We start from the raw sequence: 128,832 nt of genomic DNA on the forward strand, positions 1-128,832 counted from the left end.
CCAGCTCCTGTGCTCCTGAAGAAGAGGCTGTGTTGACTCACAGTCAATATATTTGAAACTAGAGTGTATTGTGATGCTCAAGCATCTTATGCTTAGATCGACTCCCAAAACCTCCTGTAAACAAGCCAGGGACATGGTTACCTTTCTGTGATCTTCCAGTTGGGATAAGGTAGTACCAGTCCTAGAATAGCCCAGAATAACTTCTTACAGCACTGCACGACACATCCCTTCTCCAAGGGACTGTGCCTACAGCCTCCCTCATTTATATTGACACGTACCAGAACAGAGCATCAGGGCTGCTGCTGCTGCTTCTCCTCTGCAACCCCGCCAGGAGAGCACAGCCCACTGGCTTGCCCTGCTGCTGTCATGTCCTTCCATCAGCCCATAAACTTTCCATGTCCACGAAGGCTTCATCTTGCATCTTGATTCCTGAGGCAATTTTTCTCTCTCCTCCTGTGGGGACACAGTGGGAGACAGAGACTGGAGCGCAGGAGGCTGCTCTTCCCCCCTCCAGCCCTGTCAACGTGTCCCCAGCATGCGCTGGCACTGCAGGCATCACCGAGGCAGGGCTCTTTAGATGTCTCAGGAAGGAGGTGATGACGTTTTCCTGCCCTTCCTCCAGGGAATCTTCAAATCCCTCAACTCTCAGAGAGCAACAGTCTGTTTAATGTGTGTGAAAGAGGCAGCAGCACAGGAAGAGCTGGATGGAGGAAACCAGGGTTTGGGAGTTTAGTAGAAAAGATTAAAACACTCCTGTTCTCCAGCATTGACAGTCATCTTTCCATCAACATCAGCTTCACAGATCTGCTCTGGCATGCTATGCTGCGCCAGGGAGGACATCACTGCTGTGGTTTCCCTGACCCACAACAGGAGCAGGGACATAGGCAGCTCTCACCCAGCTGGGAGAAACACCTCCAACCTTTGAGAAGAGAATATGAAGAGATTTGTGTTGATTTCCAGCCTCAGTTGCAGTGCCCTGGCCTCAAGGGCATGCATCAGATAAAACGCACTTGAGGCTGAAAGCAGATACAGCGACTGGTTTGAATGGAGTTAGAACATTCACCCAGGAAGGCTTCAGTGCTCAGCCATGCTCCTGGTGTTATTAGGTTAGCCTTAATGCAGCACATGTGGTCCAGCAGCCAGAGGAAATGGCTGGGACCTTCCTTGGAATTGATGGCTTTATCCCTTTGCATTAACACTGATCTGGCATTGCCTGCAGCAGTGGCCACTCTTCCTCTCCTGGCACACGTGCACAGCCCTGCTTTGACTGCAGAAAACAAAGAGGCACTACTGACTGTATGTGCTGCTGTTGATCTAAGCAGTGCTTGTAATGACAGCCCCAACTGGCTGGAACGGAGCAGAACAGCCATCCTTGCTGAGAGCCAGAAGCTTTTAGAGAGGGCAGGAAACGATGACAGCCTCTGCTCATGTATCCTGACCTCCCGAGTCCTCCCTGTGATGGATGAGGGATGGAAGGCATGCCCTATACACCACCACGCTGATTCCCTCATGTGCAGGACGTGCCTCGCTGAATAACAAAATTACAACTGCTGTACAAACCAAACTGAATGTGTTTATTAAGTAAAAACACTACTTCATAGGTGATTATTCTGGATACAGATGCAGTATCAGTGCTCTCGTGGTAAACCCCAGTATTTCTTCACTTCAGCTTCAATAAACCTATAGTTTGATTTTGCAGACTAAAATCTCAGTCTAAGATATTGAGTTACAAGCATGAGTAACTGTACTGTATTCAGGATTAGTTCTCAGTTTCTCTCTTTGTCTCCTTATACATCTGCCTGCTTTTCTCCAGTGTTAACCTTGATTTCAACCAGATTAAACCCAGACAGAATCAGTACAGCACCTTTTTTCTGGTACCTGATCACTGAATCTGACTTACCAGCCCTGCGGTTTGAGATCTAGAAGCGTGACACCAGATCTCAGGTGTCTCTACACAAGAGTGCCACTTCAACTATCAATACGATGTCTGTGAGACCTCCACCATGGGCCTTTGCTTCCCTCAAGGAAGGAGAAAAAGAACGGAAGTCCTCACCAAAAAGGGCCTCCCACAGCACCATAATGAAACATCCTTTTTGGAAATGCAGGAGATTCCAGGAGATGGTCAAGGAAGCTCTGGTGAGGAGAAACAATGTGTGGCAGGATTTCAAGTACTCCATCCCTCAAAGGAGAGCCTCAAAGTGATGTTTCCTCTTGAATCAAGTGACTCAAAATGATAAGCAGACAACATTCCCAACATGACAAACTGGTAATGACAAAGGGGAGAAGTTTCTGTTTATTTGTTCCTCTTAAAACAGCTTAAAAGCAAATATGTCCTATTTTAAAAAAGAGGGGATTCAGAGTGTCCAGAAGCTGGAAATAAAACCACGAAGGAGGCATTACATGGTCAGCAGAACACAGAAAGCAGAGGGTATAAAACAAATTTAGTCTCAGTGAATAGTGGATGGGTGCTGCCCATGGGAAGTGGAATAGCACATAACACTGCCTCTGCCCTCTGAAACACAAACCCTGATATCAGTTTGCTTTACTGCAGTACTTGATAGGAAAGCACACCCATACTGAAAAACCATTGTCAATTGGAAGAGAAAAACATTACAAACCTGCTATTGCTCCGTAGGCACTGATTCATGGAGTTCTATGGGGAAAGGGCGTGCCCAAGCAGAATTCGGAATTGCATAATTCCTCTTCAAATGAGATAGCCCTGGTGTGACTGCAAATAAAAAGTAGCCAGGCTGTTCCTCTGGCACTGCCTGGCTGCAGACCTGACCACTAGGAACCGCCTGCAACACTGGAGTTTGGACAGGGCTAGGCAGAAGCAACAGGCAGCAATACTGGGAAGTTAAGGTATCTCCTGATAAGCCAGAGTGCTCAGAGAGTTAAAGCCCACAAAGGGCTTCTATCACACTGACAAAGAGTGGCCCTGAGGGGCCTAGGAAGCAAGAAAAGGTTGCTACCTACAGGCCTGCTTAGAAAGAGCCACTCTGGTGGCCAGTGGCTGGTAGGAGTTCAGCTACAAGCCCTGCCCAAGCTTGCCATTAGCAGATAAGCGCTTCCCTCTCCACAATCCTCACTGAGCACAGGCAGTATAATTTCATTTATGTCCTCCTCTGCAGAGCACTCTGATCAGACTACAGAGCCCTTTCATCCTCTGTGGACAGGGATCTGGACTTCAATAGGATCTGCAGTAAGAATCAACTCAAAGCAACTGGGGGGAGGCAGCTGCTGGGGCCTCGGAGAAGGTTAAAGCAGTGCCTGTGCAGGGCACCCTGAAGCAGATTTTCATCTTCATCCTCACTTCTGAGACTTGTCCTACCCCACGGTTTGGCACATGCAGCCTTCCTGCTCCCCCACTCTGGTAAGCAAGATACCTGAGATTAGCAGTCCCAAGCGCCAGTGTCCCTGCACACAGGGGAGGAAAGGTGCGCTTCAGTCTTGTGTTTCACTAGGGAGTTTCTGGCTTAAAAAGTCACTTGTTGAAAAACACCATGGCGGGACAGCAGTTAATCAAACATGTCCTCAAACATGCGCTGCCCCATGGCTATGTAAACCTCTTTTTCCTCCGGCGTCATCTGGGCCACCAGCTCAGGGCGCTGGCTCACTTGGCTGTACGAGTGTGGGCGCCCAGCCACCGTCACAGTGGGGTCTTCTGCCACCACCTCGAACTCTTCATCCTCATCCTCATCCTCCAGCCCGTACATTGAGGTGGCCGTTGTGGGAGGGCGGGGAGGGGATTCCTCCTCCGACTCGCTTGTCTCACTCTCGGAGTCACTAGCGTTGGGACCGGAGAGAGGAGCGCCGCCTCCGACAGTGACTGCTGAAGCAGAAGGGGTCTTCTTCTCGTGGATGAGCAGGGCACGCATCACCTCCTCGTTATCATCCAGAGCTGCCCGGCCCTCCTCACGCTCCTGAAAGGCATCCAGATCCCTGCCCCCTGCAAAGAGACACAAAGGAATGATTGTTTCCTCACTGAGATTCTGGGACACGGACCTGAAGGCTTTCTGGACCCGTGTAAATTGCTGCCACTGAGCACACTCGACCAAGTCACACCTTTTTTTTTTATGCCAGTTCCTCTGCTCCTTTAAAAGACAAGAGATAGTTATGGTTTTTTCTCTCATAACAGCAGAGCAAGTATTGACATTTCCTAGGAGCTGGGAGGCCTGGAGTCACTGTGGCTCCCAGCTGGGAGCCTTGGCCAGGAGCACATGGCAAGAGAAAGCAACAAACACATGATAGGCAGGCACCTGGAAAAGACTCCCCCTCCCATTCCTGAGCTGTCAGCTCGGGTGCCCCTCAGCTGGGCTGATGCACTTTCCTTACTGTGGAGTAGAAAGCAATCTTTGGGTTCTAAATCCAGGCTTCCGGATGCCTGTATCATTTGAGCACCTAATGATGATGCTTGCCAGAGATACAAGAAGCACCTCAGTGCTGTTTCACAGGTGAACAAGCATAAGCTCTTTCTTCTTGTTCCTTTGTTTCTGGGTTGTATGACCAGAGCCTGAAGGACTTGCTGTGATGACCAAAATCACAGGGTGCTGCCAGCAGAGACCATAAATACAGATCCAAACCCAGGCGCTGCCCTGCTGAGCTCCCCATCTCTACGGGTTAAGGTGGAGAAGCTGATGAATCCAGGCAGACAGGGTACATGGAAACCATGTATTATGAAACAACATTCAAAGAAACCCATGTCTGGTAAGCCACAGGAAAGGAGTGACCACGAATTCCCTTGGCTTTTAGTGCTAAATGAAAGACTTCCTTAGTTCACCTGTTTCACAGCATTTTTTCATTCTGTGTTGAAAGAAACCCATCACCAATGCAGACTGCACCCTACAGCAGAGAAAAGCTTGGGCACCACCTGCACGGAAGTAGTGCTGAAAACCATGGAGGTCCTGCCAAAGAAATGCACCACTAACTTCACTGAACTTGTGTTTTATAGAATCACAGAATGGAAGGGGCCTTAAAGCTCATTCAGTTCCAACCCCTGCCACAGGCAGGGACACCTTCCACTACACCAGGTTGCTCCAAGCCCTGTCCAACCTGGCCTTGGACACTGCCAGGGATGGGGCAGCCACAGCTTCTCTGGGCACCCTGTGCCAGCGCCTCAGCACCCTCACAGGGAAGAACTTCTGCCTACAACATTACCTCAATCCCCCTTCTGTCAGTTTAAAGCCATTCCTCCTTGTCCTGTCACTACATGCCCTTTAAAAAGTCCCTCTCCAGGTTTCTTGTATCCCCTTTAGGCACTGGGAGCTGCTCTAAGGTATCCTCACAGCTTCTCTTCTCCAGGCTGAACAGCCTGTCTTGATAGGGGAGGTGCTGCAGCCCCCTGATCATCTTTGTGGCCTCCTCTGGACTTACTCCAACAGCTCCACATCCCTGTTGTGTTGAGGACACCAGAACTGCACATAGCACTGCAAGTGAGGTCTCATGAGAGCAGAGCAGAGGGGCAGGATCACCTCCTTTGACCTGCTGGTCACTCTCCTTTTGATGCAGCCCAGGATACGGTTAGTTTCTGGGCTGCGAGAGCACACTGAAGCCAGCTCATGTTCATTTTCTCATTGACCAACACCTGCAAGTCCTTCTCTGCCCAGCCTGTAGCTGTGCCTGGGATTGCTCTGACTCAGGTGTAGGACCTTGCACTTGTCATGTTTAAACTCCATGAGGTTGGCACTGGCCACCTCACAAGCGTGTTGAGGTTCCCTCTGGATGGCATTCCTTCCCTCTAGCGTATCAACAGAACCACACAGCTTGGTGTCATCACGAACTTGCTCAGGGTGCATCAATCCCAGTGTTCATGACACCGACAAAGATGTCATACAGGATCAGTCCCAACACTGACCCCCCTGAGGGACACCACTCGTTACCTGTCTCCACTTGAACCTTCAGCTGCTGACCACAACTCTTTGAGTGTGACCATCCAGCCAATTCTTTATCACCAAGTGATCCATCTGTCAAATCCATGCCACTCCAGTTCAGAGACAAGGATGTTTTCATGGTAAATAAAGTTGTAGTAGTAGGTGATGGCTACATCTTCTAGTACTACTGGCAAAATTCTTCATAGGAAGCAAGAATAAAGGTGTTGTGTTGGCAGCTTTGCGCTCAGCTCACTGCTTGTGATTGCAGAGCATAAGAGGCTATTGGACAGAATCTCCATGAAATTATATCAAGGTTCATCACACTGAGAGCTGTTAAGTGACAACAGCCTGAGGTAGCTCCACAGAGTCTGATTTCGTGACTCAGGAGTGGGGCTGTCTCTTGCAAGGACTGTTCCTTCCAGATCCAAGCATTGAATCTTGTCTGTCAGTGGTCCCAAGTTTCCGTTCTCCCTGTTTATGTCATCCAAGAGTTGTAGAAATGTGTTGCAGCAGCAATTTCAGGCTATTTCCAAAAGTGCCTTCTTCATTCTTCAGTAGTGGTGGAGGTTAAGCAGTGATGCCACCATGCTGAAAGAAGATATGCTCCCCCCTCCATGTCACTCAGTGGTATCTGAGAAACATTTATGCTGTGTACACCAGAAGTCATGTCAAGAAGCCAATTTAACACTACAGGTGAATTGGTGATTTGAACGTCTCGCAGAAAAATGGGGTGAGAATTCACCATGGCTGATGAGTAACAACAACATCTGCTACAGACTGTAGGAAGAGGGTGCTCCAGTCAGCTCACTTTCTTTATTTGGAAAATGCTTTGGGATCCGTATGCTTTTGGGATCCAAGGTGTTACATGCGAACAAGATCATCTGATATCTTCTGAGTGTTATTCCACATCCGTGTTCTTCACTTCCTCTAGACGTGTATGCTTCACTTCTCTTCGGAGCACTGCTGTTTCCGAGGTCTCATGCTCACCTGTGCAGTTGCCTTTGCCATCTTCCCTTCCAAAGCATAAACATTTTTGGTCTATAATGCTGAAATGACTTGGAATATTGCATCTACTGATTCACTCTTGTAAAAATCATACAAGGTCTCCGCTTCCTGTTTTTAGTGGTAAGCTTAAATAACACGCTTACCAAAGCCGAATGCTTCTATTGGTGGCTACAGGATCTTGACTATGGTCTGTGGACAATCTGAGCCCAACATGAATGAAGATAGAAGCAAAGATAACGAGAAACAAACAGAAAGCAATACAGACTCACCTGCCATGGTGACAGACCTTCCTACTGTACTTCCAGAAGCTGTATTTCTGACATGCTCTTCATAGTGTGAGGTGTCCTTGCCCATGGCAGGGGGGTTGGAACTAATTGATCTTAAGCTCCTTTCCAATCCTAACTATTCTATGATTCTATATAAAACCCATTTTGAAAACCAACTGGCAAGAGGAAGGCTGGCAGCACAAACCCACTGCTGGTAGCTTTGGTAGGCTTCAGAGTCACTGAATGTTATTAAATGTTATTTTTCAGCAGCGACCTAATAAAGAGGCAGCCTTTCAGGTGAAGACCTTCATCCAGAAGCAATGAGGTTTCAACATGGAAGTTGTTAACAGATAATTAACATCTTAGAAGCCCAGGAACCATTTTTTGGACAGTTCGGTTTTACTGACCCCGATTTCAATCCTGGATCTAATAAATCAGGATTTTTTAAGTCTATCTACACACAGGTGCTTTGCATAGCAAAGGGGAGCAGACAAAATCTGGAGTGTTGGGAGCAGCAGCTCTAAACACACAGGGGAACACGGTTTTGACAGCATTCTAAAAGCATCATGTAAGCAAAGCAGTACTTCTGCTCTGTGAATTTTCTTACCGTCTTTGATTTCATCAGGGTCATAAGCCCCCTGCACCGTGCTCTCCCGTAACCAAATTGGCCTTTCTCTGGCTGGTCTTCCTTCACCTGCAGACCGACTGATATCTTCCTGGTCCTCCATGTTGATGACAACATTCTGGGTATACAAGTCCTCATATGATGGTCCTTTTGTAGTCCATGCTTCCCGATGGTGTCCACCTGCAAGACCAGCTGCTGTCCCTGAACCAGGACCAGCTGCACGCTCCTTGCTACATAAAGAGATAAAAACAGAGCATTCAGAACAAGGCCCTCCTCAGCCAGCACTGCAACACTTAAAACTATGCTCAGTTATGTCCCATAGTCTGCACCAAGAATTTGCATTGTCATTTCTAACATCTGGTGCTAGGAATTTCTATACCAGCTTGCTGATTTGGGGAACTTGGGGATCTCAAGTGGGAAAACCTGCATAAAGCCATGGCAACTTCCACCACAGACACTGACGAGACAGCACTAAAGCTGCTGATGCACTCATTTAAAAACAAATATAAAATCCCAGAATGCCCTGAAATAAAAGTCACAGCAGCAGAACACTGTTGAACAGTAATGTGGTATTTGGAAAAGCCTCTTTTTGGCCTTCATACAGAAACAATATGCCATATAAAAAAAGCACTAAAGTTTAAAGAAGTCAGAGCCCAGAGAGACAGCATGCTTAGACCTGAGAACCATTATTACCCACAGGACTCATGAAGCAGTTAACCCACCATGAGAAACACAGATCAAACCTTTCTTGAATTGTGAGTGACAATACATATAAGTCACATCTCCCACATTACAGAGGAGATCTGTACCATCCACAGATGCTGCCTTGGGAGGACCAGGGAGTCCAGGCAGAGAAGAAAGATGAGAGGGCACCCTCAAACCAGAGGACCAGAGGGCTGGCCAAAGGGCTTTTTGTGGTGATGGTGTGTGGGAGGAGGCAAGACAGAGCTATCTTCATTGTGGAAAAGCTGGAGACAGAAAGGCTATCACTGATGTGAAGGGTATGCAGTCAAAGCCTAGGCTGCCTCTGTTTTCTGAGAGGAGCTGCAGCCAGCACATTTTCCTCTAGGGTCCCTTCTAGCTCAGGAGACTGATAGAGGAAAGAAACATTCCTGCTTGGATCTGATGGAAAGAGGATGTCAGGTGGAGTACTTTCTGCACAGTGATGGCAAGGAGCACAGGCATTCTCTGGCCTGTGCTGTTACCTGTGCATTGATAAGGGAAATCAGCTGAATGGAAACTCGCTCCTCTCTGCAGACTGCACCCACCCTCAACCATATCATTTCAGTCATCTGACTGCCAGTGGTGCCTATTGCTTTTCACAGCTAACAGCTCTGCCTGGGCTCCTCCTCTTGTCCAAAGCAAATCTACCAAGGATACTCAGCATCCCTGCTCTGCTGCCAGCTGAGCAGACAGCTCTCATCAGTGAGCATGGTTCCATCCCTGCTACCACCTCAACAACCTTTCCTCCAACTGAGAAGCTTAAATAAGGTTGCAGCTGGAGAAGACCTGAGTAATATGCAATATTTTAAATGCAGCAAGGACTTCACCACTGCTTGCTGGGCTAATTTTGCTGAATTGGTAGGGGAAAATATGCAGATAGGTGGTGATTTCTCTTCCCCAGAAAACAATACTGGTATGTTCAGCCACGGTTTGGATTGAGGGGTACTCACAGCTTCCCAGTAGTGAGCTTGCTGGGGTTTGTTAGCTAAATACTCCACGGCACCCATGTTAGCATGTGCCCACACAGTAGCCAGTTCTCTCCTGCAGCCATCCCTGCTAGGAGAGCTTCACAGCCGCCTCAAATTTTGGGGCAGCAGTCTCATACACATGTATTGCTTATATAACCTAAGGAGCCACACAGAGACCTTCTTCCCAGGGCATTATTTCAAGTGTTGGTACCTTTCAGCTCTCCAAGACAGGCGCGTGTTCTGTGAAAAGCACCTCTCTGCTTCCCACACAATAGATATCTCTAACTAGCATCTCCCTGACGATTTTATATAATCGACTTTCCTCATAAGGTACACAATGCAACTCTCTCCCAAGCTCTCCCTCCCCACGGCTGCAGTGTGACAGCTAAATACTCAGTAGTGCCAGGAGCTGCCTGATAATACCTTTGCACCGAGGTCCCTGTGAGCATGCCTGAAATGGACTTTTTTTTCCTATGTGGTATCATTTGGCAGCAAAACATGAAGTCGGGAACATTTCAGAAGTGAAAGTAATAACTCTAAGAGACACCTACATTACTAATTACTTGAAGCCATCTACTTCAATGTCCCACACTTAGGTGGGACCATCTTGACATGTTCTGTCTACTTTCAGATCCCAGTGAGCTTTGCACTTCACTTCGGTGTTGCACCTTCAGAGACGCTGTCGGTTGGAGCGTGCAGCGCCTCAAGACTACACAACTGGGGAAGTATTCCTTACTGCAAGAACAGATCTGACTGTTCAGCAACCCTGTTCCAAAGTATAGACTTAAACACTGTGGATTGGGCACCAGAAAAAAGGCCAGCTGCCCTGCAGGCTGCACAGAGCAGATGAGGGGAGTGCACTCTTAAATCTGTCTCTCTCTCAGATCCAAGATCTGCTTTTTTTCATCTAGTTCTAGACTTTATATGGCCATCCTGCAATCAGGAACTGTGGCAGCTCAGTGGCCCAGATGCAGCTCATTTGTTACCCTCTGGTTGTTTTACCCTGATGGAAATCCCTTCATCGGTGTTTAGCTGCCTTTAAAGGCAACATAAATAATCCCTGGCATAGCTGAGGTATGGCCCACAGAAACCACACTGTGCAGTGGGAAAACAACATGAAATTTTCATCTCAATGCTGCCCAGACTATTAAGAAAAGGTCTTGCATAACAGGGATAACTCCTTTTGTGCCTTTTCCCTTTTTCACTTTGCTGCTCTTAAGAGCTTCAACTTCACAACAGAGAACCCATGGCCCTTGGTAGCATGACCACAGCAAATCAATTCTGTGAAGATTTTTGTTATATAAAATCATGCTATTTTGACATAAGAAAATGGAGGGGTTATTAGAATCTTTCTATTTTAGAAAACCACAGCAAAGGGCTTAGGTTAAGCAGGTTTGTTTCAAAGGCTGTGGGGCTAAGTCATGCTCTGTCAAGATTAAGAAAATTAATGGCCTCTTATGAAGATTTAAATGACGATCTGCCCAGTTTCCCACAGCAGGTGAATGACAGTTATGCAATGTCAACATGGTCGCTCAGGGCTGTAACTCTTCTGAAAGCACATGAAGGTGCCTGTCGCAGTGCAAAGAGGAGAGGCAGGCGCTGTGTGACCTTTTCTGTTTGTTTCAGCATCACCGGATGTCAGGTTTGTGAATGATGTCAAGACTCCATAAAAACAGAGAGAATAAATAACCCCCCCAAAATAAAAACCTCACAGCAGTGTTTTCATGCAATTAGCTGCTTTGAATTAGTAAGTGTTGATAAATAATTGAATTATTGTATGTGCTGAAGCAAGTTGTGTTCAAGTAAGCATTTAAAAAGCTGCCTATTTATTTTGTCATACTCCGCACAGAGTAATTAATCTTTTACAGTGTTTTTTAAGTACTTAAGAGTCAAGTTAGTGGGTGCTGCTATTTAATCATGGGACTGCACCAGGCTTCTGCTGTGCTAATTTCCTGTGCACAGAAGGGGAAGACTGAGAAATCACCTTCTTTTTGGTTATCCCAGTTCTACTACTTAAACTACAGAAAAGGGTTTTTAAAGCAAAGTCTAGTGATTCAGCTTGGGCATAAAGACTTCCAATACCCCCCATATCACCAAAGACATATTGAGTGACCTTGGAAAAACCTCTTCCTCTCTATACTGCTTCTGTTTTTCTATCAGAATGATGAGGAAAATTAGCCACCTTCATGGCTAGAGGAAGACTATGGAGAGATAAAAAGTTTATTTCTATATTAATTAGAAATTGTCTAGCATGAATATCTGAGGAACATTATCTCTCAAGGTTAACCTGAAACAAAAAAAAAGAGCATACTGCTTGCTCTCCCATTAAGTACAGCCAAGCACCTCAAGGCACCTCAAGGAATGCTTCCCTCGTGGTACTTCCCTTCCCCCTCCACGTGTTAATTTAATTTCTTTCTTAAACACAGAGAACTGCATCACATTTCACCACAGCTGACAAAATTGACAGCTCCCCACATCTTGCTGCATTATTTAAACATCATCTGTTTTTGTACAGCTAGGAATGTTCTGAAAGAAAGTGTCATTCCCCATGGGTAGGAACATTTAAAAGAGTTTTTGACTATAACATGGCCTCCTCCCAAAAAATAAGAGGAATATAACAAGAAGGAGAAAGTCAGAAATAAAAACCAGCCTTATTACAAGCAATGTCTTTGAACTAGAATGTTGTTATATGTGCATTCGAAACACGAAGTACAGAATGCAGATAACTTAGTTTCAAAAGCTGGGTAGAAGAGAAAGGAATAGATGAAGGGTAAGGGTTTGAGCGAAAGAAGGGAGTGCAGATGGCACTTTCAGAGCTTTGCCAAATGGTTGCAATTTCCTTTTCTTAAGTACTGGGCAAGGGTTTATATACACACCAACTGCAGCACAGCAAACGGCAGGTCATTTGAGTACTGCACCCCACAAAAAACTACCTGACCAGAGGAACAGTCCTTAGCCCTGTCTAGTAAAAAATGGTTATGGCCCTTTGTCTCCTTATAAATCACACATTCCTTGGGGAAATCTGTCAGTTGCTTGCATAGCTGATGCTGAACAAGTAAGTCCTCAATGTGGGCAGAGGCTGCGCAAGGCTGGGGAAAGCCTCACAGGGCAGACAAATGCACTACAAGGAAACAGCACAACGAGAGAAGACCAGGAGCATTCCTACCTCTGCTTCAGGGCAGGGATCTCTGTGGGTTCTGGCTCCAGGATTTCATAGGCTAAATTAACGTCTTCTGTCTCACGAAGCAGGGCATAAATGGGCTCAATCTGCTCATTGAATCTTGCCACCAGTGTCCTTGCATCCTTTTTAGGCATTGCCGACTCATCTTCTTCCACTTCAGTCTCACAGAAAGTACATCGGAAAGTTCCTAAAACGAAAGAAGTTGCTAAGCACTGGGAAGAAAGCATCAGGTCTGGCTCTATACAGCCTTTAGAACAGCAACACTTTGCTGTTTCCTTGCTAAATAGCTTTTCCCCCTGACAATCTTTCCCCACACACAGTGTACCTGGCTATTATTTAAGCAGGTGACAAAGCAAGCATTTTGATTGCCATCCAGCAATACCCAGCTGGGCTCAGTTTCTCGCTCTGAAAAGCCCAGATGTGCGGCAGTACCTCTACTGAGACACCTCCTAATCTCAATCCCTCTTTCTTGATGCACATTTTAAATGATAGCCATGACTGGGCTGTGATAAAAAGCTATACAATATACTCTTAGGAGTGCAAATATTGTTGTGTTTCAGGTGCTTGCGCTGATACCTCCCAGGCCCCAAGAACAGGCTAATTTCACAATGAAATAGGGTGTAGTTTCAAACTGCACCAAACAGCCTGCAGTAACTGCTAGTATAACCATTTTCACTCTGCGACTAATGAAAAAAGATGGCTTTTCCTTCTGCTTGAGGGCTAAAACATGCAAAATAGTCATTAATGCAGAGCAGCAAGAGCAAAAACTTATCCCACCTCACCCCCATACTAACTTACTGAAATTAAGAATGGCAAGATAAGAACTGCGTGAATGGCAGTCAAGACTGGTTTACAGACCTCATCAGGATCCATAAAAACAGGTCAAACATAAAGGTAAATTAAATGGTTCTATGGCAATGCAGTTACAAGAGCCCCTACTGAACTCCTGCACAGCAGGCTTTTCAGTTTCATCGCTCCATTTGTGAGTAGGACCCTTGAGGCAGGACATGCACAATAGGACCTTACCATATGGCCCACTGTGAGGGGAGCAGCACAGTGTAACTACTTATCCTTGCAAATGCTGGACTGAGAAGGTAACATTGCCTCTTCAGAACACTTACATCCAGAGCAATGCTCACAGGCTTCTTCTTATTTATCCATTCTGTGACACCTATGCACATTTAGCATCATCTCTCAATACCCCAATGAAGTGATTTATACCAATAGGGAGCTTGGCCATATCAGGGAAATGATAAGCTTATGTCTAAAAATCACAGTAAGTCTCAGTATTGAAGCCTGCTATATCACCGATGCCATGTAGAAACACAGTCAAAAGACTGGGTTTCCCAGGGTACACAGGGTATGATGTAATGAGACAGACTGGCAAGCCAGGGCTTCTCGTGTCATGTTTTGCTGCTTACATAGATTTGCTAGTCTTGTCACTTAATTTTTCAGGGTACCTCCTCCTCTGCCTGTAATACAGCAATAAAACCAGACCTAACTTCTTCACTGACGGCCGTGAGGGCTAGACAATGCCTCCTGGAAAACACATAGAAGTACCGTTTATGACAAGAGGCAGATCTGTTGCCTCTCACCACAGTCTGTAGAGATGCAGTTTTCTATCTCAGCACCATCTGAAGTAGCTTTTGCTCAGTGTTACTCATAAATTAATGCAAGTGTGTCGTATTTGTGCTCTCCCTGTAATATGTACATGTTTCCTGCAGCAAACTCTCTTTAGGAAGTTTGTTTTAACCACATGTAAAAGCTAGAACACCCAACAGCAGCAGTATGGAAAGTACAGGATAAGGGGATAAAGTGCTCTTCTCTCCCATCCAAGCATGAAACACTCTGCTTGTATTGTCAGGCTGTAAAAATTGCCCCTACTGATTCAAAATCTGTCAGACTGGCTGTCAGACCAGCAAAAACTGAAGCTGAAGCTTGGTCTCCTTAGCCCACCTCTGAAGTTATCAGCATGACACGCTGGCAAACAAGTTGAATCAAATGAAAATAATTAGCACATCCATGTTGCCATAATGGACTAAATGAACAAACACAGGTTAATGAGGAAAACTTCCCTCTTTTTACACCCCCCCTCCCAAAAGTCCTGTTACATGTTCCCAAGGCAGCTCAGACTTTTCACGCTTCCATCTGTGAACCCCATGAGTATTTGCAGAAGACTGAGATCACAGGGAGAATAGTTCCAATTCAGAGTACCACAAAATCAGAAAGTAAATACAGCTCTAATGAAACAGAACTTCTAAAGCTATCTTAGATAGCTGCAACTTCCACCAGGGTTATTCATAAGCAAAAGAAGTTACTAGATGAATTATATAAAGAATCTGGGAATGAGTGAAATGACCAGTTTCCTCCATTAATACGCTGATTTTGTTTTTTGAGGTGATGCAGCATTTCACAAGAGACATATACTATTAGAGAACTGGGAAGTTACTTTGCTGTGACAGATGGCATTTATACATTGCAAGCCTCTTCTGTTAGACTTTAAGAGGTCATTAAATGTCACCAGAGCTTTCATGACATGGCATATCACATCAGTGGTGACACATGTTCCTTACAGAGATGAACTGCATGTGACAAACATGAAGTGGAGGCCATTCAAAGGCTGAGAATGGCAATGTGCCCATTCCAGTGATGTATTTCTTCCTTCAGCCCTTACACAACTGAGTTTTCCACTCAAATATGCTGCATAAACCAGGAAAAGTAGATATCCTGGAGCAAAAAGACATGATGCTTTGTTGCATCTTGGAAATACCAGTGGAGGGTGCATATATCCCCTCCTCTGCACACATGCTCAGGCACTCAACAGACCTCTTTGGCTGCATGTTAAAAACCACCCATCTGAAAGAGATCTCCTCATCTCCTCCCAGAGTCTCCAGGGGAGACACGCTGGTAATCTGGCTCCCCAAGGCATATTAAGATTAAAGCAGCTCAAGCGCTGAAGTATAGGGCCAGGGTATTGAGAGGTAATTCCTAATGACTTGATTTCACTTGAGAGAAGGAAAAGGTCAACTGCCCATATGCATTGCTTGCATGATGACCAAGCGTGCGTGCTGCATCTGAACTGGCTACAGCCCCCTGAATCAGAGCCCAGGTCCTGCTCACATCCTTCTCAAAGGGTTCAAAAGCCTCACCTCCAGCAACAAGGCGTCATCCTTCCACTCTGTTCTTTGGGATACTGCCCCAGACTCTCACTAATCTCATACTTATAAACTATTTCATTTTCAACCTTAACTCCTATCCATTTCAAACCTATTTACTGTTGTGCCAAAAACTGGACCTTAGCTCAGCTAGCTTCCATCTTGCTGCTAACCCTTCAGGTATATTTACAAGCTGCTATCTTCCTCATCCCACTATCTTCATTTTGCAATGTTCAATAAGCCACACATTTTTCTTTGCCTTTTAAAACCAAACCCCATTCCTCCAGCCATGCTGTCAGCCTCATCAGGCACTTTCTCCAGTAGCACTTTCTCTTCTTTCTGCTGTAAAGCTGGAAGTATACACAAGTGTCCAGACGAGCTCTCCCAAAAGCCCAATGGTATTAAGTGCTTCTCTGATAGCCACTGAGACCTTTTAACATCACAGTGTAACAGGTCATGAAAGTGCTGCCTCAATTATCACAAGATCTAGCAATGCTCCCAGATCTTCCTTCCTCCTTTTAGTCTTCCAGTTGAAAAACTCCATGTTTATGCAAGACATTTGTGTTAGATGCTAGGTGCCTAACACTGTACTTTGTAATATTTCAGATCCTTTTTATTCCTCCAGCCTTCATCCTCATCCCATTCTTCACTGCGGCACAAAGCATTAAGCCAATTTATTCTCCAAATCTCCCACAACCTTCTTTCAGAAGTAGCGTTATCACCATTACACGGAGAGTGAGCTGAGGTACAGATGGCACAATTTCAGAAGTATCTGCTGATTTGAGCAGTACTTGATTTGAGATGCCTACAAAATGCTTCCTAAAACCTATGCTTCAGAAAAGAGCATGCAGTACTTCTACCAATCTTCTTCCAGGCTCTAGAACCGAGCATCTCAAACAAGTTAGGTACAACAGCTAATGATAGCCTTTGAAAAGTTTAGCTCAAAATAACTAGTCCAACACCACACAAACTCAGCCAGCCTGGAGGATCAGATCGTGGTCCTGTGGCTACTACAGCCATTTTCTTCAAGTAATTCCCTGACTCTCACACTGCATGTTTCCCTTCTACAGCAAGCCAGACAAAAAGTGCATCACATGCACACAGCTTCTCTCTCACTGAGTGAAGCACATGTTTTGTGTGGAAAAACAAGTATGTTGCAGCGCAAAAGTTACAGGATACGCAAGCATTCCCTAACCCTGAGTGCTTCATCTGACGTTAAAATGAGAGTATTAAGACCCTGAGGAAAGGACAGGAGTTTCCTCGGTTCCTCCCAACAGGAAGCCAGACAAATGCCTCCCGCCACTGATGCCATGCTGACACCAGACCCGGAGCCCTCAGTTCCGCACAAGCCTCCACCACTTGACCCAACAAAGAGAAGATGGCAACCTGCTAGTGCTGCGTGGGGGGGGGGCAGGATGCCTTGCCAGCTTGCTTTCTGGCAACAAAGGAAGGATGAGAAGGAAACACCTTGGGTCTTCCTCTAGGTTCTGGAAGAGATATGCTTTGTGGGAACCTGTTAGCCCCAAGCCTGAGGTTTTCTGCCCAGCTCTTCCATCCCAGTTCTGGGCTTATCCCCACTCTGATGATCCTGTTCTCCGTGCTAGCAAGTCTTGCCTATCAAGTCCTGCTTTCTCAGAGCCTGGGTTTCTCTCACTTCTCAGACTGCGTTCGTCCTTCTTTTCCTGGGCTGCTTTTGCCATACTCCACCTCTCCCCACTCCTGTGCATCTCTGCCCCACACTCTTTGATCAGCTAATACTGCTTCTCAATTTCAGCCCTGGTCATGACATCAATTTCCTATTTCAAGCCAGAGCAATGGAAGCTCTTTTCACAGAACAACCTGTTGTTCAGAACAACAGAATACAGGCAAAGGAATATACATTTCTCCGGTCTCCTCTTCCACCTTCTCATCAGCCCATTCTTCACTACTGGTTTTTGACTGAATTTTCCTAAGCAATTTAAATTTAGTTGGATGCACAGAATGGGAAAAAAAAACCTCCAAAACCCCTCAGCATAAGTATTTGACAAAGTTTTGAACAGGAAAAAAAGCCCAGAGCATTTCCTACGCCCGCCCTCCACAAACAATCCAAGCTCATGCAATGGAAATACTCAGCAACCTAAGTAATAGGGAGTGCTGTCAGCACAAATTATAATTAACTTCATTTCTCATTGATTTTCAAGATTCACAGGACTGCTTACGACAACACCTAAAGGCACTTCTCTCCTGCATCATTAAAGACACAAATGGTTGTCCAAGTGGCTACAACAGACCTGGATCATTAGTTGCCGTAACATACTCCACGTTAGGATACAGGGATACTCACCTACTAGAAGCAGCAAAACACAAGCGGTTAAATCAAAGCAAAGAGAGTTTTAATGACCTTAATGGACTGAACTAGTAACAGAGTTAAACCAGTTGATGTTAAATGGATTAATGATAATACAGATTAAACTGTAGGAGTTGTTGATCTTTTGTGACTTCCAGACTTAAACAGACTTCTCAGCTATCATGAAACCATCCTCACTATCTCAATGAGAAAGCAACCCAGTGTGTCCAAGTGGGAAAAACGCCCCTGCCCCACAGAAAGATGAGTCTCCTGTTGATTTCATCAAGTAGTTTTCCCTGGCCCCATCTCTCTTCCCGTATTAGAGATCTATAGTCCCAAGCACATTTGTATTCACGTTTGACTTCCAAAACTCCTGTTGCTTTAGGCAAAAAAATAGAGAAATCCATCAATAAAAACTGTCTCCTGAACACCACAGCAATACTGTTAATCTCTTGCAAGTAATTCAGTGTTCCTACAGATGCATTAGAAGAGCCAGTGACAGAGCACAGTGTGCTGCATAAAACGTAATGCCACATCTCAGCTTTCTGAGACAGGTTTCATGGGCCACTGGATCTCAAGCTGTTGGGGACAAGCCACAGCCCAGGGCTGACTGCAGCACTCTGTGACACAGAAAGTGTATGTTTTTGTATTAGTCCTGTTTGGACTAATATCCTGTTTGGAATAGTCCAGAGCAGACACTGCTGTCAGAGCTTCTTATGGTACAAGAACAAACACTGGAACCTGTGTAGGGAATGTCAGCATTTTGGACAGATTTGCCTACCCTACTTCTGCAAATGCATCAGGCTTCATCCCAGTCCAAAAAAAAAAATTCCAAAAATCAAATTTCTAACTATAGAAAAGATAAAGTACATTGAAACTGAGCTGAGTAATGTTGGTCAGGGATGGTTACAGAGCAAAACCTGAACATGTGGGTGATATCTGAGAGCACAGAACCAAAAAGTACATGGGATGGTGCTGCCCAGAGAAGCTGGTCAGTGCAATGGCTCTAGTTTGAAGCTGAGTACGCAGCACCCCGTGAAACAAATAGTGATTCTTGCCAGATGAGGCCTTAGCAGACGTGAACATGGACAGCTAAATACAGCACCCTGCCCCCAAAACTGACAGCTGTCTTCATAACAAGCTGAGAAAGGATAGCATCTCCTCCACCATTCTCCTCCTGTCCTGAAGAAGTACCACTTGGGTACATTAGGATTATGGGCAGGAAGGATAGCAACAACCGATACTAAAAGCTGCGTGACACATCCTGTTATCAGATCCTAGACTGAAACTTGCTAAAACATCTTTTACATCACATTCTGCCTCAGATGAGTGAGGAGTGTGTGGAATGCACATTTATAAAATGTCAAGTACAGCAGTTCAGTTAAAAATGGGGCTAGGAATGAACACTGTAACTAATATTGTTATCTGAAGAGAGATTTTCATCTCTTTATGAATTTTTCTTAATTCCTAAGAATTCACAAGGAATTTCTGTTATCTACTGCTTACAAACAGGATCAAGACCCTAAAATGAAGGGGGGGGGGAGGCATTTCCTTTTAACTTTATATGCCCCAAATCTAGATTCAGTTTTCCTAGGTCTGTACATTTTCTAGCATAAATCCTATTGAGCCAACAGCTATGAGATCGATACTTCTCAGTATTGGACCATAAGGCTTTAAGATGGATTGCTATGAGTAAGGGAATGAGCAAGGATTGCTCACCTGCAAAGAGGATAAAATCCAGGTCCTTGGATCAGCATTCAACTGTCTAGTCCACATGCCTGACAGGTTTGGGAAGGAATCTCCTAAACTCTACTTATATACTCTTTTGAAGGTTCCAAATCAGCCTTCAAAAAAGGTGTACTCCATGAATTCAGTGCAAACCCCAGTATTTCATTACACAATTCAACACTATTTCATAATACATGCACACCAAAAGACAACCCTAACTTTTGAGGACAAGATTTTGAGCCTTAATAATGCTTAAACATTTTTCTTGTTTAATATAGATGCAGAATATTGAATTGCCCATCAGGTATTAAACAGAAAGTAAACATTTCATCTGGGATTAATGTCAATCAGTTTCTTTTCAAAGCTTCTATTATTGTAAAATAGATGTAGCCGACACAGCATTTAAAGGCATTTATACAGGAGCATTATTTCTGATTCAGATGAGGTAACTGTGCCAAACCTGCAACTTACCAACATATGCAAAATGATTAAAACAATTTGTTTAAAACCAAAAACAAGATGGCAATTTACAACACAAAAGAGAGACAAAGGCACACTCCTGAACATGCAGCAGGATTAGCAAAAGATGAAAGAAATGTATTTTATAACTACCATTAACCAGTGTCTCACTATAATCAGGAGGAAATTTCACTTAGCCAGTGCATATGTTCATGTATCATTTATTCTCCCTGAGAGCAGTGCGTAAATGTATAAAAGCCAAGGGACTGGCAGTCCTGGAAACAGAAGGTCTCTCTGTTCAGCTGTAGAGCAGATTTTACTCAAGCAGTTACATTATCCTGGCCATAATCTGGAAAAATAGTGGTGCTGGAATTTTATTACAGATCACCACAAACAGTGTCCAGCACTTGTTCTGGACCCTTCTGGCACAAAATGAACCCTGCTGTTAACAATAAAAGTAGGCATTGCTGATATAAGATACCCTTGGCAACATCTTCGAATACGCAAGGACAGCATTTTTGTTCCCTGAAAATTTCAAGCATTTAGGGACAGGGAAACAGAAGGTTTCAGAGGCTTATTCCAAACCCCTTGTTTCAGGCAATGGCAAAAATGAAATAATTCCCACACCTGAGATCCATTTGTTAAACCACACAAGTCTTCTTCTGGAAGAGATCTATTCTTCCATTTTTGCTGCCACTTCCGAGTCCCTTCAGTAACATACAACAGATTCCCTGTGGAGAGATATTTACAACTCTGGCATACCTACCATGCTACTTGTAACTCAAATAGGCTTCAAATTCAATAGGGAGTGGCTCAGAAATGCCAACAACTGAAATCCTTTACTTTCAAATTCTCTTCAGAGTTAATGTGTAGCAAGAAAAATTCCCTATTGCGTAAGCTTCCTCCACAAAGATACTAGGGCCACCAACAGAGAACAATACAGATTAATACCCAAAAAATAACATGTCATTTTCTCATTGTAATAAACTCCAGTTTTAAAAAAGGGTACCCGAAGGAATATGCTGTGGATGCTGACATGCTGCACTTCATGCAAATCTGTTCGTGTACACACAAGATATCTATTCAAGAACAAAGAACAAGAATGAAATCCTTAAATCATCGTCCCAAGGCAGTAAGCAGTTGAAAGGCAAACAGGGCAATGTCAGAAGCATGTGTTTCCACACCAGGGCTTCAAGCAGTGGTGAGACTTGGGATGGCAGCAGCTGGCAGCAGTGAGAAAGCAAGCAGCCTTATTCTCAATGGCATCACACAACACCAACAGGATAAGCTGTTCCTCAGTCTGCTTTTCCCTTTTTGTTTTCCAAGAGGCTTCAGAGGCCCCTCACAAGGAACAAAGTAGGTTTTTCAGATGCTGGGTACTTAAAAACAAAGACAGCCTATTATCAAAATAGATGCCATGTTACCCTCCTTCCTGAAGGTCTGGGATGGCTCATGGGCAACACTCACTAGCTATTTACTAGTGGAACAGATCAAACTCCTAGCCTGCAGTTTTTGAAAGGCACCCAGCACTGCAACAATATACATGAGTATGTGTTGTGAATGAGTCCTGCTTTCCAGTTGACTCTTAGCAATTCACATTTTGCTGGGAATACAAAAGGCAACGCAAGTTACCATCTTCAACAAAACTCATCTGTATCTTCAGTTATCCAACAGGTAACAGATCCTCTTCTGAAACAGGCACCTACCCTTTGCCTGGAAGTCCCACCTTTTAACTGCTGCCTTAGACAGTGTTTTTATAAATCTATTGAATCTTTTCACATTTCTCACATAAAGCTTTACTTGTTAACCCGCCATCAAGAAAACTGGATTATCCATGTATTCTTTTTCGTACCTTTAAAGGTTTTCCTTGATAGTCATGCCACCCTGTTTTCTTTTCTCCTTAATACTATGCCATTTAAAAACTCCTTCATGCAAAAGTTCTTTCTCTCAAAGGAGGCATCTTTCCTCCCTTCCCTGTGAAAACTGGGCATGCCACATGAGACCCCCCAAATCAGTCCAGGTAATGCTACCTCTTCTGGTTGGGAAAGGATTTACAGCCAAGTCAAATCCCACCTGCAGGAAACCCTGTATATAACCCAGCGCCCAGCGCTCTGGCCAGTGCTGGCAGAAGGGAGTGAAGAGAAGTCCAAAGCTCCCTCTAAAGACAGTGAGTGCATTCAGTGCCTGACCACCCTTCTTCGCTCTCTGCCCATGCAAGCCCATTAGAGTAACTGGAGTGGCTCTGAAAGCTCGGCTGAGGCAGTGACTGGCAGGAAGGACTGCATTTTCTTATTAAATAGAAGAGAGATCAAATGGAAAGAGGCTCCTTGGGACTCCAAACTGCAGGGTGGTGCCAGAAATGCCATGGAGAGAAAAAAGTTAGCAGTTTCTAAGTGAAAGAGTGACCTGGATGCCAGGAGGTAACCTGGAGCACAAAGGGAAGCTAACACGAGAAAAAGGAAGTCGTGGGGGGTGGGAATAACAGGGCACCAGGTGAAATGTGCAGGAGAAATTGCTGAGGCTGCTCAAAAGCTGGCCCATGACACCAGGCAGGATCCTGTGTGAAGCCCGGACAGAGGTCTGGGTAGCTCTCACTGACACTGCTGGCTCAGAGAAAGAAGCAATAGTGTAGATTTATTTACCTCCCAAGAGAACAATTTTATCTATCCCTTTTCTCAGGGATAGACTCATGCAACATGAACCGTATGTGCCTACAAAGGTGAGAGGGACTAAAATGACAGCACAGCCTAGTAAGACAGTTGCAAGTGCCATGGGCACATGCTAAAAACGGTTTCTGCTAACAAGCCTTCTGCTAACAACCCCTCAAAGACCAAATTCCCAGCACTCCTACCTCTACTTCCTGCCTTGGAAAGGATGTGCTGTTTTCAAATACTGCTCTTTTTAGAGGAAAAATATCTCTCATCACAGGTATCATGGTATAAATGAGTAATGCTCACTGATGGAGCCAGGCACCTCTACACTAACAGGGTTTGTACATAACCTTTCCTTAAACTGTCCTCTCGCTCCAGCAACTTGCTTCCCAAAAGAAACAGTTTGCAAGGGCAAGAACAATAAAATGAACTGGAGCCTGAGATCATTTCAGTTACTTAAAAAGTAAGACAGGACATTCCAGGTGCTGGAGATGTGAAATACTGAGAGTCTGACTTTCCTGCAGTAGCACACAGAACTGATCAGAAACAAAGCCATTGAGACCAGTTTTCCAGTCCAGCCTGACCTATGCATAACAAGAAATAAGCCAGTAAAGTAATTTATTTCCATTAGCATCATTTGCAACAACAGCAACAGAAAAGGACTCGTTAGTATCAGGAGTATCTATCTTACCAGTGTTCCTGACCTAAAGATCACTGCTGTTGCAGATTAGCCAATAGTGATTTGCCATTTTACTCATGGAACTGTTAAAAGAGGGATATTGATGGAAGATTATAGTAATGTCAGACAAAGCAATGAATAGCCTTCCTGACATCTGCAGATTTTGAGAGTCCAGTGGGACCATGTCTTTTTATGTCATTCTATCTTATTTCTGCTTTAAATGAATTTCTTCTTACTGCTAACAGGTCAGATCACAGGAAAAATAAGAGCTGAAGAAGTTTAATTCAGCCTTGCCTTGTCTTCTATTCACTGTTACATGCAGACAGAGCCTTCAGATTACTTTCATAGAATCAAAGAATAGTTAGGGTTGGAAAGGACCTTAAGATCACTTAGTTCCAACCCCCTTCAGACACACCTCACACTAAACCATGTCATGTCATATTTGCATAGGAAAACACCTCTTTAACAACGTTAAACCAGCACTGCCATTTAAAAAGAAGGTATAAAAGAAGAGCAGTTTTAAAATATGAACAAAGAGCAAATTTTATCCCACCTTTTGTATTTTACAATGTATGTTTGTGAAGTATGTGCTACTTAAGGTAGACTGCACAGACTTGATGGTCTTAAAGTACTTAATGTATCACCTGAAACGTCTTTCAAAACAAAAGCGTAAGTTTTCCATAACTGCACCACGGCAAAATGTACCTTTGGACACCAGACTGAATGTACACTGAAAGGAGATGCCACGGCAACCTGGACAAAACAAGCTGAGGACACAAAATAAGAAATGTAGTTTAACAAATGTTACTAGGCTAACAAAACACACTGACAGGTTACCTAAGTGATCAAAATTTACTGTTGATTTCCATTACAAAACAATAACCAAAAATGTACTCCCTATTGTAGTTCTTAATATGATCAAATAAAATACCTGTTTATTCTCATGCTATTTCATCAATCTGGTTAGTCATACCGGAAAAAAACCCCACAAAGGTAACAAGTATAAACCACCTTTCAGATTCCGGAAGCATCACAACTCTGGAGTTGTTATCTCATACTGCCTTTCAGCTCAAAGGGTTGAGTCAGCATTCACCTTGTCTGTTTTGTGAGCATATAGAGAATTAACATTTCTGAAGTGTTCCAAGCACAGTAAGTTTCAAGTCCTTTTTTCTCTGACACAGATCACAAAGCCAAACCAGGCATTATAAGTTGCATACTGTAATTATAGCTAGTAATTGTAAGGTCCTACAGACCTCTTACTTGTTATGCTAGGCATACCTGCAGATATACAAAAGAGTGTGAGTGCATTTAAATTAAACACTTAAAACCATTCCTGTTTTGTTTTTTTTTACGTAGTCTTGTCTCCATCAGAAACTTCTCTTATCCTCAAAAACAAGTGCTTCTCCAAAAACTCATTTTACAGAGCTGCTTCTCTGTTCTTCCTTCCCTTTTCCCAGGGGGAGCAGTGGCTTCACTGATCATGCACCACAACAGTTCCTGATTAATTCTGATAGACAACCAGCAGTTAGCTGGCACACCATCATCATCGCCCCAGGATGAACAATAATCTCCCTCACCATCTGCTCCCAGATTTATTTTTAACCAGCCATCGGTCCCTCCAGTGCAGCAGCATGACAGGAACGGCACCCTTCCCCCTGGAATTGGTGTGCTGTGAGGCAGGGGGTAAAGGGGGAATGTCCATGCGTGCGGCCCCGAGCATCACAGTGGATAGGAAATAACATGGATGGATAAATGCGGTATCAGAGGAAAGAAAAGAAAAATCACTTCTTCACCATAGGGGCAGGCAACTGCCTGTTCTCTTCCAGCAGACAGCGGGAGTGCCTGCTGGTTTTTCAATTCTTCGGGCAAGTTTGATAATGTTAAATGGTCCAACATAGTAGAGGAGGGGGAGGTGATGTATGTTGACCATTTACTGATGGGAATATGAATCCCTGCATTTACTGAGGCCCATGCAAAATTACAGCATTAAAAGCTATTTTGATCACTGTGATCCACCTCTGAAAGTTAAAATTATACAGTATTCCCAGCCAGACACTGCCCCGAGCAAGCTGTGCTCTTGTGCCAGTTAGCCCCAACCTATGACATCCCTTGTGTAGCATAAACTTGATTCATTAACTTCGAAGATGAGCACCAAGATGTTACATCAGCATGGGTAGCAAGCTAGGAGCCATGGGAAGGACATAAGCACAGGCTTGATAAAGTCATAAAAGAATGAGGAGGTTAAATTTATAACTGCACGGGCCTGTTGGCTGCCATCACACTTGCTTTCAGGTACAGAAATACAGTCCAGGAGGTGACAGTAACAGTGGCACTGTGGCTATGCCGGTGCTGAGAAGTGCTGGTGTCACCAGCAAACTGCAGGTGGACAATGATATATATGGAAACTGATGTCATGTCGTAATAGAGACTTAGAAACCAGGCGGAGCGTAAAGCTTTGTACAGCTGGTAAAACGAACTACACATCTTTGATGTACTGTCAGCAAGATCTGATGATGATCACCCTACAGAAAACAGGGAAGTGTTTAAAGCAGTCTCTGGGATATGAAGAACTGTCAAAATCTCGGAAGGAGAAACACAAAGGGCAGAAAGAAAAGATCTGAGGGATCTAAGAAAGAGTAGAAATGCAGAGGGACCTTAGCAATCCAGCCTCCTGCTCAAGCCAGGGCAATCAGACTTGACTGCTCATGACCTTATCCAGCCATGAAACCTTCCAAGCACAACCTCTCTGGGCAATCTGCTGCTCTTGGCTTGACCATCCTCCTCACAGTGAAAAGGGCTTATATCAGCTTGGAACCTCCTGCTTTGATTTACAGCCATCACCTCTTGTCCTCCCACCAGGTACCACTGTGAAGATCCTGACTTTGTCTTCCTGGTCATCTCTTGTAAGGGCTGAAAGACAGCTATCACATTGGGCCAGAAGGGGATAATCGTTTCGGCAGCACACTACAAAAAACTCAGGTTTGTACCAGAGGACAAAACCAGCAACCAACAGAGTTGTGCTGAAAAGCAGAAGAAAATTTGGCTGCTACATCTATTAATAAATATGTCATGCGAAGTATGAGAGAACACTATGCTATCCTGCTTTATTCAGCCCTATGGATACCTCTGCTGACAAATCAATCGTATCTTCAGATCCCATACTTGAAGATGGGGACCAACTGTAACAATTCCAATGGAACAAAATGACACAGCTTAAAACATGTTTCATTAGGGAAAAAATGGAAAGACTTGTTTTGTTTTAAGAAGGTGGTGGTAGGGAACATCAAATGTTGGATATTTAGTATGCTACAGTAATGAAAACAGTGACAAACTGTTCTTCAATTTCACACGTACACACACAAAAGATTACTCACAGCTTTAATTTAGGGTAAAAAACCTTTAGGTTAGGGTATTAAGACAAACTGATTATAATAAGCCTGGAATATGCTAGCCACGGAGGTTAAATTTACCCTGCTTTAGAATAGGCTGATGGGCTATCTCATCTAGCCCTACACTGTATCTGAAAATAGCCTTCAGCACATTCTGAAATGCAAATATCTCTTACTGTACACTCATTCCCTACCCTGTACCTACTTTTTAAAGCAGAAACAAACACAACATTTTTAAAGCCAAAAGCATAAAATTGTCAAATGAAAAATTCAAACAGCATTTTCCTTCCACCTCTGAGGGCTGTTTAATAAACAAGATTGCTAACAACAGCTGTCCTTGGAAAACAGGATTCTGCATCATTGTTCTAGTTCACAAAGAAGTGCTTTATCTCTTGTTTTAGGCTTTCTTCTGGACATTTTAATCAACAGATTGCTAATTTTAGAACAGGTCCTTCCACTATGCTTATGCTAAAAGCCAGTAAGGCAGGGTCGCAGTAAGTGCAGTAAGTGAAGGGTACAAAACTGCACATCACCTCTGGAGCACTGCACTCCTTACTCAAACTAACCCATAAGTGGTGCAAAAACAGTGTCCAGAAAGAACTGGTTCAATACACAAACTCCATGCAACAGTGTACATGCAGATGGACAACCTGGCCCCCTTAGAAGAGACTAACGAGAATCATGGCAAATGATCAGGTCAACTACCCCTTAGCAAGCACAGCAATCATTTGAGAGCTACGAGATACACCTTTTCCCTTGCTGGGAAAGGAAGGAACAACACAGGCTGCTTTGTCTCAACAGCTGCATTCTGTAATGATCCTAGCCAGGAGATTACTTCATACACTCAGTGATCCAGAGAACAATTCAGTCAAGTAGGTGCAATCTGTGCTGTGCAGCACATACACCCCTGGCTGCAGGATAAACTTGGCCAGTTCATCATACCAGAGGATGCTAATACAGCAATTACACCACGTCTTTACCTTACAGTGAAGGAGCACGCTCTCATGCAATCTTTATTTTACTCAAAACCAGAAATTACTGATAAAACGTTCTTCATAGAAAAGCCCTCAAAAGAATGGTGAAGACCATCATGTCGGCAGCCCTCTCCACACAAGGGGTTCTGCACATTGTGCTGTGTCCCAACTGGGGGTCTGCCCAGTGCTGCATGACATGAGATTCCCGACATTGGAAGGGTGTAAGATTATCTATTCACTCCTTCCTTCTTGTTAGTTGCAATGAATGGTATTCTAATCAATACCTCACAGAGTCTGAATGCCTTTCTTACTGGGATCATCATAGCAAGCACCTGTACCAGTACCTCACACATCACTGACACAGACCATCTGCTAACCTGCTTGAGTGAAACTCATAGCAGTGCTTTTTACTTTAACGCAGTATTTCATGTCTCACGCAGCACTGAACATCTCATGATGCTTTTGTCCTGTTCTCCCAGTCTCCCAACACATGTAGGCTGAAAGAAGAGTATGATATTGCAGTTTGAATCCTATGAGGAATTCTTGACCCTCACATTCTTTTCTGTTGCTCGTAGCACACTCACAAAGTATGCTGTAAGACACGCACTCACCCTTAGAGAGACTATGGATAGAGGGAACTTGCCGATTTGAAAGTGGAATGGAAGACAGATTAATCCAGCTTGAATTCATTTAAGTGATCACCACTAAAAACCCCAAACTGGTAACATTCTTGATCCTCTGCACTTTCAAGCAGCTTCAGGGGTGAATACAAAAAGTTACAGATAAGGATTGCTATCAAAAGTTCACACTCAGAACACCATCCAGAATCTGAGCCAAGGTATTTGTGATCTCAGTTTGTTATATGAAACGTTTTCAATCAAAGGTAGCAGGCCAGAATAGTGAGCATAAAACTGAAGCAAGAATCAATAAAAATCTGGCAAGATCCTTTTTACGTAAGTGATGGAACATTATGAAAACATGTTTGCTGCATCTTCTAAAGCATACTACAATCTTACAATATTAAAGCAAAGATAATAAGCTTATTTATGGGGGACACAGTGTAGTCCACATAAAAAAGGGGGAGGGGATGGGAATCACATAATAAAAACAAAAAACATGCGAATTCTCAAGGGATTTCTCCCACACAGATTATTTTTGCTTTTCAGGTAAAAAGACAATGTGCAGCAGTTCCGAATTTCACATTCTCACTATTTACATTTTGTACCCAGTTTTTCAATGTGTGCAGTTCTCACTGGGAATATAACCCTCAAGGAGTCACTAAGCAAAGCAACATCTTTAGCCTGTTAAACCTGGGAATCCTCCTGTTGCAAGGAGACATTGAAGAAATTTGGCCAGAGCAGCCAAAAAGCAAAAGGATGGGGGATTTTGAAGAGTGCGCAGGGTTATGGATATCAGTAGAGACATGCAAACAAGACTGTACAAGTAACATAAGGAAAACAGATGACAAAAATCCAGGCTTGCCCACAAGAATTGAAGTTACTTGTTCAGATTTGGCAGTAAAATACTGCACCATCTTCTGTCCTACTGAGTGGCTTCAGTCGAGACTTAACTAGATAAATGGGTCACCAGATTTCATTGCTCATCAAGCAATTTCCAGTCATGTTCTAAGAGACTTGGATTTAGCTGCTGCCTAGATAAAATTAAAAGCTCCTTCTTTCATAGGTGCTACCAGCATACTCTCTTCATAGTCATCAAAATACTTCCCTTTCTTAATATTCTATGCCATTAACAGAAGTCAGTTTAAGCATCTATTTTTTATACAACCCCCCCTAATAATTTAGTGCAGCTGTTGCACTGACTGTTTCATTGTTTGTCCTGTTCTAATAACAGATCTATTGTAGGTGGTTTTAAAAATACAGTTGAATAATAATGGCTGTCATAAAAACTATTTTAAGCTCAAGTGATCAAGTTTGGGTTTACAATTTTATTTTACATTTTTTACTGAATAGCTTTCATAAATGAAAAGCAAACCCTATTATTTTTGTGGGACAGTTAGGTGTCACTGCTGGGTTGGTCTGTTCTATACAAAAGAGAAGTTTAACATACACCAGACCATATGTGAGCTTGATTTTAACATGTGCCAGTTTAAAAGGCCTTCCAGAGTCACAGAATTAAAGCGGTTTTTATACGGTGCACGTGACAGCTGAGAGAGCTCTTCCCACTGGACTTAAGACACTTAAAACCAGACATGAACAGGGCAGTTACTAGTCCATAGGCCTCCCTTAACTGGCAGCAGAACATGCAACAAAACCAGTATTCTGAGTACTTCTCTATTCTTGTATTAAATATACCTTTTTACAGGGCAAGTCTCCATCCACAATTTCCTTTTCCACACAATCCAAGATCCTCTCCATTACTTTTGCATAAAACAACCCTCAGATTTTCCAAAAGAGCTTCAAATTAATTTTGCCTCATTCACAATCTAGGGAACGAAGCAGTTTGTTCTGGTTCCATTTGAACACACAAGGACCAAGGGATGTTTTGCCTTAGAGCTATGACTAAATAAGCCAAAGAGAGAAAAACAAAAGCAAGACCCCAAACCGCACAACCTCACTCTGCAGGCACCTGCACCCCTCACTTGCTGCAGTGAGAAAAGCAGAGCTTTTAATGGGAAGCAGGCACAAAAGCAACCACTTGTTATCACTGCAATGCCAAACCAGAACATTCTCAATTCTCCTTGGGCACAAGATGAAGAACAACACTACAGAGTTAGTGGCATCCTCTTCTGTGTGCTCCAAGGACTACTTTTCAGCTAGTTCATCATGTAAAAATCACAGCCATCCCCATTTAATCTGTTCATTGTCTGCCGGATGCACATCCAAAGAGATTCACAAAAACACTGCAATACAGGTCAAAGACACAAGACAAATCTCTCTACATTTCACAACAAAGTATTCGCTACTTATAAAGGATTTACTTCAGGGTCAAGGAAAAACAGACAAAAGATTTCAGTGGAAGCAAGAAGAAACATTCAGGTTTTGGACAAAAGCAGTCAGCAAGGGATCAAGGTACTTTATAAAAACCACTGCCAGTCTTCCAAAGAGACCAAACACTGCCTTTCAAACTGATAAACAAATCTGGGGGCTGATTTAACCCCTAAATAACAAAATGATGATGCTCTGGATTTTCAAAACCAATTCCAAGACAAAAAGATGCTGGCACTGGGAAAAGGACTGAAAGCTATCTTTGGGAGTGAAAGGAGGAAATCTGAAGCTCCAGATCACCAATACCCAAACTGTATGACTGCACACCCCATCAGTAAAAAAATTTTTTATCATCCCCCTCCTCAAAATAAGGGTATTTACTTATAAATTACATCCATGCACTACTGCAATAGTATGCACTTTAAAAAGCATTCACAAAAATTGAAATAGGTTGAGATAAAGATGAAAAACTGGGTTATAATTTTTTTTTATTGATAGTACAAAAAATATTTTCTTCATAGAATCACAGACTGATTTGGGTGGGAAAGGACCTTAAGATCATCTAGCTTCAACACCCTGCTACAGGCAGGGATGCCTCACACTAGACCAGGCTGCCCAAGACTGTCCAACCTGGCCTTGACCACTGCAAGGGATGGGACATTTACCACTTCTCTGGGCAACCTGTGTCAGTGCCTCACCACCCCCACAGTAAAGAACTTTTGCCTAATATCTACCCTGAACTTCCCCTGTTTCAGTTTGAACGCATCACCCCTTGTCCTATTGCTACAGTCCCTGATGAAGAGTCCCTTCTCCAACACCCTTGTAGACCCCTTCAGACACTGGAAGCTGCTCTGAGGTCTCCATGCAGCCTTCTCTTCTCCAGGCTGAAAAATCCCAACTTTCTCAGCCTGTCTTCATATGGGAGGTGCTCCAGCCCCTGATCATCCTCATGGTCCTCTCTGGACTCCATGTCCTTCTTACATTGAGGACCCCAGAACTGCACACAGTGCTCCAAGTGGTGTCTCATAAGAGCAGAGCAGAGCCGCAGGATCACCTCCTTCCACCTGCTGGGCATGCTTCGACCCCAATAGATTGTTTCACATGCAACCCCACATTGGAGGATGCTGCAGACAACCTTTTCTCCTCCCTTCTGCTCCCAAGGACATTATATACTCTCTTCCAGCCCAGCAGGGAACAGAATTCACCTTGAGCTAACACAGAGAAAAACAACTATGACAGTAGCAAACCCTGCAAGTGGCATTCAGGATTTGAGGAAGGGTGAAGGAGAACTGAGACTCACAGCCCATGTTGTTCGGGATTATATTTCATAACACACTTGAGAAACACTTGATGTTGGTGGAGGCCAAAGCACAGATGTGAATTTACTTGTATGGAGGGAACTGAGCAGGAATACGAGTTATCATAGAAAAAAAAAGAGAAGTGAGCCCAATCCTAAGTTTTGAAGAAGCTATAGGATAATGGAAAGATGGGAAGCAAATCTGTTTTGATTGGGGAAAGGGAGGATGTTCAACTGCTTTGGATGCTCACCAGCAAACTAAAGAACCAGTCCAGAAATTCATCAGAAAATGATTGCATAACCGGTGGAGAACACCACTTGTAGGAAAACAATCATGGCTCACTGTCAACTTCGGAGAGTGTTTCAAGGGTCTACCCTAGTTCACTTCTGTTTCATGATTTTTATTAAGGACTTGCTTGTAGAATTGCAAGCACATATACAATATACTAATAAGATAATATTGGGAAAGGAAGCAAAACCTTGGTAGAAGATCCAACTGGAATGAAAAACTGTCTTTAGAAACTACAGAAATTGTCAGCAGTCAACAAGGTGATGTTTACCAAGGTCCAGAGCATCACACTTTTAATATTATTCACCCATACCCATACTTCTATACTGCCTACAGAAGACCACTGTGAGCCTTATAAAAGCATCTTTACATTGGCAGGATAGGTATGAAAATGTTGTTGTTCTGACACTGCAGCATTAGGGCACTTACAAGGACGTACACAGGCAAGATCAAAGTGAGTACCTATGCTTTGAGACTATACCACTAGGAATATTCTCAAACAAGATCACTTCTGAGTAAGATACCAATTCCAAGCTTTAGCTGCTATAACCTGAAAAGAAAAAGCATATCACAAAATGTATTAAAAGATTTCGCATCACAACTGACAGCAGCTCCTAAACGAAGAACCATCACAACTGGAGGAATCAACGTTTTGACACTGAGAGATTGTATAGTATACCTGTAAGCAAACACTGCCATTATGGTAAAGAAAGTAACTTAATATAGTCTTCACAGATACAGGCAGTGATCTGAGAGGAAGAAAAACAAACACATAAACAAATGCTCAGACACAGACTTCCAAACCCAATTTCCTGTCTCTGGGCATTCAGAAGCTTACAGGGTCTTAATGCTCCTTTTCAAACTGATTATAAACAAACATAGGGACATTAATTGCAAATCTCTCAGCTCTCACAGGGAGTTCTGAATAGAGGGCCTGCTGTGCTGTTTACTTGCATTTGCTTTCCCTCTCTTTAAGTAGCACTCATTCTTGGTACCACAAATGCTTCTACCAGAGCAAGTGGCATTGGCACGACTCCAAGGTAAATTGCCATCGTGCTTATAGAAATGCATTGTGCACAGATTTAACTTGTATTTTACCAGATTTGATATAGCTGAGCTAATAAATTAAAATTCAAAGAGATTAAGAGAAACAAGCTCTTATCCCTTTCCTTCACAGGTGGCAGAGCAGCAGTACACCAAAGAACCTGAATTTGTGATGTAACACGTCACTTGTACTCTACAGAGGGAGAAGCAGGGTATAAAAGATTCATTTTTGCCAAAGATAACGAAGTCTCTTTAAGTCCACAAAGGCAGAAAAACCTCAGAAATTTGTGAACACTTGTTTATGATTTTGGTTTCTAGATTAATATAAACTAGAAAGATGACATTCTGGGACAGTGTTAGTGAAGACTAGCAGAGACTCATTGATATATCTGAAGCATCAGTCCTATTCAAACAGGATACAGAGGCTGAGAGTGACACAGAATTTAAGATGTACAAAAAATACTTGGTAAACAAATGCTGCATCTAAAACTGTTGGTCCAGCCAGAAGCATCAAGCAAATGTGAAGAAAAGGTGTTACACATTTATCATTTTGAGGATGGAGAGCCAAAGCAGTAAGTCATAAAGCCATTTGAGCATGTGGCAGAAAGGGGATCTCTGTAGCTCATGCCCAGTATGTCAACCTGCAAGTTTCTGCTGTGGTATCAAAATGACAGTCACCCAAGGAACATTCAGGAGAATCCTAATGCTGATGCGCATGTGTCAAGCTCAGGATCAGCTCAGCCACAACTTCTCTGGTTCTACAACTGAAGCTGTTAGCCCCTGCGTTAGACTGTAACCACTAGAGTGTTGACAACACACAAGCTGGCAAATCCTCGACACTCAAATTCCTGAATGTAATACTACAGATTCAGATGATCATTAGGATTACATCTTGGAAGCAAATATTAAACTGCTGAGGAGCACTGCAGCCTTCATTGCTTGAAAGCAGCAAGTTCATGTCTGTTTTACAAGGCACTGCTCTTGGCGGTCATTAACTTTTAGCTCCAGGAAGACTAAAATGAAACACTACAGCATTTACCAGTGGCAAGACCCTTGGCCATGAGGAAGGACGACAGGCAGGACTGAGGAACTCATTCCTCTGTAAAAACATTCCAGCCTGGACACCCATTATTCACTATCAGATAAAAATACTTGGGTGATAGTAAGCAGCTCAACTATGCTTTGAGCACAAACAGATCTCCCAGTTAAATACTTCAAAGTCCTCAAAAGGATCAATTCAAGCACAGAACCAGTCCAAAGTTTTAGCTGATACAACATCACATATAGCAGGTGGGGTTATTTCCTCTTTCTTCGTCAGCTTCTCTGACATTTGTAAGTGTCATGGTTTAAGCCCAGCTGGGCTTAAACACAGCACAAAAAAGTCAAAACCACAGCACTGCACCGGCTACTAAGAAGGAGAAAAATGCTACTGCTGAACCCAGGACAGTAAGATTTACATCACTAATTTTATATACACATACACATCTGAAAATTTAATAACAACTGTTACTGACTTCTCACATGAAAAAAAAAAGGGATTTGTTTACTTTTAAAATAGACATGGTGTGTTCCCAACAATAATCACCCATTCCCAGGATCTTGTTCACAGAGCAGGAAGCATCCGTGACACTGTCATCCGTACATGTCAGCTTGAGCGAAGCATCACGAGTAACCTAATTCTTTGTCTTTTATGGTCCAGTTATATCCCTGCCCTCCACTCACTGCAAGATCCTATATCCGCTTTTTCTGTCTGCCCTTAGGTTTAAGGGCAAACAAGCAGATCCCTTTTTAAACAGTTTCACCACCTCAGTGCAATTATTATGAAAATTAAAAAGCAGGTTTCTCTTCTCTCAATGACAGTGAATTACACTCAGAAGTTGTTAATCTTCGCTTTCCAACTTAAAACTACAGTATTCAAGTATACCCATAACCACAGATGTTAAGAGTTCATGTGCTCTAGAGTTCATGTGCTAAAGTCATGCAGTAAAACTGCTTAATCCATTTATCTATTTGTAAAATTGTTTTCAGAAGTAGTTTAACCCCTTTTCTCAGCCTCGACACAGGAAACTGGATCATATCATTTTCTTACAGGCAGCAAAGGTAATAAGGAAAAGACAGCTTCGTTCCACCTAAGTTCCAACCTTGGTTGTGCAAGCACAACCAAGGGACTTGTATTAAGCATAGTTAAGTCCCCAGGAACAAGCAGAAGAGTAAGAATAAAACTATTAACCAGCCCAGGAGGAAGAGAAATTTTGACTGCAAAGAGGGAAAATTCTTCCATGCTGCAATTTTAAATTGGCATTATCAGAGTGGATTTGTGTTACTGAGCTTTCTCCTGCTCTGCCAAAGCAGATGCCTATTTCCTTCCTGCACCCAGATTTCCTTTAATCATTGCAGACAGGATGCTGTGTTCTGACGAAATGGCTTTCCTGGCCATCCCTGATGGAGGGAATTAAAAACCTAGCCAATCCTTTTGAAATGCAAATCTTCACCAAGTAGGTTTCATGCCTCTCGCTATTGTTGCCTTCCCTGAAGAGCACTGTTAGGTGGAACAGTGAACAGTGGACTGTTTACTTTCCTAATAAATAAATATTGTATACATTATATAATTATATATATTATACAATAACATAAGGAATATACATTATTGTATAATTATATAATAATGAAATAACATATAATTATATAATAATGAAATAACATATAATTATATAGTAAAGATATTATTACATAAAGAATAAATATTGTCTTGCACTTGCGATCCCCATATCCCTCCATTTCATTTGCCTTTCCTAAATCTCACATTTGTCAAGCAAAAAAGCTTGTTACCTCTAGATGGCAAAAAAACCAAAGCCTGATCCTCTGGCAGCAACATCTTAATTCTCTTATCTGCAGCACCAATATGGCTCGATAGAATTTTTCTTCAAATGTTAACTATTTTTGTTACCTGAGACCTTAGCAGAATAAACATCAGCCCACATCCTTCATTTTGTGTTAACAGAAAAATCTTCCTCTGCCCCTTTTCGGGGAGCATAGGTAGGGGAATAGCATTTTAATTAGAATGAGAAAGAAGCACACAGAACAATAATCCAATATATGATAGGAGGAGATGCTGAACCTGACCCTCCCAGGGAGCAAGGAAGTGTCAATAAGAAGACTCCTAGCATATTTTTGTTCTCTGGGTTCAATTGCAGCCCACGGTTGTGGGGGACGATGCAGATAGAAAGATAATTATTTCCAAACATGAAAGATAAAGTTTTGTGCAACAGAACAAAGTTCTCCAGATAAAATCTTCTGCACTGCAAACCATTCTCCTTGAAGTCAGCGATGAGGGCTATAGTGAATCGTTAGAATGGTGGAAACGAGACTGAAAAATACAGTCAAAATACATATTTATGAGCAATTCCAGCCTAATGGAAGTGGGGTTCAGAAGGTTTATTTCCCTTCAGGGACAGAAATTCAGAATTTTACACTGTTTGACAATGATAGGTTAGGATCAGTAAGAACTTACAGACTCTAACATAAAGCTTTCGACAAATTCAGACAGAAATTTCAACGTTCATGGCTGGTAACAGACTAGCAGCATGTTTAACAATACAAACATTCCCTTATTTCTGGCTTTATTTCGTAATATTACCTAGCTGCATTCTGAGTTGCATCCCATTCCTCACAAAACATGGTTAACAAGAACCAGAATAAGCACTATACTGCTTGTGGAACACTTTTATCAGGCCATGGTTAAGCAGAACCACCAACGTATATCACCCCTGAGCTGGCTGCCTTGTAGGCTCATGTGTCCAGGTTCAGCAAGAGTATTTCTGAGGCAATATTCCAATTCATACACCTAACCTTTCTGAACTGTGCAATAGCTTCAGACACAGTGGAAGGTCAGGCTCCCTTGTAGCTCAACAGAAGGCTAACAGAAGCAAAGAACATTTGCTTCTCTCCCTAACTTTGTAGTTCACTTAAATCTCTGGACCAAGTTTCACAAATGCTATGCCTGTATTTCTCCATATACTATACTGACATTACCTGTCAATAGTATCTACAACACTGAACATGCACACAGCTTCACAGCAGTTAGCCACTCTCTTGGAAAAGCAGAGCGTCTTGCCCCAAAACATCACACAAGGCAGAAGGAACCAGCAACTTCCTATTAAAATGAACTTCAATATTGCTTTAAATTCAAGATTGCTGTTGGTAACCTGCAACCCATCCATCATATGTAAGAACCAGATTGACACTGGCAGGGACACAAATAGTTCTTATTCTTGTAAGTGAAAGAAAGCAGATTTTGTGCACTGGCAGGGCCCATGTGGATGGCAACTGCAAAAAGTATATGTTTGGCATACAGGGAGATGCATCAAGCATTTCCATTAGGGCACCTGCTCCAGTTTTGCTTGGCATGCTCCTGCAAGCAACTTGGTCCTCACAGTACTCAGCTATTGTGAAAACTGGCTAGCAGAAATCATCCTCACTGCAGTCCCTGCAGCACAACTGATCAGCTCACTATAGAAGCCCCATGTTTCTCATTCATTCATACCGTTGATATTTCTCGGTAAGCTGGGAAAGCAGTCTGAGCTGACATGATGGCAGAAAGAACAGCTTGAATGTTGCCAGAGGGGAAGCCGTTAATTTTTCAGACAATGTTACAGATTAACAGGAAAGGATATTTGTCCAAACTCTCAGTGCACACCTCCTGAGTACAGAATTAAGTGGCAGTAGGGATAAACTTTGACCTTCTCTTCAACACGTAACAATGCATTCATGTCTTTAACATGTGAAAAGCTAAATGAAAAGAAAAAACCAAAACAACCCAAACAAACAAAACACCCAACCCAAACCCACCAAAAAAATTCCCCCCAAAAAAATGCACACACCCCCAAACCAACACCCCCCCCCCCCTCCAATCTAACAGCGCTTTAGCAGACTGGTAAGAGGAAGACTCTCCTTGTTTTCATATCCCTCAAGAGGAAGAGATTTCACTCTTCTGCCAGAGTCACTTTTCATCAGGTTATTCTCAAATACAGGCCTTGGGGTGGCTGGGTGGGGAAACAGTCACAGAACAGATTACTTCACTAGACATACTAAAACTTAAGTCCACCTTAGAATGCATCTTCCTTTACCAAGAAGCAGCTGAACTTGGAACACTTTGCCTTGCAAGGCAGGGTATAACATCTTAGCGTGCAAGCTGATACAATTTCTGCTTCTGTTTGTAGAGGACCTACAGTTCATCCTCAAAAAAAAAAAATACTATAAAGTTCCAAACATCCAAACCAAGGAAGTCAGAACTCCTCTAACCATGGAACTGGCTTCAGCAAACCACTGTGGGCACCTTTCATTTGTCTTCTAGAGTTCGTGCACAGCTTAGTAATGTTTTCAAGACGTCTATGTCTTCTTGCTTTTGAGCACGTTTTGGTCCTTCACATGGGCCAGAAGTTCCTGCTGTTTGCCCACACACAGGAGAAAGACAGACACATCTGTGGTGTGTCTGAGAGGTACATGCAGAAAATGGGGAACAAAAAAATTCCTTAAGCAAAATACTTCCTCTTGAAGAAATACAAGAGGACCACAGATACTTTGTCTTTCCATTTCACCCTCTAGAACTTGTGAATAGTTGAAGCAAAACTCATTGAATCTACCCGGTTAAGTACTTCATGGTAAAGCCCTTGTTATCACCAATCTTACAAGACTTCTTTATAGACTCATGAAGCATTTAGATTTCACTGTTACTTCATCCTGACTTACCATTTCTGACACCACAGTTATGTTAGCACTATGCCATCTCATAACCTGTAAGGCAACACTGAGAGTGCATCAGTATCACACCTGACCTGTTGTGTGTGCTGGAAGATGTACTTCAAGTACAAGATGGGCATACTTGGGCCTCTGACTTCTACCCTGATGGCATTTTGGGTGAAAACACAACACTCTGTATTACCCTGATCTTAATTTGAAAACCAAAGACACTAGCTTCACCTGGCCAAGAACCAAGTACAGCTATGCAAAGGCAGTCCAGGGGCCCAGTCAGCAGTTTGAAATACATTGCTCAGAGCATTATATGGGATACAAGCTAATAAGCTCTGCCAGAAGACCACAGCAGGTTATCAATGGAGAATGAGGCATGGCAGGTGCTCTAAGGACACAGCAGTGCTGTAACTCAGTTGTGAAATAGCAACTTGATCACCGCCTGCAATGTATATGTGGAATTACCTACATGTATTTATTGCCTGGGCATAGTTTAAATAGTAAACTCCAGGAAAACCAAAAGATATCAACCAAATTTGCTTCCACATTTCACAACAATATCAATTCACATTTCATGCTGCAGCTTCCCCTTCCTGCTGACCTGGGTTTGCAATTGAAGAAGGGAAGCAATTCAACATTTAATGTCTTCAAAAGACAAAAAAGAAAATTGGAAAATAAGCACCTTCAGAACCACTTTCTATTCTCTAGAGGAACACTGAGGGGCTCATTCATTTTGGGGTGCACCAGTTTTAGCTCAGCTAAATTAAAAATCCTGTACAGACCTTTTGAGCAAAGACATTTCTCTTGAACAGGTAAACTGAACTTTTCAATGGGCTGCATGAGACACAGCAACTTATGCCTTTCTCAGAAGCAACTGGGATTTAATATGTATTCAATATAAAATTGGAAAAGAGAGGGATCCTTTCCCCTTCTCAGAAAGAGCTATTTCTGCTCCAGTTCATATACACAACCTCAGCAGCTCTGAGCTGACAAAGTTGTTCCTCCTGTCCCACTGGATACATTAAGCCAGCCAGTAAGCAGAGAGTTGCAACTGGACAGAGCGAATATCCAAAGGAAGCTCATTAGGAAATTAAAGAACTATATTTTTTTTTACTTCAACCAAGAAGACTATGCCAAAATACCACCTAAGCCAACATACTATACCCTCAAATTGCATCCAACAGCAGAGAGACTGCAACACAAGTAACAGGATTCTCCATGAGCTCCTGATCTGACTTCAGATACCCATACCTAAACGGATGACACACTGCAGATGGTATTACCAAGGACGCAGTTTCAAAAGAACAGCAAGTTACTAGAGCAAAAGATAGGAATGCTGCAGTCCAGCTTTTATCACTGCAAACAGCTTAGCAATATTCACAGATTTTACAGAGATCTTCTTGCTGTTATCTATTTCAATTTGCAAAGCCAAGAGAAAAGTTGTGATAACCTTTACTGGAAGGGCAATTATTCTTGCAGTTCTAATAATAAAATGTCCTTTGCAGACAAAAGGAAGGTATAAATACTGTAAGCCAGGGCATGCGTTTATCAGACCCTTTTTTTTAATCTAAGAGACACAGCACACCAGCCAGAGGTCAACGTGGAACACAGGGAAGAGACCAACCAGTACTCTACAGGCATCAGCTTTTCTGAGCTACTCCAGTGGCTTATAACCCTCTGGTCTGATGTTCTGCACAGCACAGGCTCTAACACTACCTTCACCTATTTCTCCACCAAGCTGGGAATTCCATGGTTAGACTAGATGGTTATCTTTCAGGCAGCACGTCCAACCCGCTGAGAATGAGTTCAAGTCACAGACAAAACCTACACATCCCTTTTAAGTCCTTCCAAAGAATATTCTTCATTTTAGCAAAGCATGCGTTAATTCTGATCTGTTTTCTCAGCTTTCCTTTCCCTGTGGCTCTAAGCCTTATCACACTGAAGCAGTGTAAAGCCGACAGGAATACTCTTGGAGCTTTTGCCAGAAGTCTGAACAGAAACAGAGAAACTAAGCAGAGCATGGGCAGTTTCCTTCTGTTGGTGTCTGCCAAAAGCTCTCAGTGGCAGCACAGACAAACAAAATGTGCCTGTAAAGTCAAGGGAGAAGAAAATCACACTGATGGGCTTTACAGACACTTGGAGAACTAACAACAAGTTCTGTGAAGATTTGGTTGAAGTTGTTCAAAATGGAACTGCTCTGAATCCTTTCTTATTCAAGGGAAGTTTCTGGTATGCCAATTTACAATAAGCCTTTTAAAGTCCTCATTTTAGCTGGTAAAAAGCTGTAAATTGTTGTACTAGTAATATCATATAGCACATTCACACATAGTACATGGTAAACAAAGCTACCCAGAATGCCTGTTCTGAAAATCACTAAACCCAAAGGCCAGGAATCAACAGCATAAAGATCAAATAGGATTGACTAAGTAGTGTAGATATAAAGAATAAATAGCTCTAAGAGAGAGGAGGGCCACGAGAATGATCAGGGGCTGGAGCACCTCCCAGGTGAAGACAGGTTGGGAAAGTTGGGGCTGTTCAGCCTGGAAAAGAGAAGCTGCGTGGAGATGTCAGAGCAGCTTCCAGTGTCTGAAAGGGCCTAGAAAGATGCTGGAGAGGGACTCTTCATTAGGGACTGCAGTGATAGGACAAGGGGTGATGGGCTCAAACTGAAACAGAGTAAGTTCAGGTTAGATATAAGGAAGAAGTTCTTTACCATGATAGTGGTGAGGCACTGGCACAGATTGCTCAAGGAAATTGTGAATGAGCCAACCCTGGCAGTGTTCAAGGCCAGGTTGGACAGAACCTTTGGTGACACGGTCTAGTGTGAGGTGTTCTGCTCATGGTAGGGGGTTGGAACTGGATGATCTTAAGGCCCTTTCCAACTTGAACCATTCTGTATGTGATTCACTTTCTCTAATGGCTGGCAGGGACAAAAAAGAAAAAGAGATGTACCGGAAATGGACAAGAGCTCCACAAGCAAAGGCAAGACAAAAAAACAGGGAGAAGGGAAACATAAGGAAAAATTTACAAACTAGATAGGACAGGCTCAAAAGTTATTTGAATCAGATGAGGAAGATTTGAAGCTAGTGTAGAACTTGCCTGAGGAAGTGGAAATATCAAAACAAGAGAGAAGACAGATGTGTTCCGAATAGCTCACTGGGGATAAAGCGAAAGAAGCTGAGCACCCAGAAGAAAAGGCAGTAGCTCTAGAAGTCAACACAGAAGACCAAAGCAAAAAAAAAAAAAAAAAAAAAAAAAATCAAACACTAGGCAAATTTCTGATCTCAGTAACAGGGCCCAAACCACACAAATGCTCTGCTGCATTGAGCCTGCCTGAATGCAACATGAAAGGTGCCTTGTGACAGGTACAGAAAACCAGCCTCTGAACACATTAAGTGCAATCCTGTTATGAAGTACACATCTGACATGCAAGAGGCTGACAGTAAACAAGCAGGGTTAAAATGAAACTCAAGGTGTTATCTTCCCTTCTACAAAACCGATACTGCCACCTTCAATCTGTTCTTCCCAAATTAAATTTAGTATCAGTACAGAGAGTAAGAAAGGGATACAGTATGTTACTATTACAGTGCATTTTCAGTAAAATAGCTATAACCAAAATCATTCACCAAACCAAGAGCAAACTGTGGGAGGGCAAAGCATAGACAAATATTTAGCTGCTATGATTTCCACTAACAACAAAAGACTCCAGTGATTACAACTGCAATTAAGAACATCCCAACAGCATCATCTTCCTGATTCACATTACTCACTTGTCTTCCATCCTTTTCTTTCAACTATTATTCATGTCTTATCTAACTGAATGTTATGGTGAGGACACTTAATATATAGATGTATGTGAGAGACCAGCTGTAATTACAATTTACTGTTAACCTTAAGAATATTCTTCACAGTAACAGAACTAATAGAAACACAAGACTGGATAAAAATTATATTGTAAAGGTAGAAGAGAACAAAGGAAAAGCTATTTCAGCTAGCCTTATATTTTCTTTCTAATATCAAATTCACCTGCTGACACAGTTTGGTATTTAGAATACCTAAGGAGATCCAGGGCCAAATAACGGTGTGATTCACTGTGGGATCTGTTCTTTCACTCCTTCACTTCAACCCCACTCTTCCTTTTGCAGTTTCTAGTCACATACTTTCTCTCAAATTGACCTTGAATTTGACAGTCGACTCCAACACTACACTAGATTTACAAATATGATTAGGGTATAAGAACAGGATACATCAGAGAGACCTTCCCCAGCTAATCAATTAATCATGCTACAGAACACATATCCATGAACATAATTTCCAGTTTTGTGACATTTAATGTATTAATCAAGCCAAGCCCAGAGGTACAGAGCAAAGACGGCTCACTCTGCTGGGAGAGCCAGTGCAGCTCCTTCTGTCCTGCCCCCACACTCCACACAACAGGCTTGTGTGCATCTAATTCTCCAAGCTTATTTTAGTTTGAATCAGATTCACAAGATGGTATCAAGTTGTTGAGATTGCTCTGCAATTTCAGGAAGTGGCCTACGGAAACTAAATTTCTGTAGTTTTTACATTTAAAAGCACAGAGAAGAAAATTCTGCCCAGAGGTCTGTGTAAGTGCCTGATGAACACCCTTATCTCTAGGTGAAACACTTGAAAACCCAGCATCTCTTATGTCAGTGTTCCCTGCCAGCCCAGGTCTGGAAATTGACAGAGTTCAGCAGCGTTATTCACAGTATGTTTTATAAGATCTGAATTATCTTAATGCTACAGTTACACTCTTTCTTGTATGCCCTTGCCTCAAGAGGTAGCCTTTATTTAATGGCTGCAGCTTTCCATCTGCATGAGGCTTCATCACAACAGCAGCTCATGCAAATGCTAGCATGCCGAAAAAAGAGTGATGAAATATCAGAGCACAGGTAGACAGCAGGTGATGGCAGAGACCTGTATTTCAAATGCTTATATTAGGATCTTCTAGGAAAACTACAGTCTCTTTTCTTTCTCAGTCATCCCATCTGAAACACAAGTCCAGAAGTAACACTTTTCATTCTTACAGAGTTCGTGGTTTTCTTTCTGTAGATCTCAAAACACAAAAGCAGGTAAGAACTGTCTGTTCAGCCTGTAATAACCCTGCCTGCACTAATTCCTGTCAAAGGCACTGCCAGGTCAATAGGCAAACCCCAAACCTGTCATTTCAGTCAGAAAGTTCTTCTTAGCTTTGCTTCAAGTTTCCATAGCAAACATTTGCAAAGTAAAAGGAGGCTGTGTCCAAGCTGCTTGCCTCTAAAAGCAGAAGTTATTGATGCTGCTTCTTTGGAGGCAACAGTAAAACTGCCACTGGGGAGAAAGTGTGATACCTGGAGCTCTTCATTCAGAATAGATGGGGCTAAACCTCATGACCTGGGCAAGCTGTACTTAGAGCCAAAAGACTCATTGGTCAGAAAACCAAGTGACTCCTTCACCACAAAATGCTCCTTTTCACTTTTCAAAAGATCCCTTTGTGACATGAAACAGCAGCAAAACTCCAGCTTTTTTGTCACCTTCCACCATCTGACAGTTTCTTTAACATTACACAATTCCTATGAGTAGCAGGCGACACTTGTTCAACCTTTTGACAGCATAGTAGGTTTTCGGAGCTTTTTTGTGTCGAGATGTTTAAGGGCAGAAAAAAGGATTGAGAAAAATCATATATAGAGTCATCATGCTCCCCAAGTAATAGTTTTACCTTTTAAAAGCTACATTTAAAATTACCTTTAGTGGCAAACTTTATACTCTGTTTAAAAAAGTCTTTCAAAATTAATAGGGTAAACAGCAACCAAAGCACGTCTATACCTCTGTGCCCTGCAAACGTACCTTTCTTACTACCAATTCTTTTCTCTCCTTCTGAAACCACCAATAATCACATCCTCTAATGAAAAACCAAACACCTCAATTTATTTCAAAATTAGTCACAAATGGAGCGAGCTAAAAAAGCCTCCATTTGACAGCTGGTGACCTGTAAGAAACAGACCTCTGCTAAAGCTGAGACAGACACAGATGATGTGGTAAAATTTAAAGAGCAGTAAGGATCCAACCTACGGACAGGCTTTTTGCAAACAGTCTTAATTCACAAATTGCAATAGAATGACTACAGTCATAGAGACATTCTGGAAGGCTCTCCACCATCACTGAATAAGGAAAGGCAAGAGTAATAGGCTCCACTTCTAACCCTTTCTTTCTACACCAATTGCTCAGAGTTTGCATTTGAGTTCTAACTAGAGAAGAGGAAAGCGAAGCAGAAGAAAACACAGCACATCTAAAACCATTCCAATCTCTGAGTGACAAGGACAAAAAGCAGACAACGAAACAGGATGTCTTTTAACAACAGATCACCAATTTAAGTGCAGCTTAGTCTAGACTATTGCAGAGGATGCCTTCCATGCTCTACCTGCCCTAAGAGCTAACAGGCTTTGGCCCTGCAGGCCTTTTAAACAACAAAATTTGATCAACATGCAGTCTAGGAGCAGCTCAGGTCAGCCGTGACTGAAACTCACGTGGCTTTCAGGCACCCTGCAGCAGTTGCACTGCCCTAAGTTTCAATGAGTGGGAGAAATTTCTGTATAGCACTGATAAGGGCTAAAGACATCTTTGGAAAAGGATGGCTAGCCACTCTCCAATAAACCTTGTTTCTCTACATGCCTTGTCCTCATTAGCTCCCTCTGTGAGGCACCCAAAGGTGTCCCACTTTTTTCCAATACAGAATTCCAGAGCAGCAGTAAACACGCAAACAACAGAATCCTCTGCAATATAAAGCAGACATTCTCACTAACAATGCAGAACAAAAAATTTGCCACTTATTCACCTGGAATGAAAACAAACACTTTACTCATGGTTTAGAGACAGCATGACACCTTCCTAAACAGTAAAGTGGAGAGCACCATCCAAACTGATATTCCATGTAAAAGCTCTTGTGAAGCAACAGTATCATCATGCACTATCCAGATGAAACTATCATTGACTTAAGTGTTAGAAAAGGAGAAACAATATACAAAAATTCTATATAGGTATATTCTTACTGAAAGTAAGTGAAGTAATTGGCTATCTTGTTATTTACATTAATAGTGACAGAAACAAACTGCTGGGAAGTGCTGGAAAACAGAACTCAACCTTTCCATCAGGAAAACCACAAAACACTCCATGTGCCAGTGAACGATTTCACATCGTGGAGAAAGCCAGTGCCTGCGCTGTAGACAAATCCTTGGTTGACCTCATCAGCTCCTGGAGCACAGGCCTTGCTGTCAAAGCCAAATCCCAGCATTATTGTCTTCTGCATCTCCCTGACAGCCACTTCTTTGCTCTTGGACATCACCACCCACAGAGGCAGGAGGATTCACCTGCAAAGTGTTACAGGTCCCTTTGGGATCAGCATCTCACACTCCCACTGTATTTGTTCTCTGCACAGGTTCTCTACTGTCCTTACTGAAGCAAATTGCAAGAGCCCTATTCATCTTCGGCCCAACACCCATGACCGTGGCTGCCACAGGTACATTACTATACCTAGCACACCTAGTTTCCATACTCAGTGGTATGGAAAATTCTGTGCTGGCGCAGCTGGTTTTGGTGCTCCATGAGGGAGCAACTCCTACTTGGAGAGCTGCACAGGATTACAGCAATAACTGTTAACTTGACTTCATGGATTCTGCTTCTCTAGTACTAAATATAATTTCCATGGTTGTTTAAGTAAAGAGTTTCACAGCTCTTGATCTTTGGAGGCAGGAAAGAGGGAAAAAGCCTGAACTTTTGTTGGGCGTTTGCCCTTCCCCAAAGCAGATTAGACATCAGTAACCCTGCATTAAAAGCTTCAATACCACTAAACAGTGAATTTTTAGTTTCCCATCATGATAACTGAGACAATGCACCACATCTCAATGTTTCTGATATACTTCCCAACTGGCTTACTTATTTTTGCTCCCCGCCTTTCTCCCCACCCAGATAATCACAGATTAGACTAGTGAAGTAGGATCTCATCAGGTGCAGGTGTTCCTCCTTTTCTTCCCTGGCACAAAGCACAGAGTATTTGGACAGCCCCGGTAGACAGTAACACACAGAAAAGATTCTTATTTCATATGCATGAGACATATCTGCAGCTCCACCGGGACTGACACACAGACTGGAAAAAGAATCTTGTTTACTCTCAACCACAGACAAGTCTAATTAATTTCTTTTAACTTCCACGAGACTGCCTTACCCTGGGGAATCAAGGGTGTGCAGTGTAATGAACTGGACAGAAGAAAATTAAACAGTAGCAACTCATTCCTTGCATGACCATCTCCAAATTTAAACTTTTTGCAGACCAAAGGCAACTCAACATATGCCCTCTCTGCAAACTACCGGCAAGTCATACAGTTTACAAGCAAGAGCAGTTTACACTGAAAAACCTTCAGCTTCTGACAAGGACAGACTGCTTTATTCACCTTTGAAGGCTGTTGCGATAAGACCTCCATTTCCCTACTGTTTGCCACTTGAGCATTTTAGCAACACTGCTATTTGCCTGTACAGACTGATTAAGTCTGTATACATTACGTCTGTGGTTTGTTGAAACATTTACCACCTGCAGAAACAGAGTGCCCTCTAGCTCCGGACAAACTCGAGAATTTTCCTGTTTCCTTCAAGTCCAGCAGCTACAAAGGAGACAGCAAGAGCATTCTGTTACCTGTTCCCTGTACTCTTACCTGTCCTGGGGTCAAACAGCTGGTTGGCCTCCAAGTCTGTGAAGGTGCTGAAGCAAATGGGACATTTAAAAGAGGCACGATTGGTGGAGTCTCTCTCATCTGTCTCAATCCTCCTCCTCATGTGGTCCAGCTTGTACTTCACCACGTTAACCAGAAGGCGGTAGTTGATGAAGTAGTAGTTATGACGGGTGGTTTTGCCATCTGGAGCTGTCTCTACCCTCATCCTGCATTTGATGAACTTGTCACCCTTGAGGGTGTTGAGGACAGCCCGCAACTGCTTCCTGTCAAACTTAAGGAGCTCTAACATGTCCTCTTCCTTCACACAGGGGTTCCTGATGAGAATGTCCAGAGCCAAAGCATGTTCAATGCCATAAAAGCCACGCACCACATATTTGGCAAGGCGTTTGAGAGCTGCTGGGACCTCAGTGAGAACGTCTGGGTCAGTCATAGCAGGTTCAGATCCTGAGCTTCATGTATACTGCAATAAAAAAAGGCAGACAGATTCTTAGGTAGTCTTCTGACTTCAGAAGTTTAATCTCAAAGCTAAGAAAATAATGGGGTGTTTCCCATTTCTCTTTCCCAAGCCTTGCACTGTCTTCTTGGGTATTACTAATGACACTGCTACAGAAGTAGAACTAGGAAATGGTACCTCTCATTCAAACAAAATGATTGAAAACTTAAAGCCAAAAGAAGTTGTTACCATAACATACAGCAGATTTCATTTCTACTCAGTTACAGCCAACAGGGCTGGAATAAGAAAGCTGTCTTGAAGCTAAGCTCCAGGAGACAGCTTCATGATCAGTTGAGACTTGAAGCCTGGGAGAAGCTGAAAAAGGCTACAGCAAGAGAGGTCTTAACACAGCCCAAGAGTGGAGTAGTCTTGTGGTCCCAGTTGACATCACTTTGTCACACTGTAAGTAGCTCTGCCTGGTTCTACTCCTCAGGCATCGCTGGGAAGAGATATTACATGAGGACAGCTTGCTAGTACAGGCTGGTATGCACTCAAACAGAAGCCCCCAGCTGCACAATGCAAACAAATAGACTTTTCCCCTACTTTCTTATAAATGGACCCTAGTCAAGCATTTGCAGCATGAAAACTGTTAGCACTGCCAACTTCTGTATCACAGACTGCTTTAGCCTTGATCTTAGATGAGCAAATAGGACCTTACAAGGACTGAGCCTTCATTTGAAGTGTCTCACATTTAGGCCTTAAGAAGCCCATGAATAATACAGCATGATAAATGAAGTAAAAATGAAGACTTAATGAACATGAAAAGATGATGTGTTTAAAAAAAAAATAATATTCCAGAAGTATCCTTTGAGATAGTTACCAGGGCTCACCACGTTGCCTGTGACAAGACAGTCATTTCTAAATACTGTATTTTCACTTCATTTTAATTCACCTTGACATCAAATGGCACAAATAGTCACAAAAATTATATGCTTCTGGGACATACACTGGATCGTATACAGGACCATATAATGCAAGGAATTCCTCAGATTGTCACCTCTGCCACAGACATAGCCAAAAATCAAACCCCAGCAGGCAAGTAACAGCAGTGACTCTTTTGAAGTAGCCAGTTTTGTCCACTGGAGAGAGAAAGGAAAGCAACACCATAAGGCACATAACAAAGGCTCACTGTCATTTCACAGAGTGGCTTTGCATATTTCCCTTCCACTCTTTCAAGTCTGCAGGTAATAAAATTTCTCCTCTGCTCATAATGCACTAGGATTCTCATATATGAAAGGTTTCAGATAAGCATGATGTATTATATGTGGTTTTGAAATACCCTTTCAGGGGGCTGTACTTCCAGTTAACTTCAAATAAAATTTGAAACAGCTTTTTACAATGAGACTCCTATGCTAGTTCAGGATATGAATAACTACTTCTTAAGCAAAAGGTTCCTTCAACTGAAGAAAAACCCCACACCTTAATTTCTGTTTGTTCGTCATTGCCAAGCAATTTTTATCTGTGAACCAATACCATAAATAGCAAAACTCTGCCAATCTCAAGTTTTGCTATCATTAGATATTTCACACATTGTATATGCACCTCCCTAGCATTCAGGACTCAAAGGAAAGAGGAGACTGACAGCAGAAGAAAGGATCTGAATGGGTATCCTGTTTTCTAAATCTTTATCATAAAACCTGCAATATCTTTTCTGACAAACAGAACTTTTCTATATTCCCCGCACTAAGACATCCCCCTGAAATCACCAAGCTCTATATGTAACCAAGCAGCTGATGACTCACTTCCATCAGCTAAGACTACTCAAAAATCTGTGATCACTTATCACATTTGTCTGCTTGGATATTTTTGGTTTCATATGAGAAACACTGCCCTCTCAAAAAACTTTAAGCAACCTTACCCACTGAAGCTTTATTACTCTCCAGACCCTCTTCTGCAACTAAGGTGGTATGTTCCTCTCATGAGTTAGCACAGTACAACTGCAAAGCAATTAGGCTGTGGATTGTCCTGTCTTTTCTGCCTTTTGGGTAAGAAAAAACCCCACACTCTCTTCTTTTAAAATGCTTTCCTGCTTGAGCTTTTCTTCTTCTCTAACTTAGGGTCAAATGGTATTCACAGTGCTCAAATTGAAATGGGACTGCACATTTGCTGACTGCTAGAGTGCAGGCTGAGTATAGCTTACAGAAAACTGCTTGGATGTCCAGCTCCAGCTTTCCTTCAAGGAAATTAAAGTATGTTTATTATGGAATGAATTAGCTGTGAAACAAGTACTTCTACAGTCAGCTTTCTTTTGCATGCCAGATACATAATGATTTCTCTTACACAAAGGATGGGTTTGCATTAAAGGTAAAAGCATTAGCAATAAAGGATGCCCCATCATGAGTTAGTACTTTTGAATTTGTAAATCAGACCCAATCTGAACACCACCACAGAATGCTGCCCTTGAAAAACAGTTTCCATTGGAATTATTACAGTCTTTCAGTCACTTAAAGATGAATCTTGCTTTTGACTGTCGGTCAGCTACATACTGATAGTACAAAACAATGTCAATGCAGAAGCAGGCCACAAGCTTGAATTTGATTAAACATTACTTAGTTTAAGCACATTACAACACTAATGTAAAGATCAATTTTAAATAAAAACTAGCACCCCAGGAGAGATTTTAAAAGTGAAAAGGTTCTTCACCCCTTCTCTCCTCACTGTTCCCTGAAATTCCCTTGCAGAAAACCCTGGAATGCAACCTGCAGTGAGTGGGCACTCACTGAAAACTGGTTTTAAATAAGCACATTTCACCCTGGATACCTCACCTGAGAGCCAAGGGAAAGCGTTTTCTCTCCAAGAATCTCACTGCTAAGGCAGCTGCAGATTTCCACAGGCACTTTCAAAACAGGTTTAAAGTACAATTTCCCAAATATTGTACTCAAACAGCTTCAGCTGAGGCTTACAAGGGACTAATAAGTAAAACCACCTCTAAGAGTCTATGCTTTCCCCTTGGTTTTCAGCAATAATTAAAGGTTTAATAATATTTCTTAGTGTCAATCTCTAGAAAACTTTTTTTTTTTTCACCTAAAGAGGTGAAACCAGGAGTTTTTACACAATTATTTCCCCTCCTTTAATAGAGATTTTTAGTGATGTCCTCAGGTAATAGTGGGCATCTTGAGTGCAACACTGATTTTCTTCCAGGCATGGACATACGGACATGCAAACATTCTAGAAACACCACAAACCATTCTTTCCCACTAATCTCCACTTCAGAAAGTGGAGTAACACAGATTAAGTTTTAAGTCCTGAAGAAGACAGCCATTGGGTGAGAGAACCAAGAAACTAGTGTCAGCTTTAAGACAGAAAAGAAGAAAAAAAAAATAAAATCAAGAAATAAAGCCAAAGAACACCCTTGTCAAGCTTTGTTACATGAAAGTCAGCAGCGCTGAGCACATCTAACTTAGCTCTAAAAATAAGCTTGGACACATGTTGAGCAAGCACCAGTTTTGATATTACATTAAGGCCTAATGCCAGACTGATCAAAAGTAAGGGTTCGAACAAGATCTGTATGGCTGGATGAAGGACATGTTTTGCAACATCATTCTTGATGATCATGTAAACTAGACAATACAGAATGATGGCACAAGACAAGCACTTCCAGAACTCTCCAGGCCAGGGACTAACACTGTTTCTCTAGAAAAAGCTGACTTCGGACCCATGAAGAATCCCAGCCTACAGCATAAGCACTGCAAATCCTTACTACCTTTCAGTAGGCAAGAAAGACAGTGATGCAGCTCACAAGCTGTAATCCAGTGCCACAAGAATATCAGTTTAAAATTCAAAAGCAGAGGACTTCAGCGCTGCAACCTTGAGCAGTGATTTCACCTTCTATCAAAGCAGCAAGTCAAGCCTGAATTAATTACATGTGCAAAGAAATATGATAACAACTTCTAACAAGGTTTTAATGGACCTGCATCTGTTTCCTAATAATGTCTGTACTTCATTAATAATGTACGAACATCAAGGGATATTGTCAGGGAAAAAAAAAAAACAGAAAAAGAAAAGCAATGGCCAAGATACACCACAACGCAGTAAGCACCTACAGCACCAATAATAAAGCACACTGAGAAGGATGAGACTCAGACACCCAAAAGGAGTATTTTCCATATTTAAGAACGGGTTTAAGAGACAGCTGTTGGGGAACTGTTCTGGGGAAATAAGTGAATACAATGAAATATTATGGGAACACAGATCTGCCTGTGTTATTGCAGTAGGACAGCAAGCCTAAATACACACAGGTCTTGGGCATAACTTGAGATGCCAGAAAGGAAACTGAGAGAGCAGGTGACCATCAAAAACACATTCAGTCTGATCAAAGACAATTTAGAAGCCAGAAATTCAACTGAGCAAACATCTCCACTGGTCAGGACGTTCCTGATGCAGCATCGAAGCAACTCAACTCTTCTTCTCTGTGTACCAAGACTTCAAGAATACTTTTGCAAGCTCAACCAGGAATTGTGCTAAGGATACTGAATCTGTTTTGCTTCCTGCTTTTCCTGACTAAAGCTGAGATGAAAGACAAAAAAGTCCTAAAAAAGGTGATACCTAGAAAGCACAAAGTAGATGAAACTAGAACTACAAGTTATGAAAGCATAAGTCAGCCAGTGAATTAACCCGAATTTTTACCTAATACTCCAAATGAATATCACTTTAACATAACTCTGAGGCTCATATTAATTCCACTAGTAATTTTACCTCAAGCAAATTAATGAAGTCTCACTGTTCATACATTTGACAATGAAAACAGTGTAAGAGCAGAATCTGGAAAAAGGAAGCAGACTCCTCTTCACTCATTTTGGTATAGAAACCCTTTTTAACGCTCCAGAGCTCTTTTGGAGGAAAACCTGAGAGTTGCAGGGTTGGCTTGGAACTTAGGTCTATCAGACATACTGTTAAATCCTGGAAAGGTGCTTCCTCCTTTTCCCCACATCTAATTTAAATCATTAGTGCTCTTTTTCACTAAATCTTCAGGCTGGATTTTGGTGATCTAGTGTGAGACATTCCTGCCCATGGCAGGGGGCTGGAACTGGATGATCTTAAGGTCTTTTCCAACCCAAACCATCCTGTGATTTGTCTGGAAAACATTTGTGCAGGCTTCCGCCATAAGACTTCTTTAAAAGAAAAAAAAATTAATTGCTTATACCACTGACACAATTTCTTCAGGAAAAATCAAAATCAGGTTGTAAGAAGAGTCCCTTGCTTGTAAACATGGCAAGTACAACAGCCTCTTGTGAGCCAGTGTATACCATATCCCACTTCAGTAGTTACTTGCAAACACCAGATCCTAGTTTTGTAGTCTCTCACTCTAATAAAATCTAGAATTCTGTCTTCCAGAAGACGATGAGGTTATGCTGAGGGATGATTCTAAATCTTCCCAACTACAGGGAAGGAAGGCACAAATTTTAGAACTATAGTGGGAAAACATGCTATCAAGATTTTAAATGTCTGTACAATGTAACCTCAGACACTACTCATCCTTTCCAGAAACTGGGAAATGGCACAGAATCTGCCATTTTCAAGTCTGCTTTTTCATTTTTCTCTGTAGAGAGTGGGTGATCTGTGCAATATGTCCCTATTATCCTGAACTGCCTTTATCCCATATCAGTTGCAAACCCAAAGTCTTCTGGCATTTTATCAGAAGCTTATGGAATTTCATTCCCTGGTGACTTAGGAACACTACTGCTCAGCCTTCCATCTGCACGAGAAGTCATGTATCTTCATTGCAAGACCTGCTCTGAAGTATTAAAGGAGAAAAGAACAAATTGCTTTCACTCAAATAGTACCTCCCTATTGGCATTCCATAAAGTGAAACCAAGAAGCCACAAGTATCAATGGGTTTTCTTCACTGAAGATGAAAAGTTGAACTACAGCAGCACACAGAAAGGCTGAAGGGCCTAGCTGAAATTAGGACATTTTTCACCTAATTTCACAAGTAAAAATATATGGAACCACATATAAGGCCACACAGTCTGCCCATGCAAGGCAGAAATTGAACAATGCAGGCTCAGGATTTAATTCTCAGTCACATTCATAATCTAAACCTGACCTAGAAAATAGCAAGATGTCAGTAAATTAAAGGACTATCTATGTGCATGTATACAAACAGATACAGTACTCAGAAGTCCTTCAAATACATGTTAGCATTAACAAACTATTTACAGTTGTAGACAAAAAAATTACAAGTGCACTATATATGGAAGGCCAAACTTAGTGGCTAGAATAGTGAAGGTACAGTTTTCTGTTCCACCTTAAGTCTAATTATACCCTCCCTCCCACCAAGAAATCTTTCTTTCCCTTCCCAGCCTCCAGCAACAACCCCCACCATTCCGGGCTCATTTTGACACTTGCCTGTTCATGTTGAAAGGTGAATTAAGTTGGTAAAAAGTGAAAAACTGATGTGCCAAAAAGCAATAAATAGGGTATTTTTGAGGGAGAGCAAGGGGGAAAGCTCAAAAACTGGATCACTCACATGACCAATGAAAAACCTACACAAAACACAGAGAAGAAAGCATGGCTGGGGTGTGGAAGAGCGAGCTTTCTCCATGAGGTGGCATAGATGTTAAAATGACTCAGTTGTGATGTATAGCCACTAGAACATTTTAACCATAGAAATCAGAAACTATTACAAGAAATAAGAGCACTTGTCACAAACATCAAGCTTCAGGTAGTCATGATTACACCAAAATACACTGGGCTTAACCCCAGCATTCCTTGTTAAGTTTCTGACAAGAAGAAAGAAAGAATTATTTGTCATATGCTGCATTCAATGGGACCTGGGCCACCACACCTCTCATCATTATAGATGATATGAGTGCTACTGTCTGATTTTCAGGAATTTCAGATGAAGATTTATGCAAGTATTAGGTTCAGAAATGTTTTAGTGCATCGGGGTGTAGCAAACAAGTGCATACACTAGGGATTTAAGCAATAAAGAAACAGAAAAACTAAGTAACAAAATACCAGATAACTAAGTAACAAGATACCATTCATGCAGTTTCTTGTTTAGTGAAGAATTCACTAAAGCATCCTGTGTGAAAGCAAGCTGTAAATGGTATCTTAAAGGATGTAGAAGGTAGGAATGAAATTCCCATCATCCCTTATTGCTTCCAGAAAGGTATTTCCTCCTCTCCCAAGCACACGCCTCTGCTCTCTCCCATGCCAGCTCTAGCACTCAGAAGGCCTGCCTGTGCACCGATTTGCATCACTAAAAGGCATAAAAGTACCTCTTCTACTACCCCTTTTACTAGTTTTTTTTTTGACAGTTTAATGAGCTAGCGGAAAAGTCTGATGAGCAAGAGAAACAAGAGATGTGAGAGGATGCCAGTGCAGGGGAAAAGATGAAAGAAAAAATTCCACCTTTTGCAACTGAAAAATATGCCACCTGTATTATGTGAAAATGTGCCTTAACTATGCACTGCTGAACACCTTTTTCAGAATGCTGATCTTCCTTCTGAACCACCTGTAAGGATACAAGTTTGGCAGCTGGGTCCATTTAACAGCTCAGGGCCATTATATGTGACATTCATCTGCTTCACAAGGAAGCAGCAAGCTCGTGAAGCCAAAAGAAAGCTAATGCTTAAAACAAAAATACCTTGCTGACCTGGAGAACTGAATGCTTTCACCATATGGGCTCAACCAGTGGTCAAACCTGGAAAAAAAAAGGGATGAGCTAGATTTGTTACAGTGCGCCAGTTATGACCCAGATTCCCCTAATTTTGCAGCTTCCTTGAGATTACAAATCACAGAATCAACTCAGTTGGAAAAGACCTTTAAGCTCATCAAGTCCAAACTTTACCCCAGCCCTGCTAAGGCCACCATTAACCCATGGTCACCGAGGCCCTTGTCTACACAATGTGTGAACACTTCCAAGGATGGTGACTCCACCACTGTCCTAGGCAGCCTGAGCCTTTTCTTCTCCACACTGACCCCCTCCCAGGTGCCTCAACCGTTCCCCATCACACTTGTGCTCCAGGCCCTGCATCAGCTCCATTGCCCTTCTCTGGCCCCGCTCCAGCACCTCAATGTCTCCCTTGTAATGAGAGGCCCAGAAGTGAACACAGGATTCGAGGTGGGGCCTCACCAGTGCCCAGTACAGGGGGACGATCACTGCCCTGGCCCTACTGGCTACACTATAATTGCACAGATTTCATAGATCGTTGTAGCAGACTAATCTTTCAAGCCAAGCAAAGCAGAGAAGCCCTTATGCTACCTGCACAGCTTCCTATTCCATACCCGCTTTTACATGTTTAAACATTCAATCGTGCAGGCTCCTGTAGGAGACAGAGGGAAAGGGGCTTAGACAGTATTCCCTAAAACAAATACCCCAAAAAATCAAGGAAACCCTCCAAACCACGCCAGAGGAGGGGCACACGGTGGCACCGAGCCTGAGGCAAAGCGAGCTGTGAGGGCAACGGCCCAGCCAGACAGCACTCGGGGAACACGAACCCCGAGAACACGAACCCCAAACAACTGGGAAAGGGGGGCACAGAGCGCCGAGCCGGGAGCTCCTGAGGAGCCGCCTCAGCCCACCGCGGCGGGGCCAAGAGGGGAGGAGCGGGGGAGAGGGCGCTTGGCTGTTTGCCCCAGCGCTACCGCGTAAATGGCGGCTCAGGAGGCCGCGGCCCAGCGAGGAGACGCCGACGGCCGGGAGCGGGGCCGTTGTGTGTCCGCAGGGGAAGGAGGGTCACGTCGGCCGCTGCCCGGGGCCGGCACTGACCTGCCGCCTGGTGTTGGGCGACTCCGGTGAGTGTCGCTCCCCGCGCACGCTGAGGGCGGGGGGCGGCCCCTTTCCCCGCTATCGAGGAGCCGGGACGGGGCGGCCTCCGGAGGCGCATATGCGGTGCGCCGCCCCCCTCATCCGCTCGGCCCTGCCTGGCCGCCTCCTGACTGGAGACCGGCCGGCGGGAGCCCCCGTGTGTGTGCCATGGGAGACCCCTTCCCTCTTTGCCCTGAGGGTTGGTCACTGACAGGCGGCTGTTAACGGTTGCTGAGTTGAGTTAGAACTTCTGAATTAGGGGAGGTTCAGACTGGAGATCAGGAGTAATCCCTTCCCTAGAGGGTGCTCAGACATTGGAACAGGCTGCCCAGGGCAGTGCTGCAGTCACCGTCCCTGGAAGTAGATGAGGCCCACAGTATCATGGGTTAGTGGTGGCCTTGGCGGTGCTGGGGTAATGGTTGGACTTGATGAGCTTAAAGGTCTTTTCCAACCGAGCTGATTCTGTGATTGTGCCCAGCTGCTCTTTGGCGTTTTCTCTGGCTTTGTGTGATCTCCCAGGAGTTGTTCTCTGTGTGCACTTGCAGGTGTCGGGAAGTCTTCGCTTGTTCACCTCTTATGCCACAACCAAGTGTTGGGAAACCCATCCTGGACGGTGGGCTGCTCGGTGGATGTTCGAGTAGGTGATGTGCCTGACTTCTGGGTAGCCCTAACTTGAAGTGTAAGGGAAGGGCCTTGACTTTTTTACCTTTTCATTATTTACTGCTCCAGGAAAAGGTGTATTTTGATGTTCTGTTCTGCTGAGGGCTTAATTTGTTGAAGCAAACAGGAATAAATGTGAGCCAAGCACTTGCGTGAGCAAGTTTTCTCCTTACTAGGCTGTCAAAATCAGGCAGCATATTTGTCATTTGTAGTACCTCTCCTGACTGCAGTGGTCCCTGGCATGTTCCAAGTCATGGAGCAGACTTCTAGAAGTCAGAAGGCACAGAACTGAAACCACGCTTCCGTAAGAAACAGTCGATGCACAGCCAAACTGTCAGCCAGACACACTGGGGAAAAGAAATTTGCTTGTTTAATTTGAGGGCGCTGGCTGTGATCATAGGATTGCTTCTCCTCCTGTGTGCTCATTGCAGAACCTGCTGTCAGAGGAATGAGGATATTAATATAACAAGCTTTTGGCCCAACCTACAATCCTCATGGGATAGTAATAAATGTTTTTTTTTTTCCTTCATTGCTCTTTGCTATATTCTCCTTGAAATATGCAGCCACAGGTTAGGAATATATTTCCAAAATTTGGGGAGAAGAAACATGGTGACCCTGTTTGACTGTGGAGCAAAACTTAACGCAGGGGCAAAAATTAACCCAGTTGAGATGTCAGTGAGAATTTGGAGAGGAAGAAGATGTGATCAGTTGGAATCAGTGTGGGCCCCTATGTTAATATTCTTGCAGTACTACCATGTAGGAAGTCATGGCCTTACTTTTTCATCTGCTTTGGCAATGCGCTATTTCTAAGCACGTCAGGAGGCATTAGGTTTGTTAATACTGAGGTAGAAAGGATATTCCCTGCACATTCTCAAAGCTCCACCTCATACAGGAGCTGTAGTATCCAGTGGCCACTGCTTGACTCATTCCATCCCTCTTCTATTTAAGAGATTTGAAATGGTGTCAACATGAGCATTTACAAGATTCTATCCAAGTACAATAATCCTTCCAGCTGACTACCCATGTGTTTTGTGTATTAACTCCTGTGAGCTGCTGTTGTGGTTATGTATGATGTGAATTTGTCATCAGATCCATGACTACAAAGAGGGGACTCCAGAAGAGAAGACCTACTACATTGAGCTGTGGGATGTTGGAGGTTCTGTGGGTAGTGCCACTAGTGTGAAAAGCACACGAGCAGTATTTTATAATTTGCTGAATGGTAAGTTTGCTTGCTGTAAATCTGGTTTTATCGCTCTTTCTGTTGAGCTGTCTCTTGGTTCTGGGGCAGGATTCCTTTAAGTGTTGTTCTCTTTTCTGATTTCAATGCATTCATACAGAAAAAAAAATGATACAATTCATAGGGAGAATTTGATGGATTCAGTTTTGAACTGGAAAGCTATTTTAGGCAGACCTGTGCAGATGAGCTTCATTAGCTTTTAGCTTCAGTCTTGTGCAGCTGGTGCAGCAGGGACTCACTGACGCTGTAGTGATGTCCCTTACAGCTACGCTTGCAGGCATAAAGGTTCTCTTCACATTTCCAGGACTGATATGCATGCAGAAATATGATTTATATTTTCTTGTCTGTTCAGTTCCGAAACCTGCCTCAGGAAAATAATTATTTGAATTTATATGAATTTCAATAATTATATCTTACCTTGGCAAATCTGAATTGTCCCATAAAATTGCAATATGCTAATAACCATCTTGCCGTGTTTATTTCATTTGACAAATTATCTTTCAGAATTGGATCTTGCAACTTGCTCTACATAGAAAGTAGTATTTTTAGGCCTTCTATTGAGATGCTGACTTAAAGGCCGAGTAGTTCATCAGAACCAGCAGTAAGAGCACGCAAGAGATTATAAACATAACAAAGCAGTATTTCAGTTGTTACTTTTGGGCATCCCGGGATTGTTCATTACAAATAGATGTATACAAGATTAAAAACTGCTTCTGAAAAACTGTCTCAAATGTTCTGTTGGATTTTCTTTTCTTGTTCCAAATCATTCAAGGGTCTTTCAGTAATGTGTTAAGCCATACAATAAACATCTTTGCTCTATGACTCTTTAGCTAGTTATTTCTTTCTCCTTTCTCAGGAGGAAAAATGTGTGTAGGTACCTCTTGCTTATGCTGTTAACCAGACCTCTGTAAGTAAGGTCTGAGTTAAGTTGAGCTCTCAAAGCAAGCTTCTTTGGTATATGTTTAAGATGGATTTCTTTTTGACACCAAGTTCACAGCATGCCAGTGAGCGTGGGTCAGACTTGGGAATACCCTACAAGAACCCATTAGGAGATGAAATCCTGAACTTACGTGTCTGAATTATGATTGATGACGTTATTAAAATAGGGTTGTTTATCTCCACTGCCCCAAAGTTATTATTAGGCAGCTCACATTTGGAAAATGTTGACTTTGGTAGTTTGTCTTGGCTCTGGTTTCTTTCATTAGATTAATTTCTTCATTAGAGCTTGTCTCACAAATTGCCTCTGTTTGACCTGATTTAAGAAGAGAAGATGAATGTGTTCCCTCTGCCTGACTGCTTGTGCTTTCTGGCCTTGCAGTGATCTGAAAACCCGAGATCAAAAAGCAATTGATGTTTGGTTGTGGCAGCATCTGTGCAGGCTGTCAGAGACCTGGTTGTTGACAAGCTTAGGTGTAGTTTGCTTTTAGTTTGACTGCAGGTCTTGTGCTTTGGTGACCCTCCATCTGGTGTGCAGACTGTGGTAGTCTAGGACAGTGACTGGACACTAAGGCTGTGGATTGCAGACCTTAATGGGGGAGGAACATTTCCTTGGGTAGTCATTGGTCCTGCCTGCTCTTTTTTGATGTTGACACAGTTTTTTTTCTGCTGGTGCAACTAACTCTTTTGGTTTTCAGTGAAGCAGATAAGGGAACTAACCAATCCAAAACATAACTGAGGAAGAGTGGAAGTGGGGAGGGTTTCTCACAGGTTGTGCAGCAGTGCCTCTGAATTTGTTGCTGTATGCCAAGTCATCTTGTATCTCACTTTTTCTCCCTGCATTGGGAGTGGACACACAGTTGAGTTGCCTTTTTACACTCTTACTGAGATAAATGCTTTGAAATAGAGCTATGGCTGTGATATGCCCAGAACTCTCATAGGAGAGTCTGTGCACAGTGGTATGGGGTAGTGGAAAATGTTTGTGGAAATGTGGTTTTTTTTCCATAGTGTGTGCAGTGGGTGGCATCTTCGGGAGTTCAGATGAAAGATAAAATTAATACTTTTTCTCCACATGTAGGCTGTGAAGTGTGTTGAGAATGCATCCTGATGAAGATAAGGGTTATAATTCCATTTTTTTCCTTGAATTGTTAGTTTAAAGTCTAAAAGAAGTGGGAACATTCTACAGGTCATAGAAGGTGTGAATAAATAGAAGAAATTTACTAGCAGGAGTTGGTAATTGAGTTAAGAACTGTGGTTATCAGAAGTGGGTGTCTGTTAATAGCACAACTAGGAAGTTTGGCTGGCTGTTTCTCAGAATTTACATTCTGAAGGATCATGGTAATGAAAAATGCTAGAAGCTTCATCTTAAAAACATGAAATCTTATTAATTCATGTTTCTACCAGCCATTTGGTGGACAGTGAAAGTTTATCAGAGACTGGTACCTTTGGATACCTCCCCAGGTACATAGCATTGTTCTTGAAAATGCAGGAATGTAACAATGCTCTCTAAACTCTTTGAAACAAACAGCCTTTAGACTTCTTGGATGGTGTAATAAAAAGATAGTTGTGTTTACCAGTTAGGTAAACCAGAGAAAGGCTGAATTATCTGCTGCAGTAATACAGAGTTTCAGTATCATTAGGACCAGACAGAGCAGAATGAGGAAATACCCACAGGCATCTTGTGGATTAAACTTTGAGGTGTCTGTCCCTTTCCTCCTTTTATGATATTTTTCTCTTAGCTCTTCCTGAATTCCTGATAAGCAGCTTTAAAAGCGTGTCGCATCCTGGTATTTTCAGCTTTACTCGTTCACTGTAACTGAACCGGTTATGCGTCCCTTTCTTCATTCTCAGATAGCTGGGAACCTACAGATGTCATTTGGGTAAGATAAGGAAAAAATGTATATCACTAAATAGGATCTTGCTGCCTTCTCTTTCACTTTAGGGATAATATTAGTGCATGACTTAACCAATAAGAAATCATCCCAGAATTTGTATCGCTGGTCTTTGGAAGCACTCAACAGAGATATCGCTCCAACAGGAGTTCTCGTGACAAATGGGTGAGTGAAAAACATACGTGCAGGGTTAAAACATCATTCCAAGTTGTTATGGAAGACTTTGTTCATCTCTGAGGCTGCTTGAAGTCCACATGAAATTGGATGTGGTTAGACTTAAAGAAAGAAAGAATAAAATGGGGGATATAAAAGAAAATCTCTGGGTTTTGTTTTGTTTTGGGTTTTTTTACGTTACCCATCAGACCATTCTGCTGGTAGGGAAGAGGTGTTATTATACATCCTTCATTTATCTGAGGCCTCTCTCAGAGTGGGTCCAGTCCCTGATGCCTGAAGATGTGTCTCTGTACTGTGAAGAGCCCTTGTACAGGAAGTGTGATGGGATGGCATGCCTCTGTTCCAAAAGGCTTTCCCTCCATGCACCAGCACTGAGGAACTTCACTTTTTTTTATTTGGGTGATGAGGGAATTGCTTCAGGAGTATGGCTAAAAGTTTGCTTAGGAAACTGCTTAAACAGCCTATTTGCTTGTAAAATTCTTACCAAGTATTTCCTCCTGTACCTCAATGCCCCTGTTATACATACCATCAAGGAGGTTTTAAGATCATTGATAAACCTCACGTGTGAGCAGGGAGGCAATAGTAAGGGGTAGCTTTTTTGTGGGAAGAGTATCAGTTGCTTATCTGCCTGTGCTGGTATACACAGGTAGAAACATGGGAAAAGGAAAAGAGTATTTGCCTTATAAAACCTGCAGATTTCTCCAGGTTTTCCACGTGCAGGTTCTTCACTATTTTTTTAATTCTCAAAAGCTGAACCTCTGCCAGGGACAGATGCTCAGCCATTAGTACAAGTTGTTGCTGTTGGTTGTAAAATTACTTTCTGAAAACTTGGTTTAGGTAAAAGTAAAGACAAGCACTGATCCTAGCTGAGGAGAAGGATTGGAGCTTGGATTTGTGAAGACAATTAATTGCAAAATTATTTCTTTTATAAAGGCTATCTTTGATCATTATTTGTATCTGAATCAAAGCTTGTTGGAATTCAGCTTATGGTGGCTACCTTTACTTGAATGTAGGATTAGTTACTTGACACCAGACAATTGCTATTTCAGCCCTCTTTGATCTAAGCTGGAAAAGGGGTGGTGTTTCACAGTTGCAATTTATTTCACATTCTTATTTCATTGTCCATCTTTAAAAAGTGTGTGTATGTATGTAGGAACTTTAGATGTTCAGAGATGCCAGCTCTCTCATCTGTCTCCGATGCCTGCATATGCCTTGTGCAATACTGGAATTCCTGTTTATTTCCTGCTTGTGTTAGCATTTGTTCTGCAGTTCATCTGTGTTGAAAAGAAATCCAACTCGTGGTTTCTTTGCTCTTTCCTTTCAATTTCTCTGTAGTGACCTAGATGCAAAAGCCCTTCTTAAATTTACAGATGCAGCACATTCTCACTTAGATAAATAATGACCCGTAATAAGTGACCATTATTTGAAAGGGCAGGGGAGCTGAATGTGCCCCCGTGCCGACTTGCATGACCATCACTTCATTCAGGAGTGTATGTTTCCCTTATCAGGGACTATGACCGTGAACAGTTTGCTGATAACCAGATTCCACTGCTGGTAATAGGAACTAAGCTGGATCAGATCCCAGAAACTAAACGGAATGAAGTTTTGACCAGAACAGCTTTTTTGGCTGAGGATTTCAACGCTGAAGAGATTAATTTGGTTAGTATCCTTGTCACAAGGGTTGTTTTTCTTTTATACAGGAGTCTGATTTTTAGTAAGTAAAGATGTTGTGACAAAAATTGGGCTTTTGGGGATTTTCTCAGTGATGCTGGAGTCATGCACATTTTGATAGGCTGTCCCCCTTGCTTGATGAAGCTATCATCTTTGTTTCACTAGAGATGTAGGGAGTGTTAGATAAAGTCACCAAAGCTTAGAATTGATGACTGGGAGTTGTTTTCTCTTCCCTGTACTTAGTTCTGATGCAGACTATCTTTGAATGAAACATCAAGATCATTTTATTTTTATATACATGTGTATATATAAGATGTATATATATGCGTATAAAAATATACACACTTGCTGTGTGAATGCTTGTATATGCACACACACACAAGCACACACAATCTCGTGTAGCATGTACAAATGATTAGCTGACTGTATAGCTGGTGGCAGAAGGAACGTGTGGAGCACATAAGGGGGTGATTAGAATTCTCTGGTTGATTCACAGAACAGAAGTTGGCCTTTTCTCTCAAATGATTCTGGAGCAGAAATGAGCAGATACACTGTGTTTTCCCTGGCTGACTCCATATGCCTGTATCAGGGAAGGGGTATGTTGATTTCCATGTGCAGGGCTTCCTTGCATTGTGCTTGGTTTGTTGTCTTTCATGTGTTCTAGGATTGCACCAATCCTCGTTACCTGGCTGCAGGTTCATCCAATGCTGTCAAACTAAGCAGGTTTTTTGATAAGGTAAGTCAAGTCAATTAAATTACGCTTTATAGTTCTATGTATTGTATGCTGGGGGAGGCCAGAGATTGGTCTGCATTAACAAACATCCAGAAGATATCTTGAATATTTGATTCTTGATCTGCATAGAGCAATGAAAAATAATGTTCAAAGGCAGTCTGCGTAGGTTTTTGGAGTCCTTTGGCAGGCCAGAGGGTTTGCAGTGTGCTAAGGCAGTAATGTGGGGAGCTCCAAGACTATGGTTAGCTCTGTTAATCCTGGTTAAAGCATATTACTCTCCCTTCCTGCAAAAGAGAGTGTCAAGGCCTACAGTGAAAGTGATAGAAGGAATGCTTTGGTTTAAGCATCCCCTCAACAAAGATACCATAGTGAAGCAGATCATGCATGTAACAGATCATGCTTTAGAGGAAAATTTAGCTTGAATTTTCTTTGGAGGAGAGTGTGGATTGTACAGTGATACAAATAACCTTTTGGTTCTTAGATTGATGGTACCGCCTACATAGGTATCCTTCTACTTCTTCTCAAGCATCACCCATGCGCAGGGGCTACTCAGAACTCCTAAAGTTACGTACATGCAGAATGAGCTTTTTCAAGTGGTCAGAACTGCTGCACATGCAGAGAGGGACTGGAATAATATAGTAAGGAGGCACCCCAACCATCACCTCTGTTACTAAGTGGTCTAACTAAATGAGGCGTGTTTGAGTTGAGAATAACACAGCTTTACTAAGAATGGCTGGAGGTGCCAACTCCTTCTGTGGGTAATAGGGCATTGCACTTAAAGCAATAGGCCTGGAGCAGGTGACGTGGGTTTAGACCTTGTCCCAGTTAGCTGTGAGTTTCAGTGTTCACATGTGAAGTGTTGATTGGAATCTGAGGCTATGCATATGCCTGCCAACTAAGGTCATTCTCTGTTTTTCTCAGGTCATAGAGAAGAGATACTTCTTAAGAGATGGCAATCAGGTTTGTCATTTTTCCTCCTCTTTTTTTGTTTCTCCCTGTGTCATGAAAACAGTTGTCAGAGTCCTGTTAAAACATGGGCTTCGCATGGCTTAAGTGATAACCTGGGCTGGTAATTGAGTTTTTAAATCTGTGGAAGCGCAGCTGTTTTAGATAGACAGAATAATGGCAGACTTTGGAGACCTCGTAGCAGCCTTACAGTATCTGAAGGGGGCCTATGAGGATGCTGGGGAGGAACTCTTCATTAGGGACTGTAGTGATAGGACAAGAGGTAATGGGTTAAAACTTAAACAGGGGAAGTTTAGATTGGATATAAGGAAGAAGTTCTTTACTGTAAGGGTGGTGAGGCACTGGAATGGGTTGCCCAGGGAAACTGTGAATGAGCCAACCCTGGCAGTGTTCAAGGCTGGGTTGGTTTAGTGTGAGGTGTCCCTGCCCATGGCAGGGAGGTTGGAACTAGATGATCTTAAGGTCCTTTCCAACCCTAACTATTCTATGATTCTCTGACTTTTGTCAGCTGAAGTATTTGTCTTTAATGTGATTGGCAGTGAAATAATTAAGTATGCTAACATAGGAGAAGTTGGAAGGGTAAGGTAAAATAGGCAAATATGATTTCTTTCAGGTGTCTTAGTTTCAGGCTGCTTGGTTTCAGGTTTAGGCCAGAGATGCTGCCCCGAAAGTCAACGAAAAGGCTTTTTTTGCACAGCTGGAACTAGTATTTTATGGGTTTTGTATGGGTAGTTTTCACAGAACCAGTGGAGCCACAAGGGAAATAGCAGTATGATACCACCTTGTAGTTAATCCCTAAATGGCCGTATTAACTGTTTTCAGTACAGCTGGTGAAGAACCAGCAAAATGACTCTTCTGGTTTGGGTAGGCCACACTTCAACTTTTTTAGCTCCACACCTTCCCATGTGCAGTCTATCCTGCAGCGAGTAGTGAGGTTCCACTTACTGTATCTGTGAGGTGCTTGCAAATTACTGTGAATAGCACCACTAAAATACAGTCAAATGTATGGTTAGCTGTAGCTGTGCTGAAAGCCCCTTAGGGAGAGTGGAGGAAAAAATAGTCACAAAATGCTTACTTTCTTTGAAGTGGTTTTTTTTTTGTGCCTTTTAAAAACAAATTGGCTTTTTCCTCCTTCAGTTCTGCATGATGCTTTTTTCCTCCTCTCTTCCCTCTTCCCTGCATTCTTACGAAGGGAAGTCTCTCCCTTCCATGGAGATAATAGCTTAACGCTAGAAATCTGCTTGTGTGCTGGTTGTCCTTGATGCATGATGTAAGGTTTTTATTTTTCTTATTTAATCATTTTTAGTGGCTAGCCAGGGATTAACTTTATATTTGTTATGGCCACATGTCAAAGATTACAGCTTGCTGATGACTGCTTTCATCTGCCTCACTGACAACAGCTCAAAAGCTTAAAACAAATCTTAAGTAGTGGACAATTCTATTTAAAGAGACAGAATCCAAATTGGAACCAGGGATTTCAGTACAACCTCTTGATGTTTATGTTTTAAGTTATCTACTTAATGTAAATCTTATGAATGTGTTTGTGGGTCTTCTACAGTAGGTCCCTTTGATCACTTGTGTTTCGAGGTATTTCTACTGTAGACTTCTTTAGGATTAAAAGAATGAGAAGTTTCAAATTGGAGCTCTGATTTTGATCAGATCTCTGATAAGTAAATAATGGTTATTCTTAATTAGTGACTTTGATATCAAAAATGCTAAAGCAGATGGTGTTTTACCTCTGGTGTCATGCTATGATTTAGTTGTGACTGCATTCCTGAATGAATACCTTGCATATCTGTTTGCATTTTGGGCCTGAAAACCCCAACTACATGTAAATTGGGGGGGGGGGGGGGGGGTTCAGTGGATTTCTGTTTTGGATAAGCTCTAGCTTTCTCAGTTCACCCATGAAGTGTGTAACTTAAGCAGTCTGGTTTGTATTCTAAGTTAGACATTCATCCCATACCATCCGTAAATGCCATGTTCTCCTGGCATGATGTGTAGTGCTTGGTTGACACCTTCCATTTTCATATACTGTGTTTCTTATAATAGTGTGGAATGGTTTTGGGAGATGGCTGGGCCTGCTGTTTGTGCTTGTTTGAAGTTAGCTATCTAAAAGTTTCCCCGGACTGTAATCAAATAGTTTTATGATGCCAATAGGCAGAGATCTTACAGAGTATTAGAAAGCAGTGGATCTCTTTCTTTTGGGGTAATTCATGGGTGCACTGCATTGCAAATCTGTTTGGAATACCATTAATCTAGAGAAGCTTCTGATGGTTTGAAGGAGCTTTTCTTTGTGAGCACTCATTGATACAGTGTAAGCAGCATCTCCAGTTTGGCTGCAAAAGCAGGGTTGCTAATCACTTGCGTCCTTGTAGCCGTTTCTATTATGATGGTTGTTTTAAAGCTTTCAGCAATTGTTGAAACTGCTTTAAACTACCAGTGAAGTGCTCCTCTTTCAGGTTAGAAGGCGTTAAGTCTCAACAGCTCTTCAATAAGACTTGGGAATACTGTTTTATAGTTGTAAAAATTAACAAAGGAGAAATTCTTGTTTGCGTTTAAATCTGGGGGAGAAACAATGGACTTTGAAATCTGTAATTAACTGGTTTAGGATTTGCCTGAGATATTAAGGCTTTCATTGTGGCCCTTGCCAAAAAGCCACATTAAAAATGAGCCATATTCAAGTTTTGGAGCTTATTTAATTAATGGTGCTCCTCTAGCCATAAGCTGAAGCTTCTTAGTCCTGGTTCTGGAGACAGTGTGGAAGGGGAAGAAAGACATTTTTGCAGTTGGCTTGGTAACAGGCACTGAGATGTGGGCTAGAGGGAGCTCATGCTGATGCTGATATAATGACTTGTCTTTCATGTCTCTAGATTCCTGGCTTCTCTGAAAGGAAAAGATTTGGAGGAGGAACACTGAAGAGCCTTCATTATGACTGAACACTTAAGAAGTGGAGGGTGACCTCTCAGAGTTCCTAACAACATTCCTATTCCGACTGGATGCTTAAAGACAATAATGCTTATATCAAGCAGAATAAAATGATATAGGCTGCTGAAGCTACTTTTGCTGGAAAAGACTTAAGGAAAAATTCCCAAAGCTTTCTAATCAGAAACCTAGAGTGTTTCTTAGGATTGCAGGCCTTGTGGATATATGGGAACATTTGGGGAAAGCGTGCAATAAATTGAATGCCTCTCACACTGCTGTGGGAAACTTTATCATACACAGCACATATATATGACATCTTTGTCTCCATTTTGGAAAACTTATGGACAGTCTTTGCAATGAATTACATACATCATGCGTTCTCTGAAGGAGAGATGACACTGAGTGGACTTCTTAATTACAGTAAAGTGAACAAACAAGCAAGTAAAATGTAAGAATGGGTAAGGAACTGTCTGGAAAATAGTAGAATGCCTTCACTAAATGAATAGTTGTTTCACCTGGAACATACTGTTCAGCCTTATTCAAAAGGGATAAAAGAAGTAGGCAAGAGATGAAAAAAGACTAAGCCTTAGAAAGAAAATCATGAGGAGAAAACAAGTGGTATTAATTCTGCTGCTTAAAATTGTTTACTTTGGAGAGGATGAAGTGAATCTGTTTCTCTTTCCATAATTGAGTGTGGTCTTTTCAATTAAAAGACATTGAAATCTGGTGGAAAAAATGTTTTTATAAAATGCTTATTTGGAACATAAGCCTGAGGGCTTAGCAGATTGAGAAAATATGAAAATATAAGAAACACCCTCTGAATTACAATAGATTGAAATTTAAAAGGGATATCAAGTCCTGTAAAAAGTAGGAACTGAAAATGGTTAGAAGGAAGGGATGTTTCCTTTTCATATTTAGTAGTGAGGATAAAGGAGACTTGTCCTGGTCTGATGTGCTGTGCAGGGTGTTGTCTTCCTAAATAGCCCAAGCTTTGCGTGATTTCTCACCTCCCCAGAATTATATGGAGTGGTAAAAGCCTGATTTATGGCAGTTTCTTCTTTCCTCTCCTTCCTTACAGTCGCCTCTAATGGTTAAGCCTCTGGCAAAGGCTAAGAGCTGGAGTTAGATATAAATACAGATTAATAATAAATGGGAATTGAAGAAAGTTGGTGTGAAATTGACAGGGAGCAGAGTCTGCAGTTTCCAGATTACATCCGCCTGCAGCTCTTCTCTAGCAGCTGCTTAGAAATAAATGGCAAACTGCCTGTTGCCACTAATCAGGAACAAAAATGACAGCTAGGTGCACCAGTCAAACTTACTAAAATATGGATGCTTTGCTTCTCCTTAGGCCATTTCCAGAAAGGTGCATTTGGAGCATTTGCGAACGTGAGTGCAGTAAGTTTTAGATGCCTATATGAAATCTGTTACTAGTTTATATTTAGTTTACAACCAGGGAAAATAAGGTACCAGAATATTCCTAGCAGATAACCAGTGTCTGAGCTGTGCAGCTTGTGACAGCACCAATGTCTCTTTGCTCTTAGCTGGAATTATTTTCTCAAGGTTAGGTGCTGCCATAGGGTAAAAAGATCTGGGCTCCCTCAGGTTACTAAGGAACTGCAGAGCAGGACAAGCAAGCTAGGGCTATTTCTTCCTTCACCCCCTCTATCTTTAGGAGAATGGGAAGTATTGCAGAGTAAAGGAGGCCATTAAGTTTAAGATGCTGCATGAAGGAACAATTGCATAGGTCTTTCCAAAGTAGCCCTCTTCAGTTAATCACAAGAAGAACATTGCTCAGCATATGATGTAGGGTGGCCTAAGCCCTACTTGCAGCTTACATGTATTTGTGTATTTCAATCCTCAGGCTCAATAAAGAAGAAACAAAGTCTTTGTATGAGAAATCTTGTGAAGGTCAATTCATGCTCCAGGAAGAGGAGAGGGTGCACAAGTCCTGTGCATCAGTGGGGCTGAAGGTAATGACAATCAGGATCTAGAAGCAAATTAAAGATACTGTTGTGGTAGGAGCCAGATAAGATAAAGGGAGTAGCACTGAGGAAAAGTAGAGCATGTGAGTGGTAGAAGGTTAGCAGACTGGTGGAGAGGAGTGGTTGAGGCTGTGGCTTCTCTAGACTCAGTCAAGTCTGCTTGGCCCCCCTTGTCCAGCTGTGAGCCATAAAAACTCCTCATAGGGTGCCTTCATCCACTCTTGAACTGATGTGTGTGGTTTGACAAGTGGCTTACTTCATGATCAGTCTCACTGTTCTACCTGCAAAATGAAGGCAGCTTCCCTGGAGGCACGGCTCTGATGTATCTGCTTATCAGGTTGTGGTTTCAGTACATGAGGAGTTAAAGGGTTCACCCTTTTTTATTTTAGTCTGGATGTTTAACTTGAAGGCAATGAGAACCAGAGTTGTTGCAAGATGTTTGTGTTGTCACAGTATTTACTCTGATATCGCCACCCTTAACTTGGTCCTGCCATGGTTTAGTGGGAGGTGTCCCTGTCCAGGGCAGGGGGGTTGGAACTGGATGATCTTAAGGTCCTTTCCAACCCTAACTATTCTATGATTCTGTAAACAGATCATTTAACTGAAATAGTATTAATGCTCTCAAATCCTTTATACAGCTGTCTTTTTGTTACTGTTCTAAAGGGTAGAGGTTAAATTTCTGTGCTGTCACCATCAATAGTCCTGAAAAATGATTGCAGACTCATCTCACTATAATTGCAGTGTTCCAGCATTTGTGGTCTCAGATTGGAGCAGATTGCTTTGTAAAACACTTCTGTGGGGTTTTTTCATGTGTTTTTACCCACTTTTCTGCTGATATTTCATCGGGGCCAAGTTAAGGATATTAGCATATTCAAATCAGGTTTAAATACGATCCTGAAGTTGCATGGGCTTCCCATGCTTGGGGTTTGTGTAATTGCACTATACCTGCTTTGTGGGGTTTATATTTGTGTGGCTGACACACACTGCAGCTTTCTTGAAAGCTTGGCATTTGCTTGGCACGGTTCTATTTTCCTAAATGTAATGCAGAGGCAGAATGGACTGATAATTACAAATTAGACCAACCACGGGAATGGCAGACGTTGTTGAAGGCACCATTAGCCTGCTGAGTAGGTGTAGTGTGGGATTAGGAGCATCTTTCTCTCAGTTTTAATCAGAGGTGGTTGCTCCATACACAAGCGCCACCAGTTTAGCACCATAACTTGGTTGTACCCTTATTGTTGTTGTGTGCAGAGCAAGATGCCTTACCTCTGCTGTGGTGTGTATCAAATGTCAGGGTCCAGTAAGTAATGTGGAGTGACCATCCCTGTTTTTATTGCCTTTACCCTTACTCACTGCCTCATCCCTTCCATGCTTCTGCTTTACTTCTGTCTTAAAATGTCTAAAGATCAGTTTTAAAATGTCACTTAAAAAACCCCAAAAGCTGTGTTGATCTTGCCAACATTCATTGTCCAGCCAAACCCTTTCCGGTTTTTGGATCCCAGGCTTGAGTGCGGTGGTTGTCTTACACCTGTGTTAATGTAGTGTCATGAATCCAGCATCTTTGCTACTTTAATACAAATAGGTCTCCGGTCCAGGTTAAGTTCTTTATTTGTTCAAATCTCATCAAGTAAGCACAATTGGGTATAATTTTCCTTTTAGGACAAGGTGATGTGTAATGGAGTCATGTATGTTCTTGGTGTTACATGTATTTTGAAAGGAAGCGCTAGCTTCTTGTCAGAATCGGGAGTGCTTGAGCAGCCAGAGTTAATTGTATTGCTGTTTGCACCTTACCTGTTTCAGCTGCCCAAAAGAGGTTCATCTCCATGCCTGGGCTGTTACACCAGACAATTTCCATGTGTCACACTTTGCTCCTGCTTCTATGTGTTTCAGTTTATATTCTCTGTGGCCTCCTGCCCCCCATGACCCTGTGTCTTGCCTCTGTCCAACCATACCCTCATTCCCTGTTCCTCCAGCTCCCTTTCCCCAAAGTTCTGTCCTTCTTTCTTTTCCCACTTCCCATGTCCCACCTGTCTGACCCTTCTTTGTCACCTGTGCTCACAAAGACCCCTCTCTTTGTACCCCCTGCTGCATCCTCTGCTTTGCCCTTTCTTCTCTTTTTTTCTTTTTGTTTCTTTCTGCTGCCCTTCTCTCTTGCTGTATCACTTGATTTCTCTATCTCTCTCTTTGCCTCTCTCTGCCTGTCTCTGTTTTCCTACATCCCTTCTCCTGTCTGTCTCTCTGGTGTCTGTCACAGGCACATGCATTTCACATCAAAGCACTTTTACCTAGTTCCTTTAAACTGGAGCTAATCAGTCCCTCTGTGTTATTTTCCAGGCAGAAATATATGCCTGGGAAATACATGTACCAGATGTGTCAGTGAAGATGGCTCATACAGGTACATCTGAGATGTGTTAGACTTCCCATGTACATATAGGTGAAATGTATAGCAAATAAGCCCTCTTCCCAAGGGGCTCAGCAGAGCTTTCTGGTTGATTTATAACTGGTTTAATGACTGAGAGGATAATCAGAAGTGTGAATATGTACTGAATAGGGAAAATCCCCCAAATCTGCCCCTTTTGATTCCCATGCAGAAAAGTAGGAAACCTAGGTGTACCTGAATTCTTGTGTATATGTTTTTGTTCTTGTAGCAACAGGTTTTCTCTCTCCTTGCCAACAGTCTTCAGCAAAGCTGCCGCTGGCTTTAAGCATGTGAAACCTACCCAGGATACTGGGGTTTGGGTGCAACCTTAATACAAATTTTCATTATTGATAGTATTTGCAGAGGCAGCTGCAGTATGCTCCATTTGTCACAAATGAGATCTGAGCTGCTGTGTCATCACCTGCAGCCAATAGATTTTTCAGTGAAGTAGAGCGAAGTTGGGGCTATCACAATTGATAAGGAGGTGATGGACTTCACTGGTTGAATACCTGCCTCTGCTTTTCAGCAAAGGGAGCTTAATCCTTCTATTTCTTTTGTTAGTCAGCTCTTCCCATTAGAAGTCATGTTCCTGTCTCACTTTCCTTACGAGGATGCTGGTTACTTTGATTCCTTTATAGGGCTGAGCAAGTCTGTGGCTTAGTGCACTGGTTTTCTTTGACAAAAAGCCATTATCATTATTGATGAACCTGTCACTGGCTGGCAAGTAACCAGAAAGTGCTCAGAGGAAGAGCTTTCCTTAGGGTGTGCTTTGCTGCAGCACAGGGTGTTAGGTCCTCAGAGAGACGCTACTTTTGGGTTCCTTAATGTCAAGTGTCCAGTGGCAAAGCTCTCCTGCCTAGTGGGGGCCTGACATGTACCGAAAAGTATTAGTATTATCAACTTGTGCTGCTGTGGGTTTATTCTAACATCTGATCAGGAAATGGGGAAAATAGGTTTCTTTCTGGTACATGAGAACCCTCTGAAGAAGTTAAGAAGTCTTCCATCACTAACTGTCAGTATGTGAGTTAGGGCTTTCCAGCTGTGTAGGCAAACCTGCAATAAACTGTTGAGTCTCAGGACCAGAATCTAAATGGATCTTGAAGTTTGTTGTAGTTCTCTAACAGTGGGAGTGATGACACCCAAAACAGTTAATAGAAAAAAGCAGATTTGCCATCCTTTGGGATTTTTCAGGGTAGAATGAGTAGCTTTCTGAAAGGCATGCTTTAGCACAGCTTTGAGGAAAAGTCCCCCAACATGTTTGTAAGGAAGTTGGTTTAGATGATCAGAGCTGTCTGTGGCACCAAAGAGACAGTGAACTCTAGCTTTGGCAGTTCAGCTGCTTAGCCAACCCCTGCTGCAAATACTATTAAGGCTAGAAATGTGTTTTCTTTTTCCTGCTTTGGCATTCTATCACTGAGATAAAGCTTGTTGTGCCCCGTGGGGTTATCAGTGCACAGAAGCTCTGGCTCGATACCTCCTGAAATTGTACAGGGAAATTCCTTTTTGGTGCACTACCATGGACTTCTCTCGAGAAGATGTCGAGTGTAAGACAAGCTCATAAATAAAATCACATGCCCTTTCTTGCCTAGAGCAACCAAATGAAAGCCCCGGCTGAGTGGGCGATCTAAGTCGAAGTTCAGTCTTTGTTTTTGACTAGGAGGAACATGAAGTGCATCGTTAACCCCTGCACATCTCTGTTCCCTTTGACCCGAAAGTTAACGTTTACAAAGTGAAAATCCATTGCTAGATTTGGGTTAAAGATTTATTAAAGGGCAAAGGGGCCAAATAGCTTTGAAGGCTAGGGCTGCAGTCAGGGGTTTTATCTTGCTGTCTGATGTCAGCCTCTCTTCCTGAGGCTTGTTTGGCTGTGGGCGTGGTGGGCTGTCCTGCCCTTGCTAAATAAAAGGTCAGATGATGAAATTCAAGGCTTGTGCAAAATTAGCATCCTCTTTAGCTGCTGCATCAGGTGGGGAGAAGGACACAATAGGGCAAGGTGACTAAATCTTCTCACTCCTAGAAGTGGTTCTTCTAGCCTGAAGGCAGAAGCATCACAGCAAGGTACACAGATGGCTTCTCTAGCCTCTGTTCATGCAGCATCTGCTTTTTGGTGACAAGGAGTATGTGTTCTCTGCTGCAGGCAACTCTTATAATCTTTCCTGCACAAATAAATGCTAATAATTAACCTGTCTGGCATCTGCTGCTGAATGCTCCCAGAAAAATGACACAGACATATTTCATAAGAGCCATTCTGCAAGAAAGTAGATGTTATTTAAAAGATACCTTATTTTTTTTTGCCACAAAGCTGTCAGCAGTGATAAAAAAGTATAAATATTATTGCTTTATTTTCTCATCTTATGAGATTAAATCCCCTGATCTGTTAGTAGTACACTAACAGATCAACAGACAGCTGCTCTAGAGAGCTCCTGGCCTGTTTGGCAGTGTGTAAAGGGTTAAAAAAGAGAAGAAATGCAAGTTGAGGAAGCTAAGATTATGGAGACAGGTCTGAATGAATATATTAATAAATATGTAAATATATTAATACATTCTAGTTGTATGAACATAGGCAGGAGCAGAGGTTGGTCCTTTGCTGTCCATTCTTGTGAAAAGGAATGGACCATTGCAACAGTGAGTCCACAGCCACATGGGAAAGGATCTGTCTCGGTTGCTTCTTGCATGCATTGTTCCCAGGATGCAGGAGCTTTACTTTTGGAACTGGCCAGCCACTCACTACAAGAAGTGGTGGTGAGCTGTGATCCAGTGATTGTGCTCATCATAGCAGCACTGGCACACTGCAGTCCATGCTGGGAAGCGCTGCTCTGAGCATTGAGTAGAAATTTATGAAGGTGTCAGCCCTGCTCTGGAAAGTCTATACCAAATAGGGACAGGGAAGAAACTACAGTCTTGTCTCTGCCACGTGGCATGAAATACACATTGCATAGGAAAAGGCTAATGGAGAACATAGGGAAGCAAAGGGACTTGCTGTCCCATGACTCTCCTTCCTTTTTCTCCCAGTGAAAATTCACTACCTGAACTTGCAAATGATACAGCAGGAAACAAAAGGCTTCTTAATGCACATGCTGTGAATTTTGAGTCTCTGTCTACTGGATCAAATACAAGTTAAATCATCTTCTATCTGAAAGGCTTTTTCCATTCCCCTCCTCATCTTTCATTCACCCCTGAGATGTTGAACACCAGCTGTTAAACTTTCAAGCAAGCCCCTTGGTACTTTCTCTTACTGTGCCTCTGACTTAGATGAGCTCCTTGCACCTCTCCATCATGATGCCTAAGAGAACAGTTCACGTCTAATAAGCTGCTGGTATGCAGGTACCATACAGTAGCATATACGTCATGTGGTAGCAAATACTGTTGTGTTGATGGCTAACGCTTTATCTCTCTTTTGGGCCTTGTTATGTATTTCAGCTGGAATCTCCTTGGACTAAAGGCTATGCACAGCATGCACTAGACAGATGTCATAAATCCAGAAAGGTAGCTCAGAAGACACCGAGCACTTCTAATGCTCATTCTTCCATGCTTAATTCATTGTGTTTATGAATCATGTTTATGTGATAACAATTCATTGTGTTTCTGAGTCATATTTATCTGATAACAAAAGGCTGTTGCTAAAATATTAATGAAGTACATCTATACTTAATGTTTCAGGAGATCCATGTTTAAGAGCTGCTGCCACTAACTATAAAGAGCTTGTTTAAGCTAAATCACAGAACCACTGAGGTTAGAAGTGACTCTAGAGATCACATAGTCCAACTCCCCAAGCAGGGTCAGCTGGAGCAGGCTGCCCAGCACCATGTCCAGTTGTGTTTTGATCATCTGCACAGCTAGAGAATACACAACTTTTTGCATTTGTGGTTTGCAAAACTGGATTCAAGCCTATAAATCTTCACTGTCAAAAAATAAGCGAGATGAACTCTTTACTCTGAAGTATTGTCTGGTAGGGAAGGAGTTTCAAGGGTAGGTGGCCGGTGCCAGGTACTCTATTTCTTTGGCAATGACAAATGATACTTGCATCCTCTGCCTTGAGCTGGAGAATCCCTCACTGCCTATGTGGGTTTTTTTTATGGCAAAGCTGAAAAAGGCCATGGTATAGAGAGAGCCTTCCTGGGCAAATGGGAAAATAAGGGACACCTAAAGACTTTTAACTTGGAGATAACCCAGCCTATGTTCTTCTAGCGCCTCACCTAAGGGGGTCCAGGTCTGTGGTTCAGAACTTTCAGATACTGCTGTAATAAACCGATGGAAATTCCCAGTTATCCTTATCCTCAGCCCACCCACATTGCAATGGAGCTAAATATTCTCTGTTTCAGAGCAAACATTACCCAATATTGTACAGCCAGGTTAACTGAGTCTGTTCCTGGTGACTGTGCAATAAAGCCATTAGCGTCATGAAAACAGAAGAGCCCAGCTCAGCCCCTGTACTGTCCCTGAGCTGAGAGAGTCAAGGTGGCTCTCAAGCAGGCAGAAAGTCCCAGCAGAGGTTAGGAAAGGACAGGACTTACTTTAGGTCATCTCTCCACAACACTCTTAGTAGTTGATTGTGAGACACCAACTCCAGCCCCTGCCACCAGTAAGTCTTGCTACTTTCCAGCCAAGTCTTCAGCTGCAGCTGTCTCCATTTCTGAGTAATGCTCTGGCTCACTGTGTCTCCAGGGCTGTATCTCTGCTTGCTTTGTTGACATTTGCTCAGTGTTTGCTATGAGCAAAACTGTGTGCAAAAATGATGACAGAACTGGCTCAAAACAGCAGTGTAGATAAGCAGACAAAGAAATGCAGAAGCAGGGGAGGTGGTGTGGCCTGCTGGGGCTCTGGTGCTCCTGCTCTAGGAAGACAAGCATTGGATGGGAAATGGAGATCCTATGTCTGGTCTGGGGGCTCCAAACACAGGAAACTGATCCAACAGGATCAACTGCAGCAGTGGCCCACCATGCTGGCCTGGGGCTGGAGTCCACAGTTCTGTGAGGGACGGGGCTTGATTCAGCCTGGGAAGAGATGGCTCTGGGGGAACCAGGCAGCACCTTCCAATAACTCTGGAGAGGTTGCCCAGTAGATGAAGCGTGGCTCTTCAGAGCAGTGCTTGGTAGGAGGATGAGAGACAACTGCCATCAGCTGAAACTAGGGAAGCTCAAGCTCTATGTAAGGAAAAGCTTTTCAACCGTGAGGGCAATCAAGCAGTGGATCAAGCTGTCCAGCAAGGCCATTCTGTCTCCATCCTTGGAAGTTTGTAAGAACAGGTTAGATACAATTCTGAGCAGCCTGGTCTGACCTCGGAGCTGACCCTGCTTTAAGCTGAAAGTTGGGCTAGTGCCCTTCTGAAGTACTTTCTGATGTGAATTATCTTTTGACCCTGTGATCCTAAGACCAGAGGGGACATGCAAGGAAAGCTAGCTCTCCCTCCTCGTCTCCATAACCAATGTCTCTCCATACACCCCATCTTCTCCCTTGCAGCAGCCAACCTATTTTGCCAGACCTTAAAAGGTGGCAGCTCTTGGTGGCTCTATCACATTGCTCAGGGTGATGTGGGGAGGTGCCAGCTTTTAGAGAAGACAAAACCATTAAGACCTGTCCCTCTCACAGCCCAAGCTCTCGCTGGCTCTGCTGGGCCACACAAGCTGGTAACTGCTGTGGGGAGGGAAGGCTTCCGGGATGCTCTAGGAGAGCAGGAGGCATTAACTCCAGGGTTATGTTGGAATCTCCTCTGTGTGCCTCCTAGAGCAGGGCTTACAGTAGAGCAGGTTACAGAAACAGGGAAAAATACTGCTGCTTTTTCTTTTTGGGGGGGGGGGGGGAGAGATGAGAATTCAAAGTGAAAACATCAAATCAATTGATCTTTTCCCCTGCGCCTTCTGGAAAGGCAGAGCTACTTTCATTTGTATTCCATGGGTAAATGCTGCTGCTCCTTCCTCAGCAACAGCTTCCTGGAAAAATATGAGTATTTCAGCATCTATAAAGTCCCCCCTTCGCTACCTCCAATCACAGGAATGCAAAATCTTCCCCTACTTTGGGCTTCAAAATGCTGTTTAATATTGCCACAGTAGCTCACAAATATCACTACCTCCACCAGGATGGGACTGGGATCCTTTCTATTCCCCAATGTAACATGGCACAGAAGCATAATGAAAACCCCCATTTGTTACACCTTCAGAGGGCTGTGTATGAGAACCCTTTAAGGAGGTTATCATAAACAGGGAGAGAGGTATAATTTATGAAGGAAGCTTATAAAACAGTTGCAAAAAATGGATTTTCTTTGTTCTTAAACAGCTTGTTATTCCCTCCCCCCCCCTGCCATGTGTGAGAACTACAACCGCATCTAAAGAGGAAAAGGAGCTGTGAGGGAGCCCTGTACCCCTCTCCCCCTGTTTATTATCTTCAAATCGACCCTGGGGTTGTTTCTGTGGAGTAGGGCTGGCGTTTGGTTAAACACAGACTGGGCTGAGCAAACAGCTTAAAAACTCCCTTGGACTTTCACTTCCAGCACTGTCAGCCTGCCACTGGCCCGTCTCACTTCACCAGCTGGAAGCTTTGTTTGGCAGCCAACTTGACCAGATAGCTGCTTGGGTTTGTGTCTGCTCCAAGAAGAGGAGGACCAGGAGAAGGATGACAGGCTTGCAGGTAAGGGGTCAGGCACGCACAGCCCACCGGTGCTGGCTGTGAACACCCCTTCCTTCTCTGCTGACACCGGTGCTTTGGTGTCTGTGTCATTTTAACGTGCCCCTCGTCTGTGTTTCAGAGTGTATGTTTTTAAAGTTCACTTGGGATAAAGGATTTTGCTGCATTTTGTCTACCAACAGGCTTGCTTTTCCTTTTCTTTGGAAATCATCCTTGGTTAGGCTGTACAGGCACAGGACCTCTTTGTTGTGGGGTTTGTCCTGCACACACCCTCTGCACACACCCCTTCTCCCCCCCTCGGCTGCCAGGAGGTGTTTCCCCCATCAGCCTATGAAATGTGGCTGGCAGCATCTACCCAGGTGTTGCAACCCTGACCCCTCTTCCTGGCAGCCAGGGCAGGAGCAGTTCCATTCCAGGGCAGCTCCATCACAGGGCACACTGGCACAGCGGGGCTCCGGCCGTGCCCTCTGCTCTGAGTCCCAGCACAGAAGCTGATGGGAGCTTTCCCTGCTGTCCTTTGGCAGAGCATGGGGGAGTTTAGGGAAAAGGCCAGGATGTGGTAGGTTTATGGCTTGTATGAAGGAACATGAGACCCACATTCCCAAGCCTCATCAGCACCTCGCAGTTGTTTTGGGGCTGTCGGGGTACATGGGTAATGTTGCAGCAGGCAGGAGTGGCAAGGGCTCACGGTAGTTCTCAGCAGCTTGTGCAGGGCCATCGTGTTTCTCCCCAGGCTTTGGGGTTGTTGTTGTTACTAATCCTCTTTCTAGCTCTGGATATGCCTGAGATGGGTATATCTGTGTGTGCTCCTTCACCACCTTCTCTGATGGTTGTTATTTTACAGTGCTCCTGCAGGTCTTACTCATCTCTGAAGAATCCTGTCTCCTCATACAGTAAAATTTTGCCATGTTTCTTTCTTGTCTGTCCCTGACACCCTCCAGCTCTCACCACCCTTTCAGCACTGGGGCATCCTTGCTTCTGTACCACTCTAGATGAGTGGCCAACTGGTTTCTGTCATGGCCGTGACAGCATCTTTCCTATCCATCTTCAACTCACTCCTAGCAGGCCCTACCGCCTTGCTGGCTGATGTGACTGTGGCTCAGGTTGAGTGTGAGTCTTCTTCCCAGAGCTAGCCGTGGGAACAGGTTGCTCTGCCAGCACCTCCTCTCCTCTCCATTACATACATCTGTACCCTGTCACCACCTCTCCCCACCCCATCTTCTCTTGGCATCTTTTCTTCAAAGCCATTGTTTCACCCTTCTTCTCTCCTCCTCCTGGCTTCTGTCCCTCTCGTGCCTCCTCCACTGTATGTGCTGACTCACCCTGGAGCTGGGCAGGTCCTTTCAGGAAGGATCTGCCTCTGGACTATACCCAGCACATTTGAAGCAGAGGGTTGGTGTGATGGTGGAGGGATGGCATCTCCTGCAGGGGATACTGGTCCTGTGGCACTGGGGCAGCACCAGTGCAGAGCTCTGTTTTGGGTGCTTTGATTTTACCTGACAAGGAGGCTGTGGAGCTCTGCACAGAGGGTGAAGGACCTACTGTGCTCATTGCCCACATGCTCATGGCCCTATTTCTATGGGTTAGTGTTAGATGCTTCGGTGTTGACTGGACTGAGCTGATACAAGGTGCCATGTGTTTTGTCTAGAGATGAATGCTGTTTTCCTGTGTTCTGTAGCAGGAGCCGATAGAGAAATGTATTATGCAGTGTTTGAAGAAGGGCCTTAATTATTTTGCAGTTTGTGTGCTCAGACTTCAAATGTGTTTTCCCCATACCTGCTGTCTAATCCTGTAAACAAAAGGTTATGGTTTATAGGTCAGAGCGTGACACCCATTGCTTTGAGTCGTGGTTATTCCAATCAATGAGCTTTGCTGAATTTTTTACGCTGTGCTGGGCTTTTATCTCTCCCATTTTATTAGAAAACTACAAAACAAGAAACAAAGTGGAGGCAGATGAATTCCTAACATCCTCTTTGCATAAAAAGCTACAGGATCTCCAACAAAATAACAACAGTAATTGACAGCAGAACTGAAAATGAAAGATCAGAGAGAACTTTGAGTTTTACAGAGAAGCCACCTGCCCAGCTATCAGATTAGTGCCCCAAACCTACTCAATCTGGTGATCATAGAACCATAGAATGGTTTGGGTTTGTGTTGGAAAGGACCTTAAGACTATCCAGTTCCAACCCCCTGCCATGGGCAGGGACACCTTCCACTAGACCACATCATCCAAGGCTCTGTCCAACCTGGCCAGGGATGGAGCATTTACCACTTTTTTGGGCAACCTGTGCCAGGGCTTCACTGCCTTCACAGTAATGGACTTCCTCCTTGTATCTAACCTGAACTTCCCTTGTTTTGGTTTGAGCCCATCACCCCTTGTCCTATCACTACAGTCTGTCTAGATACTTAGAACATGGCTAGGAATTACGGAGACCAAGCAGACTCCTAGAGGGGGGTGACTTTGGACTAAAAAGAGTGATGTAGAGCTGTTGGAGCAAGTCCAAAGGAGGCCACAGAGATGCTTCAAGGGCTGGAGCAGCTCTGCTCTGGAGCCAGGCTGAGAGAGCTGGGTTTGTTCAGCCTGGAGAAGGGAAGGCTTCTTAAGGGGAGACCTTAGTGACTCAGTCACCTCCAGTTACTAAAGAGGCTGCAGGAAACGTGGAGAGGGGCTTTGGACAAGGGCCTGAAGGGACAGGTCAAGGGAGAATGGCTTTAACCTGCCAGAGGGGAGATTGAGATGAGCTCTTAGGCAGAAGCTCTTTCCTGTGAGAGTGCTGAGGTGTTAACACAGGGTGCCCATAGAAGCTGTGGGTGCCCAATCCCTGGCAGTGTTCAAGGCCAGGGTGGACAGGGCTTGGAGCAACCTGGTCTAGTGGAAGGTGTCCCTGCCCGTGGCAGGGGTTGGAACTGGAGGAGCTTTGAGGTCCCTTTTACCCCAAACCATTCTGTGATTCTATGAAAAACACAGTGCTGTTTCACAGAGAAGGGTTTCTTTCCATCCTTCCAGATTTGTTTAGCCCGGGAAGGATGCTCTGGTGTGGATGCTGAGCGACCAGAGAGGGGTCAGTTCCCCTGGCTTGGGTAACCCTGTGCAATGCAAACTGAGAGGTGGGAGGTGGGCTTAGAGAGTCAGCCGGGAGATGGGCTGTGGTGCTCCTGGCCCTTTGCTGCTCCCGACCGACCTGCACCAGCACGGCACCTCCGTGGTGTTCTAGAGCCCTGCAGCACGTACACCTCCGATGCACTCTGGGCTGGTGTGGCGCAGCTATTTTTGGCAGCCCAAAGTACTGTTTGACACTGACCCCTAAAGGCATGGAAAGGAGACGGACCTCTCTGAGGTCTGCCACAGGCAACGGCAGAAGAAAACGAGTGAATGAGAAAAGCTACACGGAAGATGCAGGCAAAGTCTTGGAGCCACACTCGGGGTGATATCCACCACTGTCAGGACAGTGTCTGCCCCCTGCAGCTGCATTCCTGCCAATACCATATTCCAGCCCTCCTTGCAGTTACTTGAGGATTATTCTTTTCTTGGCAAGGAAGATTTGATGTGACCCAGCAATAATGCAGCTGCTTCTGCTCCTGCTCTCAGGGCAGGGGTGATGCCACCTTCTCCCAAACACTGTGTCTTCCCCCTGCCCCAGCCTCCTGCGTCCCTGGGCCGTGACCAGTGGCTCTGCAGCCCACAGGGGTGCACAGCCAGGGAAGGCAGCATCTCTCCATCCAGCCCAGTGGGAAGCTGCCTGCATCCCTGCACTTGGAGCCAGCCAGCCCATGCGGGGTTGGGTGAGGTGCTGTGCAACACCAGCGTGGGCAGAGAGCATCTCCTGGCACAGACGCTTGCTGCCGAGTTGGTTTTCCATCCTTCCCAGGCCCAGGAGCAGGAGTGAAGGGGACTGGGGAATGTGGATAGGGAGGTCAGCTCTGCAGGGCACCCACTCTCGAGCCTGAGGATGGATTTCTCACAGCAAAATCCCTGTGCTAGAGGCTGCACACTGGTTACTGGGTACACAACCCACTGAAGAACGACACACCCTCCCCTCCCAGCTCTCCACCAGCTTTAAGTCCAGCATTTTCCAGGTGATGCTCAGCAAAGGAGCCTGTGTGTTGCATTAACCCTCTCCTTGCTGCTCTAATGGCAGAGCCTGCAGGGCCTTGCTGGCTGTCCCTCAATAAAATCACCATGCCCCCCTTCCTCCTCCTCCTCTTTCCTCTTTTCAGCAAGGCAAATGCTCCCACCACCTTTACTTTGTTGGATGCAGTGCGGAGGTCTCAGTTAATCCTGGAACTGCTGCAGTCCCATCAGATATTGCTGCATTTCCGTTTAAAAGAGGGGAGGGAAAAAAAAAAGCTAAAGAAATGCTCCGGTACAATACATTTGCCAAGGCTGCTTAGGTGACCTGCTGCTTTGCATATCAATATGCTTGTTGCAGAGCCCACTGGAGAGCAGAGTCCTGCCAATGTACAGTTGTTTGTAAGAAGGAGAGAAATATGCTCCCTGAACCAATGGAAACGGAGATGTTTTTAGGTCCAGGCTGAGCAGGGCTTCCAGCCAGCCCACCTGCCCCTGGGAATGGGCTGGAAATGCCTGAGGAAAGCACAGGGGTTTCTCAGGAGGTTTCAGGTTTGCTCTGCACAGGGTGGTTTCTAGGGGGGCTGCAAATTGCACGAGGCTGAAAGACCCTGGAGGAAGTAATCCAGGCGCTATCATAATGTAATGAACCCAGTATAGGGGCTTTGTCACCCCATCTCCCCTCCCGGGCTGTCACTCTGCATCTGCAGCTGATTCAGGGTTTCTCAGTGCTGGAGCTGCTGAGGTGCAGCAGCATCGCAGTGCCGCAGCCACTCCATCACACAGAGCGTGTGTGTCAGCGAGGGCTGGGATGCCAGGGCTCTGCTATCCCAGTGGTGCTGTGTGAAGGCAGACCCACAACCCGGCTGCTCTTGCAGCTGATAGTGAGGAGCAGTTATTTACATGGAGCTGAACTACTGATTGCTGCCAAAACGTCTCTGCATGCACACACAGTTCAACAGAGTTGCTTCATGCCTTTCTATAGTGTCTGAGGGGACTGTGTTTACATTTCTGTCAGGGCAAAGCTAAGGTCTCTGCTGTATCTGCTTCCCTGTGTATCTCAGGTGTATTATGGGGCTTTTCTCAGTGCTGCAGAGCTGGGAGCTGCATCCTCCAGGGTCCTGTGGCTTTTAGCCACACTCAGACCCTGGCAGCTGTAGCAGGGCAGGCATGGGAGGGCATGCAGGTCTGTTCCATCCATGGGTCTCTCAGAATACATCACCTAGAAAACCAGATTAGCACCTGGTAATAGATTAATTCTTGCTTAGTACCATGGTGAACAGTTCATACCCAACTGGGCAATACTTGTTTAGGGCAAATCAGTGACACAGTTCAAGTCTCAGCTGAGTTTCCCTTCCTTCCTCATCCCAACTGTGTCCTGACTTCTCTATTAATGGTCATGGGGATGTACTGCAAAAACCCAATAACCAAACAGGTCCCAGTTTCAATCCCTGAGCATCTGAGGACTCAGTGCATGAATTTGCAAGTCAGTCTGCAGATTTGGGAACATCCATGATTCAAGCAAAGTCAGATTTAGCTTGCATGCTGCTAGCACGCCTCCATAGTGTTGGTTTTGGTGTTGCAGTTCTTCCTATACCTCACCCTGTTGTTCTTGAGTCTCACTGTAATGTGATATTTGGCTTATTTCTCAAGTGCCTTCATGCCGCAGAGTGTGGTCAAAATAGACATGCAGATTTAGCAGGAGATCAAATCCTGACTGTGCTTCTCACTCCACCACGTGGTAAGCTCATGAAGCAAACCCACGAGCTATGAAATCGGTCTGGAGCAGTACACAAGTAGATCACTTGAGAAAGCCTTAATGCACACAAAGAGCCTGGGAAATGCCTGGGGAGGCAACGGATGGTTGTTTGGAGAGGGGTCGCTCGTGTTCTCAAAGTGCTGATGGGCTGTGTGCTTTATTTTACAGTACATGTCAGGATTTGGAAATGAGCATGTTTCTGAGGATCCACGCTGTCCAGGAGCCCTACCGGAGGGACAGGTACTGAGGGGTTTTAAAGTGCTTTATGGGAATGACATGGAACTGAGTGAAAATCTGTTCCCTGGGCATCTTTGCATCTTAACATGTTTCCTTTCTCTCTGCTACCCCGAAGTCTCCAGGAATCTTCTTCATTATTGAATAATAAGATGATGGCAAAGATCAGAATTAAAGATTCCCGTTCATCTGTTCTATTTCTAAGTTCCTCATGAGCTTCCAAGTCTCAACCTTGGGGGTTAAGACTTGCCTCAATTGCCTCAACAGCAGGTTTCTTTCCAAAAGGAGCCTGCAACACAAGTGGCTTGGCCACACCAAGAAGGAAGCCATTGGCTCTGGAACAGACCAGAGCAAAAGGTTGAAGGCTGGCAGAAAGACACGCTCCTGCAGGAGAGGCAGCTGTAGGAACTGGGTTCAATGGAACTGGCTTATGAGCCTTTGGCAGGAGAGCAGCGTCTTTGTAGGGAGAGGACATCAATGCCTATAGCAGTAAACATTCATTCTTAAAAGAAACTTCTGAACATGGTGAAAATAACTTACATGGGGTTGTTCTGTTTAAAGAGAGGAATCACAATCACTGTGATGCCACCCAATCTGCAGAGGCAAGAATGAAACCCTGAAGAGTGAAAGCTCTCCCATCTATCTCCTTTGTGCTGGTCTCCTTTACACCAGCACACGTTGTGAGGCTGACTGCGCCCTCCCTTGGATCTCCTGCAGTCCCCTGGACTTGAATGGCAGCATTTTATGCTCAGTCAGTGACATCCCTTGATTCTCTCTTTACCCTCTGTGCAGAGAGACCAGTGGAATTAAGGTCAAACAGGGAGCTGCACCCTTCATGAATTTTCAGGATCCCTCCAGTTCTGATGTTTTACACGCTGTGCGCCAGTGGGGGTAGTGGCACACAACACAAGGACACATTAAATGTGTATGTATGTCCTCTAGGCCTGCATTGCAGCCTGCAGCGTGCCCACAAGAAAGGCAAACCACTGTGCCAGATCAGACGGATGGCTCAGCAGTGCAGTGGCTTGATTCTGAGACTGGCTGTAGCAGATGGGGGGAGAAAAAAGTGAGAAAGAAGCACCTCAAATGTGGGAGATCAATAGCAGTGGCTGCTGCTCGGAACAGGCCGTGGGCTGTGTTGGATGCGATGGCCCAGAGCAGCAGGAGGAGGTGCTCTAGCCTCTGTGCCAGAAGAGTGAACAGAACAACCTGAAAAGGAGTTACAACAAAAAGCATCTCCAGTCCTAGGGGTGGATCCTTTCTCCTCTGCAGTGTTTGTAAGACTGGCATCTGCAGTACGGCTGCCTAAGATCAAATAAACAAGGGCTATTGATCCCCCTGCTTCACTGTATACCCATGCCAGAGAGATGGATTTTGAGGGCTGCAAGCTACATGGGTTATGAGAGCCTTACCTGTTCCTTCTGCCCACCGGTCTGGGCAGTGTGGATGGCTGGCATTCCCTAAGGACAGCTGATCCCCACAGCCGCAGCAGGGTGACAGGATGCTAAACTAGACCTTGCAGGGGGGGACTCGGAATAGCAAATGGTGTATGACTGTCCCACCAGGGTACTTCCTGCAGTTCTTGGATGCCTTTGCTTCTTGCTGATCTCAAACAAATAGATGCTGGCCTACTTAGATCAAAATACTTGGTTTCTGTTCTCTGTAAAGGAGGAATCTGCCCTTCAGTTACAAACACACAAGGGCTGCTAAACTTGTGCTGGTCGTACCCACGGCTCTGCAAAGGGGAAAGTGCCCACTTTGTACTCCAGTGCAGAAGGCCTGTGGCAAAGCAAAGGCTCCCAGGAAGGTCACTCCTGCTCTTGGGCAACAAATGACACTGCCCGGAGGAAGCAGCACACCTCCGAAATGCCTTCTGTGAGCACCCATTTCCCTGGGAAGAGGGAAGAAGGAGACGGAGGTGTTTAGTGCACAGGAGAGGAGAAACAAAGGTGCAGCTGCTGTATGTCTTTATCAGCCCTTTGGAAAGCCAGCCAGACATTGATGCTGTGGGTCAATCCCTCTGCACACTTGGGTCTCAAAAACATTTGTGCATAACAACAGTCTGCTTTGCAGTCTGTAAGTGTTGGGAATAATCCCCTTTTCCCTGGTGTTTTGATTGCCAGCCCTACTGAGCACCACCCCTTGCAGCTTGCTCCAGCAGCAGGTGTGTTGCCTCAATGCCTGTGCCAACTCCTTAGGGCACCTGTGTGTCCTCTTGCTTGTGGGAATTGGATGTGGGGTCTGTCTGGCACCCGTGGGGCACCCAGCCTCATAGGAGCAGGAAGACACAACTACCAGGGCCGATGCATAGATTCAGCACGGCTCATCCCATGGGATCAGGGTGCTGGGCGCCTGCCAGGGTGCTCTTCCAGGGGTTCCAGAACTAAATCCCTTGCTGCTCCTTCTCACTTCTTGTTTTCCCTTCTGCTTCCATTCAGAATAACCCGCAGGTCTGCCCGTATGGCCTGTACGCGGAGCAGCTCTCAGGCTCTGCCTTCACCTGCCCCCGGCCCACCAACAAGAGAAGGTACCGTGACCCCTGGCCGTGGGTGGGTGACATGGGGTGCTGGGGTGAGAGTCGGGAAGCCATGGGGTGGCTGCAGCTCTGCCACCAGCGAGCCAGGCGGGTAAAGAGCCTCCTCTGTGCATGAGGAGAGAGGCAAGGGCAGAAACCCACTGGGGAGGGAGAGGAGCAGCTATGGGAGGGTAATGGGTTACGACAGTGCTGAGCAAGGGGGGATCGGGATGGGAAAGAAACTGGTTTTATGAGCGAGGTGAAGAAGGGGAAGGGATGCTCACAGGGACCAGATGGTCCTGAGCGGTGTGTGAGTGCTGTGCAAAAAACCTCAGGGTCTCAGCCCTGCTGCTGCTGGGAATATATCACCTCTGTGGCTGGCACTGGTACACACCTAATGGAGAGTATCAAAACCAAGCCTTTGAGCAGGACTTGTTCCTCTTCCTAAAGGATGCTCCTATGCACCAGGGCTGATGAGGCACTAGCTCAGACTGTACCTTGTTTTGGGTCTGACCAGGGCCTCAGGCCAGTGCCAGGCACCCAGCATACTGCTTACCACCCCATGCTCCCAGCGATTCTAGGGCCAGCTTGTTCCAGCTGGCAGCAAACGTCCCAGAACTCTATTCTGGTCATCATGCTCTGTGTCCTGATCATCACGTTCTGTATCCTGGTCATCATGCTCTGGCCATGACCAGATTGCAGAGGAGGGGTTTCTCATTTTGCTTCTCCTGCAGCAGCTTTTCCCTCTCATCCGTTGTTGGTTCGAATGAAAGGCAAATGCATCATCTGAGCTGCCAGCAGAGCTCTGCTCTCCAGGCTGGTGCCAGCTTGTGGTGTGTGTGGGAAAGGGATGAATCATTGTTTGCTGCACGAAGATGTCCTTGATGGAAATTTTCCAGCTCTCAAGGGAGAGCTCCCTCCTCCCTTCTCCCACCTACCCAAACTGCAGCCACCTCTGGTAACACATCAAAGGCACTGGCAGCCCTGCCTAGCTCAGGTTTGCCTGATTACCTTACCTCTGCTGTCCTGCCTAACTAAAAGCTCAGCTTCAGGCTTGGCTGCACCTGTGCATGGTATGCAGGGGCTGCAGCCATGGATACAGGAGGCAGCAAGGGAGGAGAGTGATGGTCCAGGTGGTGCTGGAGGCATGGGGGACCTCCTACAGCAGTAGGAAGCATCATCCCACATAAAGCCCACATCAGATCCCCACTGATCTTCACTGCATGGGCTTGCTGGTGGTCCTAAGGGCATGGCCAGCCAGGCATAGGATGCTAATTTCAGTAACTCATCCAAATTCAAACACTGGCTGTGAACTTCTGTCTCCTGAAAGCTCCTCTGCACTTCCAGTTAGACAGTATGCTCATCCCTGTCTTGCCTGAACTGCTTTGTAGCTGTGTTTAAATAGGCTTTTATTACACCTCAGAGATTGCTGCATTTCAGCCACAGATAAAGCTGTATCTTTTATATATATATACACACATATGTATGTGTTTCTGAATGTAAACATATGTAATTATATGTAAACACACATATAGTCATTTACGTACATATAACAGCATATACTTGTATTTAGAGCCTATAATAAAAAGCCATCCCTCTGGAAGTCTCTGGCTGTGAGCTGGTATTTGATATTTAATACACCTTTTGGTTCAGTTGCTACCAATGTAAATGTTATCCATGCCTTTAGGAGCTCAATCAGCCAGCAGCCACCCACAGGGTCTAACCTCTTCCTCAGGATAATCCAGATCTTTTCCTTCTTTGTAGCTGGCTGTATCGGATCCTGCCTTCAGTCTGCCACAAACCCTTCGAGCCTCTCGAGGAGGGACACTTGACACACAACTGGGATGAAGTTGAGCCTGACCCCAACCAGGTAACAGTGCTGAAAAGACCCCTGGTCCTGCCAGGGACAGTCAAATATTAAGCTAACGAGGGGTACAAAGGCACTGGGCTGCAAGAGGTCTAAGGAGAAATGTAGAGAGCTGGAGGTCCAGCCAACACAGGACCTGGGTCCCAAATGCCACCTGCCCCTCACCTATGGGTCATGCAAGGAAGAACAGTCCTCAATGCGATGCTTGTTGCTTCCCAGCCTGATGGATGGTTGTGCTGCCCCCCAGCAGTGTCACAAGGTTTGACCTGCGCTACCTAGCATCTCCCCTGGGGGCTCCTGTTGGCTGCCTCTCAGGCTGCTCTTTCCTTTTCAGTGTCCCCCATCAGAGGCTGATGGTGCTTCAGCCCGGCAGGCAGAGCAGCAGCATGTCTTTGCCATCCATCTCCTCCTTCCCTGCTCTTTTGGAGAGGCTGCTGGCTGCCAGCCCATTTCTCTCTGCAGCCCTCATGGGAAATCAGGATTCATTCTGGAGAGTCTCACAGAGACATGGCATTTGTCTTCCTCTGTTACAGCCTTGCCATCATCTTTAATCATGATTTCTTCCCTGCCAGCCCCAGAACGTTCGGCTTTGCTGATCTGACTCTCCTCCTGCCGCTCTCTCAACATCTCTGAGCCTCCTCTCGTGGTCACTGGTTTTTATCCCTCTCAGTTTTGCCCTTTGATACATAATCATTAGCTATTTTCCAGCCTCCCAGCAGCTTTGCCATTTGTCTACTTTCCCAGCTCTGCTGGAATACGTTTTCCAGCCATTAACCGAGGAGGGGAGACAGGCTCGTATTTACGTGCCTTTGGTGGTGCTCCATCCCATATGAAGCGCCAATGATTTCTGTTACCACTTCGTCCATCCCTGATGCCCTCATCTTTCACAGCCCTCATCTACAATTACAGTTATGTATGATTACAGTAACTCCAAGATACCTAGCTCTCTTGTAAGCTCAAACCACTTACATTTAGTACATCTTTTACCTAGGGGAACAGCAACAAAGCTCCTGCCCCCTCTCTCACTGCTTTCAATGGCAATCATCAGACTCAGAGGGGTTATTTCCTAGCAGTAAGTGGGAGTCAACTTCCTGCTTTCCTTCTCATCCTCTCTGAAGCAGAGCCAGAGACTGGGTTCAGTCTGTTGGACAAGATGGACTCTTTCCTGTGGTGCTTTGTGTTTCACCCAGCTCAGTTGAGGAGCTTTCCCGATCGTCATCCATCTAAAAGGATGGCCATATGGAGCTACCTTATGCAAAGCCCATTGAAGTCAATGGGAAAAAAATATCCTCTAACGCTGCCTGAAGACAATAGCAGAGTTATGAAAGGCACAGGGGACAAAAGAGGAAAGGGGGTGAAGGTGCTGAAAAAATAGAGGTTGGCAACCGTGCAAGAAATGGTGGAAGAGACGCAAGCTCTCCTGACTGGAACAGAGGTGACCGAGGGAAGCTGTGATTGAGAGGCAGGGAGGACATGAATAGCCATACCAAACGCCAAGTTTAAAAAATCAAATGCATCAGCTGTGGCTGTTCTTGTCAGAGGATGCAGTGATTGGACAAACCTCAGGGACACAAGGAGCCTGTCATGTAACAGGTGCTCTCACCAGTCTCTTGCATCACACAGCGGGGAAAGAACACCAAGAGCTTCCCCATTTTAAGCACCTGGCACTGGCTGGGGCTGCCTTTCTCAGACTTCTGGCTCAGGGCACTTGTTCTTCTCTTCTTGCACTGGTGAAACCCAAATGCGGCAGAAACATGCAGGATGATGGGCATGCAGGGCCAGGTAGTGGCTATGCAGTTTACAAGAATTTTGAAGGATAGGGGCCAGACACCATTTTCAGTTGCAACCAATGGGCTGGATGACAGATTTCCTGCTTTCCTTATCCCACAGGAATGACAACTGTGGAGGTGTCCACAGGGACCAAAGTGAAAATGAAACTGTAATGCAGGAGCCGCATATACTTATAACTTTATCTGTAGGCTTACTGACATCTTCCGTATTCGTCAGTGAGAAAAGTTTCTTCTCTTTGGATAGTCTTTATACCTGACACCTATTTCCCTTCTTTTGCCCATTCTCCCTTCCTTTCTCTCCCCCCTCAGCCTTCAGGGTCTTCTCTCTTTGTCCCTCCACATCCTTTCTGTCAGTATTTCTCAATGGTTTCTGTCAACTGGGTCCCAATTCCCAACCCTGAAGGCTTCTCCAAACACTCTTTAGAGGAACAGTTCACATCAAGATACCACCGCTGCCCTTCAGAGCTGCCACAAAGTGAATGGGAGCTGGGGAAGGTTCCACTGCTGCGAATGGAGCAAGCTCTAGAGCACCTTCTGGCCATGCTTTGCATTGGCTCAGGTTCATGTCTGGAAGATTGCTGTGGAAACCAAGGAGAAACATGCTTTAAAGAAGTCCAAAAGCAAAGCCCATGTTCAGCACTATCTCACTGACTCCTCTGGGAGCGTTTGGTGTCTCCATCCAGAATATGCAGCTTCTCCAGTTGCCTCTCTCCCTCTGCTCAGCACCCAGCAGTGTGACCCTGAGCAGGACCCAGCATGGAGCTACCCAGGTCTCCCAGGGAGGAAAACTTGCCATGCCTGGCAGTAAATGGGATGAGGGGAGGAAGAGACAGGGGATGGATCCAACCCAGATGACCCAAGGCTGTGGTGGCGGGATGCCCTTGGGAAGCAGATGGCTTTGGAAAGCAGAGCGGAAAGGGACAAGTAGTAGGGCCAGGCCTGTGGTGCAGCTGATGCATTAGAGATGAGCCCCTGCTTCGCTCAGCTTTGCTGGCAGATGCATTCACTGGACGCAGTTCCCTGCTTCCTCTTGAGGCTGGCCCTTCAGGAGAGTCTGGATTTTGATTTGGGTTTGGAAACCCTCATGATGCTTGGGGAAATTCAGTATCTTTAGAATCCCTTTCAAATTTAGCTCAGACTTCACATAGTTCACATGTTTTGGGAACAGCAGGCACAGACACAGGGTTGCCCGAGCTTGGTTTTCTCACGGCAACAGCCCAAAAACATGTTAAGAACCATTAGGTCAGGTAAATTAAAGCAAGAAAATGTTCTTGATGCCCAGAGTCACAGGTACTTCCATCTGGGATCAAGAATCTTGATTCAGGGGTATATCTGGAACTGGCCACATCAACATCCTTCTAATTTGGGGTGTTTGGGTTGGTGTGCATTGAACTCACACCCCCAGAGAGGGTCTTTAGGCTGCAGCATCTTGTTCCCAAGAGTTGCAAAGACCCTTAATATGATCCTGAGCTTAACATGATAAATTCTTTTGACTCCTCCGGCACCTTCTGCCTGAGGATCTTGACAGGCTTTGCAAGAAATAATTGGTGCTGCTCACAGCTCCCACTCAGCAGGTAGAGATATTTCTGCTTCAGATGTGGGGAAAATGAGGTGGAGCAAACAGGAATGTTCCACTCGGGTCATGGAGGGAGTGAATCACTCAGCACAGAGTGGAGTACAGGACCGTAACAATTTGGCTGTGGAAAGCTGGCTCATCTGAATTTCTTTGCTCTCAGTGGTGTTGTTGGTAATAGAGGAAGAGACAGGTTTAAAATAGGGTTTTCTTTTTAACCTTGGCACTACACACGCCTGCCAATTATTTTACAAGATTATGATTAAAAAGGAAGAAAAACTTCATAAGCCAAAAGAAACCTGTGAACCAAATGAAGCAAGGCAAAGAGGAAAGACAAAGCTACCTCAGCTCGCAGAGGGCAGGGAAGCAGGGGGAGGATGAGGTTCTGCTTCCTTGTGAATTGCCACCATTTGCATTATAACCACTGGCATCTCTTTCTTGCTTTTTGTTTGCTTCCATCTAGGTCCGATGGAAACCCTTCGAGATCCCAAAAGCCCTTCAGAATAAGCTGGACTTTGTGAACGTAAGTTCAGGGGGATAGGGCATGGGGGATCCTCCAGCCCTGCTCCTTCGGTGGGGCTGTGGGGCACGTGGGATGCTCAGCACTGGGCTAACAGCACTGGTTTTGATACCACTGGGCTTGCAGAGCATCCATGGCAGGGGAGAGGATCCCAGATTCCAACCAGCTGGCAATGGACTTGATTTTCTTCATTGCCTTTCCAGGAACTCTCAATTAAAAAAGCCCCAGCCTCAGCTCTCCTAGTCTGTGAACTGGGACACACCAGCCTCCATGGATTTTTAAGAAACATTTAATATAGAATCACAGAATCATGAATGATTTGGGTTGGAAAGGACCTTAAGATCACCCAGTTCCTACCCCCTCCCATGGGCAGGGACACCTTCCATTAGACCAGGTTGCTTCAAGCCCCATCCAGCCTTGCCTTGACCACTGCACAGCTTCTCTGGGCACCCTCTGCCAGCACTTCACCACCCTCACAGTAAAGAACTTACTCCCTATATATAACCTGAACTTCCCCTGTTTCCGTTTGAACCAATCATCCCTTGTCCTATCACTACAGTCCCTGATGATGAGTCCCTCTCCATCATCCTTGTAGCCCCCTTCAGACACTGGAAGCTGCTCTGAGGTCTCCATTCAGCTTCTCTTCTCCAGGCTGAACAGCCCCAGTTTGTCTCTGTATGTGAGGTGCAAAACCAACATGTTTGGCAGAGGCCATACAAGGAAAGGCTGGTAGTGGTACGGGAAGCAGGGAGAGGGGGAGAGTCACAGCAGGGGATGAGGGGAGGAAAGGGGGCTGCCCCTGCCCTGCTGCCTGTGCTCACTCCTGATGGTTGGGTTTGCCCGTAGGGACTGCACACCCTGTGTGGTGCCGGCGAGCCCAGAGGACGCAATGGCATCGCCATCCATATCTTCGTCTGCAACACGTCTATGCTCAACAGGTCAGTGCCTGCTATGCTGGAGGGTGCTGTGCTGGAGTCCAGCTGCTCCCGGCATCACTGTCTCTATGTCCCTGTGCTCCTGTGTGCACAGGGAAGGTGCTCATGGTAGCCACAGCAGGTTCTGCTCCATGGCCAAGCACTGGGGGAGTGGGTGAGGAGCCACCAAGAGAAGGAGGGAGATGGGCATGGGAATGCAGCGAGGGGGGATGTGTTGCATCCAGGTGCTTTCATCCCAGAGCTGCTCCTCAGAGGTCAACATGACTCAGAGGCCTCTAGTGGGCATTGCTACCCCTGCAGTGGCTCCTGCAGGAAGTCAGCCAGGCACATTAAACGTCCCTCCTCTGCACTGGCCAGTATATTGCATTCACTGACTTGCAGATAGCATTTCTGGTGCCAAAGGGAGACCTCTGCCATGTCAATATTCCAGCTGTGGTCATGGTGTGAGCAAGTGCCTGGGGCTTACGTCACCTTGACCTTCCTGTTCTTCCTTTTTAGGTGCCTTTATAATTCGGATGGTGACTTCCTGATTGGTAACTACTTTGGCTTTTCCTTTCCCCCCACAAGGGTTTACCTGGGTTGCCACTTGCTTGGCATTTTGTTCTTCCAGAGCCCTGGGCCCTACAGCCAATGTTTGGAGGAGAGGGTTGGCTTTACCCTCATGCCATCCACATTGGGTGGTCTGGCACTAGCTGGGCTGCTGGGGAGGTTGCACTACTCTTGCTCAGCTCACAGAGCACATCTCTATGCCAGACCGCAACTTTGGCTCTGAGCAGTGACCCAGCTTCATTGGTGTGGTGCTCAGGGCTCATTTCCCAGTGCTTCCCAGGCTGGTATGAGGCACACCACAGGTGGAGGCTTTCTGGAAAACATCAACCTCAGGATTGATCTAGCTGATAGCTAGATGCCTTCATTGCTTCAGTCCAACAGTATCTGGCACGGCAGCTTAGCTCCCATGCTCTGCTAGCCTCAGGCAACCAGACTGCCACAGTGAGTGCTGAGGTTGGCACCTGAGGTGTGTACCTGCTGAAAAACATTCTGAGCAGTATCACAGAAGTCTGATATTTGCTTGTATCTTTCTTGACCAAGGGACAGAAATGCCTTCAGGTCACCAACAGAAACATTTCTCCCATCAAATAGCTATTAAATTGTTCTCACTCACCTCCCTCACTACCGTGAAGTAAAGGTGCCAGGGCAGGTTTTGTAAATCTGCTAGTTTTCCAGCTCAAAATGTGAGCTCTCCTACACCAGACAAGTCACAGAAAAGAATGCAGATATTAGAGAAGCATTGCTTCTACCCTTGGGAAGCAGGGAGAATTAGTTATTCCCAAGCATCTCACACTGCTACAGTCATGACAAGGATGGGTACATGCACCGTTTTGAATAAGGATCATGAGACAGACAGGTATGGCCCCAAATGCATCAAATACCATTTATTTGGACTGTGGCACAAACACTACGTCAAGTGACCACGAAGTAATGGATGGTCCAACCTCACACAAGTATGCTGTTACTTAGGGACCATGGGGCTGGTTTCAAAGCTCTCCCTCCAGTGTGGTCACCTCTGTTGCAAGGCTCTGCAAGGGAGAGGGAGCCCAGTCCTGCTGTGAAGCAGGGCCAGAAAGAGCCCATTGCTCTTCTGTTCAGCCTGGGTGCTCTGGAGGGGCAGAGAAGATGGCAATCACCATGTTGCTTTAGCTCTTCTGCCTGCATTTTGTTTCCACAGTGCCCCAGCAAGGGAAACTGCTCATCACAACCGAGTTTGGGAAGATGCTAGTGGAGCCCAATGAAATCTGTGTTATCCAGGTAAGGGCTGACTGCACCCTGTCTATAGCTCAGAGCCCGATGCTGGAGCAAGCCAGCTCCTGCATTCAGCCATTCATGGTTTGTCAGCAAAGTCCTGGGAGGATCCTAGTTATCTTCCTTTATTTTCCAGCAAGGAATGCGTTTCAGTGTGGAGGTTTTTGGAGAGACCAGAGGCTACATCCTGGAGGTGTATGGAGCACACTTCGAGCTGCCTGACCTGGGACCCATTGGTAACAATCTCCAGTCACAGCTGCAGTGGATTTCATAGGGACAGACATGAACTGCAGGCCCAAATCTGCCCTTTTATATCCTATGAAATGCATCCTCCCATGCACATGCTCCTTCACAAAGATGCTTTCCACCCATCAGAGCAAGCATCCCCTTCCAAAAAATGTGACAGCCCAGTTGTCTCAAGATTCCCCTGTCACTGAAGGGAACGCTTCTCTCCCACCCCTTTTTCCACTTTCTCTCTTCCCTTCTAGTCTGCAAGTCCCCATCTGCTAGCTCTGAACCTGTTCCTACCAAAAGAAACTCAAAGGCCATCATCACTGATGCCTCTCACTTGTAGATGTGGCATAAACTGGGGTGATAGCAAAGAATTTACTTGGTAAAAGGAAAGACAGATTTCAAAGGCAACAGATATTCTTAAAGCCCAGTTTTAGATGTAATCACATGTTTTTTTTTTTCCCCATCCCTGTTAATGGAGGCACCTTTGAGCTCAAGAGCCTAGAGCACGTTAGTGTCAGAAGCTGTTCCCCTTGGAGAACTAGAAATCAATAACATGAACTGCACAGCACTTGGATCAGCAACACGTTCACATCTCCATGTTGTGCTGCCAGGGGCAGATCTGTGTTCACTGAGCACAGGTCTAGCTCTCATAAATCACAGCTCCTCTGTGCCAGCTGCCTCCTGCTCTGTGCAATGTCCCATATCGCAGAGGCACAGCTTCTTGCTGCAGTGAAGATACCACGAGGGTGCTTGGCATCGAAGCCCCACCATCCCTGCTGTGATTTCTGGAGCTGCTCAGCTCAGCTTATTTACTTTCCTTATCAATTATCTCAGGGAAGGGAAGTGAAACTCCCCTTGTAAGAGGTAAAATACAAAACGGGTACCAATAGTTCTCCACTTTCAGAGCAGTGTTTTGGGATTGGTTGGTTTTCATTTTCGGTTGGGTTGTTTCTTTTCCCCAGCAGACTAGGCTTGTTTTACAGTTCTCAGTGAGAACTAAAAGACTGGCCATGCTTGAAGTAAACCACCTAGGTATTATCAGTCAGTAACAAACTTGGCATGGCCCATCTGCATTCAGTGCGCCTTTGCAAACATCTCATGGCCATAGTGAAACTGAAGCCGGTCATTCTTGCAGTGGGGAGCTGATCTGATTTGCAGCTGTTTGTTGGGATTTCTCCCATCTCTCCCGTATGACATGCTGGGCACATCTCTTTCCACAAGGAGCCTACAATGATTTTTTAGCAGCTTTTCTTTCAGCTAGATAAGATTACCTGTCTTTACCCACTTCCTACACTCTCTGCCTGCTTCACTTGATTATTGATAGCGCTGCCCCAGCCTGTTTGTAACAAGCTTTCCCATTAGCTAGTTTTCCAGACACTATTGGACTTTGGGGATTTGGGGCTTTAGTATTTTTTTGATTTTCAGAAGGCAGGAATCTATTCTAAAGTTTACTTTCTGGAGAAAAGAAAATGAATAGAACTTGCCTGTAAACCTTTTCAGGAGGTGGTAATTATAAGAGCTCCTCTTCTCACCACCTACCCACCTTTCCCTCAGAGACCAAGATCCTTTGTATTTCAGTCTTACTTTATTCTAACTTCACTTTTCACTTGGAAACTGACAGCTGGAGAAAAGCACTGGCTGTTAAACCTTAGCAGCAAGTAGTAATGTCTGCATTTTTATCCAAGAAATTCAAAACCACTTTGTAACAATAATACTAATGAGGTGAAGAAGAACACTTCAGCACCCATATGGTGCTTTGCACTTTGAAAACGCTCTCCTCACACTAACCAACCCCTCAGTGTGCCCAGAGTCTGTAGGTATATCACTAGCCCTTATATTATTACCCTTTCTGCAAGCATTTGGAAGTGTATTTGCCCCTCATGACATGACACATAAATTCTGCGTGGCTAAAGGTCCAACCAGAAGGATGTCCAGGAACAGAGAGCAATTCACCTTCCATTTTTTGTAACAGAAACATAGAATGGTTTGGGTTGGAAAGGACCTTAAAGTTCATCCAGCTCCAACTCCCCCTGCCATGGGCAGGGACACCTTCCATTAGACCAGGTTGCTCCAAGCCCCTGTGTCCAACCTGGCCTTGAACACTGCCAGGGATGGGGCAGCCACAGCTTCTCTGGGCACCCTGTGCCAGCTCCTCAGCACTCTCACAGGGAAGAATTGCTTAATTTTTGCTTAACTCCTAGTTGTTACATGCCTTTAATTGAAGATGACATACTAATCTTGTTCAGAAGGCAAATGTCTTCATCACATAAGGGAAGCATGGACTTAAATACTGGGATGTATTACAGTTACATCCTTATTGGAGCAGAAGAAGTACATGACTATTTCAGGTTTCCTTGTGGGCCAAGCAGCAGCAGGGTCATTCATGATGCAGAAGGGCACCCACAAAACCAGGGACTTGCACCAGCCTCTCACTTTACTAGCAGTTTGCCCAAAGAGCTTTGGTATCTCTCTTTTGCAGGAGCCAATGGCTTGGCCAACCCGCGTGACTTCTTGGTGCCCGTCGCATGGTACGAGGACCGCCAAGTGCCGGGGGGCTACACGGTGATCAGCAAGTACCAGGGCAAGCTGTTTGCAGCCCAGCAGGTGAGGATGTGCCGGGGGAACAGGTAATGCTGAAGTGCAGCGACTGCCAGTGTGTGGCCTGGGGTATGCAGCTTGGTACCCTGCATGTAGTCTCAGGAGGTCCTGCCAGGTTAAGTGGAGCAGGATTTCACCTGATGGACCTTGGTTTGCTGGGACAAACATCTTCCCAGCTGAGGCGCCTCAGTCTGGAAAAAAAGAAGTGCTTGTGACGACTTGGTTGCCCAAAGACTCAGTGATGGTTTTTGCCTCACTCTTTCCATACTGTTTACAGTGATAGGGTAGGAGAGAGAAGCTGGGGCTGCTCTGACAAGCCAGGATTTCCTTACCAGAGAGCCAGTGCTGCAGCTGGCCTTGTTCAAGCACTGCCTGTGCACTCAAAAGACGTTAGAGAGCAAGCCCCAGCGGGAGGGCTGAGGTTCACCAAGTGGAAATTGTAAGGAAAACCACATCCTTGCAGTGCTGGGCTGTGCCTAAAGGGCTTCATGCTCCAGACTGATCGTGTACATCTCCCCAGCACTAATTAGGCAAAGAGCAGTGCCCTGCGTATGTGCAGCAAGTTGGAAGGCTGTATATGGTAACCCTTTGTCTTTTTGCTTTGGTAGGATTTCTCTCCCTTCAATGTTGTAGCCTGGCACGGGAACTACACACCATACAAATACCATCTGGAAAAATTCATGGTCATTAACTCTGTTGCTTTTGACCATGCGGTAAGTTCTGGAGCTGGGCAAGGCAAAGCGATGCTTTGTGGATACCATACCAGGCAAACCCCTCCTGAGCACAAAGGGCCTGTTAAAGTGCTCTAAGAAACCCAGGGAAATTTCTTCCACTGCTTTCCCTGGGCCCAAACCAAGCTCTTGCAGAGAAAGACATCCTCCTTTGTGGTACAAAGACATAACTGGAGGTTGGTCAGCTTCTTAAGCAGCTTTATGCAGCTTAGCGTAGAATTCCTGTGCCCAGGAGGAGGGCTGAATACTGAAGCCAACACACACTGTGCAATCAGCCAAAGGACTTTTGCTTCATGTTCTTGCCTTAATTTATTTCTGGCAATTGCACAGACTTCTTGCCCTGGTTTCTCTGCGCCCAGCACTGAAATTCATTGGAGGAGCTGGCAGCTTTCACTGCAACCATTTCTAGGTCTTGCAGAAAATAACTAAAGCCAAAACTAATGTGAGCAGCTCTTCTAAAAAGGAAACCATCCCAGTGGGAGAGGTGCCTGCAGCGATGCCATCTCTTGGCACTGCTTCTGTAAGTGGGTGTGCAAGGAGACTGGAGCACTTCTAGTGAGAAAACCAATGGAAAGTATTGTATAAACTCCAGGAGAACCTGGCAGTAGAAGGATGGTTTGGGGATCAAAGCCCAGAACATCACTTTACTGGACTAGAGACTTCAGAAACCTTTGAAGCAAGGCCCAATTTCTCATCAAATTTCTTCTCCTTGATTGTAAATGAACAGGGCTTGTGGCTAAATGTCTCCAGTAGGATGTTCCTGTCCTCTGGAAACAGTAAGGAAGAGGTGCAATTTCATGGTAGGAGGAGTACTAAAGACTGCTCCTGGAGTTACAGTACCCATCTTGCAGGGCTGTCCCTCCCCTACATCTGTGTCGCTGGCTCCAAGGGTGTTTGGCCAGGGTGGGGAAGGCTCTCCAAAGCTGCTCAAAGGAAGAACCATCCAGTCCCATCCCCCATGTTCAGAATGGGATCAAAATGCTGGGTGCTATCACAAATCTCACCCACACCACCAGCTGTAGGTTGCAAGAAGTGTTTAGGCAAGGGAGAAGCTGTATCAGGCAGGCTCTACTGGCTGGATGACCTGAGCAGACAGCTGGGGGCCCTGCTCTGTTTCATGCCTTTTGCCTTGCTTTTTTCAGGATCCTTCTATTTTCACTGTCCTGACAGCCAAGTCGACCCGTCTTGGAGTGGCACTCGCTGACTTTGTCATATTCCCCCCGCGATGGGGGGTAGCTAACAACACCTTCCGGCCGCCTTACTACCACCGTACGTCTGCTCTTTGTTGGTTGTGCTTGACTACAGGACTGCAGAGACAGAAACAAGCCTTCACTGATTTGAGAGCATGTGTAGGGAACAAGCAGTCTGATTTGTTGCCCTTGGCACCATTAGAGTCAGCTTCTAGGAGGCAGCCACTCCTCCCTGAAAAATGAACAAACCCAAAGATGTTCCTATTTAGAGCATCTCAGGAAAACTCAGAGGTGATAGACTGGTTGTGTCTGCATAGATAGATGCATGTGTACTCAAGGGGCTCCCATGGAGACTGGGTATTGAACTTGGCATTACACAAATTCATCAGCAACTATCCTGTCATCCAGCCATGAATTACTTAATCTCATTAGAGTACAGAGATAAAGGGGAATGTGCTATCACAAGTGGTGAGAAGCACAGAGAGATTTAGAGCTGCCCAAGCCCACATATAGGTCAGATCATTACAGTGAAGGAGTGAACTGGCTTTCCTGAGCCCTTCTTCACCACCTGCACAGTTATAAAGGTACCTCTGGCATTTAAGAAGCCAGAGGTCAGGAACTGGGCTCCTTCTCAAGCAGAAAGGTGGTTGATGTTTTGGGGATTTGGTTGCCATCACCAATGCTGTTTCTTTTTGGTGGCAGTTTTTGGTTCCATTTTGGCTGAGCATGGCCACATGTTGCATTGAAATCCAGTTCTACACAAAGGACTGCCCTTCGGGGTGGGGATGAGGCACCCTGCTCTGTGAGACTGAGGGGGAAAGCTCACCCATCCTGCATCCCTTCTGTCTGCCCCATCTCAGAAGCTATCAAGGTCATACTATGGTCACTTTGAAGTGCGGAGGGGCTTTCTGCACAGTTTAATAGCCAGCTTCTCCTGCTACTTAGATATATTTCCAAGCCTCTTGAGGGCTGGCAGAATTAGTGTCACTTGCAAGCATAGCAGGCAGCTGTGCAGCCATCGGAGTAAATCTCACAGGCAAAGTCCTGCCTCATCATTCTGCTTTCATTCGCAGTAATGAGTGTGACATGGAAACATGTCTCTTGACATGCTGGGATAGTGCCAAGTCACTTTTGTCAGACCCTCGGAGGTGAGACATGCTGCGTGTTAATCAGGATTAAGGTGCTGCTTATCGACAGAGCTTTGCTAACCTTCCATGGATGCACTGTGAGCCATAACAACCATGAAGTTGTTCAGCCTTGCTTTGTCTTTGGTAAAAGACAGATGAATTAACTCTCATTCTCTTCTCCATGTTGTGATCTAAGAGTACCCATGCAGAAAGCTACCGCAGCTGCTCACTTGACCACAGTACCTCAACCATAGGCTTGAGCACTAAGTTACTGATGAGCAGGTTGGTTGTCTACTCTATCCCAGCCATGCAGCAGCAAAGCTTGAGTGGGTAAGGCAGCCGTCTGCCAACAGTCAACAGTCAGACAACAGTCAATTATCAAGACACTGCACATGTTTGTTCCCTCTAAAATTAGTGCTGTGATGAAAATCTTGTACCATTAAGAGAGGGAGAACAAGACAGAGCAGCTCATTTTCTGTCTTGCATTACCTTTGCCCCAAGTATAAATACGGCAATGATGGGCCAAAAATATTCCCCCTAGACACTGCAACAATTTCATGTGCAAAGGTGGTGCAGCTCATAAATACTGACTTCTCTTGGTCACCTTTCTACCTGCTTGGAAGCTGTGAAGTACTCCTAGGGTCCTAGGATCACACATTGAAAAATGTTTGATGCAGTTTTTATCCTGTGGGCATACGTTGCACCTGTGTCTGCGAGAGTACTTGTGCAATTCTTTCAAGGCTGCACTTAATATCTAATGGCCACTAAGGGATTCTAATGTCACAACATCCTGCTTGTAAGAAGACAATGTGATTTCACCAATAGGGAATGGAGCACACCTAAGTTGTTGGGGGTCATGCAGGAATGAACAAGAAACTGGACTCAGCTCATCTCTGAAGTCCCAGCCTTGTTTCCTACCCACCTGCCCATGCTTTCTAAGTGATGTTATGAGTCCTCTCACAGAAGCATTGGCAGTTCAGGTCTTGGGGCCTGTACGGCAGCCTGAATGCCAAGCACTAATGAAAAGCTTGTAACAAGCCAGTCTTAATGAGACACTGACAACTTGGGATGAAAATTAATGAATGTTTGCATACATATGCAGGCCAGTTCTGCTTTGAGCTAAATTAGTTTTGTTGTTAAACATTTCAGACCTGGATTGTACTTACAAAGCAAACTAGTGGTTAAAAAGGGCTATAGATAACCTAGCTACAGAAGCATGTCCTGGTTTTGCAAAAACTGACCACTAAGCAGAATGTTGCCATATTGTTTAGTCACATCAGGTCTGCTAAAGGTGAAAGGCAGTTGGGATGGCAGTTGTTACAGTATTTCACATGCAGGGAACATAACTCAGTGAGTACTGAATTATTTGATATAGCCATCATCACCTAAGTTAGTGGTTTCAGAGGGTATACTTATTCTTCCTCAGGGAAGGACAGCATTTGGCTCCTTGTCTCTGGTCATACAGTATCTCTTGAGAAACAGGTAACACAAAACAAAAGCATAAGGTACTGAAGGGGCTGGCTGGACTAGAGGGGGTGAAAGGGTATAAAACAAAATGATTCCATGCTTATATCCTGGGACAGCAGACCAGGCTCTCTTGCCAGACTGTTGGCCCTGCAGTTTGTGCCTGTAACACAGGGATGATTGTACAGACCTTCGTTTGCAGTACTTTAAGATATCTAATCCAAGTCTCTAAATACCAGGTTACACTGTGCAGTCCATGTGCAGGTGTAGTACTTACATAGCTTGAGGTGGTAGGGAAAGTACAGGAGTACCATCAAGGAACCTTCATCAGGCAGCTGTATTTCTGAATCCAGATAATTAAGAGTGGAGTAAAACCTGTACAGCTTTACAAGCATTGCCTGTAGGATCCCAGATGGCCTCTCATGCGGTACCCTGCTTAGGAACCTCCACTCCACCCAGCCCAGTTTAGCTTGTGGGTTTCGAAGTGCTAATAGCCCAGCTGTGATGTGTTGCAACCTCTTCTCTCTGCCTCCTGCAGGGAACTGCATGAGTGAATTCATGGGGCTCATCAAAGGCCACTATGAAGCAAAGGAGGAAGGTTTCCAGCCTGGAGGGGCCAGCTTGCACAGCATGATGACTCCTCACGGGCCGGATGCTGAGTGTTTTGAGAAGGCGAGCAAAGCCAAGCTGGAGCCTGAGAGGGTTGCAGAAGGGACCATGGTAAGGAGCCAGTGGAGCTAGTAAGATTTTGAGTACAGCATGGCAAGTACTTGGACAAAACTGCTGCAGCATTCTGCTCCCAGGAGCTGCCCTGGAGATATGGGATGGCAGCAGCTTTGCTCATCTGCCCACGTACATTGTTGCCTGAGCAGGAAGCTGGGACTTCTCATGCTGCTTCAGTTTTGTCTTAGGCTATGGACAAAGAAGTGAAACCCCTGACTGTCCTCCTTTCTCCACCCCCTAAAAACCTAATGATGATGATGAGCAGACCTTGAACTAGGGCTTTTGGAACAACCTGGCTTTCCTGGGCATGAAGGGAGTTTCAAAGTCACTCCTGGGATCTGCTTAATACCAGCATTGCAATGCCGGCTCCAAACAGCTTTCTCTCCCCAGGCTGAATCAAGCTGTTTGTGGTAGAGCAAAGCCACCCTGTCTGGATGTAAACTCCCGCTCCCTTGGCCTAACCTGCCTTCCCTCTTCCCAACAGGCCTTCATGTTCGAATCATCCCTCAGCCTTGCCATCACCAAATGGGGCCTCCAGACCTCCAAACGCCTAGATAAAAACTACTACAAGTGCTGGGAAGCTCTGAAAAGCCATTTTAACTCTAAGCGCAAGTAAAGAGAAGTACCTGTTGCTTGCAGTAAGTGAGCGAAGGCAGGGAAATCCAGCATACCTACGTGGGGTGGCACGGTTGACTCCAGCACAGAATAGCATTTCCAGCAGCCACTGAGCCACGAAAATGATGATCCCTATTTAACTTGGGAAATGCAATAAAAAATGCACCATTATTCTTAACTTTCAAGTATCCCATTAAAGCTTTCCTGGTGACACGCTGAAGCTGAAGTATTTACACAGCTCTCATCGCACACAGTTGGTGTGAATGCTGTACCTTGTGTGGACACGAGGAGACAGCCAGCTCCCTCCACAGGGCCTCCTGAAAATGTGATGTGTGTTCCACAGGGAGCAGCTAGGGATCTACAAAGCATTTTATGCCGTCTGTAGGGTAGAACTTTACAGAGCTGAAGGCTCTACCATACCTAAGCCTCCTATTACAGCAGGCCACTTCAACCTGCTGATCTGTGGATAGCTGCCAAGGGAAGACTTTGATTGTCAGAAAAGTAGACTGCAAATTAGAAAAGGTGGGAGAATCCAAAACACTTCACTGCTGAGGGAAAGTTTCCTTTCCAATCCCACGCTCCAGCCATCCTTCAACATTGACTTGTTTGTCGGTACTTGTCAAATATCTCTCCCTACTCAAAGTTCTGATTTGCAGCACAGCAAATGTGAAAGGGCTTGTCTGGCCAGTCCAGGCATTTGTTCCTGGCACCCTGAAGAAAGCTCAAGTGCAGACAACATCACAAAGGACCTCAACATTCATTGTGGTATGCAAGCCTTATTCCCAGGTGACAAGTTCCACAGGGTCAATGCAGAAAGTGAAGCCCCAAATACAGTGGGAACCAGGGGCACAGCCCAGGCACCCCAAACCTCACACCTACACTTTAGCACATACCCATGTAAACAGTTAATAAGCTTGGTGCCAGCAAGATCTATGTTTCTTACTTCCCAAGACAAACAATCCTCAGTTTTCCAAAAGAGAAAGAAAAACAGAGCTGCGACTCCTAACTTCAGTTATACCCATCATCAGTTTTGGATCTGCACCAGATCCTTGGTGGGGGGGAGTATCAGCTTTGAGCAAAGTATTATAATATAAAATCTACAGGGAGATGTTTACTCTAAAATAGCCAGTTCAGAAAAGAACATCCAGAAGAATCAATTTGCTGGAGAAGTTGATTTAATCAGACTGATCCAGGGCTCAATGAGGTCTGAAAATTTCACAGGCAGTGGGGAAAAGCTTGTTTCTTGTTTGGGACCTAAACTATCATCCAGTGACCTGCAGGCTCGAGTTTCTCTTGCTATGCATTCATCACTGAAGCAGAAATGGGTGGTAACACATCAAGTCAAGGGTAAAATTCCACAAGGCACATTCACTCTCCTGTCTTCACCCTACATTTCTGAAGGGAAACTCCCCCCTCCTTCCTCTACACACTCTGCACCACTGCCTCAACCAACCCCACCTCCAGTAGAATCACACATTTGTTACTTGCAAGAAAAGCAGCTCGGAGAGTTCTGCAAAGAACAAGAGAGAAAAGTAGGGCAGCCTTTCCCCAAGCACCACACTCAAATCTGCAGGGACATAGCATCAGACACTTGCGATGGCAAAGGGAAGGGCTGTGGCAGGTGCCACAAGCATCAGTCCAAGGCTGGCCTAAACGACTAATGGCACTGCTCTCATCTACAACCCATTCTGAACCATTTGCTCAGCTGGCCTGAAACAAATACAGCTGTGAGGGAGAGTTTACATGTGTGGCAACTCAAGTTCCAATTAGCTGAGGAAATGGGTCCTGGGAGATCAAATTATTTTGTGGCAGCAGGAAGACAGTTAATATAGCATGCTCAGACAAGCAATTACTTCTTTCCCTAAATACCACTTTCTCCATGCGCTGATGCCTCTCCGCACTGACCCACAGCAGAAACCTTAATATCATTTGTGACAGTCTTTTAGAAGCTGTTCTGCAGAGAGAACAATCTGGGTTTGCTTTAGTTAAGTGAGCAGAAGAAAAAGCCACGAGGACAGATATAAGAGGGTTGCTGGGAACACACATGGGATTGCAAAAGCAGGCCATGGCCTTGTACAGCTGCTGCAAAACCTTAGTCCCAAGCTCCTCACAGTCTGAGCATCTGATGTGCCAGACAGGAAAGGGAAGAGCTGCAGCAGGAAACAAAGAAACAAAACCCCCTTTTTTTACTGTGAGGGTGACCAAGCACCAGCACAGGCTGTACAGAGAGGTTGCATAGTCTCCATCCTTGGAGATACTCAAAAGCCATTTGCACACTGTCCTGGGCAACCTACTTTAGGGGTCTCTCGTTAAGCAGGGTCTTGGACCAGGTAATGCCCAAAATGTCCCTTACCACCTCAAGCATTTTGTGGTTACATGAAAAAACTCATCAACTCATTCTGATGGAGAGGGACTTCAAACAGCCAGTATCTACATCTTAATCATACAGCAAGGGACGTGGTAGAGCTGCTTTTGCTGACTTCACACAGGCTGCTTTCCCAGCAAACAGAGGGAAGGTTTCAACTTTTGCATCAGACTGAGATCTTGGCATTGACCTCAACATCTGAGAAAAAACCTGTGCAATGTCTTAACGAATGATGGTTGGTTGGACCATTGATAGCTCCTACAGGCCATGTGAAAAGTCTGGGTTAAAAATCTTTTCCTTGCATTCATGTTCCGGTACTTTGACAGTAACAATTCCAAAGCCCCTTCTACCAGTTGACTTTAGGCAGAAACAACCTTTGTTCTTATAAAAAGAAGCAGAGAAGGCACCTTTGTGGGCACAAGGTTTAGCTATGCTTGGATTTTTTAATCATGGCCCATTTTCAGGGATGAAATGGAACTCTTCTGTAGTGAATCAGTGTCAAAAATAAAAATCCTTATCATTACTTGTCTCCCACTCACAGGAATGACAGTGGAAATGCCAGTCACCTAGAGCATGACATCATCCAGCTTGTTATTTCCAAGTCTGCTATGATAATTTTATCCCAAAGTTTACTGCAAGAAAGACATGGTTTAGGCTTGCTTTTTATTAGGGAAAAGAAAAACTTATTAAGAGCAGTTAGGAAGGCTCCTGAAGTTACTAAAGATTACCACAGAACTTGCCTATTATCCGATGAGGGCAAACTACAGTTAAACTGATGCCAAGAATACATACCTAGTAAGCCAGCAGCAGTTCTGTAGGAACTGCTCTGGGCCTGCTTAATATTTCAGCTTGTGCTGCTCTGACAGCAGCAACTTCCACAGTTTAAGAGGCCTCTGTATGTAGACCAAAGGAGTACAGTGGTTTTGTTCAGGGCACTCTGTATCTATCTGTGTTAGATATACAGATCCTGCATTTCTGCACTTTCAGTAACTGTTATAGATGCAAGACAACCAACAAGCTGTTAAGATTTATTCTTATGAAGGAGAAACATCAGCAAGTAACAATACATCTTATTTTATTTATATGCCATCAGCAGCACTGCAGTTCCAGGAGCTTAAAATAAACTGAACGGTCGCTCGTATTTACCTTCCTTGATAAGCTTCTCTCTGTGATCCTGTGGAAGAAAGAACATTCATCAGCATCCTATTAAAGAAGTTTTAATCAACCTGGGATAAGAGAAAAGCAGTTCTAGTATTTCAGCATGGACTATAGGAAGATGGCATCATATGTGATCTTAGGGGTCTTTTCCAGCCTAAATGATTCTATAAGCACAAACTTAACAGCTGATGAGGTTAAAAAGTGAAAAAGAACAAGGCATTTAGCTTCACCTAGCTTCTGAGCTACAGAAGACGTGCTCAGATTGACATCTCTGCAAATCCAGCCACTCTCGCAGGCCAGCAGAGACCAATTCCTTCGGATGTATTTTTCACCTAACTAACTAGTTGTGTCGCAGGGAATTTATACATAGTCTTTACCTCCTCCTTCCGCCTGAGCAATCCAGTTACAAAGAAACTTTGTAGTAACTTGCCCAAATATACCTGTGTTAACATTCAGCCCATTTGTATCTCACCCTGCAGTCACAGACTTTGCTGACAAGTATTGTTACAGTACACAGACACTACAGATACTGTACTTTACACACCACCACAAAAAAACCCAAACATCAGTAAAGGAACTGGAATAACGGAAAACAATTTTTTCTTGGGACTAGATTGAAGAGTTCATCTTAAATATTCCCAGGCAATTATGGCTGGATTTCACCCACACAGGTTTATTGTCAAGCACTCACAAGCTAAGCCACACTTGGTGGCTAAGCCCAGCTGTGGCTTCACATACAAAACCAAACCACCATGACAAAATACTGTGGAGATGCTGAAGTCTCAATAACATTTCTATCAACATGCTGTATTTCCTAAAACCTGCATTTTTGATCCATCCTAGCAAACAACGTTCCCTACAAATATTCTATTCATTTTAATTAATGTTTGTGCTTTCTGGTGTATGACTTGATCTAAAAATGCTACTTTTGTGCAAAAGAGTGAAACAGCCACAGATTCACTAGTGAACACAGCCACTGTCTGCCCATTACACAGCGTTTTCTTATGTATGTATGTAGATGAGTTTTTTTCAGAATTGCTCAGATTTTGAAGTCTGCATTTCAGGAGTTAGACCAGAAGTGAGATAAACCTTAACATCTTAACCATGCTGCTGAGATGAGGCACTGTAATCAGCACAAGTACTCCTCCCCATTTGCTTTGTGAGTTTAGAGAAATGGTCAAGCATTTACAGAGACACTGAGAGGTCTGTTATCCATAAGCTCCCTATTTATTTATTTTAGAAAGCATAGCTACTGCATGTCAACAGCTGAAAAGAATGGTATTTTATGATTAATTTGTACTGTCACTGCTAGAGAGAGCTTTATTGTAGCAAAATATCTTAATCAGGGAAACTGTGACTGGCCATACCCCAGGGTACAATAGAGGGCTCTCAGCACTACAGGACTTTGCAACCAGTTCTGAGGCTTTGAGACAGCAGGCTCAGTAGCAACCTTCCCTCCCTCATTACTTTAACGGTATTAATCATCCTCAGGTGCAAGAGGATTCCATCCATTCAGTCTCCAAGCAGATCTTCACTTTACACTGGGACGTTCACATCGCCAACTCACCCTTTCAAACTTGAAGACAGCAGCCCAGAAGAGGAGAGGGCCTAGGCCAAAAACAAGCCCTAGGAAGGACGTCTTCGGTGTCGGGCGGAAGGTAGGGTACACATTGTGCGTCCGGGCGTAGACCCAGCGGGTCAGGGCAGGGTTTTCCTGGGTTGGAAACAAACCCCACAGTGAGGCCTCAGGGCCCCTGCTCACCTCCGCGCAGCCCCTTCCCCCGCCGCTGGGGCCTGCAAAGCCAGGCCGGGAAGGACACCAAGGTCACGGGGAGGACAGAGCAGCGCCCCGCCCGCACGGCACCATGCCCAAGACACCGGGCGCTGCGGACAAGCCCCGCGTTTCCCTGTCCCCGCGGCCCCGTCCCCACTCACGATGACTGGCGGACGGTTGGGGTTGTTCAGCTGCAGCTGGTACTGCCGCTTGAGCCGGGCGCGGATAGCTAAGCGCTCGGCCTCAGCACGGCGGCTCTCCGGCGACACGTCGAAGGTGTTGCGGTCGAGCTCGGCCGGCAGCGAGACGAAGCGGTTGGGCCGGTAGCGCTCGGCGGCGGTCACAGGCGCCTCCGACGCCATCTTGGACACACGGCGCCGGGAGAGACCCGCCTCTCCCCGCTCCGGCCTGCGCGGCCGACACCGCCCCCTGGCGGCCGGGGGTGCTGATCACCCCCTCAGCAGCGCCTGGGAAAGGGGGGGGCCGCCATGGGAGGTTGGTGCCTTCCTGACGCCAGGAGGTTAAGGGGCCGGGCCCCTCCGCTTTGGGAGGAGCCGGAGCTCCGAGGCAGAGCTGAGGTCTGTCAGGGGCGTTGTGCAGCCCTGGGGATAGCGGGGTGGTCATCGCTGAGATCTCTGTCACAGCCCTAAACCGTGCACGCCGACACAAAATATTTGATCTCTCAGCTGGGCTGGTTCAGCCTGGAGGAGAGACGGCTCCTCAATGGGAGACCTTAGAGCAGCTCCCAGTGCTTAAAGGAAACCTGGAAAGGGACTCTGGACCAGGGCCTGTAGTGACAGGACGGGGGGGAATGGCTTTAACCTGCCAGAGGGGAGGCTGAGATGAGCTCTTAGGTAGAAGCTCTTCCCTGTGAGGGTGCTGAGGCGCTGGTGCCCAGAGAAACTGTGGCTGCCCCATCCCTGGCAGTGTTCAAGGCCAGGTTGGACAAAGGGGCTTGGAGCAGCCTGGTCTAGTGGAAGGTGTCCCTGCCCGTGGCAGGGGGTTGGAACCGGATGAGCTTTGAGGTCCCTTCCAATCCAAACCAGTCTGGGATTCTGTGAAATCACCTCTTTGATGTGCTAACCGAGGCTGAGCTCATTGGATAAGCCACCAGAGGACCTTCAGGGTTACCATGTGGTGGCTCAACACCCTGACAAACTCTACGGATAGGTTCAGAAATCATCCTTTGATGATGATCATGAGGTGAAGAAAGCCAGCTCTGGCCTTACGATTTTGGCTTTGGGATATTTCTGTCTCATCGGTATTAAGAGCTTTGCTCTCCAGAGATGTAAATCATAGATACCAGTTGTCTTTCTGAAACAAACTTGACAGTAAAACAAGTTTTCTGCTGTTTTTTTTCTTCTTTCAGTATACAAAGCAATGACAGCAGCTATTCTGATTGGAACCAGGTAAGTTAATGGCTGTGTATATATAGTTATAGCCTCATTTACCCTGAGGTAACTCTACAGACTCGGGTAATGTTGAATGAGGGATTACAGCTTGCTTCTAAGCACACACAAAGTAATATTGCTGGTTTTATTTAAGATGCTGTGCTTTGGCACTGAATAATGGAGCAGAAGCTCTGCCTTGCATCTTATGATTTCACTTGTCTTTTACCTCAGCACTCAGAAAATAGGTAATCTCCTTTTGGTCTGAGGAGCTAACTGGGAGCTGGGGCTTTGTGACTTGTGTCTAACAGGCTGAAAGACAAGTTGGACATCCCTGAGCAAGACCGCCACAGCAGGAGGTGCTTTTCCCTCTCCTAAGTCCAAGCCCACAGTCCTCTCAGGAGCTCTTTCCTGGTGTTTCTCCAGTTTTTCCACCCTCATTTTCTTCACAAACAAGCAGCTGCAAATCCAAGTGAAAACCAAGCTGCTTCATTCACAGTCAGCTCCCGCGGAAGTGCTTACATGCCCTGTTGCTTTGTTTCCCAGGGCTTTCGGCTTGGGATAGTAGGTCCTGTTGCACAGAACAGTTTACTTCTTCTCCCAGTTTCTGACCATTGGATTTAGTGTGATCTCTGTCTCCAGCTCCATGATTACCTCTCTCCCTAAGTGGCATGTGGAGAGCTACTTCAGCAGCACAGTACACATACCAGCAGCACTGCCATGTGGCTCTCCTGTGGTACTTCTATCTCTGAGGGTTCCCAAAGACTTGGCAGCCTGTGTTTCCCTGCATGTGCATGGCCTGCTTCTTTAAAAGCTGATCCTCCCTGCTCTTATTTCTTAATAAATGGCACATGCAGCATAGAAGCAGAGAGATTCCCAGCAAGAACAGGGGTGCAGGTTGGATTCGTGTACTGGGAAGAGGTAGCTGCTCCGTGGGAGTTGGGTGATGTTCCCCTCTTTGCTCCATCGCAGAGTGGAACAGAAAACTCCTGTCCCTGCAGATCTCCCAAAGGACTTTGAAACAGCCCCAGTCTGCTGTGTCCTGAGATGTGTCTGCAATGGTGTGGGACAGTTCCTGTGGGAATGAGCAAAGATGCTCTTGTGGTGTTCAGCTCACAGGCCTGTTGCAGACTCCTTGCGATCTTACCTGTGCACATCCCGGCTGTGCCTTCTCCCTGTCCCCGAAGCTCTTGGCTGTGAGTGTGCATGCTTGTCATGCAAATAGTGCTGAAATCAATTCTACTGGGAGCAAAGCAGAAGTTGCAAAGCTATATTACCATTAACAAGTAATGTGCTGTATTGGAAATTGAGCAGCCAGCCACGATGCTGAAAACACCTTTGTATTTCGTCTCTAATTACTAACTCATCCTCCCTCCCAAAGGATCTAGTTCCTCACAGGGAGTCTTTTCTGGGAGATGGGATCACTTTTTTCATGGGGTAAGAAAATAACAAGATTGCTTCCAGAGAAGCATGTTCTCTGACACTCAAGCCTGTGCATTGCAGTCAGTTGTTTTCACTCCTCCAGAGGTGATTTTGTGCATTTTATTCGTTTCATAACAGCCATATCTCTAAAACACCATGATTTAGCAGAAGCCTGACACGCCGGTAGTCAGTGTCTAAACCTTGCATAAAGCGATGCAGGACAAAGACAGGAATACTGCTGTCGAGGCACTAGACTGAAATCAGTGTTTGGTTTTTTCCCTGCTGGCAGGAGCTGCTGCACACACTGAGAAACATGGTGATAAACTGGACTCCCGGGCAGACCACCTGCGTCATCTGCTCCTTCTGGGCCACGCTATGGCAGGATGAACACAGCCTGGCTGCTACTGCAAACCACCTGTGAAACAAAAGGTTTTGAGAGAGCAGATAAGAGCCTTCTTATTCTTCTTTTTGCCAGCCAGATCATGAAGCTCCTTGGACTCTTCTCCTGACTGCTAGTGTTGACTTAAGACAAGCAGAAGGAATATAAAACAGGCATTAGTGAGAGTGTGGCCACTCTCACTAGGGCAACACAGATTTGAACTACAATAAGCTGGTCATAAAACCATGTCCTTGTGGGCTCCAACACTGAGACTTAAAAGGTAAGACCCCAAGTGTTTTTCTTCTTTTTAATCAGGACTGAAGGTTATTGAATGTTTTGGGGTTTTCAATATTGAATCAAATTGACCATTCTCATAGAAAAATGCCCTTGAATTTTACATCACCTGTTTTCTTTGTGAACAGCAGTCATCAAGATAGAACTAGTCAAGGAAATTAATCTTTGCCCAGAGCCCTGTGGCAGGATGGCCTTGACTGGCTGCCAGGCATCCACCCAGCTACTCTCTACCTCCTCTTCCTCAGAAGGATTGGGGTAGGGCAATGATAGGAAAAAGCTCATGGGATGAGACAAATACAAAGAAAAGCAAAACCTGCATACAGAAGCAAAACAAAAAGAGGAATTCATTCACTACATCCTATCAGCAGGCAGATGTCCAGCTACTTTATGGGAAGCAGGGCCTCAGTATATGTAGCAGTTGCTTGGGAAGACAAGTGACATCATCACAAATGTCCTCCCATCATCCTTTTTTCCCTCAGCTTTTATTTCTGAGCATATGGGCATCATATGGTATAGGATACCCCTTTGGTTGTTTGGGTCAGCTGTCCCAGTTATCTCCCCTCCCAGCCTGTTGCCTATCTCCAGCCTGCAGAATATGGGGTGTTGGAAGGGAAGCCTTGACACTTTGCGAGAGCTGCTTGGCAATAGCTGAAACATTGGTGTGTTACTTATGCTACCCTAGCCACAGCTGCAAGGCTGGTGTGAAGAAGGTCAGCTCCATCCCAGCCAGACCCAGTACAAAGCCATCTTGAATACTGTCCTACACACCATCGGGTTTCCGAGAGCATTCCCATCGAAATTACTCTGAGATCAGGCACACTTTGGTTGAAGCTGCAAATAACTTCCACCTTGAGTTTAAAGTAACCCAAGATCCTGACCTTCAGTTTAGACTTGTATGATTTTGTGGGTGACTTTTCAGTCATGCACCAAAATATACACTGGCTGGATTGGTTTGGCTGTATACACAAGGTCCACAAAGTCACATCTTTTCAGAGTGGCCATGTTAAGTGACTGTGCTTTAAGTGAATCAAAGGAAAAATTACCTAAATCACAGACCTGTCTACCTATCTCTGAGGTTATTGTGCATGATGCTTTCAGAAGACAAAGGTTAAATGTGCTCTCATCTTGAAAAATAGTTGTGTCTGTCAAACTTATGCTGAGTGCTTGTGGTTGCCATGTTTGCATCAGTTGTCAGGATGGCCCAATTGTTGCTGGGCTCTGTTTTGAATTCTCACTGACCTTTTGCAAAGAAAGCAAGCTGGAAAACAAGGGAGAAGCTGACAAGATCATTCACATCATAAGGAGGTTTCTGAACAGAGGTCTCTTACTTCTAATTCCCACATGTAATGGGCAAGAAGGGTCATTTCAAGTGTATGAATACTGATGTGTGTGCTGCTGACCTTCTTCTGAGGTGAATCAGTAGCAGTCATTCATCTGCGTACATACATTCATGGTAAAAATACAGAAGGGGAGCAGTGTGAAAGGTATAAGGACAAGTTTATTGGCTCAGAACAAGCATGTCTAAATGCAGCACATAGCTATGTTAATATTGTCCAGATACATGTCATTCATTTTGTGTTGAGAACTGAAGTCCTCAGTATCTTTATCTTACAGTTGTTTAAAGGAAGCCTGGCACACAAAGGAAGGAGTTAGCATGGTTAGGGGAGTTATGAATAGTCCAATCGTTATTTCAGCCAACAGGCCACCCATAAATGTGTATCAAATGTTGAGCTCAGCAGGAGTTAGTTACAAAACTAGGACACTTAATGAGTCATAAAGTGCCAGGAATAATGAGAGATGGCATTAAACAAACCATTTCTGCCTCTCCTGGGCTTGTCCAGAGATGGTGACAAGAAAGCTTCTGCTGTTTCAGCTTTTCCTGCTAAAATCATATTTGTGACTTGCACTGAATGATAGCTGTGGCTGAGCTGCCCTAGCTAGGGAGCTGGTGCTGCCTGGGAGGCTCTGGTGGGAGAAGAGAAACTGGCAGTGAGCATCTTTTCTCTACTCCTTTGCAAGTCATTGATTGGAGCATTTTGTAATATCATTTTCTTAGCTCCTCGCAGGAGAGCCTATTAAAAGTCACATAACATTGAAGAGTGGGAGGGAAAGAGGTCTTAGAATAAAGTATGGTGGTAATTAGAAAGCTGAATATCTGAGGGTAAATCCTGTTATGGCTAAGTGTTAGAAGTGCTTTACCAGCTAAGGGGTAAGGCTGTTCTCAGGCTTCCCCTCACAATGGCTATCAGGAACTAGAGTACAGCAGCAAGCTGTCATTGCCCTGACCAGCCTCCTCTGGACCTCCATCACCCACTGGCCCTGGCACAACACTGAAGCTCAGCCCCTTGGCCTTAGCTGTGTCAAGTGTGTGTTGTGTCTAGCCTTGGACTGCAGTGGCTCAAGTTCCAGGCTTGACCTCAGACCTTCCTTGTCACTTTGCCCTTGCTTGGACATCACTGGACTCTGGCTGAAGGTGGTTATTGCCACTGGACCTGCCCTGATGACCTTGTTTGGCTCCCAGTTTATTTTCCTTGCCATCCCTGGACTGCACTGTCATGAAGCTCTGCTCAACCTCATGACCGTAGAGAGTGTACGTGGCAGCAAGAGTGGACTCACATCGATGCCAATAAAAATTCAAAAAGCAGCTGCTAACAAAGTCAGTGAGAGAAAACTCAAGCTTCCTCTCACGCAGGATAAGGGGAGGCACCTTTTCTGGGCTGCTGCTCCCGATGCAGATTACTGCCAGCAGCTGATGTTTCTGTTCTCCCCATTTCTCCCCAGGTGTTTTGCTCTGCCCGCAAAAGAATGGATTGATCTGTCTCAGTCAGTTTGAGTACTGGAAAAGTAGTGGTGCCCACTGTAAACACTGCCTGCATCTCTGACACGAGGGAGTGAGTACTCCTACCCTAAAACATGTATAAGAGGCTGTTAGCCATTCCCTGGAGATCCTGTCTTTCCTCTTGGGCTGTGGAAAGAGTCTAGTTTAGCCCAGATACTTCCCACTCCCTGGAGTATCTAATATGGGACAGAGTGCTGTGGCTCATGTAGCCTGGGGCCAAATGTTACACAGCCTTTATTGTATCACAGTATCACAGTATCACAGTATGTTAGAGATTGGAAGGGACCTCGAAAGATCATCTAGTCCAATCCCCCTGCCGGAGCAGGAACCTAGATAATGTTACACAGGAATGCGTCCAGGTGGGTTTTGAATGTCTCCAGGGAAGGAGACTCCACAACCTCCCTGGGCAGCCTGTTCCAGTGTTCCGTCACCCTCACCGAGAAGAAGTTTCTTCTCAAGTTTAAGTGGAACCTCTTGTGTTCCAGTTTGTACCCATTACCCCTTGTCCTATCATTGTTTGCCACTGAGTAGAGCCTGGCTCCGTCCTGTACCTGGAGGATGCTCCTGTAAGTTCTGCCCAGACCCATGGGTGAAATCCTGGACTTGATGATAGTAAAGGAGAGCCCTACAAAAAAAATGGCTCGGGCCCACAAAGCTGTCAGATTCCCTGCAACGCTTTACTTGAAGTTACCACCTCAGTTTGAGAGAATTTCCTTTCACAAACAAAATCAGAGTGTGAGGAAAAGGCTACTGTGCAAAAATCCATCCAGAAGTGGCCACTGAGACTATAAACCCCAGCAGAAAAGGTTATGGGGTTTACAGTATATGGGTATACTATAAACCCCAACAGAAAAGGTATATGGGGTTTATGAAGAAATACAGGGCCCCAACAGCTGCTACGGTGTCAAGGACTTTGCATGTCCTGGTGGGGTCCACTCATGAATACAGTCTTGGAGGAAGCCTCACGTTTGTGGAATCATCCAGCCCAAACTTCTCCACAGCCCAAAATTCATTTTTAACTGGAAAAGGAGCAGGACTTTATAGACAGTAACTCTTTAAGAAGTCACAAATTTCTCCTTTGTACAGGAAGATACTCAAGCCCTGCTTGGGGGAAAAAAAAACCTACCAACCCAGCCTGAAATCTGATAGATCAGTCTTGAAGGAGAGGCAGCTTCATTGTACAGCTACATAGAAAAAGGTACTCACTTTGCTTTATGTATTTTATTAGAAGTCTGGAGCTTAAATTCTAAAGGAAGTCTGGGAACACACTGTGAAGCAGACCATCAGTATGAATAAAATATGGTAGCAGGAACATGTGAACTTAGTGTGACTGTTTGGCAATCTCTGTATCACAGTGGGGGAGTGCTTAGTTGTGGCAATGCAGAGTGTGGTGGGGTATTATTGCTCAAATCAAAGGCAGAATACAAATGAGGCTGTTGCTGCAGAATGCCAGCCAGTGGGAAAGATACATGGGTCCAGGTCCAGCCAGGGTATTTCAGTGTTTAAAAAAAGAGATGGCAATACTAAAGCCTTAAACTTGTGACCTATAGAGGTAGGATGGCAGAGCAGCTCTTTTCTGGGTTCCCGTTATCATTGTATAAGTCAGGAACTTTAAAGAAGAAATAGAATAGCCCTTAGCATTGCTGAACCCTGTATCCATCAGGCTTCATCTGTCCTGTTGGGGAGACAGGGTGATGCAGCTGCCAAGGTTAAAAATTGCCTCCCATCTTAGCAGAGAGGTATGCTCTTTGGATAAAACACTTCTGTTTACAAGGCATGTCCCCTTAATCCAGCCACTGTAACTGTGATTTGTGACCCCTAAAGGAAAGAATTCTATCTCCGGTGTGGTCCTTGTAGGGCCCTTTACATACAGTGCTCCCCTGCTCTCCTGCTGCCCCTCACTCCATCCCCTTCTGTGTGTCTGCTTGCCCCATACTCACTTGCAGATGTTTTTGCCTAATCCAAACCTCTCCTCCCAGACTCCCACTGTTGCTGAGGGACTTTTTACCCCACGAAATAACTTCAGCTTCCTCTGCCTCATTCACTTGCTGCTTAGTCTTTTCCCTGCTTTCTCCTGATGATAACTCACTCACCTTTTTCCAAGCATCTTCACAAAAAGATCCAGTCGTGGGGGCAGCCACTTGCAAAATGCTTAGCAGATGGCAACTGCTAACCTTGTAGTACTCTGCTCCCTGTTTCCTTTTGTCCTCTCTGTGTCAAGCAATCTGTACACAGCACATTGGCAGCCGGAACATGAATGTTCTTCCTAATTTGCCTTCATTTACTTTGGAGTCTTCTGTGGCCTGAAGCCAAGGGAAGCACAAGCAGTTGTCATACTGCTTGGTGGTTCTCCTCAGTGCATGAGGGCCAGTCAAACTCGATTTCTGCAAGCGGCCTTTTAGTTTTACAGACCAGTGTCATGGTAAATGCAGTGGAGAAGGACCATTTCTGTACAGGTGCCTTTATGGCTAATCTTTCCTTTCTTTGTGTCATTGAACCATCAGGAGTGAGTTCGTCTTTGCTCAGGCACAAGCATGGTATCCCCACCTTCTGTTGTTGTGTTAGTCTTGCTGCAAGCTGCTCCAGGGAGGCAGCTCCCTCTTGCTCATGACATGGTCCCCCAGTTACTGCAGTGACTGGAACTGCCTGCAGAACATGGCCACAAACTGAATGAGTCCAAGAGACATTGCAAAGACTAGTGCTGTTATGTCTGTATCAGTCTTTCAGAGCTGGCTGGGGTGTCTCTTCTACCCAACCCATTAATAGGGAGGGTGCATTTCTCCATAATTTCCATGGGGACTGAACACATCCCATCATCTGAAGGAGCAAGGGCAGTGACTCACCCCTCAACGTGCCTAATTTTTTCCAGGATAGTCCTTCACACCAAGGACGGAGTGAGTCTGGGATATACCCATGGGAGAAGGTAATATGCCAAGATCTGCTTGTCTCAAATATAAATGAAAATTTGAAATATGATAAATCACTCACTCTGTCCAAAGTCAAAGTCAACAAAGTGAAAATGCTTTTCCTTTTCAGTTGTGTAACTCCTCCTCAGCACAGAGCAAGACCCCATTTCCCATCCTTTTGCTTCACCCTGTGGAATTACGTGGACTCCTTGACCCTTCACTGTAGAAAGAACTCGGACAAAGCAGGAAAACTGAGCCCCTAATCCTGTGCATTTTTTAAGATCAGTGAAACTATGAAGCTTTGGTTTCCTTGTTCTTAGACATGAATTTTACAGATGGGTCACAGGTGAGATCTGTTCCAGACAGCAGTGCTGCCTGCCCTTTTGGCAGGCAATGATGGCAAAGGTCTTTCTTGCCTGCAGAGCAGTCTCAGAACAGAGTTACCTCTGGCTGTACCCTCCCAGCTCTGATAGCAGTCAAGCAAATAGCTTCAGTTGACAGTTTATGGACTTTTATAATATTTTCTCACAGTACAATCTCTTCCAAATACCAGCATCTCTGTCTTTTCTGAGCAGACCTATATTGCATCTGGCACCAGCTTTATTAAACATTGGATAAACCTGTCCAGTGGCTACATCTAGATTTGTTTGGGATAAATTGTTCTGACTTGCTGATCATTTAACATACTGCTCATAGACACTTCTTACATGCCCTGTGTGTAGTGCACAGGTACACAACTGCAAGATGTGATACTGTGGTGAGAGGTCTCCTCTCTGGGACCTCTTGGAGGGAGAAGCTGACACTCAAGTGTGTTATCTTGACCTTGTTCAGAAGCAAATGGGCAAAAGTGTTTCTTGGACTTAGAGTCTAGACAGCCATAGCTTTGATTGGTACTGAGTTTAAGCAGTTTCCTACAGAGAGAACTGGCCATTGCCTGTGGCTCTGAGGCCCTGGGGCAAAGCATGCAGCTCAGCTTCCTTCAGGAGGATATCCCTAGCAGTTTCAAGCTGCTGATGTTATCACTGGTTTATCCTTGCCTGATACCTTATTCTTGGAGGAAAGAAAAAGTCAGGGCTTGTGTGAGATCTCCCTTAGGCAGAACGTTACTTGATGAAAGCATAGATATTTCAAGGTGACTTCTTCTGGCAAAGGATTATTTTATTGCTTGAGAGTTGCTTGTTGTTTGTATGCTGTGAAAGGCCAGGATGTGACAAAGAAGGGGTGGTCATTAGTTCAGGGGCAGAAGTGAATCACCAGCTCCACAGTTGGGATTGCCTGTGTGACACTGCTGACACCCTCCTGCTTTTATGGCCTGACCTTGTCTGAGGAACTGAGGTTTTTGGATCCAGGACTTCTGAAGGAATCATCAGTATTTCCTAGCACTGCGGGGTACTGCTGAAGGCATGGTAGGATAATGGTGATGGTGATCAAAATACTCATGAAAACAGTCTGACAGAGTTTTCCCCAACAACCGCTTTCACAGCTTTTCTGGTTAGATGCAACATTTCAGTTTTGTTTGGCAGAAACAGATGCACCCTCTCGCCCTTCTATTAAAGAAACAGTTTTGTTTGTTTATTTTTCACCTCCCTTTTTCCTCCTTATCCCAGTTGCTAATGAAAACAGTGGAGTAAAGATAGAAAAGTGAGAGAAGAAAAAAAAACTATTCAGGTTTTGTTATTTTGAATAAAATTTTCCCACCAAACCCAGAAATATCATCGTTCTCCAGGCTTCCTCAAATCAATTCCTGCTCCACTGGTGTCCCTGAGGGCAGCACAGGCAGACTAGCATGAGCAACCCAGAAGTTGTTGGCTCCTGACAGTATCCCTGGCTGTTTAGAACTGCAGAAAAGCAATGGTATACATAAAATCCCATTGATGTTCTTAAGAATTATCCATAACTGGTGTTTCACTTTACAAGGTAACTTTAGGTGAGGATCAAAGCTTCCTGACACTCTCCATGTGCTGGTCTGGTAGGTGTGCTGCAGTCTGGCCAGGTTTGCTGGAGCCTGCTTCAGGAGGATTCTTACTGATGTGAAGCTTCAGCTGCCTTTCCTGAGCTGAAATCAGTGGAGCTCTGCAGAAAGCAGGAGGTGAATAGCAGTGATGCAGCAAAACTGTTATTTAGGAAAGGAGATCTTTTCTGCCAAGGTTCATACTGCCCTGCAGAGACAAAGAAAGTCAAAACAAGCTCTGAACTCCTAGAGGTGGTATTAAACATCTTGTAGCTAAAATATTGTTCTTTATTAAGCTCTAGAATAGAGCTTCCATTAGGTAGTCAAGAAGTATGCACAGCCGAGGGGAGGGAGGTTTGAGCAATGTAGTCCCAAACTAGTGTAATAGTGGAAGGGTTCAAAAAGGAAAGGATCTAGGGTCTAATTCAAGACTTAATGTATGTTTTCCAGACGTGTCTCAGCTGCAGCAGTAAAAGCAGTAAGGATCAATAGTGGTTCTGACTGCTATGCTGGGTTTCAGCTCAAGGAAAAATTCCTAGAGAGAAAAAAATGTAGGTTTCACAGTATCACAGTATGCTAGAGATTGGAAGGGACCTCGAAAGATCATCTAGTCCAATCCCCCTGCCGGAGCAGGAACCTAGATAATGTTACACAGGAACGTGTCCAGGCGGGTTTTGAATGTCTCCAGGGAAGGAGACTCCACAACCTCCCTGGGCAGCCTGTTCCAGTGTTCCGTCACCCTCACTGAGAAGAAGTTTCTTCTCAAGTTTAAGTGGAACCTCTTGTGTTCCAGTTTGTACCCATTACCCCTTGTCCTATCATTGTTTGCCACTGAGTAGAGCCTGGCTCCATCCTTGTGACACTCCCCCGTTATATATTTATAGACACTTATAAGGTCAACCCTCAGTCTCCTCCAAACTATAGAGACCCAGCTCCCTCAGTCTTTCCTCATAAGGGAGATGCTCCACTCCCTTAATCATCTTTGTTGCCCTTCGCTGGACTCTCTCCAGCAGCTCCCTGTCCTTCTTGAACTGAGGGGCCCAGAACTGGACACAACATTCCAGATGGGGTCTCACCAGGGCAGAGTAGAGGGGAAGGAGGACCTCTCTCGACCTATATGCCTGTTTTGCATGGATTTTGTTCATATGGGTGCAAAAAGGCAGTTATTTATAACTTTATCCATATTTGTATCTGAGCAATTGTATTTCTCATGATCAAAATTAGTAATAACTAAAGATAAATAAAATCTTTATTGCTCAAACCAAGCCAAGGGTTTCACTGATTTAGTTTTTGTTTCTTCTGACTTCTAATGTTTAAAAACAAGGTTTCATTATTGTAATCAGCAAAATCATCCAAAACCTGACAATGCCACTGTTGGAGACCAGGCATGTGTGTCTTATGAGGAACAGCAGTTTGCCAGCACTTCACTACCTGAAGTGGATTTGCATAAATTCTTTAAACACTCATCAGTGAGAAATACAGCTGGGAAATTAGCCCTTAGTCCTCACAGAACATCAGTCAGCCCATGCATTCCTTAGTGAAAAGGTGGCCAGCTTTGCTGCAAGCTAAAGTCTTCTGTTTTACAATGGCTTTTGGAAAGCCCCACAGTAAACTGAGTAGGACTGAGCCTCAGGCTAGTGCAAGTGCAACCATGCACAGTGTTTCTTCTTTGTTTTCTGTCAGTATTCCTGAACTCATCTTACTCTGACTTCCCAAAGGCATCACTAACATCCTATATTTTAGTCTATATTTTATTTATGGTAAAAAAAAAAGGAAAAAGATGAAAATGGTTCAAATCTGTGGTTGCTCTGGTTGGATTTCCATTGTCACCTCAAAGCAGAGGGTATGCTGGTTATCACACTGTGCTGGCAGGGCCAGCGGAAGAAGAAATAAAGTAAAACCTGCTGTTCACTAACTGGCCTTTGCAGAAAATGGTCGCTGTCCTGTTACTCTCTGCCCTGTTTGTGTGGCTCTGAAATGGCAGTGAAGGAGGAGTGAGCATCTGGTTCAGTATCCAGCTTGCTTCCCACATGCAGATCAAGCAGCAGCAAGCCTCACCTACCTATGCCGAGTCTGATGATGGGATGTTATTCCTGAGGGATGAGGCAGAGGGTTATGACTTCCAGCAGAAAAGAAGCTGCCAGGTGCTCAGTGCGGTGTTCTAAGTACAAGCCTATTTCCAAGAGTTTTGAGGGACAAAAGGGGGAACCCACTGCCTTTATGCTTTATGCTTCATCTGTTTGTGCTTCATCCTGTTTTAACAAGGCTTTTCAGACTTAGGGTGGCATATCTTCTTTGCCTCAGAAAGAGACAGTACAGGCTTGCACAGTTTGTCCTGTGGCACCAGGAAGTATCACTGACCCCATCACTGACCCCAAGGCAGAGCTCTGCTCGCTGCACAAACCTGTGGCACAGTGAAGCAGGAGACACTGCGTGTTGGTGGAGCTGATCCCAGGTGGGGTCCAGGTAGGACTGAGCCATATCGGATGCTCTCGCAAGCCATGTGAAGTGGCAGCTAGCTGCCTTCCCCTTCGTCTCTGTAGAAGTTCTCTGCTACTTTCTTCTTCTCAGACAGAGCTTTAGGTCTCGCCAAGAGGCTGAAAAGCAGGTATAGGGAGAAGTGAGAGAAAAAGGACATCAAACTCCTCCCGCAAACAATCCTCGTGCCCTTGCTGGCTGATGCGTCCCCTGGCAGGGAAGGGAGCCGTGCCCTCTGGTGGCAAAACAGGGGAGAAATAAGTTTCAAACTCTTCCCAGTCTCCAGTACAAGGGCACGAGGGCAGGATCACCCTCACCCCTGCCAGAATCTTTGGCCTTCAGTTAGCCTTGTACTGCCCTTGAAATTCAAGCGGCTCCTGTGTGAGGTGCGCCTCCCCACTGCTCAGCAGGTCAGGTTCCCTTCTTCTTGCCTGTCCTGGGCAGGCTGTCACTCAGCCAGGACGGCGCGTTTTGGAGCAGTCCTCATTGAGAGCACCCCCCGCTGCCCAGCACGGCTGTTGCAGCTCTGGGGTACGCAGCAGTTGAGTACTTCGCCATCGGCTCTGTCTCTCAGAGCTTGAAAGCAGCTCCGTCACACAGCACAGTTAGGAAGCTTTTAATAGTTCACACTGAAAGGTTAAGTTGATTCAGATTCAGATGTGAGCAAAAAGCAAGCAGAAGTGTTTTGCTGCTTGCAGGAAGAGCCCAGACCAAACGAATTTTGGTAACAACACCTGTAATTAGGGCGAATGAGCTGTTTATTAAACTGTGAAGGTTTTGTTTCCTATGCATCATGTCTTTATGCTGCCAGAGCAATCTTTTGCACAGTGGCCACATGGTTCTTTGCATGGGGTACCCATCCCACATGGGACTGTGGCTTCATATCTTTCTGGGTACCTTCCTTTTATCCTCATTTACTTCTTTGGGTGTGAATTGCAAGTTCCTGAAGAAAGAGTTTCTTACAGTTGCTTTTCACCTAAGCATTGTTATGTGAGCTACCTCAGCACAGCATCTGAATGTTGCTTGGGCAGTTGACCATCCCCTTCCATCATGCTGCAGATGCAGCATGGCACAGGACAGGCAAGAGCCAATGTGGTTGCATCTGCTCCTGATGACATGATCTTGTGACCCAAGTTTGGGGATCCTCAGTTTGCAGGCTGCTTGAATCCTGAATGAAATGACATTGTTGCTCCTAGACACACACAGCCTCTAAGAAGACTCTGATAACTCCTTGTTCATGATAGTTTTGCCACTAGAAGAGGCCAGCAGTGCCCTTCTGCTGCAAAATCTCCACTGCTGAATGCTCCTCTCCTTCATCTTCCTTTGCACAGAGAGTTAGATGCAGACCACACCGGCTCATGCCAGGACTCAGTGTGTGGAGTAAGGAGAGAATAGAGAGAGGGCAATAATTCCTAAGCAGCAGGTACCTGGGTCTGTTGGTATCACTAGCTGTAGTTGGATACAGTAGACCTGCTGACTTTAAAAGGACTTTCCAAGTGAAAACTCCCCTTTTCTGCCTTACCCTCAGCATTTCAGCAGTATGGAGCAATAGAGCAAGGACAGCTTTCAGCACAAGGGACTTCTGTGCCCTTGGTTTTGATTTTCAGCTGGGGTAAACCCAGAGCTTGGTGCTTGACATTACTCTTGTTACTGATGCTGGAGGGACATGGAACATGTTCATAGATATCTGAAAAAGTCTGCATATCACTGTGGCTGCAAGGATATAAAGTGGAGCTGTCTGTGCTTGTACATTTTGGATGTTATGAGGGTGCTCTGTTGTGAAGAGCTCAAGAGAGCTTAGGTATGCATATAGCAGTCAGTGAAATGATTAAAACAGGTCATGTAAGAAGACTATATGGTCAGTCACACACCACACATTAATTGCCACAGAAGGCTGGTGCAATAGCCTGTTAGCTGGGAAATGATTTCTTTAGCTCCATGCTCAGGAAGCTTCTCAGTTCACTAAACCCAGTGGACCTGGGAAGACTGGTTTCAAATGATAAAATAATAGATTGAGATTTATGTTGTAGGTGTCCCACACACAAGAGCAGAGTGCAATCATGGGCTTTTTATTTCTTCACCAAGTGTGTTAAAAGACTGAAAACTGTTGCCTTGTTGGTTTAATATTTTTTCTGCTTAATTTTGCTGTCAGGTGGGAAATTAAAGCCTGAAGTTTCATTAACTTTTTCAGGTTTTGCTGAAGCTTCAGCAGTGAAAGAGGAATGGTATCAGATCTGAACTGAAAGGCTAGCAAAATGTAGCTATTCCCCTGATGGTTTGCCATTGGAGCTGAACTGTTTTAACATAAACAAAAATCATTTTAACAGATTGATAGCGATAGAAATGACTTCTCAATGGAACTCTGTGCTCACTAGTGTGGTTGTGGTAACGCTGCTCATTTTTCTGTTGCCCATAGAAAGTTCAAGAAAACAAAAAGCAGGAAATTCAGAACTGGAGGAGGACTTTCAGCTTCCCATTTTGCACAAGGAGCAAAAGCTACTCTTGCCCTTTGGAAGCAACTTTTAAGGATCCTGAATTCCTAGAAAGGAGTACTTCCATTTTCCATGTTATCCTTCAGTTTTGATAGATTTTTCTTGTTTGTGGCCTGTATTTTTGGCACATGCACTCAGTATGTTAATCCCTTCAATTATTTGTGTATTATTTCGTGATAGATTTAGAGCCAGCCTTTTCCACCCAAACACACATCTGGCTTATGTAGTTTCAACTTGCAAAGAGATAACTAGATATTAAAATACTGCCTTGGTTCGCTGGTCCCCATAGGACTATAGCAATGATGTCGTAGCAAAACACAGAGCACGTCTGGGTCTCCTTGCAGCTGATGGGGAACCAGGATTGTGTAGAAGATGCTCCTGCTGTGTGGAGTGGAGGACTGCAGGCACAAGACGGTGACTGAGAGATTTTTCTGTCTGAGAGGTAACATGGCTGATGATTCTAGTACTTAGACTATGTTTACTTGCAGTGCCTGCTTCAGCCACACAAAACCACCCCTTCTAGTGCCAGACTAGTCACTCACAGGCAGTTTGTTGTACCTGAGGCATTCAAAAGTAGCTTAGTTAACAGTACCATTTGTTCCAGGAAGAGTCCTGCATTTCCTATAGTGACCTATAGACTATATGCTCCTATAGACTCCTGTATTTCATTGTGTCCATATTACCTACACCCAGATGGCAGGAAGCCCTTGTCTTAGGGAGGTTGAAATTCATGTTCTTTAGCCAATGTTGCAAAGTTGTGTCATCTTCTCACTCTGGAAGAGCGCTTTCAACTTCTGAAAGAAACTTTGCACTTCTTTCTGGCCATTTTCAGCTGCTTCAGCTGTGAAAAGGCAAAGAGTAGATTGGGAACATCAGGTTCAGTTCCTTGCCCTGCTGAAAATTCCCTTTGTGGTGCTTGGGAAATCGTTTGCTCTTGCTGTGACTTGGTTGCTGATCTGTGATACACCATATTACTAACCAATCTCCTGGCGTGCAGGGAGCAAAACTACGTGGCTCAGTTACTATAGCAATGAGACCCTGAATTCAGGAGTGTGTTTTCATGAGCACAGTGCTAGACATCCAGAGCAGTCCTCAGTGCTCTGCAAAGCCCTGCACAGGCCTGGCTGCTGCCTCATCTCACCCCTCTCTCTCTGCAGATGTGTGTGCAGTGCAGCCAGCTGCATCAGAAGCGCATCATGTCCTGCAAGAGCAAGGTAGTCAGAGTCCAGCCAGGCTGTTGCTGCCTCATACGTGCAGAACGGGATGGGACAGGGGAGAGGAGATATCAGGGAATTACTTTAGTCTCTGTGCGAAAAAGAGAGAGAACAGGAGGAGGTCAGAGGAGAAGAAGGTAACAAAGAAATGTTACTAAAGAAGGTTTATGTTTAAAGCAAAGCTAGGCTGCCCTACACATCCATTCCCATTGGGGGGATGCTGTGGGGATGCGCCCAGGCTTCTGCAAAAGGGGCCTACAGCAAAGTCTTCACCAGGCTTGAGCATGAGTTTAGAGAGGGGAGCTGTCTTGGCTCCTCTGCTGCTTGTATCCTGAACATTTCCCTTCTTTGCCCCATGTGGTTCCAGCACAGGGACCTTGAGAGAGCTGGCATCCATCTGTTTGGACTGTCACATCCACATGGGCAGGCAGGCTTGTCTCCAAGGGTGAAATGCCTCTTTTTCCAAGGCTCCCTTTAGCAGTGTAACAGGGTGGTGAAGAGGGGTATGCAATGTCTAGAGAGCCCCAAGATGCTTGGCTGGAGGAAAGGTAAAAGATACAGCTACTCTGTGCTTCCATCTTGTGTCTGACCCTGCACTGCAGAGGTGGACTTAGCAGAAGTGAGGGATGGAGTGCGTCAACAGAGGTTGGTGAAGAGACTGCAAAAGCGCTGCCTCTCCTGTGCTTCTGCATGAGCAGCTCTTCACCTCCCTGAGAGCAGAGTAGGGCAGAACTTCTTTTGTTTCAACAGCCTGCATTGAGTGGGAGGGAAAAGGAAGCATTTGAAGGAAAAAGAAATGGTTTTGGAGCTCCTCTGTGTTTCAAACTTGCCAGCCTGTTTCCAGTCTTACACAATCCCTTTGTTCAGAAGGCTGGGACATTTCCCTTGGCCAGGAGGGAGCTGAGACACGTCAATTTGTACC

At 44.7% G+C, this 128,832-nt stretch overlaps 4 protein-coding genes across 5 annotated transcripts; 2 read left to right on the forward strand and 2 right to left on the reverse strand.

Moving 5' to 3' along the window:
- Positions 1-1,559: 1,559 nt before the first annotated feature.
- On the reverse strand, positions 1,560-57,151 carry GTF2E1 (general transcription factor IIE subunit 1). Of its 2 annotated transcripts, none has more exons than XM_057415994.1 (6): positions 57,131-57,151; positions 56,130-56,186; positions 48,028-48,505; positions 12,624-12,825; positions 7,749-7,996; positions 1,560-3,949 (listed from the first exon to the last, which is right to left on the reverse strand). In XM_057415994.1, the coding sequence occupies exons 3-6, from the start codon at positions 48,473-48,475 to the stop codon at positions 3,519-3,521; spliced, it is 1,329 nt and encodes a 442-aa protein (XP_057271977.1). In that variant the 5' UTR covers positions 48,476-48,505; positions 56,130-56,186; positions 57,131-57,151; the 3' UTR covers positions 1,560-3,518. The 2 variants fall into 2 exon arrangements, with proteins under 2 accessions (XP_057271977.1, XP_057271976.1); XM_057415993.1 differs by lacking the exon at positions 57,131-57,151 and adding an exon at positions 56,748-56,822.
- RABL3 (RAB, member of RAS oncogene family like 3) lies at positions 57,138-68,754 on the forward strand. The gene is made up of 8 exons (XM_057415950.1): positions 57,138-57,280; positions 57,807-57,930; positions 59,043-59,172; positions 62,069-62,183; positions 63,701-63,851; positions 64,528-64,599; positions 65,518-65,556; positions 68,433-68,754. Exons 1-8 carry the CDS (start codon positions 57,138-57,140, stop codon positions 68,496-68,498), a joined length of 840 nt encoding a protein of 279 aa, XP_057271933.1. The 3' UTR covers positions 68,499-68,754.
- A 10,618-nt stretch (positions 68,755-79,372) lies between these two features.
- Positions 79,373-105,428, forward strand: HGD (homogentisate 1,2-dioxygenase). Its single transcript, XM_057415995.1, has 14 exons — positions 79,373-79,509; positions 85,503-85,574; positions 88,007-88,095; positions 89,848-89,953; positions 93,777-93,836; positions 94,680-94,771; positions 95,267-95,301; positions 96,495-96,574; positions 96,705-96,804; positions 99,282-99,406; positions 100,009-100,113; positions 101,274-101,400; positions 104,451-104,632; positions 105,120-105,428. The coding sequence occupies exons 1-14, from the start codon at positions 79,495-79,497 to the stop codon at positions 105,249-105,251; spliced, it is 1,320 nt and encodes a 439-aa protein (XP_057271978.1). The 5' UTR covers positions 79,373-79,494; the 3' UTR covers positions 105,252-105,428.
- Positions 105,429-108,673: 3,245 nt separating this feature from the next.
- Positions 108,674-110,922, reverse strand: NDUFB4 (NADH:ubiquinone oxidoreductase subunit B4). The gene is made up of 3 exons (XM_057415990.1): positions 110,709-110,922; positions 110,341-110,487; positions 108,674-108,789 (listed from the first exon to the last, which is right to left on the reverse strand). The coding sequence occupies exons 1-3, from the start codon at positions 110,907-110,909 to the stop codon at positions 108,730-108,732; spliced, it is 408 nt and encodes a 135-aa protein (XP_057271973.1). The 5' UTR covers positions 110,910-110,922; the 3' UTR covers positions 108,674-108,729.
- Between the last annotated feature and the right edge of the window lie 17,910 nt (positions 110,923-128,832).

Source organism: Pezoporus wallicus, unplaced genomic scaffold, assembly GCF_028554395.1.
Source record: "Pezoporus wallicus isolate ANWC-B61680 ecotype Strahan unplaced genomic scaffold, APGP_CSIRO_Pwel_v1 contig_6814, whole genome shotgun sequence".
NCBI lineage: Eukaryota > Metazoa > Chordata > Aves > Psittaciformes > Psittacidae > Pezoporus > Pezoporus wallicus.

Excerpts from the sequence above, each read along its gene's own strand:
- GTF2E1 (XM_057415994.1), bottom strand. The coding sequence starts at position 48,475 with ATGACTGACCCAGACGTTCTCACTGAGGTCCCAGCAGCTCTCAAACGC. Across the intron at positions 12,826-48,027 it reads GCTGTTTGACCCCAGGACAG|GAACTTTCCGATGTACTTTC; the intron begins GTAAGAGTACAG and ends CTTTCGTTTTAG. Across the intron at positions 7,997-12,623 it reads ATCCCTGCCCTGAAGCAGAG|CAAGGAGCGTGCAGCTGGTC; the intron begins GTAGGAATGCTC and ends CTCTTTATGTAG.
- RABL3 (XM_057415950.1), top strand. The coding sequence starts at position 57,138 with ATGGCGGCTCAGGAGGCCGCGGCCCAGCGAGGAGACGCCGACGGCCGG. Across the intron at positions 63,852-64,527 it reads ACGCTGAAGAGATTAATTTG|GATTGCACCAATCCTCGTTA; the intron begins GTTAGTATCCTT and ends CATGTGTTCTAG. Across the intron at positions 65,557-68,432 it reads TCTTAAGAGATGGCAATCAG|ATTCCTGGCTTCTCTGAAAG; the intron begins GTTTGTCATTTT and ends TCATGTCTCTAG.
- HGD (XM_057415995.1), top strand. Across the intron at positions 88,096-89,847 it reads CGGCCCACCAACAAGAGAAG|CTGGCTGTATCGGATCCTGC; the intron begins GTACCGTGACCC and ends CCTTCTTTGTAG. Across the intron at positions 94,772-95,266 it reads AACACGTCTATGCTCAACAG|GTGCCTTTATAATTCGGATG; the intron begins GTCAGTGCCTGC and ends CTTCCTTTTTAG.
- NDUFB4 (XM_057415990.1), bottom strand. The coding sequence starts at position 110,909 with ATGGCGTCGGAGGCGCCTGTGACCGCCGCCGAGCGCTACCGGCCCAAC. Across the intron at positions 110,488-110,708 it reads CCAACCGTCCGCCAGTCATC|GAAAACCCTGCCCTGACCCG; the intron begins GTGAGTGGGGAC and ends TTTCCAACCCAG. Across the intron at positions 108,790-110,340 it reads CTGTCTTCAAGTTTGAAAGG|GATCACAGAGAGAAGCTTAT; the intron begins GTGAGTTGGCGA and ends TTTCTTCCACAG.